General features: G+C 36.8%; 3 protein-coding genes across 3 annotated transcripts in view; 1 reads left to right on the plus strand and 2 right to left on the minus strand.

The window, feature by feature from the left end:
* Positions 1 to 34305: 34305 nt before the first annotated feature.
* On the minus strand, positions 34306 to 106444 carry SCIN (scinderin). The gene is made up of 16 exons (XM_012757169.3): positions 106152 to 106444; positions 98062 to 98216; positions 93041 to 93202; positions 81000 to 81149; positions 63397 to 63489; positions 61140 to 61272; positions 60312 to 60400; positions 59340 to 59555; positions 56663 to 56784; positions 50512 to 50602; positions 46737 to 46907; positions 41867 to 42044; positions 41483 to 41604; positions 37763 to 37840; positions 35401 to 35461; positions 34306 to 34827 (listed from the first exon to the last, which is right to left on the minus strand). Exons 1-16 carry the CDS (start codon positions 106348 to 106350, stop codon positions 34700 to 34702), a joined length of 2148 nt encoding a protein of 715 aa, XP_012612623.1. The 5' UTR covers positions 106351 to 106444; the 3' UTR covers positions 34306 to 34699.
* On the plus strand, positions 75543 to 75836 carry LOC109731248 (large ribosomal subunit protein eL37-like). The gene has a single exon (XM_076006178.1). It carries the CDS (start codon positions 75543 to 75545, stop codon positions 75834 to 75836), a length of 294 nt encoding a protein of 97 aa, XP_075862293.1.
* A 33948-nt stretch (positions 106445 to 140392) lies between the features above and the next one.
* Positions 140393 to 144179, minus strand: part of C9H7orf78 (chromosome 9 C7orf78 homolog) — an 11370-nt gene continuing 7583 nt past the window's right edge. The window contains exons 3-5 of the mRNA XM_076006180.1: positions 142186 to 142270; positions 141144 to 141286; positions 140393 to 140575 (exon numbers count right to left, since the gene is read on the minus strand). Coding sequence (XP_075862295.1) covers positions 140414 to 140575; positions 141144 to 141286; positions 142186 to 142270 — 390 coding nt within the window. The 3' untranslated portion in view covers positions 140393 to 140413. The remainder of the gene's footprint in view (positions 140576 to 141143; positions 141287 to 142185; positions 142271 to 144179) is intronic.

The following is a 144179-nucleotide window of genomic DNA, read 5'->3' on the forward strand; positions in this document are numbered from 1 at the left end:
CTTTCTCTCCTCAATAAACCTAATTTTCATGCTTGCCTTATTATGGTGTGTGTCTGGTTATTCTTCAGCCATGAACGCGCCAGGAACCAACATTTCAGACTCTAAAACCCAGTAGTATAAACTAAGAATTGCCTTAGTTATGATTGTGGAATCTTATTAGCCATTTATAGTAATCAGCGTAAGTGATAAAGGGTTTAGTACAATAACTAATCTCCTTTTCTTGGAAATTTTACAGGGATTCTTTACTAAACTGGAATTATTTGCAAATTCTCTTTAAATCAATAGTTTAGAATAAGAAAATTTCATGGCAGCCCTCTATTTACAATAACTTTGAAATCAAGTAGGCTCTTCCTGTATTCTTTGAAAAGGTGCATTTCTACACAATCTTCCCTGGAGCAAAAAGGAAAAAAAAAACATTGAGCTCTTTCAATCTTGAAGAATCACTGACTTGCACTTTAATGTTACACCCTAGGTTTTTTAACTACAGTAGTGGTTCGCAAACTACAGCCTGTGGGTCAAATTCAGGAGATATGAATTTTTATTTTTATTTATTTTTTTGAGACAGAGTCTCACTTGGTTGCCCAGAGTAAAGTGCAGTGGCCTGGTCACAGCTCACCCCAAACTCAAACACCTCACCTCAAAGGATCTTCCCACCTCAGCCTCCTGGAGTGCTAGGATCACAGGCATGAGCCACCATGCCTGGCTAAGAATGGTTTTTATGTGTTTAAAGGACTACAAGAGAATGGATAAGAAAGTATGCAATAGAAACTATCTGTGCCCCACAGAGATTAAAATATTAGTTCTCTGCCTGTATAGAAAAATGATTGCCTGTCCTATAAATAAAACTATATGAAAACAGCAACAAATGATATAAAAAGTGATGAAAATTATGGAACACATCCACTTGGTTGCACAGTCTTTCTATAGAAGGCCCATTGAGATATTTTATTTACATACTATGCCAGGCAGGAAAAGGTTCCCTTTAGACTGTAGCTCATAAACTGTGTGCTGCAGTGCCCTAGGGGTTCTGTGGAATAGTTTAACTTTTTGAGGAAAACACAGTGACATCTGTTGAACCATTTTAACGACTATAGCTGTTAAGTTGTTTGGCCCTATCTACTTAATAAATGGAACGTTTGAGTATTTCTTTTGGCATGAGGCACCATGAAAAAATTACTGAGACATGAGACGTTCTGTGAACCTCTGCCTTTAGTTATAATTTTCCAAACTTGGCTAATAATGAGAATAACCTGGTAGTGCTTGTAAATCTATAGATTCCTGGTTCCTATTCCAAACCTCCCAAATCAGAATCATCAAAAGAAGGGATGGTGATTTACATTTTAAATAAGTAGTCCAGATAATTAATAATTAGACATTTAGAGGAATACCAGTCATAAGAAAAGGGTTTCTCCTTTCAAATAACTATTAATACAAATGAGTAATTTCTCCTGTTTCCCCTTTTGAATTAAATGCCAGAATCAAATCTGGTGCCTGTAGCATTCTTTCTCTCTTCTATAATCTGATTTTTTATGATGTATATAATAAGTTAAGCATGCACATACTGAAATTAATGTGTCCTTTCTGACCTTTACCACTCTACATATATATGGTTACATGTTTGTATTTTTTTTTTTGAGCATACTTCATTTGTTTAATGCATATTTATTAGAATTTTCCATGTTGAAGGTCTGGGTAAGCAGAAGACATGATCTCTGGCTGAAGGAACTAGTCCAGTGGAGGTGATAGACACATAGACACAGCACACAATTCCTTTGATATTCAATAGGGCTTCTGAATAGTAAAATGAAAGATATTATACCATAATTCTAGAACTCTGGGAGGCCCAGGCAGGAGGATGTTTGAGGTCCTCAGTTCAAGACCAGCCTGAGCAAGAGTGAGACCCTGTCTCTACCAAAAATAAAATAATTAGCCAGACATGGTGGTGTCTGCTGTAGTTGTAGCTACTTCAGATGTGGAGGCAGAAGGATCACTTGAACCCAGGAGTTTGAGGTTGCAGTGAGCTATGATGACACCATTGTACTCTACTCTGGGGCAACAGAGTGAGGCTCTGTCTCACAAAAAAAAAAAAGTTATTATCAAGTCCTATGCTTGTACAGACTGACAAATTCAGGATAGCTTAACAGAAATAACATTTTTGAGCGGGATATTAAGAAAACTCATGACCAGACATGGGGTGGGAAAACAGAATTGCAGGCAGAATCGAAAGTATGCAAAACATGGAGACACAAAATTATGGGATATTCAAGCAAATCCAAAAGAGGAGATTCTAATTTCCCATGAAAGAAAGGATGTTCTAGAAAAAGGATATTTTCCTGAGCCCCAAATAATAGAAGAAAATTGGACACATTTTGTGTTTCTGAAGAATTATATCAATATCATTAATACTCATGGAATTTATTTATGCTTCAGGACCCTATAGTCAGAAAATTTTATTGAGTTAGGCTCCATTTCCAACTGCCTCCTGAATTCTTGGGCCTAATACCTGTAAGGGCTAAGGGAACACTTGTCCTTTCAACCTCTGAAGTTTCAATGAAAAGTCATCTCACAAAAAGCAGTTTAGTTGGAGAAAAGACATATTTCATTAACGTGCATACGGGGTTGGGGGCAGAACCACAGAGTGATTACCCCAACCTTTTAATGGAATGCAGAACTTTATATAACATCTTGATGTTACAGAGAGCATGGGGGCTCAGAGCATGGCTCAAAACAGTTTATGGTGGTAAATCAGGTTATAGTGGCAAGACAGGTAGGTCATAGGAGAGGAAGAAGAGAAGGCCTGGCCAGCAAAGCTCATCTTGTCATGTAAATGGACTCTCCCAGGTAGCAGCCCTCAAAGACAATAGATGGTAGGTGTTTCTTTCTGACCTTTATAGATATCCGATTCTCTGTTAATCTTTCCTAGAGCCAAATAAGGGAAGGTCTGCAGCATGGATGCAGATTCTCTACAAATGCAAATCTCTCCTACAAAAGGCATCTTTGCAGGGATTCTGTTTGCTGGCTCTCTGGAACAGCCATCTCAAAATACATAAAGGAAGTATATTTTGGGATAAAATACTTTGATTGCCTTCATAAACACTTTCTTCAAAACTTAATTATCATCTATCTTAGTCCATTTGGGCTGCTACAACAAAATACCATAAACTAGGTGGTTTATGGCAGCAGAAATTTATTGTCTCAGTTTTGGAGGCTGAAAAGTTCAAGATCAAGGTACTGGCAGATTTCGTATATGCTGAGAGCCCATTTCCTCTGTGAAATAAAGTAGGCTCAACCCCCACTGGTTGACTGAATGGACCCCCTCATGGCCGAAGGAATATCCCAAAATTAAATTGTCTGCCAGGAAGAGGGAGACATGCCCCCCTCCCTTCTTGGGGACTTTCTTTGTAACCTATTAACAGGCCTAAGGGTATGCAAGACAAACCTGCAGGTCCTTAATTTACACAACAAATCTATGTCTGGTGGCTTATGTCTGAGAACAGCTCCTTATGTTAAAACATTCCACGCCTTTAGACAAAGCTTTTTGTCTTTAACCAATTACAATCCAAAGAATCTTTAAACCCACCTATAACCTGTAAACCCCCCCTCCCTTCGAGATGGCCCACCTTTTTGGGCCAAACCGATGTATGCCTCCTAGGTATTGATTGATGGCTTTACCCGTAACCGCTGTCTCTGTAATGTTTAAAAACCAAACTATAACCCAGCCACAAGTCCACTTGTCTAAGGCCTCTTGGCAGTGGCTCTGGGTCATGGTCCTCAAATTTGGCTCAGAATAAATCTCTTTAAAATTCTTTTACAGAGTTTGGCTTTTTTCCGTTGACACCTCATAGACAACTGTTACAGCAAGTGTTAGAGCAGGTGGTCCCGAACAGCACACGGAGAGTGGGAGAATCAAAGTTTATGCACCAGCAGGCTCAGAAAGTCCTGGTCACCAAATTGTGAGCACCGTCTACCCAATTTTTTCCACTTTTATTAAGTTGGGGTATTCCGGGGGGTGGGATATCAGGTGTAGGTTAGTTGATGTGTCCAGTAAGAGGTTAATATTATGTTGATGCACCAGGCAATAGATTTAGTGTTATGCTGATGCCAGGCAATAGACTATTTGATGGGCCAGGTAACAGGTTAGTCTTATGCTGATGTGGGTCTTCCGTGAGGGGTGGGGATCTCAGGTGCCTGATGCACCAAGTAATAGATGGGGGTTTCCCTTATCAAACACTTACTTTCTTTGTCCTCACAAGATGGAAGGGGCAAATAATAAATGGTTAAAATAGAAACACTTGGCTGACACTTGAGCTAAAATATTTGAAACATTGATGGTTTGAAGGTAGAAGGTTATTTTTCTCAAAATTATAATTGGTTTTTGCCTCAAAAGTTGTAAAGTTCTAAACACTCCTTTGGAGCCTCCTGCTTTTGGGATTCAAAAAACAACTTGAATGTGTCCATTAGTTACAAAAGTACCTGACTCTTAGTCTTAGGAATAGTGAAACAACTAGCAAACTTTTTTTTTTTTTTTTGAGACAGAGTCTCGCTTTGTTGCCCAGGCTAGAGTGAGTGCCCTGGCGTCAGCCTAGCTCACAGCAACCTCAAACTCCTGGGCTCAAGTGATCCTTCTGTCTCAGCCTCCCAAGTAGCTGGGACTACAGGCATGAGCCACCATGCCCGGCTAATTTTTTCTATATATATTAGTTGGCCAATTAGTTTCTTTCTATTTATAGTAGACACGGGGTCTCACTCTTGCTCAGGCTGGTTTCGAACTCCTGACCTCGAGCAATCCGCCCACCTCGGCCTCCCAGAGAGCTAGGATTACGGCATGAGCCACCGCGCCCAGCCTAACTAGCAAACTTAATGTAGATATTTTACATGGAAAAGCTAGGCATTCTATTTTTGCAATAATGGTGCATCTAAAGCTATTTCTACAGGATTTGTTGCCTATTTAAGAATAAATAGGTATAAACCAGTTGTTTTTCTGTTTTTTGTTTTTATATGTATGGAATTTTGCCTTTATAATTATCACTTGTTTTTGTGGAAATCTGTGGATTCTTGTTCCAGCAGTTATTCTTAGGGTGGTAAATATGCACTTAAAAAATCTACTTTCTTACTGTGTGCCAGTAAAGTCAAGGAACCTCCTGGGTGGAAAAGAAATTTAAAATTCTACCTGTAAGATCTTTTCTTCTAGACTGTGATGGTCTTGAGCAAGCACTACAGCAGGAAAGAGACCCAAGTGGGAACTTCCATAATGGAAGGGGGGCCTGGGCTGGTGACATGGACTTAACATCAGAGTTTGGACAGAGATGGGAGGAAGACCTAGTTCCGATGCACTCTGTAGATGAATCCAAAAGTCTCTCCTCACTCTGTCTTTTAGCACGGTGGACTTACTCTGAATGTAGGCTCACTCTTCTTTGTGTCAGAACTACTGCAGCCACTGCAGAGGTCCTTATCAGTGGTGCCTAGGACAGTAAGACCCATTTGGAACAGCAATGCTATGGTACAGACTGAAACAATACTGGCCAAAAAGCAGAGGCTACTGGAAGACTGGTTATATTACTATGTACTTTTATCATCACAAGCATTTGGAAGCAGGATGGGCTTTTTAAATTAAATTCTTATGTGTAAGGTTTTGCGGCAGCGGTGAAAAGAAAAGACAGAAAGAGTGGGGGCCAAACCACGTGGCTTTATTATACACTCCTGGATGAGGTTCTGGGGCCCCAAGAGAGGGGGATCCCAGAAGTCACCTCTGTTTGAAGAGGCTGAGGCCTTTTATACCATTTGGGTGGGCTAGGGACATTTGGCAGGAAGAGCTGGGGATTTTCCATTGTGACCTTGGGTGGTCATTGAGAAATAGGAGGGGCTGGCGGTATTTGTGGAATCTAGGAGCCAAAATGTTCTTATGCAGGTGGACATCTGGATGTGGTTCTTCTTAGAGGGCCCTGACAGTTTTGTCCTTGGTGGGTCTGGTCTCATGAGCCTTTTCTTTTTTGATCTAGGGAATGGAGGGGGCCTGTGACCAGCCTAACATTATGGTTATGGGATCATTCAATGAGAAAGGAGAGGCCTCAAGAGAAAAATACTGGTGTCCTGTTAACCTAATATTTGATGCTGAGGTGGTTTATCTTGATAAAATTAGTGGTTACCTTCCTAAACTGCAAGCTCATGAAGTAGGTCATACCAGTCACATCATAATACACATTACAGATTTTTTTTTTTTTTCATTTAAAGACTGGCAGGCCAAGATCTGTGTTTTATGAAGATTACACTGGCAAAAAATGAGCAAAAATAGAGGGGAAAGGAGTAGTTAGAAGGTAGAAGGCTTGGTAGGACTTCTGGTTAGAGACAATGGAATCCTAAATGACGGTAATCCAGAGGAAATACATTGAAAGGGAAATAAGACTAATAATTTGGAGAGAAGATTGACAGGTCCTAGAAATTTATTAGATGTATGAGACAAGGGAGGCACCTTGATTCTTAGTGTTTAAGCCTAAGGTTCTTAGGTGTTTAATCAGAATGTGACTGTAAAGATATTGAAACCATTAACAAAAATAGGAATAACAAAAGGCAGAATTAATGAGGAAGAGAAGAGATGACTCTGGACTGGTATATAGGTCTGAAGTGGTGTTGATATAGCTGTACACTTGTAGATCAGTCTAACACAGTGGTTTCCATAACTGGTCGGTTATTAGAATCACCTCATGAGGTAATTTTTTTAGGTTGATTTTTTTAATGCAGACATTTCTGTGAGAGCTGGAATCTTTAGACTACAAGGTAGATATACTGAGATTAATTAAGCAGGTAATATATTTGGATTTACTGACACTTTTTCAACTGCTATTGCTTCGAATGCTATCATGAGCAGAATGTAGCAGAGAAACGATTGGAAACTATCAGCAGGTATTAAAATAAAAGCTGTTTTCTTGACAATATGGCTGTTTGTACCTACTGTCAATAATTTATAAAAGGGGTAAGTTGTATATAAGAATTCCAGTGCTAATGAGAGTTCTGGTGGGGAGAAGAGGGACAATAATAGAAAAATCTATATGAAATCAAAGCTGGATTTGCTTGATTTTGTATCTATTGTGTACCCATACTCATTTATTAAAAGAAAAGTATAGGAACAATTATTTTTCTATTTGACTAAAACTTTATAGCTTCCAACTTTCTTTTTTATTTTTCACCAAAATTTTTGATTAAATTGCACTCTCCGTGAAAATGCAAGGTTTCTTAGGGCTATAACTCTTATGTGATGATCAAAAGATTTTACAGTTTCCCATTCAGACTTACTGAATCAGACTATCTAGGGATATGGTCTTTAGAAACTAATGAAATGTGGAAATTAGCTGGAACTCAATAACTGAAATTCGGGACAGAAGTTGGTGCAGGATAAATTTCCATAGTCATGGCATACATGGAGGTTAGGTGATATTACTAGAGAAGAGGGGAGACAGAAAGTTGGAGAAAAACCTATATTTTCACATTCATAGAATTTTGTAAAAGCACGTGGCTTTATACAGTTCTTTAACTATTAGGAGGGAATCAGAAGAGATGGTGCGAAGGGTGGGTGTGTTGGCTCTGGCAGGGGAGATCGCTTCTGTACCATGCATACAATCCAGGCCAGTATGTACTGGTATTGTGATCTTTGTGTACAGAGCTAAGAGAGGGCTTGGGTGGAGGCTGAAAATGGAGGAATTGCTACTTCTCAGCTCTATTGCTATCAGAAGAGCTAAGTTGCTGCTATGTGGGTCTTTCATTTGTAGTGAATGTAGGTTATGTCTGGAACAGAAGGCTATGCTGTGAAAGTAGAACAAGGGTTCAGAGATCTGAGATAGGAGTGGTAAGTTTACCCTCTTTAGGCTGTACAGGATCAAAGGAAGAATCAAACAGGGCTTTGGTTCTCACAGGTTCTACCATTAGTCCCAAACCTGGCAATTGACAGGCATTTGAAAATATTTGTAGAGTGAATAAATAAACAAAGTAAGTGTGCCTTAGTGTCTTTGTGCCCTATTTTTCTCATTGGGTTGTTTTGGAGACATAACACCAATAATTGCTAGATAAAATAGTACTTAACTGAGATGTGATACTTTTATTTATTTATTTTTTTAGCTTCCTGAAGATCACAGAACATAACTAACCAGCATTTTAGTCATAAGCAATTAGGATTTTAGCATTACTCTAAGCTACTGAATTTTTTTAGTGTAAAACAGGTAAACTGACGGAAGATACAACAAAATTTCTGACCACCTAATAAAGAGACAGATAAAACTGCTGGTTATTTGCAAGTAATTTAATGCACAACCTGAGACTTAAATTTGATATTTGTTAAATCGTTTGTATTTCTATAAAAATCAATATATGTTAAATAAATGATTGAAGAGCAGTTAGAGTTATGTAAAAATAAGTTCTCCACATGTATCAATTATTCTCAAAACTGTCCCATAAAGAGAAGAAAGATTATGTGTGATTTATCCTTCTTGATAAATAAAGAAGTTGAAGCTCAGTTGGGTTATGTGATTTCCTTGCCAAAGGTTACTAAACTAGTAATTTTTAAATCTGTCACTTGGCTTACTCCAAGTAAAATCTCCACATGCTGACTCTTTGGAATATAGAGTACAGGATAACAGCCATGAGCCAACCCAGCAAGGAGAGGATTAGGTTTTTTCAGAAAGTTTCAACTATAGCAGAAGACAGCAGCAAAAGCACCATAGAAGATCAATATGTTCTTGTTTTGAAAGAACATTTCCTGTTTTTAATATAATAATCCCTCAGTATATTTCATTTATCATGAAGATATAATATTTAAGGACTAAAAACTAATGGGAATCTGTTGACAATAGGTAGTAAATGTATGACTTTTTCAGTCCACAAGAATTTTATGGTTTTAAGGCATCCAGTTGTAGTTTCAAAATCAGGGAATGAAATAAAGTCTAAAGTTTAACACTCACAACAGAAACAACTGATGTTGGGGACTATCCTGCTATCTTCTATTTAAAGATAACACTGACAATCTATAGAAAATGGGATTACTGCCCATTTGATCACCAAACATTAAACTTGAGTCTTTATATTCTTTAGAACAACTATTCTCTGTGATATAAATTGAAAGTGTGCTAGGTGGCTTCTTAAATTCAGAGTCAATATAATTCTTCAGGAATTTAAAAGATTAAATCAGTCTGATAGACTAAGAAATCACTTCTGTTATAAATAATAGTTTAAGGCCAGGCATGGTGGCTCATACCTGTAATCCCAGCACTTTGGGAGACCAAGGTGGGAGGATCACTTGAGCCCAGGAGTTCAAGGCTGCAGTGAGTTGTGATCAGGTCACTGAGCTCCAGCTTGGGTATAGGGCAACACCCTGTTTCTTAAAAAAAAAAAAAAAAAAAATAGGTTGGGCACGGTGCCTCACACCTGTAATCCTAACACTCTGGGAGGACGAGGCGGGCCAATTGCTTGAGGTCAGGAGTTCGAAACCAGCCTGAGCAACAGTGAGACCCCGTCTCTACTATAAATAGAAAGAAATTAATTGGCCAACTAATATATAGAAAAAAACTAGCTGGACATGGTGGCGCATGCCTGTAGTCCCAGCTACTTGGGAGGCTGAGGCAGAAGGATTGCTTGAGCCCAGAAGTTTGAGGTTGCTGTGAGCTAGGCTGATGCCACGGCACTCACTCTAGCCTGGGCAACAAAAGTGAGACTCTGTCGCAAAAAAAAAAAAAAAATATATATATATATATATATATATATATATATATCTTAAGGCATTAGAAATGTTGTACAAAGCCAGGTTCTCAAACATTTCAATAATTCTGCAATTAACCTTCTCCAAGATGTCCTAAGTACCAAGTAAAATAAGCCAAGGACATGTTTTAGGGACAATCTCAAACATTAGAAAGTTGTACATAAAATTTGTGTGTTGAATGCTTACAGAAATAAGCAGTGTTTAATTTGAAATCTTGCTATGTATAGAATAGTTTGTGAGATAGACCACAAAGAACTCAATCCTACTATTTTAACTTATGCTGGAAAAAAATTTTATTTTTTAATTTTATTCTAAAATAGAGATCTAGAGAAATTACAAATCATGCACCAAAATGTCTTACGATGACTACAGATCTCAGTGTGGGAGGGGTGGGGATCAGGGTGTATGTGTGTATTAAAATCTGACCATAACAATAGTTGCTAAACTATTAGTATCAGAAGTTCAACTTAAAATGTAACATTTTGTATATCTAAGAGGAAAATTGCAACTATTTGTTAGTTTTGTTTATTTGTATATATAAGCAGTAAACATATCTATAAAAATGTTAAGAATTTTGTAAGTTATAAAACAGAAAAAAGAATCACACTTTTATTTAAAAGTAAAAAAAGTACAGCAAAGTCATAACTGTCAACATTTTTCTTTTTCTTTCTTTTGTCTTTTTCTAACATTAAAGATAAAGCTAATTTTGTATATTTTATAAGAAATGGAAATTATAAATGATTGACATGACTAATATTTTCTGATTGTTGTTACTATACGGGCTTCCCATTTATTTAGTAGGAGGTGAGAGGAGGGCATTGGATTAGCTCATAACGCAGGAATGAAAGGTGGCCTGTGATTGCATCTTTTGAAGTTCATGTACAACTTGTAAACTTATAAAATATATATAAGAAAGCAAAAATTTCTTAATATCCATTTCTTCAATAAAGCAAAAAAATTTGAATATTAAAATTAGATATTCAAAGTAGGCTTCTAAAAAGCAGTTATTAATACATTTAATATTTTGGATTCTCAACTATAATTTCTGAACAATTAAAAAATTTCATTTGTTTAGATTTTACTCAAATATTAAGGAGTATTATATTATTCAATATAGGAATTCAAAGGTTTTATAAATTTCAAGAATACAAAGTTATTTTGGTATTAAAAACATTATATGTAAACAGCTAATGGGAATGTAAAATGGTATAGCCAGTTTGGAAAACTTTTTGACAGTTCCTTGAAAGATTAAACATATCTACCCCTAGGTATATACCCAAGGGGAAAAAAAAATGTCCATACAAGAACTTGTATATGGATAGGGGAGCGGAGCAAGATGGCAGACGAATAACACCGATAGACAGAGTGTCTCTGCAGAAAAGACAGATTCTAGCAGAAATTAGAGGAAAGAAGCAAGAAGACGAGCATACAGCAGACAAGGGCCGGAAGGAGGGGTACCTGAGACCCCGGGAGACTCCACGGGAGGAGGCTGCAGAGGAGAACTGGAGGCTGAGACCACCGGAGCAACCCGGAGACCAGCAGCAAGGGTAGGTGGATTTGCTGTTTCCCCTCTCCTGCATTCGGGACTGCTGGTGGGCTCCCCAGCGGGTGGAGAGACCTGCGCACACCAGCCCAGAGACCGCCGCCGCCTGCCAACGGTGAGCCTGTAGCAGATGTGGCACCAGGTTCCCAACTTCCTCCGGGCACCTCCGTGTGCACAGACCGGAGCCGTGCCGCAGGTGCCATATTGCCTCCTCCTCCCCTCCACCGACCCTACCCGCGGCTGCCCAGAGAGACAATACAGCCACTAGCCGGAGGCACCTCCAGGGAATGGGACCTTCCCGTTTGGGACCCTACACCTGACTCAGGGGAACTCAGACTGTGAGCTCCCTACCCGCCCGCCCTCCCAGGTGCTGCTGGCACCGTGTTCCCAGGAGAACGGTGCCGACTCAGAGGCTGAGAGACATAGACCCAGCTTGGGCTCCCTATGGGTGAATTGGGACCGGAAATTCTCTCCCTGGTGGGGATACAGTTTGAACTCTGGGACCCAGAGGTCGGACCTGCAGACCAGATCCCCTGCACCGAGGGCTAGCATTGCCCGGGGCACAGAAGGGTTATACGTGAACAGCCTACTGAGGTGTGTGTGCCTCCAGAGGCGGATCAGCGTCCTAGAGGGCAACCCTCCTCCCAGGAGGAGACCGTGTGCCCAACCCAGGTGGTGTTCCTGTGCAGGGAACCTCCCCACCGGCATCACAGTCCGGGGAGGCCTGGTGGCTTGTGTTCTGGCCTGCTGGCAGAGGCCCAGGAGTAGCTGCGGAGTTGGGGAGGGTGGAAAGAAGCGAGGCCCCCTCCAGACTGCGGGTCTCAGACAGCCCCACCCCCACACACAGACTTTCTGGCTGAGCGGGACCATTCCAGCCCCGCCCTGACAGCTTTCCCTGGAAGCAGAGAACAGAACTTTGACCCCTGCTAACAGCCTGAGGGCAGGCTTACCCAACCCAGCTCCGCCCAGAACAAGAGCTGTTAACAGGACACAAAATCAACAATATAGCCTGTTCCTACAAGCAAACGCCACCTACTGACAGGGACGGCATCTTGCACAGCCTTTCCACGGCACCCACTGACTCAATATACAGGGAGTGGTCCAATTTTACCCACAGACACCACCTAACGCCTCAGAAACTAAACAAGGTGGGTGAATACCCAAACAATAACCTAAGGAAAGAAACAACAACTGATCGACATGGGAAGAAATCAGCGAAAGAACTCAGGAAATATGAAGAACCAAACGGAAAACACACCCCCAAAGAGGAGCACCAGCCCCTAGAAACGGACACCAACCAAAATCAGGCAACCAATATGACAGAAGAGGAATTTCGTATATGGATCATAAGAACACTCACCCAGCTGCAACAACAACTCAATAACCAACACAAAGAAACCACAAAAAGTCTCCAGGATATGGGAAAAGAAATAGACACAATGAAGAAAAGTGTAACCGAACTCCTGGAAATGAAGAATCAATTCAAGGAACTACAAAATACAGTGGAAAGTCTCAAGAACAGGGTAGATTTAACAGAAGAAAGAATCTCAGAGCTTGAAGATAACACCCTCCAATTAAATAAATCAGTCACAGAAATAGAGCAGAGAAACAAGAGAAAAGAGCAAAGCCTACAAGAGCTGTGGGATTATGTGAAGAAACCTAATGTGAGGGTCATAGGGTTACAAGAAGGGGAAGAAGACAACACTCAAGGGTTGGACAAGCTGTTTGAAGATATAATAGAGGAAAATTTCCCAGGCCTTGCTCAAAATCTTGATATACAAGTTCAAGAAGCTCAGAGGACCCCTGGGAGATTCAACGCAAACAGGAAGACGTCACGACATGCAGTCATCAGACTGACCAAAGTATCAACTAAAGAGGCCCTTCTAAGAGCTGTAAGACAAAAGAAGCAAGTAACATACAAGAGAAAGCCAATTCGAATAACATCAGACTTCTCTAATGAGACTTTACAAGCAAGGAGAGACTGGGGCCCCATTCTCACTCTTTTGAAACAAAACAATGCCCAGCCTAGAATATTATTCCCTGCAAAACTAAGCTTCATATATGAAGGAGAAATAAAAACATTCTCAGACAAGCAAAGGCTCAGAGAATTCACCAAGACAAGACCAGCCCTACAAGAAGTACTTAAAACAGCGTTATGCATGGAACATCATAATAATAACCCATGAATATAAAAACAACCAAAACCCAAAGATATTAAAGGCCAGATATTACAATGGCTCAAGACAGAAATCATAGCAACAACATCCAACCCAACAGAATGATCAGTAATCTACCTTACCTATCAGTTCTCTCAATAAATGTGAATGGCTTAAACTCTCCACTCAAGAGACATAGGCTGGCTGAATGGATAAGAAAATACAGGCCAAGTATATGCTGTCTTCAGGAAACACATCTAACCTGCAAGGATGCATATAGACTAAAAATAAAAGGGTGGAGATCAATATTCCAAGCAAATAGAAGCCAAAAGAAGGCTGGTGTGGCAGTTCTAATTTCAGACGATTTAGTTTTTAAACCAACAAAAGTAGCGAAAGACAAAGAGGGTCATTATATAATGGTGAAGGGCACAGTCCAACAAGAACAGATAACAATTTTAAATATATATGCACCCAACTTAGGTGCACCCAGATTCATAAAGCAAACCTTACTGGAGCTAAGCAAATGGATTAATAGCAACTCCATAATCACCGGAGATTTCAACACCCCACTGACGGCACGAGACAGATCCTCCAAACAGAAAATTAATAAAGAAATAATGGACTTAAACAAAACTCTAGAACAATTGGGTCTGACAGACATCTACAGAACATTCTACCCAAAATCCACTGAATATACGTTCTTCTCATCAGCTCACGGGACATTCTCTAAGATTGACCATATCCTAGGACACAAAGAAAATCTCAAGAAATTTAAAAAAATAGAAATCATACCATGTACCTTCTCAGATCACAGTGGAATAAAACTAGAAATCAACCCTAACAGAAACTCACATTTCTACACAAAAACGTGGAAATTAAACAACCTCCTACTAAATTATTACTTCATAAATGAAGAAATCAAGACGGAAATAAAAAAGTTCTATGAAGAAAATGACAATGGAGAGACAAGTTATCAACTCCTCTGGAACACAGCTAAAGCAGTTCTGAGAGGAAAGTTTATCTCCATAAATGCCTATAACCAAAAGACAAGAAGATCACAAATAGACAATCTAATGAAACGACTCAAAGAGCTGGAAAAAGAAGAACAGACCAACCCCAAACCCAGCAGAAGAAGTGAAATCAACAAGATCAAATCAGAACTAAATGAAATTGAAAACAGGAAAGCTATTCAGGAGATTAATAAAACAAAAAGTTAGTTCTTTGAAAAAATAAACAAAATTGACACACCATTGGCTAAGCTAACGAAAAGCAGAAAAGAGAAATCTCTAATAAGCTCCATCAGGAATAAAAAAGGAGATATCACAACTGATCCCAAAGAGATACAAGATACAATTTATGAATACTACAAAAATCTTTATGCACACAAACTGGAAAATGTGGAGGAAATGGACAAATTTCTAGAAACACACAGTCTCCCTAGGCTCAACCAGGAAGAAATAGATTCCCTGAACAGACCAATCTCAACAGCTGAAATAGAAACAGCAATTAAAAATCTCCCTAAAAAGAAAAGTCCCGGTCCAGATGGCTTCACACCTGAATTTTACCATACTTACAAAGAACTAGTACCTATCTTGCAGAAACTATTCCACAACATCGAGAAGAACGGAAACCTCCCCGACACCTTTTATGAAGCGAATATTACTCTGATACCAAAACCAGGAAAGGATGCAACAAAAAAAGAAAACTACAGACCAATATCCCTAATGAATATAGATGCAAAAATTTTCAACAAAATCTTAGCTAACTGAATCCAGACACTTATCAAAAAAATAATCCACCACGACCAAGTGGGCTTCATCCCAGGGATGCAGGGATGGTTCAACATACGTAAATCTATAAATGCAATTCACCACGTAAACAGAAGCAAAAACAAAGACCACATGATTCTTTCAATAGATGCAGAAAAAGCTTTTGACAAAATTCTACACCCTTTCATGACACGAACACTTAAGAAAATAGGCATAGAAGGGACATACCTAAAAATGATACAAGCCATATATGACAGACCCATAGCCAACATCATACTGAATGGGGAAAAACTGAAATCATTCCCACTTAGAACTGGAACCAGACAAGGCTGCCCACTATCTCCACTTCTGTTCAACATAGTGCTGGAAGTCTTGGCTACAGCAATCAGACAGGAAAATGGAATCAAAGGTATCCAAATAGGGGCAGAAGAGATCACACTTTTAGTGTTTGCTGATGATATGATATTGTATCTAGAAAACCCCAAGGATTCAACCAAGAAACTCCTGGAACTATTCAATGAATTTAGTAAAGTCTCAGGATACAAAATCAATACACAGAAATCAGAGGCATTCATATGCGCCAACAACAATCTAATTGAGAACCAAATCAAAGACTCAATTCCCTTCACAATAGCAACAAAGAAATTAAAGTACCTAGGAATATACTTAACCAAGGACGTAAAAGACCTCTACAGGGAGAACTATGAAACACTGAGGAAGGAAATAGCAGAGGATGTAAACAGATGGAAATCCATACCATGCTCGTGGATCGGCAGACTCAATATCATCAAAATGTCTATACTACCCAAACTGTTCTACAGATTCAATGCTATACCTATTAAAATCCCATCAGCATTCTTCACAGATATAGAAAAAATAATTTTACGCTTCGTATGGAACCAAAGAAGACCCCGAATATCAAGAGCAATTCTAGGCAACAAAAACAAAATGGGAGGCATTAATATGCCAGATATCAAACTATACTACAAAGCTGTAGTAATTAAAACAATATGGTATTGGCACAAAAACAGGAATATTGACCAGTGGAACAGATGTGAGAATCCTGATATAAAACCATCCTCATATAGCCATCTCATCTTTGACAAAGCAGACAAAAACATACGCTGGGGAAAAGAATCTCTCTTCAATAAATGGTGCTGGGAAAACTGGATAGCCACCTGTAGAAGGCTAAAACAGGACCCACACCTTTCACCTCTCACAAAAACCAACTCACGCTGGATAACAGACTTAAACCTAAGATATGAAACTATTAGAACTCTAGAGGAAAAAGTTGGAAACACTCTCCTAGACATCAGCCTGGGCAAAGAGTTTATGAAGAAGTCCCCAAAGGCAATCACAGCAGCAACAAAAATAAATAAATGGGACATGATCAAACTACAAAGCTTCTGCACAGCCAAAGAAATAGTCATGAAAGTAAACAGACAACCTACAGAATGGGAGAAAATTTTTGCATCCTATGCATCCGATAAGGGACTGATAACTAGAATATACTTAGAACTCACGAAAATTAGGAAGAAAAAATCAAATAACCCCATTAAAAAGTGGGCAAAAGACTTGAACAGAAATTTTTCTAAAGAAGACAGAAGAATGGCCAACAAACATATGAAGAAATGCTCAACATCTCTAATCATCAGGGAAATGCAAATCAAAACCACAATGAGATATCACTTAACCCCAGTGAGAATGGCCTTTATCAAAAAATCTCCAAACAATAAATGCTGGCGTGGTTGCGGAGAGAGAGGAACACTCCTACACTGCTGGTGGGACTGCAAACTAGTTCAACCTCTGTGGAAAGCAATATGGAGATACCTTAAAGCGATACAACTGAATCTACCATTTGATCCAGCAATCCCATTGCTGGGCATCTACCCAAATGATCCAGTGACACTCTACAAAAAAGACACCTGCACTCGAATGTTTATAGCAGCACAATTCATAATTGCAAGGCTGTGGAAACAGCCCAAGTGCCCATCAATCCAAGAATGGATTAATAAAATGTGGTATATGTATACCATGGAGTACTATTCAGCTCTAAGAAACAATGGTGATATAGCACATCTTATATTTTCCTGGTTAGAGCTGGAACCCATACTACTAAGTGAAGTATCCCAAGAATGGAAAAACAAGCACCAGATATATTCTCCAGCAAACTGGTATTAACTGAGTAGCACCTAAGTGGACACATAGGTACTACAGTAATAGGGTATTGGGCAGGTGGGAGAGGGGAGGGGGGCGGGTATATACATACATAATGAGTGAGATGTGCACCATCTGGGGGATGGTCATGATGGAGACTCAGACTTTTGGGGGGAGGGGAGGAAATGGGCATTTATTGAAACCTTAAAATCTGTTCCCCCATAATATGCCAAAATAAAAAAAAAAGTAAAAAAGAATAAAAAATAAATAAATAAAAGAACTTGTATATGAATGTTCATAGCAGCATTATTCGTAATAATCAAAAAGTGTACCCATGTCAAATTCTGACTAAAAACTAAAAAACAAAAAAAGAAGAAAAAAATAAAAAAAATAAAAATAAAAAAAAGTGGAAACAACCCAAATGGCCATCAACTGATGAATAGATAAATGAAATCTATACAAAGTAATATTAGTTGGCAATAAAAAGAACTGAAATACTGATTCATGCTATAACATGGATGAAACTTGAAAACATTATGCTAAATGAAAGAAGTCAGTCACAAAGGATCAAATATTGTATGATTCCATTTGTATGAAATGTCCAGTACAGGCAAATCCATAGAGACAGAAAAGACTTTGGGGCTGAGAAGAGGGAGTGTGGGAGAAAAATGGGAAGTGACTACTAATGGACATGAGAGTTTTTTTTCAGTATACCAAAATTATTCTAAAATCAATTTTTATGATAGTTATACAATTCTGTGAATATATCAAAAATCACTGAACTGGTTAAAAAAAAAAAGCAATAGCAATCTCTCAAAACTAATTAGTTTATGCAAGCAAACCATGTTTCTTTAAAAAGACTTGCACACTTGCCCAGATACAAGGATTTTTAAATCTAGCACATTTATACAAGCAAAAAAAAAAAAAAAAATTGCAGTCATCCAGTTCTTCAGGATAGATGTGTAGGCTATTATTCCTGTTGTGTTTATGAGAACTGAAATTTTGACTGAATTCATTACAGTTTTTTACTTCAAAGGGAAAAGATCATCAGGCTTTAGTAGATCTCCCCGAGTTTTTGGATCAAAATATCTGGTCATCTGAAGAGTGATTCGCTGGCAAGCAAATAATTAGCACATACTAGCTGACAGTCTCCAGTCACATATGCAAGACTTCACAAAACAACAGAATGCCTTTGAGGAGTTCAGTTTGGGATTGTGTGCACTACGTGTTTTCATCTCACAGAAAATTCATTCCAAATAAAGTAAAAATCGCACTGCTATAACATCAAAGAAGAGGACTAAACAAAGATCAAGTAAAGGTATTTGGCAATCCATTGCGCCAGTGGATAGAGACACAAATCTCAGTTTTGGCAGCTGTGTTCGTATACATTCTAATCCAGGCCAAATATTCGGACTCCTTACCAAACTCAACACCATGTGACTGGTGAAGCTTCAGCATAAACACAGACAGTGTTATGTATATGGGTTCCTTTTGCAGCCTGATATTTATGTCTTGGAAATTAAACATGCATTTATGCAAAGACCGAGTATATCAGTACATATGTACAATGTTTAGAGACTGTCTTCTTGCCAGCACTGTACTGTACTCTGGGGAATTAGAAACACATGACAATATTGTACCTATTTATAAAAACATGCAGAAGAAATAAAATGCCTTTAACTATTGTTATAATGCCTCTTAACACATATTATTTTCCTTCATAATCTTAGCCTTAAACACACTATAAATTATTTAACCAAATACACAAATATTAAAATTTAAATTTGCTTTTTTTCCCCTTGTGCTTCTTCTATGCACATAACTCTAAGTGACTAAAAATGGATCAGGAAGCCAGATTTCTCTTTTTCCATCCTAAGGAGCTCTAGCAACAATTCATTTCATGGACAGGAAAAAATATTGGCTCTTTCTTACATTTTTGATATCCAAAATTATCCATGAATGCAACTTTGGGGACTCATTTGAGATAATGGAACTTTTTGCCTTATCCACTAATGTCCTGGAAACCACAGCCCACGGCCCTCACTGAGGTCAGAATTAGAGGCGACTACTTGGGAAGATCATATTTTCTTTCAAGAAACCCTCAAATCCAACACTTTTATCCGCATGTGTCAGTCAGAGTTTCTAGCCGCCAACAAACGAAATCAATTCTGGTTAGTTAAGCAGAAATGGAACTTATAAAGATGTTAGGGAGCTCTCTGCATTTGTGGGAGGGCCAGAGATCCTTGTTTGGAGGCTGCACAGTCAAGAATAACGCTCCAACTCATACCGTTGGATTAACTGCCAGCAAAGACACCACTGCAGCCATTGCTGGCTGAGCTAGGACAAGACTGCTAAAATCTCAGCCACAGACACCTCCAATAAACTGGTCGCATCCACCACTGTTCTCACTAAAGTGGATCCCACGGTGCTGGAATCCCTAGCTTCCAATTCAGGCCTGGAATGGCTGCAACTGACAGGTGGCATTTGCATCCCATGCCTGCCCCACTAACTTCAAGAATGAGTGGGAACATTGTTTTCCAGCTTCTTCATAGAACATGGGCTCTAAAAAATTAGGGGAAATGTTGGTCAAAAGTACTGGGTGGACTAAACACCCTAAAATAGTCAACACAGTTTGAAACAAACAAAAAAAAAACCATTGATTTTCAGATTATTTAACTATTTGTGAACAGTGTCTTTCCATGCAGATTTGCAATCCTCCCCTCTACCTTCTAAGGAAGCCAGCATCTTAGCCAGCTCAGCCAGCCACTGCTTTGTTGTTGTTTTCCTTTTTTGTGTTTGGTCATGTTGAGGGGTAGAAAGGAGAGTAATGCAAAATAGGATTTGGGCTGGCAGCTGAGGACAGTGAGAGTGAGGGAAGAATGAGAAAAAAATAGAAAAAAATGAGCAGCTTCAGTGAAGGATAGAAGATTTGGGGAAAGGCTTGCTCTGTGTTCTAGAATATAATCCCCCTTTTGTTGCTTTCTCAAAACAACTTTGATAAACACCAGGAACTGCTTCTGAGGCCCTCAGGAGCTGGGTCTTTGTTTCTTTAGGATGCATTACTATGCTGCTATGCTGAGATGGGAGGGGTTAAATTAGGTTATATTTTTATAATCAGAAACTAAAGGTAATTTATCTTTCACAAAACAAGATGTGTAGGGGTGTCTGTGTGTATATGCGTATTTCAGGCTACTACTGGTATTTCATTTTTAGAAAGAGCTAAAGATGTTCAGGAAAAGATTTCTTTCACTTCAGCCTTGACCCAGGGGCACTCTGATCTATCCCAGACTTACACAGTGAGAACCTACTGTTCTAGTCTGACAATAGGAACTGTTTTCTCCCAGTCTTGAGAACTTCTATCCCTACACCATTTGGCTGGAAAACTGACCCCAGAAGTATTACTACTACTTCATCTAAAAATGGAAATTACTTGTTGTCAACTCTTATTGGCTCCATAGTAATAATCCAGTTGTAATTCACTGTAGCCTGGAGCAGCTACAGCTAACCCAGAAACTCCCTGTTGTTTGACCCTGTAGCTTGCCTATTTTACGACTGCAAGTATACCATAATTATGTACAGGGCAACCACCTCCCCCCTCCACAAACCACAACTGGCAGCAGCAGCAACAATAACTTTATGGAAACCCTTCTAACTTCAGAAGTCAATTTACCAGGAAATAACAACAGATGAAGCCCAAACCTCAGTGAGACTATCTCTGCTGTGAAGCTTTTGTTACTTTTCATTTGCTACTAATGAGTGAGGCCATGATGGGCACTGAATACCCACATGCAGTAATCTATGTATCTGAGAACTCTAAGGCCACATGCAGTATACTCTGTGTAAAGTGAGGGACTAGATATTCTGCATGGGGAATTCCATGGTCAGGATTTGCCATTTTAGCTAGCCACTGTGGTTCTATCAAGATATTAAAATATGAGCAAGGTGGGGTGGCTTACGTCTGTAATTGTAGCACTTTGGGAGGCTGAGATGGGAGGATCACTTGAGCCCTGGAGTTCAAGAACAGCCTGGGCAACATAGTAAGACCTTGTCTTGATAAAACATAAAAAAAATTAGCTGGGTGCTGTGGCGTGCATCTGTAGTCCCGGCTACTTGGGAGGCTGAGGCAGAAGGATTGTTTGAGCCCAAGAGTTCTGGGTTGCAGTGAGCCATGATTGTACTACTGCACTCCAGTGTCAATGACAGATCCTATCTCAAAAAAAAACCAAAACGATATTAAATATGGCTCAGAATAGGGACAGTGATTTGTATAATGTTTACCCATGTTATCTGTCTCCAGGTTAAATAGTATAATGGATTATATTAACCATTTTCTTCCCCTGGATCACCACGGATATACTTTTCCTGGATTTTACCTCCTTCATTTCCTTCATGAATACAAATCTATAATGGTGGCTTTGTATATCCATGTCCAAATGGCACATGATGTCTGACACACTCCTTAACTCCACCCCAGGCATCACTAGTTATAGGAAAATGAAATTAGTTCATTCTTGTTTACTGTTTACCTAGGAGTTAGTATTAGCTAGAATGATGTGGATTACATCAACATTAGTCTTAATTTATGAATTATTAAAGCCTTAGATTGAGTCATAGTAAATTTGCAGGAATAATATTTTAATTCAGTATTGTTTGCAATCAGCACAGAAATGATGGAAAACCATTTTATGATCAGGTATTTTTTGAGAAGATGTCATTTTTAGTATAATAACTAAAAATAATCTCTCTAAATAAGATGAATTTTGTCATGTTAACTAAATAAAAGACCCATTTTTTATAGATAACAGAAAACATGACTGCCAAATTGTTATTCCTACATTAGGAGAAAAACATACTAGAAATTACCATTCTGAAGAAATGGAGACCTGATGAAATACATGCAAATATCATAGTCAATTATATACTGAAAATGATATATTAATAAAGGACTGATCTTGGCTGCTTTTCACATTAGTATGAAAAAATCATTTGTCTCAAAAATGATAAAGATCCTTAAAAAGAGAAAAAAATCATAACACAAGTTGCAGCGCATGAGGGAAAATAACACCTCTGATTTATCTTCTACCGATTGCATTATACAAGGAAATTGCTGGTCAGTATCTTCTTTTTTTTTGCCAATGCAAAAAAATTATCACTTAAAAATTGGCCAGGTGCAGTGGCTCATGCTTGTAATCCTAGCACTCTGGGAGGCCGAGGAGAGCGGATCACTCAAGGTCAGGAGTTTGAAACCAGCCTGAGCAAGAGGAAGACCCTCATCTCTACTAAAAATAGAAAGAAATTAATTGGCCAACTAAAAATATATAGAAAAAATTAGCTGGGCATGGTGGAGCATGCCTGTAGTCCCAGCTATTCGGGAGGCTGAGGCAGGAGGATTGCTTGAGTCCAGGAGTTTGAGGTTGCTGTGAGCTAGGATGATGCCATGACACTCTAGCCCAGGCAACAGAGTGAGACTCTGTCTCAAAAAAAAAAAATTAATATATATCCTTTGTCATACAGATATATGTATATTTGTTGGGTATATACCAGGGAGGGGGATTTCCAGGTGATAGGATATGTGTATGTTCGTTTTAGTAGAAAATGATGAACAGTTTTCAAAGCTATTGTATCAATTTATACTTTTACCAACAGTGGATAAAAGCTCCAGTTGTACTACATCCTCTCCAGTATTTTTACTTTGTAAGCAAGTCAAATCTTTGATTTTAGCCATTCCCTAATGACTATTAAAGTTGAGCCACTCTTTACAGGTTTAATGGCTATTTTATATCATTCTTTGTGAAATGCATTTATAAGACATTTTCATTTTTTTTCCTCCTGGGTTGTCTGTTTTACCCAGGGACAAGAACAAACTGGAATTAATGGTCATTCTACATAAGCCAGTGTCCCGACCCGCGGGACCTTCTGTTACTCGCGGGGCGAGGGGGACCGTGCCTGAAAGAGATGAGCGAGAGAAAGAAACGAGACCAAGAGAATGATTGTCAAGGTCTACTTTACTTGGATTTTTAGTAGGTTTTATATACAGAAAACAAGGAAGTAGAAACAGAAAAATAGAATGGGGGAATAATGAGGCTTTCCTGTGGGCTGATCAGCCCCAATCAGCATCCCAATGGCACCGGAAGCTCTTTGTGATGGATCCCTCAACCCCAACCTGGCAGGGGGTTGGGAACAATTGCAGGTGGCATGCCCTGGAGCAAGCATGGCATGGAATGCATTCTTCTTGGAACTATAGCTGGGGGGCTGGGTGCTATTTTCCCGGATGAGGAGGCCCATGCGTAGGGCAAGTCGTAGGAATGTGAAGGGTCTTAGTCTCCAACAAGCCAGGCATATGTTTAAGCTTTTAAGTTCACAACCAGTTCAAATGAGTTAGGGTTAAATAAATATTGGGGTTTTTTTCTTTTAATGCAAAGTAAGTCTGAACTTATTTTTTCAGCAGAAGGGCTTAAGTCACTACACACCAATATACCTCCACAGTGTGGCTTTGGAGGGTGATTGGTATAAGAATTGCTGCATGACTGAATGATGAGCCAGGTGGGAGACACTTAATGTTTAAATCTATACTGGATTCCTAACCATTACTGGAGGCCAAAACATCACTTAAAATACAACATGCAGGCAATTCTTTGCCAGAACTGCTAGAAATAGGTGGTGGGAAAAATTATTTGCTAAGCCATTTGAGACAGGAGATGTGAACATGAAGGATTGTGCTTGAATAATTATAGATGATCTCTAAATGGCTTTTCACAAGGGAAGTGATTGCAGGACTTCTGTTTGACTAAGTTGAGTATGAACTTTTGGAATCAGAGACGAGGCTGACTTCTGCCGAGAATAGTTTTCCTGGGTCTTTCCACCCTTTCTTTCTTCTGAATAAATATTAAACAAATATGCCAATATATCAGTTTGAAGTGACACCAACATATTAGCTTGCTTGGGAATACCACATCTCTCTCTTCCACATGTACCAAGTCTAATGTCTTTGGTTTTAGATTAGCACACACATTTTTTTAAGAAATATATAATGTTTTCTGTGTATGTTTACAAAAATAATACTGTGCTATGGATCAAAAAGTCTTGACCAATTTATACAGCCATTAACAGTATATTGGTGAACCTGTGTCCTTACACTTTGATATTAATATTTTAACATTTGCTGATCTGGTAGACAGATTGAAATATGACTCTTTTGTTTTATTATGAATTTATTTAATTATGAGTGTCTTAGAATATCTTTTCATTATTTATTGATCATTTCATTCTTTTCTGTGAACTATCTGTTCATGTCCTTTGGCCATTTTTCTATTAGATTGTAGACTCATTGATTTGTAAGAGCTCCTTTTCAAAGAAGGAAATTACTTATACAGCTATAATGTTAGTTGTAGGTATTACACATTAATTTCTAAGTTTCTCATCTGTTTTTGATACTAGATATAGTTGGTCCTTTAGATCTATGAGTTCTGTATCCGTGGGTTGAAAATACTTGGGAAAAAATAGTAAAAATAACAATATATCATACGACTTTTAGTGGTGAAAAAAATAATAACAATAAACAATTAAAATAATGCAGAATTTAAAACAAAACAGTGTAAGAACTATTTACACAGCATTTACATTGTATTATTATAAGTAATCTAGAGACGATTAACTATACAGGAGGATGTGTGTAGGTTATATGCAAATACTACATCATTTTATATAAGGGACTTGAACATTCACAGATTTTGGTATCCATGGGGGTCCTGGAACCAATACCACACAGATATTGAGGGACGACTGTATTATCATATTTTCATGTAGTGAAATGTGTCATATTTTTTTTTTGAGACAGAGTCTCGCTTTGTTGCCCAGGCTAGAGTGAGTGCCGTGGCATCAGCCTAGCTCACAGCAACCTCAAACTCCTGGGCTCAAGCAATCCTTCTGCCTCAGCCTCCCAAGTAGCTGGGACTACAGGCATGTGCCATCATGCCTGGCTAATTTTTTCTATATATATATTAGTTGGCTAATCAATTTCTTTCTATTTATAGTAGAGATGGGGTCTTGCTCTTGCTCAGGCTGGTTTGGAACTCCTGACCTCAAGCAATCCGCCCACCTCGGCCTCCCAGAGTGCTAGGATTACAGGCGTGAGCCACCGTGCCCGGCTCATATTTTTATTTTATGCTTTCTGACTATAGATGTTTTTACTGTGCTGCATTCAGAAATTGTGCTTATTTTTTTCCGTTTCCTTCTTTTGGGCAGGTTGAACCCCTCTGTAACAGAATTGAATAATCATTTTAGGTTCTCACAAACTTTATATTCTACCTTATCACCTTACCACCAATTTCATTGTTGAGATTGCCATTCAATAAATATCAACTGAGACCTATTATTAATATATGCCTATGCCTGTGCTAGAAATTGGACATGAGAAAAACCACTAGCTAGAGAAACATAGTGAAATACAATTTACATTGAACTAAACTTGCCCTTTATTAATTTTGTGAAAAAGTACTATTTAGTAAACCATTTTCTTCTCATTAGCTTTTAAGATGTAAAATATTGTTTGCCTCATAAGATATTTATAAATATTTTAAAAATTATTTTCCACTCCATTCCTATTCCTAGAAATAGTTAATGCCTTCTTATGTCATTCTTGTTGAATGCAAGACAAATGCTATATTTATTAGTGTAGAGGTTACACTGTCATAGCAAGAACATTTCTTTTTAGGTAAATGTTCTTTTAGGCAAATGTCAAAACTGAGTCACATTGCCACAGTCAGCTCAAAGTAAGGCTGAGAGGTCTCACGTCTACCTGGACAGCCACATATTTGCTAAAATGTCAGTGGGTTCTATTGTTAAAAGGAATTAAGGGACATTAAATACTAGGAGATAGAAACTTCTGCCATAGCCCATTTGTGTGGTAACTCAGCTATCTCTTTGTTTTTCTCATCCCACATGAAGGACATACTCACCTCATCTCCAGAGATAAACAATATAGAATCCAATCCAGGAAGTACTTTGGGCTCAGAATCTAGACTTTCTACATAAGGCAAAGTTCTTTCCATTAGTCCTCATGGGGCTTCTTCTGATTCAGTGACCTCTAGGCTACTAGATAATTTAACTGCCACTTGTACTGATATGCAATGGTATATTAGGAATAGAATAGAATGGAAGGAAATGGAATAGAATCAGGATAATTGCAACAGAAATTACTACTTGGAAAAGAGAAGAATGGGAAACACAGAGAGTCGTTGTCTGTAACTATGCTGAATTAGTTGGGCAGAAATTGCAAAGACTCCTACTCTAGCAGTTACTTGCTAGTAAGTAACTTGACGTAAATAAGTTACTCAAGCAACTTGGCTCTGCTCCTTGGGAAACTCTCTTGTCCACTGTCTTTTTGATCTCCTGGCTTTGCCCTTCAGGATATACTTCCCTGTCCATAATCCTCTAGGGCACATCTATAGTGCATGTTGGAAGGTATACCTTCTTTTCCACTTTAGATGTGATCATGAACAAGGAATTCTAGGTCTTGAGCTGAATACAACACTTCTAGTTTCTCAACTTTCTGCTGATTCAGGGTTATGGTCTTAGGAGATGCCTTACAATCAAATAATCGCAAGCCTTTGTCAACTAGGTTTGAAGTTCTTTGGCAATAAAATTTGCTCAAAAACATAGTTGACTCCTGGTCTATTTGGTTCCAGGCAGCTGTGTATGAAGAAAGCACAGCCAAAGGCTTTATCTGTATATAACCCTGACAATGCTTCATCACTCTCTCCCTTGAGTTAATAGCAGCTACACTGAGTGGGAAAACAACATCCTTAATCTGATTTTGTATCTGGATTGGTTCCCATTTCTGGTTGGGAATACTTAAGGGAAGGTTCTTGAGCAAGATCCTGAGTGACAAGTTTATCTACTGTTAGTTTGTTTATAGAAACAGTTGGCTTTTCCAAGTTACTAATCCCTCAGTCAATTTAGATTGCCTACCACCTGCTGAGAATAGAGCAGATTCATATTTCTTTAATTTCTGCATGAAACTGATTAATTCCTGCCTTACTTCATCTCTCTTTTATAGCACATTGCTAAAAGCAGCAAGAAACAGCCAATACACCTTAATGTCCTGAAGTTTTAGGACCCATTTTTTAAAGAGGTACAGGCTTGGTAGGCACATATCTGCCTTCTTAGTTACCACTGGTAAAAGTTTTACAGTTTTACCATGGAAAGGATTACTGACTTTTTAGCTTACAATATCTATTATATTTACTGCCTTTCAGCAAGTCTACCATTAAGGCAGGACCAGAACATTTTTACAGTAAAACCCCACTTCTGATACTAGTTTTTATATTAATTAGGATACAGGATAAACAGCTGGAAAATGAGACTCCGAAATACACTGGCTCAAATAAAATAGAATGTTTTTTTGTTTTGCTTATCAGTGTTAAAATGAGTACATCTAGTCATAACAGGGAAGCTCTGCCATCTGCTAGCTGTGCAGATGTACTGTACTTTGAGTCTCTGAACTCAAAGTGACTATTCAAGCTCTCATCATTTGAAAGGGAAAGGGAATAGAAAATGGTGGACAAAGAGCTTTCTTTTCAAGGAGGTCATGAGAAACTTGACCTCCTAACTCAAAGAACTTCTGCTTGCATGCCCTTGGCCACAGTTTAGTCAAATGAGCACACCTTAACTACCAGGGACACAGGGACTGTGACCTACTAAGATATGCAGGCAGGGTTTCTTTTACTAAACAGGAAAAGAGAAGATTGGGTAATGGAGACCATTTAACAGGTATAGATATCACATTAATATATTTTGTTGTTTCTTGCTTTAAAAAAAATTTTTTTCACACCTCTTTGGGGGAAATGGCATGCATACTTACAAACAACAGTTTTTGCTCTCAAATTACATACAAAATTATGTGGGACAAGCCTGTAGTCCAGCCACTTCCGTCTCTAGGCTGAGGTCAGAGGACCGCTTGAGACTGCGAGTTTGGAGGCTGCAGTGAGCTGTGGTCACACCACTGCACTCCAGCCTAAGATCATTATTCTGTGACCATTTTCCCTATACACCCTTCTGAGATTGTGGCAGTTTTGGTGCTGAAATATGGAGTGATTTGTTCCCATATGAAATTCCTTGAGAAATATTTATAACTGTGTTTGGTGTCAGTCTCTTCTCTTTAGGAATGACAGCATATAGGAAGTTATGTGGACTCTACAGAGCCAGTTAGGCATATAAATTTTCTGTTCTGAGTAACTGATTACTTCTTGGATTATGAAAGAAAGAATAAAATGCAGACACATGTAAGTGGCTGATTCGAGGATTATAAAATAAAAAGATGTTTTCTCTCATGTCCTCAATAAAAGTTCATGTGAAATAACGCTTGGCCTTATAAAACATGACCATTTTTGAAACACTTTTATAATACATTCAGAAGTTGAAATCTCAAAATAATGATTTTTCTTGATCAAACCTGGGATGAGTTATATCTACCAGTAGAACCCTGTTGGCTAACTCTCACTGATGATGAGCTGAGAATATTATCATTCTAGCAATGTCCTTACTGGATCTTTGAATATGTAAAATCCATAGACATCCTGTGACAGAGAATAGAAAAATACCACTCTCAAAAACCAAAGCTCAAAGTAATCTTATGAAATTAGATCATTAGTTCAAAACACTTTGTTTTTTATTAAACTCAACTGAAATATCCTACCAATTCCTCCCTTGTCTCCATAATTATCCCACACATAATTTTGTATTTCAGGTAGTATTACTATAATTATGCAGACAGCAACTGCCTTATACAAGCCCAGTGTGAGAGATTTCTTTCTGCCCAAATGTATAGGATTGTCAGGTTAGGACAAAAACAGCAATTTACGAGGATTAGGAAAGAGATGAAATGTTGACTACATTTTCCCCCAGCCACATTTACTTCTATTTTAGAACCGAGGGTCTAGACTTAAGGTAGGATAGAAGAGAATGGGAGAATTTACCAGCTTTGCAATATATCAAATTTTACCCAATATGACAACTGACTAGAATACTAGCTTTACTGTAGACCTCTCAACCCAGGCAGAATAACATCCCCCCAAAGACGTCCACATCCTGTGACAAAGATGTCTGGAACCCGTGAATTTTACCTTACATGGCAAAAGGACTCTGAAGATATGATTAAATTAAGGATCTCGGAATGAGGGAGATTTATCTGGGATTATCCCATGATGCAGTAATCCACTGGACCCAATGTAATCAAAAGTGTCCTTATAAGTGAAGCAAGGAGGCAGGAGAATCAGAGTCAGAGAAGGAGATGTGACCTTCTGCTTCTGAAAACAGAAGCCAGCTAGGAAGATAGATACTTTTGAAGATGCTATTTTGCTAGCTTAAAGATGGAGGCAGTGGACACAAACTAAGGAATGCAGGCAACCGCTGGAAGCTGGGAAAGGAAAGGAAATGGGTTCTTCCCTAGAGACTCTAGAAGGAATGCAATCCTACTGACACATTTTAGAATTCTGAGCTTCAGAACTGTAAGATAATAAATTTGTGTTGTTTTAAATCATTACATTCGTGGTCAATTTTACAGTAGCGGTAGGAAATTAATACAACTAGGATTCAACAACCTTGATTTTAAGTACAGAATATCAAAATTGTCCTTGTTTAAAAACATTTCAAAGTGTTACCTTATGTACATGTTTGTGTCGATATATTTTATATCTGTTAAATAATTAGTTCTATTTTATGATACCAGAATATGGAAAATTTAGCTAATTCAGAGTTCTTATTTGGTCTTTATGTGAAACGCTATGTAAAAATAAAATAAGGAAGCTGTACTCTCATGTGGTATCCTCTCATTTTAGCTTGTTTCCTTAAAATTCCACTGTAGGAACATACTGCTGTGTTCCCATTTTGAAAACTAGTTATCAGGTTAGGGATTCTCAGCTTTGGCTGAGCTACTGACGTTTTGGACTAGACTAGATAATTGTTTATTGTGTGTGGGTGGGTGATGTCCTGTGCATTATAAGATGCTGAGAAGCATCCCGGGGCTCTATCCATTACATACCAGTAGCACCAGATGTTACCCAATTGTAAAAAACAAAAATGCAGCGAGACATTGTCTATTGTCCCCTAGGGAGCTAGTTAGGACCTCCAGCAAAATATGGACTAAAAGAGATGAGAACAAACATCCATATTTTTCCCAGATCTTAGTGGAAAACATTTGGTATGTACAGTTTGCTTTTCCACCCTCAAGTGTGATGTCAGCAGTACATTTTTTGTAGATACCCCTTTTAAGATGAAGGAACTCTCATTCTTTTTCTAGCTTGATGAGAGATTTTATTAAAAATGGTTATTGAATTTTATTAAATGCTTTTCTGTATCTATTTGGAAGTTCAGGCCGGGCGCAGTGGCTCATGCCTGTAATCCTAGCACTCTGGGAGGCCGAGGCGGGTGGATTGATTGAGGTCAGGAGTTTGAAACCAGCCTGAGCAAGAGCAATACTCCATCTCTAATATAAATCGAAAGAAATTAATTGGCCAACTAATATATATAGAAAAAATTAGCCGGGCATGGTGCCCCATGCCTGTAATGCCAGCTACTTGGGAGGCTGAGGCAGAAGGATTGCTTGAGCCCAGGAGTTTGAGGTTGCTGTGAGCTAGGCTGATGCCACGGCACTCACTCTAGCCTGGGCAACAAAGTGAGACTCTGTCTCAAAAAATATATATATATAAGTTCATATGGTTCTTATCTTACAGTGTGTTAATATGGAAAGTTGTTAGTTAATTTTTAAATGTTAAAATGAATTCCTGGGATAAAATCCAGTTGGCTTTTATAACATATATTGCTAGATTTGATTTGACAAACTTTTAAAAGTTATTTACATCTACCTTAAAAGTAACCCTGCTTTTATTACCTTCTTAAAGTTTGATAGAAGTCATCAATGAAGCCCAATTAGGTCTAGAATTTTTACTGTCAGATGTTTAACTATAAATCAATTTCTTTAGAAAGAGAGTGTGTGTGTATTGCTACTTAGTTTATCTGTATGTTTCTTCCTGAGTTAGCTTTAGTAGTTTCTGTCTCCCAAGAAATTTTCCCATTTCATAAATGCCAAATTTATTGGCACAAAATTCTGATTGTTATTTTTTTAATGTCCATAGATTCTGTGGTGGTATGCCTATTTCTGATATTAGTAATTTATGTTTATTGCTTTTTGTATATTAGTCTGGCTAGAATTTTATTTTATTGATTAAAAAAAACTGGATTTCATTAATTTTTTTCTAATTTAAAAATTTTTCTGTTCCTTATCATTCCCTTCTCTGTGCTTATTTGGGTTTAATTTGCTCATCTTTTAATTTTATAAGGTAGAAGTTTAGATCATTAAGGGCTTTTATCTAAAGTTAAGATTTAATACTATAAATTTCCTTTTAAGAAACAAGTTAGCTGTATCCTGCATACTTTGATAGGCTGTGTTTTAATATTTATTAGCTAAAAACATTTTCTAATTTCTCTTGTGATTTCTCCTTTTACCCAAATATTTAGGGATTTGCCAGATAGGTTATTGGTTTCTCAATTAATTCCACTGTGATTGCAGACATAGTTTGTATGATTTCATCCTTTAAATTTATTGGCATCTATTTTATGGCCCAGAATATTTTCTTGGTGAATATTTTTAGTTCCCTTAAAAACCAAATATGTTTGCTGCTATCATTGGTGGACTATCCAATAAATACCAATTAGGTTAAGTTGGTTGAGAGTGTTGTTCAAGTCTTTTAGATCCTCGATGATTTTCTTCTTATTCTGTCAGCTACTGAGAGAAAAAGAATATTCCAATAAGAACGTTCCAATATAATTCCGTGTATTCTCTCACTATTTTTATAGTTTCATTTTCACATTTAGACTTTTGAACTATATGGAATTTCCTGGCATACATAGTAAGATATGGATCCAACTTTTTATTTTATTTCTTTTAGTATCAAAGTATTTCATTATTAATATTTTATTTATTTATGTTACAAATGAATAAGCATTAGCGCCATCAAAGAAAATAGAAAGTAATTTTGGAACTTTTATATTTATTAATTAGGCTGTATGAAACCACATTTCAAATCCAAAAGACTAATTTCTATGAGAAAGTACATAGTATTGAAGACTACACAATATCATAGAACAATGGAACAGTCTCTAAAATAATTTTCTTTTATCTTCTGAATATTTCCTTTTTAGAAGTAGATTGTTTTTGTTTTTCTTTCGTATCGATTTTACATGTGTTACAGTGTGTCTTCAAGCCATATCAGCTTTGGATGTGAAATTAAAACACCAAGTAGCTGACCCTTCCTATGTAATTTTACAAATCTTGTTAGTCCCTTCTTCCCACCAAGTGCCTTTCAGTCTACTAAGCACAGGGCTCACAAGTCCTCTTGGAATTAGCTGCTGCAGTTGCTGGTAATTTCTGCGACGAAGCCCAAATGTTCAGGCTAGACAACACTGCTCAAAAAAGTAACAATTCTTTCCCATAGTCATTGTGCTGCTGACGCTGCTGTCTGCTCAGTTCTTGTCATCTCTGCCTCTGAGGCCCTGCGTTTGGGATTTGGAAAAACAATCTTCACACCCATCGGGCTTAACAGGGCAATTCTGTTTAAGATGAAATGTTTTCTAGTCCGGTAGTGACAGCAGGAGAGAGCCCTACTGAATCTCCCTGCTTCTTTAGACTTTAGCCCACTCTGTCACGCATGCTCCCCCATCAAGGCCTTTGTACTTGGTACTCCTTCTGCCTGGGTGTAACCACGAGGTTCACTCCCCACCCTCTGCTGCTTCACTGTTTCAGTCTCACCTACTCAACGAGGTTTCCCTGACCATCCTACGAGAATGACATACTGCACCACTCTCCACTTAGTATGGTCGCTATATTTTCTCCTCCATAGAACTTATTTTCTAATATATGTTATAATGTATCTACTTGTTGATTTTGTTTTTCTTGGTTTCTTACCTGGAATATAAAATCCATAAAAGTTGGGATTTTGTTTCATTCATTTTGGATCCAAAATGCATAGAATAGTGCCTAATGCTGAGTAGATGCTAAATAAATATTTACTGAATGAACAGTACCTGGAAGTATAGCTTATTCCAGCTTCCTTGCCATCCACTCAAGCTTCAGGACCTCACAGGACCATTCACCATTAGGCCATAACGGGACTGGGCCACTTCTCCGTGGCAGGACCCAATTTGAAACACATGTGCCCTTCGTTTCCCCAGAGAGAAGGTAAGAATTCCTTAGGTCACTTCCCTGCTCCGTTTCCTCTTTCCATGGAAGTGTAGCTTCCCTTCTTCAACAACCTACCCTCTACCCCACTACCAAAGTCCTTTCTCCCTTATTGGGGCTCTAGATTCTGTCCCAACTCCTGTCTTCTGGAGGCCCATGTTTCATATGTGCTATACAATATTTAAAATTTTTCATGATTATCCAACCATGGAAAAGTTATTTAATCTTAACCACTTAATGAGGATGAATTAAGAAATATTAAATATATAAATATGTATGCATAAAAGTATTTAACTTTAAAATTAATAATGTAATTAACTCCTACCAAATTTGAATAAAATGTCACAACACAAAACCTTTTCAAATAGAGTTGTTTTATTATTGAAAAACAACATTACTGGGGTTTTTCTGTATGTATCATTTGTGATATTAAACATGTACTGTCAAATATATATATCTAAGTGGAGAAGAATACAATTTATTTTGTCATGAAAGAGCTGTGTTTTCAAAGGCTTTTAAAAAGGTAAAAATGAAAGTTCCTCTTAAAAAAATGACACTTAGAAATTAATGGCATCAAAGTCACACTCACTAAAGGAGGAAAATAACAACCAATTTTAAAAGCCATCTTAACATAAACTTTACTGCAAATATACAATTCTTTTAAACACAGTATATAGAAAAGAGAATAACCTCTAAGACATTACAGCTTTCTTCTCTGGTATGTCCAAGAACAAATTTGGCTAATGACTGCTGAGTTATAAAATGTCCTACCTGAGAAATCCCTCTAGATTGTGCATAGCCTTTTACTTTTAAGAGGTCCTATAAAAAGATATAAATCAGTTTCTAGAAGAGCTACTATTGCCCTATGACAAAAATTTATTTTAGGTTATTTTAATACATTAACATAAGGAAATTCCAGTTTAAAAAGCATTTCAAACCAATACGAGGCATTCAAAAATAGCCATTTGGTTAAGGTTAATTTTTTAAAGCTAAAAAAACAAACAAAAAAGTCCCCCCCATCTCACCCCTCAAAAAAAAAGCCAGCGGTGGTACAACTGCCCAATTATGTTTGTTTGTTTGCTTTTTACAAAAATAAATTTACCACCTGCTGGAATTCCAGCCTAGGAACCAGCCTGTGAATGTGGGTGGCTCATGGCCCTGTTTTATGATGACAATTGGTGTCCTCTTGTCTCTTCCAGAAGGGTCTGTCTGAAGGTACATCTTGGCTAAAAGAGTTGCAAAAACATATAAATTCAGTTAGCTTTGGCTAAACTAAAATAACCACAGAATTAGAATTCTTCCAGTAAAAGTAATAAATTTTCATTGCTCTCAAGTAGACAAATATAAACAATTTCTTTTTGATTTCTCTCATCTGCTATGGAAAGCATAATGAGTCTCATTAATGCCTGAAAAAAATTCAAAACTTTATGGAATTATTTTGATGGCATAATCATTGCTATACTTTAAATAAAAAGAAAATTGTGCCAGAAAGAACAGCATTAAGTTAAAAAAAAATCTAGGCTCTCACAGTTATGGAGGTTTTACTCTTCTCATATTAAAACAAGGGCTTAAGTGAATTTAAGTTTATCAGAATGAATCGATAAGATTATATTCTAAATTAGGTAACAAAACATCTTTTTCTTGTGCACATTCTGAAATTCTTCAGTTTAAAAAAATGCCATTACTTTTTAGTTCTGAAGATGAAAGCTAAGCTACTTCTCAGTTTTGATATATATTTTTGGAAGATCTGGTGGCAAAAAGCAGTCAGGTTACTGACGTAATTGTCCATGGGATCTTACCAGACTTCAAAGATTCTGTTTTCTCAACTTCATTAGCATCTTTTCCAATCCAAATAAATATCTGAAAAATGAAACAATAACAACATGTACTGTTTTTGGAGTGTTGGCTCAGCGCTAGGCCCTATGCAAAGTTCTTCACTCACAAACAGACACACACACACACACACACACACACACACACACACACACACTGCTCATTCAATCTTTACAACAACCCCAGAAGTTAGGGAGGTGGAGGTGGAGGCCCAAAGAATTCTAATCATTTCCCCAATGTTTACACTTGTCAGGAGACACCTAAATTTACATCCAGTTTGACTCTAGATTTCACACTCTGACACTTTATGTTTACATGGTATTTTCTAGTTTGTGAAGTGATCTTTCACGAAAACAACAGATTGTCTAATTTTCTGGCATCTGTCCCCTGGGATGGGAAAGCAGTTAAAGGAAACCAAATATTTCCCCTCAAAATATACTTTGACATATTTTGAGATGGCTATTCAGGGGCCTGAAAACAGAAGTAGACCTGCAAAGCTGGCTTTCGTGGGGGAGATTTGCACCTGTAAAGAAAACCTGTATTGATCCAGCAGGGCTTTCTCTGAGGTCCTCCCTTGTACAGATCTAGGAAAGATTAACTGAGAGTCTGACACCTTTAAAAGTCTGAAAGAATCATTTCCCATGTATTCTCTAAGGGTTGCTACCTGTGAGGTTTCATCTGTATAACAAGCCCACCCTAGCCAGGCCTCCTCTTCTCCCCATCCCATAACCCACCTCGCCACACTCCAGGCCCCTCTTGTTTCTGTAACCTCAAGCTGGTGTAAAAGTATCAACCATCTGGCCATTTCTTTTGAGTTTTTTTTTTTTTTTGTGTGTGTGTGTGTGTGTGTGTGTGTGTGTGTGTGTGTGTGTGTGACATAGTCTCACTGTGTTGCCTGGGCTAGAGTGCCATGGTGTCAGACTAGCTCACAGCAACCTCAAACTCCTGCGCTCAGGCAATCCTTCTGCCTCAGCCTCCCAAGTAGCTGGGACTACAGGCATGTGCCACCATGCCTGGCTAATTTTTTTCTATATATTTTTAGTTTTTCTATATATTTTCATTTATATTTTTAATTTCTTTCTATTTTTAGTAGACATGAGGTCTTGCTCTTGCTCAGGCTGGTTTCGAACTCTTGACCTTGAGCTATCCACCTGCCTCAGCTTCCCAGAGTGCTAGGATTACAGGCGTGAACCACCTAGCGCAGCCTCTTTTGAGTTTTCATATTTTGTATGACTCCTGTGCCTGGTAAGAAATTTGTATGCCTTTGCTCCTATTCACCAATCTGCCTCATGTCAGAGGCAGTGACTTTTCAGGGAACCTTTAGGGGGGCCAAGGGCCTTGGTCCCTTCAGCAGCATAGAAATGCAAATGAAAAGTATGATTTTAAAAATGAAACCCAGTACCAGAAATATTCTCAGGTATCCATGACAGTAGAAACAACAGAGTTAGGGTGGAATTTCCCAAACTCCTTCAACTACAAATGAGAATAGTTAAATACTTCTGAATAAGGAAATGTAACTCATTTAATTATTAAACCCACAAAGGTGTTTTATTGACATGAACTTTTAAATCTCATATCAATATGATCCATTTACTTGGGAAGAATCTGAGACTAGATCCTTAATTCAAATAAGGCCATTGTAGACTAGAAGCTAAGGTGTAATATAACTAAATGGCTTCTCGATTAGGAACAGACCTAAAAGTAACAATCTCTGCACTTGACTCCAAGACTAAGCCTAATTCAGATAAGCAAAGCATTTCATACTTGTTCTATACGATTTAGTTCACAACATATTTATTTTTCCTTTCACTATTAATTTACATGCACATTAAAATAACTATAAGATGTGGCATGTGGAATCATCAATTGTTTCCTCCAAAATTAAGATATATATAAGAGTAACATATTTTACTATGTAGATTCAAAACCATTCTGTTTCTTCCCCAGGGAAGGGGTCCCCTATGACTACTTGTCAATTTCAAGAGAAATTCTGAATATTTTTACCCCAGTGGCATTGTACACATTAATGCACTCATCAGTTAAATGAATTATGAATAAATTAGGAGTGAGGGAATTTTACAAATAAAAGGTTTTTTGGCCAACAACTGAAAAGCCAAAAGTGGAAGCCATGGAATTATTTCCACAGTAAGAAATCAACTTGCAATATTTATCAATTTTATTTTTTGCCAAACTCTTGTTTCCTGAGTTTCTTTTAAATACAACTTAAATCTCTAAGCCCATTTATTATTAGACTTGCCATTTCTCAAAGCAGGTTCTGTCAGTTCCCAACTATAAATGCATTCTCTTGTGAACAAAGTATAGTTTTACCTGTTCCCAAGCATCTAGTAACATGACATCATCTTCTGCTAAATCATCCTGAGTGAACTCTCCTGGAACCTCTTCAATCTGAAATGTATGAAAAGTTTTATGGCCAAACAGTAAAGCAGTAATTTTTCTAATATACAGGATATAAATGCCATGTATTATTTTAGAATACAGTGAAAATAAAATACGGTAGTCATTGTTTTCTTCCTTTTTAGGTAATAAACATTTAACTAATTGTTCATCTGTTTAATTTGGTATCACAAACTAATGGTATCTTATTTGGCTAGCACAGTGCTTTATATTGCACATTGAATTTATGAATTTAAATAATTCAAACTTAAAGCTGTTAGAACCTTAGATTATTCTGAGCCTTGAGAGGAATGTGACTATGTATGGCCTGAGTCATGAGGCATGCAGCTGCAACTTCTGCCTTTTTTTTTTTTTCTGTAAATTATTATGAAAACCAAACAGTGTCAGAAATAAGAACCTCTCAGATCACTACCCTTCCTCCTGGAGTAATAATCTTCCTTGGAATGTTGCAAACTATAATCAATCAAATCACTACAATGAATGCACTGGTTGTGTATGAAAAATGTTGTAACCCTGCTAAAATTTCTCTGTTTCTGCCTGTATCAGGGAAACCTTAAATTCACTTTGGAATTCTGACCCCATTCGTTTGGAGTTGCTGTTTCCCAAGTGGCTAATCCTGAAGCTTTGTACTCAAATAAATTCTATATTTAATCATATTTTCTGAATATCATCATTTAAGCTTGATACATTTGAATGCCCAGGTAGGACATATATAGTCTATTTGCCCACAATTCTCTGTACTTCCAGTTCTTTATGACAAGTTGATTCACAGATTTATGTCATCTACATGGTCCATGAAGACATTTTACTTTATGGCCTGAGAACAAAATTGTTTTTCATTTTGTAGGCCCAGATTAGTTTTAGCAAGTCAATAGGTTTGGTCATTTTAATAAGTCAACAATTTTCAAAAAGATGACATTACAACATAACATTGCATATGCAAAATTTCATGATTTTTATTTTTAATGGGTTAAATTGTGTTCTCTATAGGTAACATTAAAAGGTAATGGGGAAAGATAGTTTAATCCACCCAATGCCAATGGGCATGCGTTAACTTATAGAGAATTCTGGATGAAAACAACCTCCCTGATCCATAGGCAGGAGTTTGGATTACAGTTCCCAGTTCTTTACAGGGATGCCTCCCTCTGCCATCTGATTTTACAGTGCAGTTGAGTAGGTGGAGGTGACTGTGGCCTTGGCCATGCCATATTAGCAAATGTGACTCAGTAGGGCCCTTATTGTGTTCCTTGGCGCTTTCACAGGAAAAACATGCATAAACCCAAACTGCAGCCTGAAGGAGAACCTTCCAGCCAACACCAGCCTAGATTAACCTAGTCCCAGGCAGCCTGCAGACCTCTGAGCATGACAATTCATGATTGTTGTAATCTGATGAGATTTTTGAGACTATTATACAAAACAAATAAATAAACAAACAAAAAAACCCCTGACCATTTAAAGGAAAAGAAATTTGTTCATATTATCTTTTTACAGGATATGTACCAATCAAATAATGATTTTTTTAAAAAAACAAAAACCTTAAATACCACTTACTTGGTGCCAGGTGCTAGTATAATCTTTTGTATGCAATAACTAATTTAGTATCAGCAATAATCCTATGAAGTAGGTACTACGACTATCCTCATTTTACAGTGGAGAAAACAATGGTAACCAGCCACTTTAAAGGCAAACAGCCAGTAAGTAATATCACCAGGTAAGTGGTATCACATAGGCAGACTGGTTTTAAAAGCTGTGTCTTTAACTAATAGGTTCTGCTGCCTTTTATGAATCTACACGTGTAAAGCTTGCTTTCTCATAGCGATTATAAGATCAAATACTTATTAGCAACAATCTTTTTCCTTTAACTGTGAAGGTAGCAGAAGGTGCTCCATATATCAAACAAGAAAATGAGTAGGTATAGAGGAAATGTGTATTTCTATTAAAGGCTAATATATGTGCATAACAAAAAGCCAGATAAAGACTAACAGATTTTTTAAAAACCTGACTGAGAACAAAGCCTAGGTATTTATTTTTGTAAAATTTATCTTTCCTAGAAACAAATACCTAATGTATAGCAATATTAGCAAAAAATATTAGTAAGAAATTATAGAAGCATATGCTGAAAAATGAGTTGTTTAGATGCAATATCAAATTAACAGTCAAAACAATAAAACAGCAGATTTTTCCAATGACAAATTTACAAAATACAGGAAATTCAGGGATTTCTGGTAAAGTAGGTGAGCAAATTGTGCCCAACAACCAAATATTTATCTCAATGCACTATTTAAATCTTTAATTTTTAGGTCAAATCACTTATAAGCTTCAAGTGGGGCTTATACATGAATAGTTTCTTCATCAACAAATTTTATTTCTAGTAATCAAAGAACCTGAGGAAGTACATAGGAAATCTTCTTGCACGTGTATTGAAAAATGAAGTTTGCATTCACTAAGGCATGTTGACCAAATCTGTAGGTCAAATTTTAAATGAAAAAGCAATTCATTCTTTTTTGTTTGGTTTTTTTTTCAGTGGTATTTAGGCTGAGAAATTCATTCTTTAATGAAAAATTTATGAAAAGCCTACTATATCAAACAGAGAAAGAAGAATTTTTCTGGTAAACTGTGGTGAAGGGTTGTGGACCCAGAGGGTATTTCAGAGCCCAGTATAAAACCACTCTTGTGCTGTTATGGATTGCATGTTTGTTTCTTTCCCAAATTTTTATGGTGAAGCCCTAACCCCCAGTGACATGGTAGTAGGAGGTGGGGCTTTTGGAAGGTAAATAATTTTAGATGAGGTCTTGAGGTTGGTCATGTGGTTATCAGAGTCCTTGTTAGAAGAGAAAGGGATGTTATGCTCTTTTGGTCATGTGAATATACAAGAAGGCTAGGAAGTGGGCCCTCACCAGACACCAGATCTGCTGGTGCCTTGATCTTGGACTTTCCAGCCTTCAGAAATATAAGAAATAAGTGTTTGCTGTTTAAACCTCCGAGTCAATGCTATTTTTCTTATAGCAATCTGAAAGTTAAGACATTTACACACATACTTCTAATTTTACTTCTTACTGCCCAGAAGTCAAAACCTGCTAATGACTAAAATACAACATTCCTGTTGATTCCAACTAATTTACAGGTGTATAAGTAGCTCTCCTCTGTGATTTTGCCCAATGATGATAATATTTCCATAATATTTTTTTTATTCAGTTGACACAGTAAAAATTTTGATTCCCCTGGGGAAATTACATGTAAAATTTACATAGTTTGATCACAGACAACTATTGCTGCCCGCAGAAAGTGTGAAGTTATTAAATTAGCAAATCTATTCACATACATTTTCATACAGCATCTACGGCATGCTGACATGGATGTAAAGTGGCTGATATTTTTAAGAGTAGCTCAATTTATAAAATTGCACTACAATTTTAAGGCTTTCATATCCATTACATCACTGACCCTTAAAACGACCCTGTGTAGAGAAAAGATTGTCATCCGTGGTTGGCAGGTAAGCTGAAACTGAGAATGAGAACAGTGACACCTCTGGAAAGTGTCAAAGCCAACATGGGAATGCCTCTCCCAATGTTGTTAGGTTCTGTCTCACTGTTTTTTTGTTTTTTATTTCAGGATATTTTTAAAGACACTTACGATGAATCTTCCAGTTTTGTTAGAGCAGCCGTAAAGTCGAGGTGGATGGTCTTCAGCCTGGGTTTCTAGTAGTGGTGAGGTCTGGTAGTCTTTTTTTCCTCCAAGGGAATTCCAGAACTCCTCTGTGAAAAACACAGTTAGCTATCCAGTGCATTTTTTAGGAGCATATGGTTGGTATTGCTTTACATTAACAATAACATCTCACCTTGACTTTAATGTTAAGAAGTTACTTAAACATACCCGGTACCATCACCCACTTTTGCAACTAAGAGAGGGTTTCTTAACCCCTATAGTCATTACAAAGTTACCTGTTCATGAAAAAATTGATTAGCAGTCATATCAAACAATAATTCTGGTAAGTGTCATTGACCCCACAGCACACACCTGGTTCCTCGCCTTCCTGAATCCTTAAGGTTTTGCACTTGAGAACACTTGCTACGTATTCTGCTCCTTTCTCCTCCTCCTGGCTAGCACCTTTTCCTCTCCAGATGTAGCCACTATTTTGTGGCAGTTTCAACACAAAAACATCATTGGAATTCAGTGAATTTGCATCAACATCAACCTAGAGTATGAATATGAAGAGAAATAATACAGTGATTCAAATTCATTGCTGCTCCCTCAATATATATGTCCCAGAAGCTGTGACTGTGACAAACCATTCACAGCCTTCTGCCCTATCCCAGGAAACTAATTCAGGGCAGCCCTGGGACACCACTGTGGTGTTTGAAATATTAGAGTAGGAGCCCTTTGGTCTGTGTCCCTCTAATGCTCAAGGGACCTCAAAACACTAGTAGCACAAGGGTCCAAGAATAAAATTAATCAAACTTAACTTACAGGGATTAAGGGTTTTGGAAAGTAACAAGAATAATATTCAAAGATACCATAAGAACAGGATGGGCTATAATTGACGATTCAAAAGAGGGCATAGCATTCATAAATGACATAACTAAAGCAAAGATATTCAGTTTTTTCCTCCTCCACTTGAGACACAGTTTATCAAATAATCAAATGGAAACCTAAACAACATAAAACAGGGAATGGAATTCAATACTGGCAAAGAGATAATACTATACATTCACTAAGAGATTCTTCAGGCACAGATTAATTATAGCTTAAATTATAAGATGCTATTTATGGGGAATTAAAAGCACAGCACTAACATACTTCTTCCTTCCAACTGAGAAGCTGCGGACACTGTCTGGAATCCGCCACGTGAGCATGGTTCTAGTCCATGTGGCCCACAGAGGAGTGACAGGGGCCTGGCTGGGTCCAGACTCTGCCCCAGGTTGAAGCTGAAGGTGCAATCTCTGAACAGGGACAAGGCACGTGCAGAGTCTCAGGCTTGGTAGTGAGCACAAAGGCCCTAGGATGGGCTTGTGTCTGTGACCTTCTGATTTGGTGACTTTGTGTCTGTCTCTGTGAGAACTGCCCAGCCGTATGATTGTGTTGCTACACCACTGTGTATCACTTTATGCATAATTGTGGAACTGAATGTGATGTGTGATTCCAAAGACAGGAAGAAGAGCCAGTAACCAAGAATGAGACCTTGCAGCAGAGAGGGAAGAAGAAAACAAGAGGGTGTGGTGATCTTAAGGCCAAGTGAAGAAAATCTGTCAAGAAGGCTGGGGTAACCTGCTGTGCCAAATGATGCTACTTGGCCAACCACACTGAACTGCCAGGACGAAGGCATCAGCTATGTGGAAAGTTGAATTTCACTAGGTTTGCTGGGACCGTGTCCCCAGAGAGAAGACTAGAGGAGGAAGGAACAGCTGTTGGAAGTTTTAAAGACATGTCTCAAGGATGGGTACCACTCAGGGGGGAAGTTATGGTACTCTACCAGAAGGAATGAGACCTAACAGACAAAGTTCCAAGGACTCTATCAGATGTGCTGATGGAGGATTACACAAACCAAATCTGGCTTTCAGGGCTTCCAATTTCTAACCCTTATGTGCCCTTGTTGGTACAGAGGCAAGAGCTGGGATGATGGAGGGAAGGTGGCAAGAGGCCTGTGCCAAGACTGGGGAGAGATCAGGGAGGAAGACCTACAACAGAACATTTGTAAAGCTTTAGCCTGCCAGGAGAGGAAGACAGTATACCTTATAAAATGATCTTGACTAGTGCATTTTCAGAGAGGCTGGGAATGTTGAAGCTGGTGTGAGAGGCTGTAAGAAAATGAGGAGATGCAGTGCAAGCCACTGATGATGTCTCATAAAGAAATGAGTACTGTGGGAGTGATCAGGAATATAACAATGATACATTTTGCTTGGCTTTTCCATCTGAAATCAACTGAGAATGCCCACAGAAGAAAGCTTAACTATCGATTTGATAGTTTAAAAAAGTTAGTTGTAAGTGAACACAGCAGAATCTGTGCACAGAATGTTCTGGATGAGATCTGTGTATTAATACATGCTGGCACTTAAACTATATGACTGAATGAGACCACTATGAAGGGGGCCAAGACTGAGCCTTGGAGCACTCAAGTGCTTAGAGGTCAAGCAGAAGAAGAAACTCCAGCAAAATTGCCCCTAGAAAAGTGACCGGTAGGTTTGGAAGAAATCATGATATTTATGGTATTATGGACCCCTAGTGAAAAAAAAAAAAAAAGTGTTCAAAAAACAGAAAAGGTTGACTCTGGCAAATGCTGGTGGGAGGTTAAGACAAATGAGATTAGGCTGGGTGTGGTGGCTCACTCCTGTAATCCTAGCACTATGGGAGGCCCAGGCGGGTGGGTCCTTTGAGCTTAGGAGTTTGAGACCAGCCTGAGCAAGAGCGAGACTCCATCCCTACTGAAAAAAAAAAAAAAAAGAAAAGAAAAGAAAGAAAGAAATTAGCTGGACAACTAAAAATATATATAGAAAAAATTAGCTGGGCATGGTGGCGAATGCCTGTGGTCCCAGCTACTCAGGAGGCTGAGGCAGATGGATTGCTTGAGCCCAGGAGTTTGAGGTTGCTGTGAGCTAGGCTGACGCCAACAGTACCCTAGCCTGAGCAACAGGGCAAGACTCTGTCTCCAAAAAAAAAAAAGAAAAGAAAGAAAGAAAAGAAAAGGAAAGAAAAGAAAAGAAAAGAAAAGAAAAGAAAAGAAAAGAAAAGAAAAGAAAAGAAAAGAGAAAAGAAAAGAAAAGAAAAAAAAATGAGATCAGAGAAGTAACCTTTGATTGTGGGACAAGGCAGGTACCAAGCAAACTAGATGAAAACTACTTCAGTGGAGTGGTGGGAATGGACACCTGATTGGACTGGCTTTAGAGAGAACAGGCTTAAAAAGTAGAGATGGGAGTGAGTGAAGACTCTTTCAACTTTGTTTCAAGACAAATCTTTCAAGCATTTATGCTCTTAAAAAGGACAGAGAAATGACGTGATAGTAGGAGAAGATCAAGATCAGAGTAACGACAGTTTTTAAAGAAATGATGGGAGGCTTTTGCCATCTTTGTAGTTCAAAGTAAATGATGCAGGATAGAAGAATCAATTAATGATACAGAAGAGAAAGGGGACTATTGCCTGCAATCATGATGAACTGGAAGTGGGATACACACATTAGAAAGAGAAATCTAGGAACATCCTCAGGAAAGCAAGATAGGAGGGAATCTTAGACAGAAGTTGGGGGCAGGGAGGGGGTGGGAGGAATTTGGCCTTAGAGAGCCAAATTAGGAGCTGTATTGGTTAATCTATGTAATAAACATTTATTAAATTATTTATTGATATATCACTTCATATTATTCTTTGCTAATTTATGGATAATAATATATTGATATAAATTTATAAAATACTTCATTATTTATATGAAAATTACTAACATAAGATATTTATACATTTTAAAATATAAATAAAATTTTAATATTTATGTCACAAAACAGGAGGGAAAGGGATTATGTATGTACAGATGAAAACAAGTTGGTAAAATTGCAGGGGAGTAAATTAGGTGATTCAGGTGGGAGTATATTTATATTCTCTGTGAACTCTGAATCAGGGTATCGGCAGAGAGCAGAGGGTGCTGGGGGGGAGAGGAAGGCAGGGAGGGTATGAAGGATGGGGAGGGTTTCACAGATCCAGCTACGGGACTGGAGAATTGCTGGAACGTGCACCCTGGGGTAAAGGAGCCACAGGGCAAGAGACGATTGTCAGAGATTAGATGATTGAAAGAGATTTCTGCGTAGGTATATTTATTGCTAATGGCAACATCGAGTATTGTACCAGGAAGATGTGAGATGAAATGGAGTCAAGGAAAAGGCTGTTGGGAGAGAGAAACCAGAGTGATGGAGATAGTGAGGCAATGGCTGAAGCCATCAAAGAATAAGAGTCAAGGACGGGCAGCTCAGTAGAGGACAGCATAAGAGGGGTGGAGGAGGGAGAGGCTGATGAGAGGAGAGAAATCAAAGACACCAGGGGGGTACCCCGTCCAGTCCACCCCTGAGGCCCTGGTGAGTGGGCACTGGGGAAAACCTAACTTCCACTTAAGAGGGCTGCACAGGAATTGTGCTCAGAGGACAGTTGTAGCGCAATAAGGTGAAGAAGGCAGGAAGCTTCCAGAAAAGATTGCAGGTGGAGGGTGAGATGACCGATCCTGTTTTAAGGTCTCTGCAGAATGACCTCCATGGAGGGGAGGTGTTAGTAGAGGGAATGTGCAGAATGTGCAGGCAGTTTAGTGGTGACGTGGGAGGCTTGGATTTCAGTGGTGACTGAGGTGACTGGGATACAGGTGGGACAGGATTGTCCTACAGGTCAAAGCACTTAGCCATTTAAAAATCTGGGCAGGCTGTTCCTGTCTATACCTGGAGGTCTTATTTTGTGTCTCCATGATGAGGGGTTTGATTTCTATCCCAGCTGCTGTCAGAACCTCTCATTTGGCCAATACAGTGATGGTTCTAATCCAGTGAGGCAGGCTGAGCCTCCCACATTTGTTATGCTTGTACAAACAAGGGTCTTCCCACTTAAATGTCCCCAGTGTGCTCAGTCATCTGACCATCACGTGTGATCCGTCTACCTCAGGCCTTTCAAGATAGAGCTTAAGCTGCCTCATTCTTCTGACAGCTTGATTTGTTACAGTATTCTGAAAATTCATTTGTTTGGGTTCAATGCAGTTGAAAAATGTGAGAGGCCTGGTATTTGGAGTTTCACTTTTCACTCGACTCTCCTTTTGGTGTTTTTTATTGTGAACAGTGGGCTTGCCAAGTTTTAAAGACCACTATTTGTTGATGGCTCAGGTCCATCGGGAAGTCCATAACTAGGGCATGTTTTATTGAATGCGTGACATTACCTCTACAATCCTGGTGATGGATGCCAGGTTTCTCCGGACTTGAAAGAGGCGTGTAGGGGGAGCAGGTGCCTGACCTCCTTTCTTTGATGTTCCATTCTTGTAAATAATGAGCGGTTTGTCTTTGAACAAACTCAGCAGGTGAACAGGCTCTTTGCCTTGGGAGACTCGGATCTGGGAGGGGGAGGGGGGAATTAGCAGAAATATAATACAGAGTGCAATGAAAGAAGGTTGTATTTCTAAACATGTTCTTACTTTTTCTTTTTGAAAATAAAAATTAAAAAGTCAGGAGCAGGAAGAATGGTGGTTAACAGAAAATATAGGTTTATGATAATCAAGCACAGTTTCCTCATTGACTTAAGAATCTTTCATTACCCCAGACACAGAGTCTCTGACTAGTTCCTAGTTGGGGCAACGGTGCCATACTGCAGCACTGCCTGCCGTAAGTCTGTCCATCCACGTCTCCAAAGAGAAAATCAATCACAAAGTGCTGGTGTCTGTGAACTTATAGGAAAATGCCTCTTCTTTCAAGAGCATCAACATTTTACACATGTTTATAGAAGTACTAGATTCTCATGAGTTTTGGGTCTGGTTCAGAAAGTTAAGAGAAGTACATTCAAGGGCTTCAAAAAATAAGATCACACATGATCATACTCATTATTTCTATATCCCCATATTTATGAGATTTTAAAAAGTCACACACACAGGAAGATTTCTATCCAAGTATTAAAACCCGGCAAAACTGAACATACTTTCCACTTTTTAACTTACCTATAGAAATGGCAATAGTAGATGTGTTCAATGCAAGCAACTTATTTTTTATATACTACAAAGACTTTTCAGGATGAAGAAACTTTTCAGGATGAAGAAATAAATGGTAAATTATTTGCCTGACAACACCAAATATTGGATTAGAATTTCCTATTTTTCACATAAACTATTGATGTATTTTTTTCCTTACAATAAAGAGCTCAAATTTTGTGTCAGTCCCTTACTTTTTCCATTTGTTTTGCCTTATGCTAAAATCGAACTTTTTCTAGAAACCAGGTGAACGAGTAAGCCAATGCACCTACCATTATGGAGAGGCCTAGGGAGCATTGAGAATAACTGACTTTGTAAGACTCTTAGGCATTCAAATAAGTGAGCAGTAAATTATGGAAATGTTTCTTCAATCACAGGCCCAGAGCTTGGGATGGGGGTAGGAGGGAATACCCACTTAGGTTAGTATTGCACATAACACTGAGAAAACTTCAATTGCCAACATAAGAGAAAGGGGGCCACTGACTAAGGCCCATCCCCTAATATGAAAGGAAAATTAGACAGAAAAAAAGGTAGATTAAACAATTTTCAATATTGTTAATATACTCTAGAAAGGAATGTTTAAAACAGCAATACAGCACTTTAGTTTTGTGTGCAGTATTATAAACTACTGCCACCTGGTGATTAAACTGAAAATTACCATTTTCTTGTCAGGATTCAACTGGTTAAAACAATTCATGGGAATTCATTAATTGGGTAAATCAAATATTCTACTCTGAAATATGGAATAGGTAAGGCACAACGCATATATTCAAAGTTTTTGAATAATTTGGTAAGAAATACTTTAAGGATCAACTTAATGGCAAAGTTGAATGCATTTAAAGAAGTTAATCAACTTGTTAATTTGTTAATTAACAATTAATTAGCAAGTTAATTTGTTAAAAAAAAGTTAATATGCACCTTTACATTTAGATCTAACTTGCTTTATGTATCTATTAACAAGTACCAAGATGGCAAGGAAATCAGCTAGAAAATCAAATTCAGCCTCATCGATGGGGGCAGACATCTTCTCAAAAACTGGCCAGAGAAAACAGACAGGTGGAGATAGTTCCAGTGCTGCAGCAGCTCAGCTAGGAACGGGGGTGAGGGGGAAGAGTGCACGAGCGCCATCTAGTGCTAGTGTAGGGACAGGGAACAAGCAGTAGACAGACACATTGCAGCACACTAGAGGGAAACAGGTCTCCTTGAACTATGTATTTCAGTTACACAGTAAGGAATTAAGAAAGACCAAGAGTTTCCTGTGGTTACTAATAAGGATCTTGAAATAAGTAGCAGATACTTCACCCATACACATAAGAAGAGGAGCAGCTGAACTTCAGAAAAGAAGACAGAAGGTTGAACCAGGCTGGAAACAGTCCCTTAGACACAGTGAGGAGATCTAGAACTAGATATTGGTATTGCATGACATTCAAATTTTTATAATAAATAAATCAATACATTAGCCCTTCTGGATCCCTTTTCTCTATCTCAATTGCTCTCTCTCTCTCTATTTATATGAAATTGTCATTTTGAATTTAGATTCAATCATCTCAACTTATTCTTTTATTTTCGGAAATACCCAAAAAATACATCTCTCTCCTTTGTTCTTTCCTCTTCTCTCCTCCCTTCCCCTCTCATTTCTCCCTCCATGTCTTCCTCTTCTCTCTTCCCTTTCCTCCTCTCCTCTCCACCTCTTTTATTTCCCTTTTCTCCCCATCTTTTCTCTCTCTCCACTCTCATTTCTGTTCTCCTTCTTTTTCTCCCCTTCCCCCCTCACTTGTGGGTGTTAGACTTTGTTTCAGTAAAGATTCTGGCATCTAAAAAGAAAAAATAAGGATCCATGCTCTCTTATCAAGGTTTATTTCAGTTTGCCTGTGCAAAGCATAACTTAGGCAATTTTATGATTTGAGAGTATAAAATACTCTACTTTTTAATTTTGTTAATGAAAATTATTAATCTGTGCTTATTCTATACTGTCCTATTTCCTATTGCTACTATAACAAATTACTATGATTTTATTTATTTACTTATTTTTATTTATTTGTTTTTTAGAAATGGGGTCTCATTAGGTTGCCCAGTCTAGGCTCAAACCCAGGGGCTCAAGCAATCCCTTTGCTTCAGCCTCCTGAGTAGCTGGGACTACAGGTATTGTGGCTCAAATTGCCATGATTTTAGTGGCTTAAAATAACACAAATGTATTATCTTATAGTTCTGGAAGTCAAAAGTCTGAATACTGGGCTTATTTAGTCACTGGGCTGAAACCTGAGATAACAATTTAGTCACTATGCTAAAATTGTGCTATCACAGGGCTATATTCCTTTGTAACAGCTCCAGGAGTGAATCTGTTTCCTTGCCTTTTGTAGCTTCTTTTGTTGGGGTGCCCTCCCATCTTCAAAGCTAGCGACTTCTGCCTGAGTATTTCTCAGGCTGCATCCCTCTGACTATCTGCCTCCCTGTTTTACTTATAAGGACCTTGGTGGTTACTGGGCCCACCCAGTAATCCCAGATAATCTCCTACTTCAAGATCTGCTAGAGAGCAATTTAACTCCAACTCCAACCTTAACTCTCCTTTGCCTTGTAACATACTTGCACATTCTGAGGACTGGGATGGGAACATCTTGGGAATATTTTTCTGCCTATAACATCTGCTTAACAACAGCTGGAAGTAATAACACAGGTAGAACAGTTTTAAATATCAAGTGACTATCATTGGCATATAGTGTGATTCTAATGGGAAGATTCTTTCAATCGCTTAAATCTGTTAACAGGTTTTGTTATTTTAATTTTGCTTTTGTGTGCTCCCTCTTTTCCAGAATCTGAGAGAATTAGCATGGCATGAGAGTAGAAATATTTGAATTCCAAAATGGAAAAAAGTTAACATCAAGAAAACATCAAATTCCCATCCCAATTTGAGAGGGGAGCTGTAGCTAGAAATGGAGCTAGCAAGACTTGTGTGGTTTGGGGGTAAAAATATCCCAACCTGAACAGCCTGTCCTCCAAGGGACCGATCTAACTGAACAGTCAGGAACGCAGATGTGGTCAGCTCATCCCTTGTGGCATTCGCTCCTTGCCTAGAGGAATCAAAGTAAAATAAATTAGCTTGTTTTCAAGTTTTAAGATCTTCTCATGTAGGCATTGCAAGTAGAGACTTAAATTATTATGAAACATCAAGAAGAAACTGTTTTAACATGATATGAGCTGTCAAAACTATTTTTTTCCAAAGTGCTAACATTGAGCCATGAATGGTCCTGTGTATTGTCTAGAAATATATGTGGTAGGCATTTTTATCTCCATTTTAAGGACATTGGGCTTTTGCTGCTTACATAAGTTAGCTAAGTAATCAAGTCCATCTGATTCCAAGTTGGAACTGCCTATTTTTGGAAAATCATCTCATACTGAAAATAATCCATCTGAGTATAAGAATATGAGCCAAACTATTAGGCTGGATATTAGAGGCATTTTATGTTTCTATGAATATTTGCGAGCATAGAACTAACTGCCTGGAACCCAGAAAAATCAAGAAAATAATCATCAGAAGTCAGCAGTGGAGAAGCCCTATCTTGTCATTCTAGCGATTCTATAAGGAATTATTAGCAAAGCTGTACAAGAGGCTAATCTCTCAGTGCCCAGATAAAGTCAATAAGATCAATTGATTTGTCCAGTTCATTTGCAACTTCTCTTCCTAGGGTAGCTTTTGGCTGTAACTCTGTATCACTTTAACCTATAAAGTAACCTTTGGGAGATCTGCCTGTTTGATGAGCCTGTGGAGGAAAAAAAAAAAAAAAAACAAACCAAAACAAAACCCAAAACAGCCTAAGCATTCATTAAGCACTGTTTGTTTATAGCCAACTTTCCCATCTCTATCTGGCAGCAGGAATATTAACCTTGAAATTAGATTTTGAAAGTTATCCATGTCTTTCCTTCTGAAACTTTGACAGTAACCTGTTCCATATTCAGAACAGATTAAAATAACCCGCCACCTTGGGCAACACACACCCACAACCCCCAACACACTGGGAGCAGGTTGTATATCTTGTCACAGAATTTTTCATTTGGCCAGCATAGGCAAATGGTTGATGTAAAAATGTTCTACAGAGGCGTGCAAAAAAAGAAAAAAGAATGCACACTTTATAAGAAAATTAAAACAAATGCTTTCTAGATTTCAGTTTCTTGAACAACAATAATAAAAAAAAAGAAAAGAAATTAAAATTAAAAACAAAACAAGGCCTGGCGCGGTGGCTCACGCCTGTAATCCTAGCACTTTGGGAGGCCGAGGCGGGCGGATTGCTCAAGGTCAGGAGTTCGAAACCAGCCTGAGCGAGACCCCGTCTCTACCAAAAATAGAAAGAAATTAATTGACCAACTAAAAAATATATATATAAAAAATTAGCCGGGCATGGTGGCGCATGCCTGTAGTTCCAGCTACTCGGGAGGCTGAGGCAGGAGGATTGGTGAGCCCAGGAGTTTGAGGTTGCTGTGAGCCAGGCTGACACCACGGCACTCACTCTAGCCTGGGCAACAAAGTGAGACTCTGTCTCAAAAACAAAACAAAAAAAAAAAAACAAATGCTTTCCCTAATAAAGATATTCATAAAAAGGTAGGCTTTTAATGTTAATACCCTAAATTTTTCAGGAGCCTATAATGCTAACAAACACCTCTGTGAGCCACCCAGAGCACAAGGTGGGGGGCAATGCAGAGCTGCGGGTGACACTGCACAGTGCACAGCAGGTTTTGTTATCATGCACTACTTCTTGGTCACATCTGTGGTTTCCTGACTTCTCACTTCTGGCTGTTGTTAAAAATGGCTGCTTTCCATTTTGCTTTCATTCTGGAGGAAAAAAAATTCAACCACCTAACAGATAATAGCATCCAACTTTTGTCTTCATTTTGCTCTTTTTTTCTTGGAGTAGTTAAACCAGCAAAGCTGAAAAACATCACCAAACTTTGCCTTCTGATACTCTTAACATATACTTGACTATTTATCTGGAACCTTTCTTCCTGTTTCTGTCAGAGTGCCAGGCTCCCATCCACACAGATTCAAACTAATCTGCTTTATGGATCTATGACCCAGAAGGTCAAGTATTCTATAACCGTGAAGCGTAATACAGTCGATCTTTGTTTCTAATTTTAAGATCCTGTGCTTAGGGGGAAAAAGAAAAAGGAAAAAAGCAATCTACTTTGACATGATTTCTGCTTTATAAACCTGTGGTACTTGTTGCTCATTAAATATGAATGCTGCATAAAAATGTACCACTTCAAGAGATTCATCATTGTCATTTGTTCAATACCAATTACCTGACATTTTAGAGAAAAGAACACTGCTGAAATTATTTTTCTCCTATCATTTCAGCATATAAGTGATTTCAGAGCTAAAAAAGACGTTTGTATATTCAAAAGTCAGTTTTTTAATTCTAGTCGTTCACCTTCGACTCTGCTTCTTGGACTTAATTTATTGACATCCCTCTATCAAGATTATCACATAAACTGGAAAGTTGTTTTATTTGAAAGCCAGTCTTCAAGAGAACTGCTTATTTCCTAAATGCTTCTTTACGGAAGCTTTTGAAGTTCCACAAACATTAACATTAACAAAGTTACATAGTTATCATATATGATTTTAAATGGCAAAGACCCACAAAAGGGTTCTCAAGTATCTAACTTACATCCTTGATATCTCAAAAATGTGTATACATTTTCATCATAGAAAAGTTGAACACTTCAAGTTATATAGAAGAAAACTAAATGACCATCCTCTCCAGTCCCATTGCAAAGATAGTAGCTATTAACAGTGTGGTGCACTGTCATTGTCTTCTTTTCCTCACTGAATTTTTTACAGTGTGGGCCAAACCTGTCTTTCTCCTGAATGCTTTATCCCAGTAAATAAAATACTACGCACTTATGTTCAGCCCAGAAACCCAGGCATCATCCTTGACTTTGTCATCTTCTCCATTTTCCGTAACCAATCTTTCTGATGCTATCTCCTTGACACCTTGCAAATCTGTCTCATGCTTTCCTCCCTTGTTGTCTGCGTCCTTACACTGAATTCAGCCACATTATCACTCAGCTGGATTACTGCAACACATTCCCAATGGAATCCAATCCATTCCTCCACCTAAGCATTCTTTAGACATCAATCAGAATAATTTCTCTAAAATAAAACCAATCATGTAATTCCTCTTTGCAAACTCTTTGAGTGGCCCCCAATGTGCTAAAAATAAAGTTCATCCTCATCAGCATGGTTTATAAGGTCATTCATAATTTTGCTTCTTCTAAATTCTCTGGTTTTATCTTTTGCTCCTTAAATGTGCTCCAGCCATTCTTTATTACACGTAGATTAGAGCACACCTTTTCCTGCACTGCCTGGAACAAATTCCTTATTTGCTTACCTGTCTAGCTCCCACTTCTGCCCCCACTTAGATGTCACTTTTTCTATTACCAGTAGTCTATATTAGTCTGTTGTCTGTTGCTTGTAACAGAATAACTAAAACTGGGTTCTTTATAAAGAAAAGGAGTTTATTTCTTAGCTTGATGAAGGCTGAGAAGCCCAAGGTCAAGGGGTCTCATCTGGTGAGGGCCTTCTTGCTGGTGGGGACTCTCTGCAGAGTTCTAAGGTGACACAGCACAGTATCATATGGTGAGGGGGCTGAGTGTGCTAGCTCAAGTCTTTCTTCCTTTTCTTATAAAGCCCCCAGTCCCATTCCCATGATAACCTATTTTCACCATAATCCATAAATGGATTAACCCTTTGCACTCACTTGCTTTTTTTCTCATTATCCACTCGACATTATCCACACTCCACACTCGACATCAGAGTGCAAAGGGTTAATCCATTCATGAGGGCTTTAGTCTCTCAAAGGCACCACCTCTCAATATTACCACATTGGGGATTAAGTTTCAACATGAGCTTTGGAGGGGACAAATATTCAACCAATAGCAGAGCCTTTCACCAACAGCCTAGGAGTGAGGTTGGTGGAGAGGAGGGAGGTTGTCTATAATTACCCAAGGAACACTCAGCTTGATCTTATCTTAAAATACTTTATATTGCAATAAAAATGCCTGTTAGTCATCTGCTTTTCTTTAAGAATAAGTTCTTGAGGGTACAGGTCTTTTTTTTTTTCCCTACTGTTTCTGACACATACAACTAGTACAATATCTGATACATACAGTGCTCAATAAACACTTCCAAATGATTTAAGAAATAGGTACATTTATTCATAAAATTTTAAAGCTGATTTAATACATTTTAGTTATATCTACATAAGTATTTATGCAGATTGTAAATTGTTAATTTCTCAAAACATTCTCCTGAATTGCTTCTTTAGTCATTTTTTATTTCTTGTAAGTGCACAATCAATTTTTACACTCAGAGAATTAAGAGCAAGATAATGAAACAAAATCTAAAAGAAAAGCTGAGTGGGAATAATTAATTTATACCTGTCGAGGCCTTATTTTGCACAAACACTTTTCTGAATTAAGATTTTAGAAAAGGAAGTTGCAAAATAAGGACATACCTACCCAGTATAGATATACCCAGGCCTTAGAGTTAAAGACCTACAGATCAAGATTTGAAATGTTGCTTCACCAGTTACAGCACTTGTGACTTTGGGTTAAAATACTTAACCTGTCTAATCTCCCTTACCTTTTTTTTTTTGGAAGATAGATAATATATGGAAACATCTCGTACTTTGTTGGCAAAAACATGCTGCTCAAAAAAATGGTTGCTATTGAGATGGCATCCTAACCACAGAGCTAAATAGCTAAATACATTCATCTTGGATAGAATATGAAGTGATTGTGGGGTCAGAAATATCCCTGGGGGCAGTGGTTCACATCAGTGCAATGGTGTACATTAGAATCTCACCACCGGAGATTTTGATTTATTTAGTGTGGGTGAGGGCATTTAGATTTGTAAAATACTGTCCAGGTTATTCCAATGTACAACAAGTGTTTAGAACCACTTTCTAAGGCAGTGCTTGTCAATCATTAAAGTATATATGAGTCACCTGAGGACTTTGCTATAATGCAGGTTCTGCTTTAGTGGGTCAAAGGTGGGGCCTGAGCGTCTACATTTCTAACAAGTTCCCAGGTGACAGTGATGTTTCTGGTTCCCAGACCACCCTTTTGGTATCATCCGATCTCCTGAACTTGGCTGGGGCTCAAAGGCACTGAGCAGCGTACATGGCCAGACCGTGGGAATGGATGTTTTGCATGTGAGCCTCACCAAAGAGAAAAATCACCATGTCAGTGGAGGCCTGCGTGAATATGTGTACATCCAATATGCCTATTAAAGGTTGCCATCACCATGTAGGCTAAGGTAGGATCCTGCCCTGCCCTGCCCTTGTAACTTTCACCCACATTTCTCAACTTTAAGATCTTTCTTGAGAATTATTTTCTTTTTTTCAGCCTTCATAACAATATTCTATTTTACCTGGTTCACTTAATAAAAAGAGAATTTCACCTTCTATGATTTGTTGTAGAATCCCTATCTGGTGAAAATAGCCCATCATGGTGTAGACCCTTAAATTACTTGGTTGGACATCTGGTTATTTCCTCCTTGAGTAGGATGTTAGTACTGACTCTAACCAAACCTAAACTTCAGTTAACTCAAAACATTATCCAAAACCATGTAAGATGTGCATACAATGGCATATTTTCTCCATTATTGTGAATTTAAAGTAAGCAAAGAATAAGGATGCATCAATTTGAGGTCTCTAGAGTATGCAATGGAATCACAAATCATATCCCCTAAAGGGTTTGCCTCCTTGCACCTTTGCAGCTTCAGTACGGATGGGCCTCAGTGAATTTTACAATAAAAAGACATAGTACCCTACACTTGACATTGCATATAAGATGAGATATTCAACTACAAATCCACTAACAGAACATTACTGTTTAGAATAGTAAAACTTTTTTCCTAGACTCGACAGGATGATTTTTATGTGACTCTTCCTGCTTGTGGACAGCAGCTACAAACATAGTCAAAATCATGTCGAAGAGATATATTATGTGCATGCTGTACAAATCTCTCTGGGGTAACTATAGGATTATTTTGTCCCATACCTCATGGAATTTAATTCTTTGGAGTAAAATCTGGCCCCTGTAGAATGTGAGATCTTTGCTAGAGGTAAACTTACCAAGTGTAGATAATCTGTCCTCTGGCATAAGTGTAGAGTATAATGTAGCAGTCACCACCATAGAATTCACCATATGAGTCTTGGTCAACTGGGATCCTACCATTGCTTTCTACACGCCAAATCTGAAAGAAATGAAATATACATACTAAACTAAAATTTTCTTGATCTAATAATACTTTTCATAAGCTTTAAATAATTTTTGGCTCAAATTTAATACTGAACAACTTTTAAATTATTTTTAACTAGATTACAAATTAAGCAAAGGAAAGAAATTTTTATCAGTTTGACAATCTGTTGACTTTTTAAGTGCTTTTATATTTCGTTTGCTTTCTCTGTAGTATTTATTATAGCTCAGTTCTGAGCCTGTTGATTAATAAATATCTATTGTTTGATACATCAGTGAAAATAACCAAACACTCTAGTGGAATAAAAAGCTGCAATATTTAGCTCAGAAATATATCTCAACTTTATAGAAAATTTTTTCATCAGTTATGAAATATTTTTTTCCCTGTCCTTTAATACATGAGATTATTATTTTCCCAGGTGAGAGTTGGTAGACAGTGACCAAAAAAATTAAGATGCTGCAATGGAATGAATGTTTGAGTTCCCCCAAGATTCATGTAGAAATCCTAACCCCCAATGCAATGGAATTAGGTAGTAGGGAATTTGGAAGATAACAAGGTCATGAGGGTAGAGTCCTCAAGATGGGATTAGTGTCCTGATAGCCAGACACCTCTCAAGCTCCTTTTTCACCATGTGAGGACACAGTGAAAAGACAGCTGTCTATGAACCAAGAAGTGAACCGCCACCAAGCACGGAACCCATCAAAACCTTGACCTTGGATTGGCTAGCCTCAAGAACTGTAAGAAATAAATGCTTGTTGTTTAAGCCCTTCATCTATGGTATTTCTGTCATAGCAGCCTGAACAAGCTAAGGTAGGTGCTAATAGCATGACTTTTATTTTCAAAAGGTGCCATCCAGGCATAAGATCAAAAAGATACAACAAGGGATAAAAGCAGATGGAATTATATTTATTCCACCTCGTCATCTTCATTACAGATTAAAGATTCTCCAAGTTGGAGAGAGGAGAGTTGTAGATGAAATGGGACAGTAACAAATGAGTGAGAGGCTGCTAAGCACTGTGTGTGCACACTTGTGCGCACACACACCTCCTCCCCATGGGTCCTGGGGAGGGGGCGGGGCAAATCCTCCGCTTTAAAGTCTTCAGGAGCCCTGTGGAGTGCAGCAGTGCAGTGCTGTCAGAGAGATGCCTTCCTTCGCTATCCCAATGAGCAGAGGAGAAATGGCAGCATGGCCTCATTACACCCAAGAGTCTACAGAGAGCCCCCAAATTTCAGCAGCCCTAGGGTGGCACAGGAGGACTTCTCAGAGATGTTGTGGTCTGAAATGGAAACTGCAGCAGGGACAGAGCAGGTGCTGGGAACCAAGCCTGCCACAAGAGCCCTCTGGCTGTGTTGCCTGTGCTGAGCTCCAGAAAGGATGTCTGAGCAGGAGCCAGACCCACACCCGAAGTTTATACTCCCTCCCACAGCAGCCATGAGGGAATTTGTGACCTTCTCCCCTGGCATTTCCCACTCACCAACCTCTGTGCACATTAGAATCACACTCATGTCTTTGAAAAGAGGAAAAATTATTTCCCAAATTTCTTCACCTTATACCTTGGTTTAAGCATTGTGCTAAGACCTAAGACTATAGAGATAAAATATTTAATTCCTGTCCTCAAGGGACTGATGAAAGAAGCCTGTAAGTAAAGGAACAATTCTGTGGCATTTAAATGATAAATTCTGTGAAAAATATCACTAAGGGTTGAGCACAAAGAAAGGTCATTTCAGCTCTGAGGAAAGCCTTCTCAGAACAGGTGTGGCTTGTGATTTAACTGAGTTGCCAAGGAGTGTGGGAACATTAGTCAGATGGCAGAGGGGAAGAGTTATGAAGCTGAGAGGAGGACAAGGGTCAAATCATGGAAGGCCTTGCAGGCCCAGGTGAAGATGGATATTTTCAAGAAGGCCATGGCTTTCTTGATGGCTGTGGGAGCCATCAAAATATTTTAAAATGGAGAGTGATATCATCTAGTTCTCATTAATTTAGACGATTCAAGAGTGGATTGAGTATGACTTAGGGAGAATGATTATGGGATTTTTTTTTTTAGCAATTTCGGCCTAAAATGGAATAATCAACAAACTCAATTCCAATGCTCTAAAAATATCTGTGTTTTTAGCACATACTCAGGAACAATTTGCTTTCATAAATTCCCCCAATGTGTGGGAGAAGGAAAAACTGACAGTGGATGGTGCAGCTGAAGCAGCACATCCTTAATGGACAATCTCAAAACATGGAATTTTCCAGAGAAAGAACAGTCTCCACCAGGTAACAAAATAGCTGGGTTCCACGTCAGATCTCTAAGACGATAAATAGGTGATCTTCCACAAATGTAACTTTTTGGGCTCTCAGCATAGACATTTGTAAAATGGAGATGAAGGTCAGATAATATCTCTTCTAGCTTTAAATTCTGTGTTAGTAGATAGTCTTGCACCACCTTTATTGCTGAGCAAAATTCACATTTGAAAATGTTTGCAGTTCCCTGAAGTTATATTAATATTTCTACATAAACTGTCTTAAATGGGCTTGATAAAAACAAACAAAAACAGGTAAATACCTCCACTTTTCCAGAACCGTCATCCACCATATTGTGCTGTGCCGCCATCTGTGGGGAACTATGTAATTTTGAAGCATCAAATGGAATTTGTTTTATTTGAGCCACTTTCTCTGTGACATAGACCTTTCCGAATCCATCACTTTGTTCTTTATCTTTCCAGTCCTTAAAGAATTGTTTGAAGATTGGTGTTTCACCTCCTTCTGGAAGAACTTGAATCTGAAATTTAAAGACATGATAATAATAAACAGAAAAATAAGAGATTGAGGAAAAAATAAGAATCTAGTAGTGGAGAAAGTACCAAGGAAATGAAAAGATTATCCTGGTTTTTGTGATTACAGATGTAAAACTTAGAAGCCTATGAAGCTTCAATAATACAACCATGTTTTTCCTCAAAGGTAAAGTAATTGCCACTGAATTTGAATGTTTGAAATAAAAATAAAGTTCTTTCATATGTTACCACTGTAGTCAAATAAGTTCGCCTTTCTACATTAGGGTCACAAGAGATCTGTGACCCGGAAGATATTATCTCATTGTGTCAGGATATAAAAATGAAGAGAGTAGATGAGGCTGAGAGATTCAGAGAGGAAAAGAGTAATTAGCTAAGTTAGCTAAGTTGATCTTGATGAAGATAAATATTATCTTATCTGGATCTGCACAACTTGCTCTAAGGCATAAACGATAAGTGCTGTTAATTCAACTGTAGTTTATTATCTTGAATTAAAGACTGTAGAGGAAGTGAATGGGTGGGTGGCCCTGTGGATCTCCTGATATTCAGTTTCTGCAAAATTCTATCCTCCACATAGGTAAAGTACCAGGGACATAGGACAGAAGATTGCACACACTCAAGTCGAGAATGACTTCATATACATGACAGACATTACTGTAAACCATTTTTTTTTCATGAGTTTTGTGGAGATGTCACGAGCTCCTGTGCTTTCAAGTTTTTTCTAGGCATTTCATTTTCACACATACTTGAGTATTGGTGGGATAATTCATTTGCTGTAGGAATTCTTCAGCTGTTTTCATTGCAGCCTTCCTCTCCTGGGGATTTGCATTTTTACCTAAAATACAAGGTAAATTAAGAAGACAACTTCTGAGAGGGAAGACATTATATGATTAAGGAATGCCTGTGTACAAAAATAAACATAACTTAATGTAAATAAAGTAATAAAAGAATAGCAAAAATTTCTTAGCATATTAAATATATTTAACAATGCAATAATGAATGCTATTTATAAAAAAAGCTTCTTTTTATATTTTCTGAGTGCTTTTTAAACTCAATAATTCCTGGTAAATGATGCTGGTAGGAGGAAAATGGCTGCATTTTACAGGACACAATTAAAGATCAATTATTTCTTTTTTTTGAGGCAGAGTCTCATTCTGTTGCCTGGGCTAGAGTGCTGTGGCATCAGCCTAGCTCACAGCAACCTCAAACTCCTGAGCTCAAGCGATCCTCCTGCCTCAGCCTCCCGAGTAGCTGGGATGACAAGCATGCACCACCATCCTCTGCTAATTTTTTCTATGTATTTTAGTTGGCCAATTATAATTTTTTTCTATTTTTAGTGGAGAAAGAGTCTCGCTCTTGCTCAGGCTGGTTTCGAACTCCTGACCTTGAGCGATCCTCCCACCTCAGCCTCCCAGAGTGCTAGGATTACAGGCACAAGCCACTGTGCCCGGTCAAGATCAATTCTTAAAAGTAGGCTTTAAAAAAAAAAAAACTGAAGAAATATTTTCTTTACTCTTCTGAGGAAATATCTACAAATCTGAAATGCAGCAATAATGTCATTGGCATTATTTTACCTTTCCATACGAAAATTTGTTTTGCAGCACCATGGTCCAAAATAAAGCATTCTTCAGAAAGCAGCATTGCCATGGAGAAGGGGTTTTCTTCTGCCACCACAGTCACTGTCATGGAGCCACTTGCATCTGAAACCTAATAGAAAAACCATGAGCTCCACAGTTTCATTTTGGGAAGATAAAGATGTTCTAAAATTAGATTATGATGATGGTTGCATAATTCTTTAAATGTAATAAAACCATACACTGTGCACTTTAAATGGGCGAGCTTTATGGTATGTAAATTATACCTCAATAAAGCTGTTTCAACAAATTTAAAAAGTCCACAAGCCCAAACTTATACCTCAAAAGGTTTTTTTAAATCCTTTGATGTAAAAGAACTATAAATAAAAAGTTAAGTTTGACACTATGCCTAAAACATCACAAGTTAACAGTGACATTAATAATAATAATTATGATGGTTAAGGTTTACTGAGATGCTCATATGTGCTAAGCACCATGTGATGAACTTTACATGATTATTTCTCTTAAATTTTAGAGCAGTCTTTTCAAGTAAGTAATAATCTTACACTTGTTGTATATACATGAAAAGCTAAAGTTTAAACATTCTTTCAGTCAACATCTCCTGAGTGTCTACTATATGCCAGGCACTTTGTTAAGGAAAGTGTTGATATATTATAATTTATACATAAAGATTTTTTTCAATATAGTACACGCAATTTAAGTACACTTTGTATAAACTATCAAAGTAAATTTCTTCTGTCATGTTTAGAAATGACTGCAGAACATTTTTTTTTTAATTTGTAGGTGGTCTTAGAAAATTGAAAGTGATATTAATGTGCAGGTTAGAATTCACTGGTTTTCCAATGCCAGCTTGAAGGCTACAATGTAATTACCTGAGCACTTGTTAAATATGCAGATTCCAGGGCCCTCCCTAGATCAGTGGTTGGATTTTGCAGCAACAGGGTAGAGTTGGAATTCTGTATTTTTAGAAAGTGCCCCAGGTGATCCTGCTTCCCAGTCTTGCTTGGCAACCCCAAATTATTTTCCAATGGACTTAATACTTTAGATTGTGTAATACATTATAGTTCCACTAGAGGAAGCCATGATTCAAGATTAACATTTTCCCACTTAAAAAATATTTCTTTAGTCTGTAATGCTGTCTAAGAGGGAGAATAGTTTTGATTGTTTTTGATTGATGATATAACATAAAAAGGGGCGGTATTTAGTAGAAATGGTCAACATATTTCCCTTCACCATCTAGAAATAAAAGAATAAATTTCTCCACTATGAAAAGGAAGTTACGCTGCACAAGTTAGTAGCTTGTGCACAAGTTAGTAGCTTGATCTTCATTTAAAATCACAGAGTTTCTCAGCTAGAAAGACCCTTAAAGAGCTGGAAATATAATTTTTTCCTCTTACAGATAAGAAAACTACAAAATTCTGCAAGGAGGTTAAGATCTGGTCCAAATCACATGCAAACAAATTTGCCAGGGGAGGGAACACTTGAAGAATCCCATTTTAGCAGTCTCCTTAACTGGTATGTCTTGTGGCTTTTGTTACCCTCACCAGCAATAAAATCATAAAATTATATAGTTGGAAGGAACCTGAGTAATCATCTAATATAATCTCTTTTTGTTCAGGTAAGAATACTAAGACTTTGCCCAAGGCCACATAGCCAGTCTTTTGCCAGAGAGCTGACATAGCACTAGGTCTGCCAATGCTCAGGATAGGGCTGTGTTAATACCATTTCTTCTAGCTATTTGATTTCATAGCTTTGCCCACCTGTAATAAAGAAAGCCTTCATTATAGCTAAATAGGATGTTTTAAATACAGTGACGATTTTATAATCTGGTCAAGATTATAAAAGAAATGATATAAGAAATTAACATTTGAGGCTAGATGATTTAAAAAATTATAAGAAAAAGCTTACAAAATATTTTACTCTAGAAAAGAAACATTTTATCGAGTGCCATATATCAAAATACATTGTTGCAAGCTAGCACAGCAACAATATATAATTTTATGTAAGTCATAGCAATAAATTCATTTATTTGTTGTTGTGAATAAAAATAACAAAAAGTAATAAAAAGAATAATTTTAATAAATATAAAAGGGCAAAAATCTGATTCTATCTACACATTTCTCTTGGAAGGCAATGAGGAGAGTTATCAACAGCAAAGAGAGTCTCTCCAGAAACAGGCCTCTCCTATTACATCCAGTCCAGCAGAAACAACGGAACTTATTAGCAGTGAACTCACCATGTAAAGTTTAGCCATTTTCCTGTTACTTATGTCTGCTACTATGTCGTCTTCATTGTCTTCATCCCGAATCTCTGGCTTTTTCCCTAAAGCCTGGAAAACGGTGAACAATGGATGAAAGATAAAGACTTCTCATTAAAGGATCCAGAGTTTAAAAAATAGTAAACCATCTTACACATATAAAGACATCGATTATAAAATATTTGTAATTAAAATTATCAGGTTCAAACATTTCTCATCAATTCATACAATGTAGGCCTTTGTCCCATGGGTCAAATCAATCAATGGCATTAAGTAAACAAGCACTGAGTTTGCTGGTGATGTGAATTTCTAAGAAAGCAAAATCCCAAATTTGAAAGTCTAGGTGTCCATATTATTGAAAACTAGCAGGAACTAATTAAAATATGAGTTCAAAATTCAGTTCTGCAGCAGAATTGCTTCCATGACCTCTGATTCTAGAAATAATCTATAAGTTTTATTAATTTATTATTATAAAGACTTGGATCAAAGTTACTATTTGAAGGTAAAATACTATTACCATTATTGACATATGGTAGGATAGATAAAATGCAAGTTCATGCTTTGTTTCCTGCTGTATCCTTGGCACTCAGAATAGTGCTTCAGACATAGTACATGCTCAGTAAGTATTTGTCAAATGAATGAACAAATATACTTATATATTCTTTGCATACGTGATGTAATCCAAAAGTTCAAGTAACATGTTTGGTAGAAAATACATTTGAATCTGCTCTTAATTTATGTTAAAATCACAACAAATATGTCTATAAGCACTTTAATTCTTTAAATTAATCGATACAAATAGCATAGAATGTTAAAGTCAGGAATAAAATATAAACTTACTCCAAATAATGTGATTTTTATTACATTATAGATATGAATTCATATCTATAATGCAAAGGTGTTCATTTAGATCCAAAAATATTTAATAGACAACGAATTCCTTGTGTAATGTGTTTTATACTCAGTAGTCCTTGTATATCGCTTAAAAATATAAACTGCTAGATATTGCACAACAATAAAAATGTACATAAAACTTGCATAAGTACAAGTACAATCTCTAGTTTAGATATGCATCAGAGAATTTACCTCCTCTGGGAACACGCCCATCTTTTTGTTCACAGTGTGATCAATAAAATGTTTTAAATACTGTACCTGCTAAATGATAGTAACATAGGTTTTCTTTTTTGTTAAAAGTAGGATCAAGCCAAAATTAACACACTTGCAACCAAAAGCCTTTTTTTAAATGCTTTTTAAAAATATTTTTTAAAATCATTTTTACCTTGATAGAAGTATATACAGCTTATAAGAGCTGTCAAAGGTCTCCTCATATACTCTTTTCTAATTCTACTCCAAGCAAGACAGTAGTTTGGAATAAACAGTTTGGGTTTAGGGCATATCTAACACTGGGAAATCTCTCAGCAGGCCAATTGAGTCTGGGATTTGGAGCATGGTTTAACTTTTAATTTTCAGACAATTCCTATTGTCTGATATTAGCCAGGTATCTTAATTGGCCTCTCAAAGGACTGTGGCATAGTTGTAAATTGAACCCAAAGGACTTTCTAAAAACAGGCTTAACTTCAGGGATAGGGGAATGCTGTATATCGTCTGGTATCTCTAAGGGTCATTTTAAAATTCAGTTCAACAACTAAGCATTTATCAAATACCTCACTGGGACATATAAACTGGTTTCCAACCACCTTGGCCAAGCCTTAAGTACTTTACATTCTGCCTAGAAAAAGCAAAATAATTAAATATATTCACTCTATCAACTATGCCATACGTTTTGATCTTTGATGAAATAAACTGTAAATTCAGCTTTTAGGGTCATGCCTAAATTTAAAAAACTTTCATTTTAGCATTTTAGCATTAGTCCATGTGATTCGTATTTAGCTCATAGAATCCTTGTGTGTGAAATAACATATATTTTCACAATTTAAATAGGTAAGAAAACAGAGAAGCCTTATTTGAGGGTGTTCCATAAAAATTTCATCTACTGCTCTAGCCAAAATCTGTCACTCAATGTTAGAATTCCTCTTTCTTTCATCTATTTCCTTAAGTTTTCATTTAAAAGCATCACTGTCATCTAATATGCTACACACTGAACATACTACCTACAAAACTCGCCATTCCCAATTCTCCATTTGTGTCAGTGTATCTCTATTCTCTTTACATAGACTTTAAAATCATGTGGACAGTTTTGAATACTTTCTTTCGTCCAGTTTGAATCTAATACCTACCTAGTCTTTAAATTCTATTTTTTACGATAATGCTGAGAGAGTCACTGACTCCTTTACTCAGACCTTGGTGAAGGCCTTCATCTCTCTTGTCATGGGTTATAGCTACTCCTGTCAATTCCATCCTGCCTTCAGTTTCACCTCATCTTTTTATCCTAAAAATGATTCTGTTCACTGGCCAGAAGGCCCCTTATTTCACATTACTCCTGTGTTTTAAGAGCATAACTCTAGATCAAGGAAATCCTGCCATTTGCAACAACATGGATGAACCTATAGGACATTATGCTAAGTGACATAAGCCAGACACAGAAAGACAAGAGACTGCCTGACTTCACTAATATGTGGACTCCAAAATAGTCCAACTCATAGAAACAGAGAGTCCTAGAATGGTGGTTACCAGGGACTGGGGAGTAGGGAAATGGGGAAGTGTTGGTGAAAGGGTACAAACAAACTTCCAGTTATAAACTGAATGTGTTCTGGAGACTTAATGTACAGCATACTGGCTATAGCTATTGATAATATGTTGTATACTTGAAGTTTGCTAGGAGAGTAGATCTTAAATTCTCTCACCACCCACATACACATACACACACACACACACAAAATGCGAGGTGATGAATGTTAATTAGCTTGATTGTGGTAATCATTTCACAATTTAAACACTTATCAAAATGTCACATTTATACCTTATATATGTACAATTTTTATTTTCCAATCATACTTTAAAAACTCTGAAAAAAATTTAAAAATAAAAATTACATCTTATATCTGCACACAATATCTGGGTGATTTCATAAAAATGCAGATTCCAAACTGCCAGCTATTGTCAATAAACAGGTCTAGGGTGAGGCCCAGGAATCTGCAATCCAGATTATTCTGAATTGGATGCTTACCATACAGAACCAAAATGTCTCTGGATGTGATCTTCCCTGCGTTATTTTTCAGCATACTCTACCTGGCACCCTTCTCTAATTAGAATGACATTCTCGGTGTCCCCTTTGGGAACTACACTTATTCCTTCCCCTGGGCTTCAACTAATGTTGTATGTAACTTCTATCTAGGTAGACTGGGTGTGGCAGAAGCAAAACTGAGCATTATTCTTTGGTTGGTTCAGCTAATTATAATTAATACAGCAATAGCACTTGTTGACATCTACCGTGATACAGATACAAGGATGAAATGACATGTTTTGGTCAGTAACTTAATGGAAATGTTTAGCAACGTAAGACACTACTCCCAGTACATTAAAGAGGTTGGACATTTGTGAAAATATAACTTGGTTCTCTGCCTAAATAGATTTTTTCTGCTGTCAACAGGAGTTCAATTCAAAATAAATCAGAAGAAATTTATATTAATAGAGCAATTTATATTAAATTTATATTAAACAATTCTAGTTTCGGATTCATAATCACCTAGCTTCAGAATTTCTAGGTTCTCATGACCTGTGTCAAGACTACTCCTGGTGGAGTTTTTTGTCCCCTACACAACTCAGGGTGTGACTGAGTTGGGTAACTTTTTCTTTTAAAACTTAAATAGACCTATGTGGAAATTAGTTAAGAAAGGACCAGGCAGTTAAAAAAAATTACTGTATCCTCTTAATTCTTAGTTTTCACAGCATGTGTATCTGTTTTTATTTGTTTATTTATTTATTTATTTTTGAGACAGAGTCTCACTTTGTTGCCCAAGCCAGAGTGAGTGCCGTGGCGTCAACATAGCTCACAGCAACCTCAAACTCCTGGGCTCAAGCAATCCTGCTGCCTCAGCCTACCAAGTAGCTGGGACTACAGGCATGAGCCAACATGCCTGGGTAATTTTTTCTATATATATTAGTTGGCCAATTAATTTCTTTCTATTTATAGTAGAGACGGGGTCTTGCTCTTGCTCAAGCTGGTTTTGAACTCCTGACCTCGAGCAATCCACCCGCCTCGGCCTCCCAGAGAGCTAGGATTACAGGCGTGAGCCACCTCGCCCAGCCTGTTTATTTATTTTTTATCTTTTAGCCAACTCCACCTAGTTTGGATATGAAATTCCAACATTTACCACTTGCATATTTTCAAAATGGGTTTTCTTCCTTTTATATAAAGGTCAAGACATTTTTGGCCACTTCAGACTAAGTATTTCAAGTGCATCATCGGAAAAGGACAATAATATATGACCTGGAGGACAATACACAACTCAAAGTTCTAGAGCACTTTCGATGAAAATGTTCCACGTTGCTGCCAAGTCCTAAAGTCGTTTAATGTAGAGGGTCTTATGTGCTTCCCGGGAGAACTCTGAGAGGTGGGCAGGATCAGTATCATGATTACATCAGTTTGATAGATTAAGAAAAAGAGGCTGAGAGAAGTTAGGAGTTTTGCTTTAGTCCATAGCTCCTAAATATTTAAGCCAAGATGTAAATCCCAGGCCATTTTAAAATCTACTTCAGTATTATTTATATTGAAAATGAGGCATTCTATTCTTCTTACGTTAATCATTTTAGGGTGGATAGCTCTGCTTCTATTTTCACCATAAACAGAGTAAGTTCTCAGGTTCCAAGAGAGAACATTTTAATTACTTAGTAATTTAATATCTAATCTCCTTTCCCTAACTGAAAAACAATCAGTAAGTTACAAGCATATGGAGCATAGAAATAAATTGTAAAGGTGAAGTGCATCCTTGCAGTTATAGCGTATTTACTTGCTGCAAGGCATTGTATGTCTTAGGTGAGACAAATATTTGGTAAGAGGGAAGATCCACAGAGATATAAAAGGGCAAGCAATTCCTAGGAAAGCTGTGGTCTGGTTTAGCCAGCTCCACCTAATCTGGATGTGAGAGTCCAACATTTACTCTGCTGTTCTCTCTCAGTGATGGGCTTCCCTGACCCTAAAATAGCTTTATCCTTTTACTGATAAACTAAATAAAGGATAATTTAGTATATTAAATAGTGGCTAAAGGTTTTTTAGGGAAGAGAAAGAAAGCCCGTAATACACATGTTCAAATAAAAGGACAAAGTGAGTTGGGTGTCTGCAAGAGGTTTATTTAGTTAATTATCTAGAGCAGTGCTATTACCATAGAAATTTCAGCAATGATAAGATATTCTATATCTGTGCTGTCCAACACAGCTGTCACCAGCCATCTGTAGCTACCGAGTGCCTGCAATGTGACTACTGTGACTGAATTTTACGTTTTCTTTAATCTAAATTAATTTAAATAGTCACATATGTCTTAAGGATGCCAAATAGACAGTGCAGCTCTCCAGGAGTCAGGGAATGCTGTGGCTTTGGGGAACTTATCATGATACAGGACTGATTTTTAGGACTACTATAACATCAACATATCAGAGGTTTGATTTAGAAGGTCCAACTCACAATCACAAGAAAGTTAACTCGTAAGTTGCTATAATATGGAAAGTTAACTTATACATCACTATTACACGGAAAGCCAATTCACAAGTTATTAAAATACATAAGCTAGAATTCCTACTTATTAAACTATAGTAATTGTTTTCACTGGCTCCATATTAGAACCATCTGGGCAGATATAAAAAAAGAATGCCAAAGTCTGAATCCAGTCTCTAGAGATTCTGATTTATTCATTCTGATTGAAGCCCAAGCATTGTATATTTTACAAGCCCTCTGGGCCTGGTCTGGTGATATGATTCAAGCACTCAGCTAGCCTGGTTCATCCAACTCAGCCATCAGGACAGGTCTGCCAAGCATTTCTAAGGTTCACATTAGCTTCCCAGGGTACACCTCCCCTGGAAAAATTATCAGGACATGTTGATCTGGAAGCCCCTGGGACAAACCTCAGGTTTTAGGCCATCTGCTTTTTCTGGCAGTCACCAATTTTTTTTTTTTTCCATAAGACCTCAAACTCACTTTGGACATTTATATCTGATCAGTTCTTGAATGGACACTGCCAAAATTTGTCTTTGGGTTTCCTAATTTCTGTGCATGCTCTCTTATGTCTTTGACACATCTCTTCATTTGGCAGGATCAGGCAGCCTGAGCCTGACTTGGATGGAGTCTAAAAGGCTCTACAATTTTGTTACCACGTTTAAAATGATACAATTTTTATCACTCAATTATTATGATGATTAAGTGAAATAATGTAGGTGAAGTGATTGTTACTGTTACCAACACACAGTTGCAATGCAACAAATGTTAGATCCTGCATCCTGGTCAAAGCATTATTCTCCCTCTTTTGTACGACCCTGCATATCTCTGCTGTATTTCTTTGCATAGTGATTTCACCGGTGGAGTTCTTGCCACTCACCTCCTCATGGACTTACACTTTCTTGTTATTTGTTCATGTTTTGATTTAATGATTTTATTAAGCAGTCTATGTGTCTTTATAGTGTACCTTTGTCAAAGTCTTATATTTTAGATTTATAACTGTTAGATTAATAGTTAGATTTATAACTACAAATTGAATATATCCCTCTCCAAGCAACACCAAAAGAATAGTCTTCTGTGCATCAGCAAGAAAATAGCTCATAATGCTAAGAAGAAGGACTAAGACAGAATAGAATTTCCCTTCTTTGAAGTTTCTCCACAGTTATGGTGTGTATGAATTAGCAGCAGGGTTTGACATTACTATTCCAACCATATTGGACCATTTAAAACAAATTAGCAAGGTAAAGAAGCTGGATAGATGGGTACCACATGAAATAACCAAGCATCAGAAGAGAAATCATCTCAAAGCTTGGCTTTCTTTGCTGTCATGACATAAAGGCAAATAATTTCTATACCATATTGTTATGTGTGATGAAAAATGGATTCTTTTTGACAATTGCAAGCATTCAGCACAATGGCTGGCTAAAGATGAAGTGCTGAGACACAGTCAAAAACAGAATATTCATCCAAAAATGCTAATTCACGTGAAGGTTGAGATGGATTTGCTTCCACTACACCTTTCAGCTCATCATTATCCACCTTGGTCTCAGGTCACCCACGTGGCTCATTTTCAAGATTAAAATCACAAGAACAGAACTTCCCAAACCATCAGTGTAATATGCATTCATTAGCCACATCCTTCCCAATCACTTTGTGGATATTTTGAGCTGTCTGCACTGCACTGGTTCCACGACAGAACTCATATTTGAAAATAACACAAGTTTTTGACTTATCCATGGTTTCACAAAAATTACTCTAAAAAAAAATTTGAAAGATAATCACAAGCCAAACCATGCATTTGAAAGAATGAGGATGTACCTTAACAAGACAAAAAAAAAAAAAAGATGAGAGGTATCAAAGTGAAATATCAGATATATCAACTGTCAAACTTAGTACTTAAGGAAATCAGATATTCCATACTTAATAACCTAATAATACAAGGAATAATAAATGTATCCACTTCACAGAAGTGTCACAAGAATTACATTAGCTCATCCTATAAAACCCATAGAAGAGTGTCAGTCATATATGATCATATGGTAAACACTGAACATTTGTCATGGTGGTGGTAGTGGCAATCTCCTTTGCAGCAAATAAAATCTATTTCTTAGGCTATGTAATTCCTGTGTTAATAATAAGAAGCACTTGTATGACATCAAGAATAATTTAACAAAAATATTAAGCACTGAACAGAAAATTCAGCCTACCAGTGAGCCATTTGCCTTTACTTTTGTAGAACACAACAAGATGAGGGAAATTACGCCACTACCTAGCAATGGACAATGAATATCACAATTCAATTGTAGTGAATTTGCTGCTTGCTTCAAAACAGTTTTTAACCAACATATTTGTCTTGTCCACATGAAATTTATCAGATATTAAAATTTATTTTCAATAGTGGCTTGCTTTTTAGTTTACTTATTACAATAAAGCATTAATATTTAATTTCTCAGTTACACATGGTGTAGGACTTCTTTTACCAATATATTTGATGGATTCTGCTTGTTTGAATACAGATATTAATATATTTTGTTTTTAGCAGCATGTTAGTACCTTTTTCATGATTAGTAGAATATTATGGGATATCCCAAACTGAGAATTTCTTATTGGTTTCCACTGGGCAGTATACTGTATTTACATGAACATCCATGCTTTCCTTATAAAGTCACTTTAAAATTCCTTTTATAAATACTTATTTATATTTTTCAAAATAATGTAACTGTAAATGTGTGATGAGTTATATACCTTTGCAAACATAATAGAAATTCTAATTACAATAACACTGATTTGCATGAGTACTTTCAATATAGCCTAATTCCAATACACTGTGATTCTTGGCTCTGGAAAACAGTATTTAGAAGCACAATCCAGATGGCCTCTGTTTTAGGAGTTCTTCCCAATATATGAGCCTATTTCCTCATGATATTAAACAAATAATATTAATAATTATAAAATACATACTAAGGGAATGTGAGTTGCTGAATCTTAAAGATTTAAACCTTTTAATATCTGGGCATGGCTAATTCTTAGCACAAGATATAAGAGGAAAATAATATAAAATTAACATTATTTATTATTATATTCTTAAAAATCTAATTTACAAAATGAATGCAAGGAACTGTGACTCACTGAATCAGAGATCTGTTCCTTTGATATCTGAATTTAGCTAATTCTTAGCCCAAGGAATAAGAAGAAATTGACCTAAAATTACTGAACAAAATAGTCTTTTACAGTTAGTTTTTTATTATATGCTATCACTGTTATTATAATAAGAAGAGCACTTAAACAAAAGAGAGAAAATCTGCTAGTCTAGTTTAATATTTATGTTAGTTTATCAATTCAAATATACACTTTGTGGGGCAAAGATCCATCGTTCTCCCCTGTACTGCTCATTAAGTCCATTACCTCATTCAGAAATTATTGCCAAGTGGTATTAATTTGGACTGATTATATAAAAGTGTAAGTGATATCTTATCTGTAAGGTCACAAGTCTTCATTTGAACTTTGGTTTGACAAATAGGAAGATTATTTGAAACATTATCACTTTAGTGCAGCATATGGTTAACTATGCTGTTGCTATATGCATTTCTTATCTTTCTTAATAATATTTCAACTTTCTCCCACTGAATGAATTGATGAGGAACAAATGGGTGTCTGAACTAAGTACCAAAAATCCAAATAAAAAATCATTAAATTAAATGACAACAAATGAATAATATCTTGAACAGTGCCTGGCAAATAGTAAGCCATTAATAAATGGTAGACATACATATGATAGCAACTATAGCATTCTAGAAAGCATCATTGCAATCTTATGGCATGCACCACTTTGGATTTCAGGTGTGTACTAAGTATCATCGCCATAAAGCAAGATGGAGAAAATGATTTAATTATAATGCAACAGAGTGAAGAAAGAGAAAGATTCCTATTTGCTGATATTTCTGATATTTCTTCTCTCCTCTAAATGCAATGTAGCCTCAGGATTAATCTAGATAGAGTGGAAAATATTTTGGATCTCTTTAATTTAAAAATCTTTGAATGGTAAACCCATAAATGCACCTTCTCTTGGCTCCATATGGCTCTCAGAATAATGTTATTTCAATTAGACAAAAAGTTCTGATGATCATCTCCTATGCTACATGTACAAGGGACTCCAAAATATTTAAGACATTGTTCTATTTCCCAAGAACTTACAAAAAGTCTCAGGAAAACACACAAAGAGAAGTGTACTTCTCTGACAAAACTTTTTCTGTTGTCTCAATATTAAAGTGCTTATACTGTGTCTATTGACTAAAATGATAACCTCAGACAACTCAAATTTCCATCTTCACGAAGTACACAGTTTTGGCTAACAATGAGATAAATGAGAGGATGACAGAAAATTGTTTAATGAGTGACTTTTTGCGTGGGTATCACAAATCCAGAACACAACCTTAGGTCTTACATTTAAGGAGCTCAAAACACCCACGCTTGTTCCTCAATGCTAAGAAGCAATGCGATTTTTATTCTTATTTACATTATTTTTCTGTAAAGTTTTAGGCCCTTTGAAAAACACTATATACATTGTTCCAAAATGGTGGTAAGGGAGATTTTCACAAGAGCTCCCCATTTTCGATTATTAGTACCTCTTTAGTTCATTTGATACTATCCTAAAAAGATAAATGGAGACTGATTTGTCTAGTCAAAGATCATGCCCCGGAAATAAAGTTCCTCCCCTTTCTGTAGTATCATTTTCTACTTAATCATGTCTACTTTAAATGTATAATTATATTTCAGTTAAAAGATTAAAACATTTACATGAACCCATGTAAATCCAGTGAATTTGGGATTACGCTATGAAACAAACATTTCCACAGAACTTTAAGGAACGTTGGCAAAATTCTATATTTCCAAATTCCAATTTGATTTCTTTCTTAATCTTGTACAAATGTTCCAATGCCTAAATTTTTAAAATTTCAAAATCACTACACTTTCTGTACATTTACATTGTATAAGGTCTTCAGAAGCATTAGCAATGTGTACAGCCTTTTGATGTTAAGTTTGAGGGAAGAATAAGACAAATATATAGGGTGATTTCAATGATAAAGCACTACATCTGTGTAGTTCCTTGGAGTTCATGGAGCACATTCACTTTTAACCCGGAGCAGTGAGCAGTGGTGGCCTCAATAGTTCCCCAAAAAGGGCAGGACTCAGGCTGTGAGTCAACTGCAACTGCCAACCAAAGTGGCCAAGACCAGTGGGTAGCAGCATAATGTACTAGGCTGCGAGAAAAGAATTAGACTTTTGGCTGGGCGCAGTGGCTCACACCTGTAATCCTAGCACTCTGGGAGGCCAAGGTGGGAGAATAACTTGAGGTCATGAGTTCAAGACCAGCCTGATCAAGAGTAAGACCTGTCTCTCCTAAAAATATAAAAAATTAACCTGGCATGGTGTTGCACGCCTATAGTCATAGCCTGTAGTCATAGTACTCAGGACTATGGCACTCTAGCCTGGGTGACAGAGTGAGACTCTATCTCAAAAAAAAAAAAAAAAAAGAACCAGACTCTTGTGGTTCCTGGACCCTAAATGGGGAGGTGACATGACCAGAGAAGGAGGTCAGACAACATGCATTTTTATTCACAGAAGGAAAGTTTTAGACACCAGTTACATATTTCTTACTGTGCTAAATGCCTTCTTCTGGAGTATATACTGTCTGCCTAATATGTAGGACAGTATTGCATTAAATATAAATAAGCTGAAGACTTTGTTATTATTTTCCAACAGATTAGTTTTAAATATCAGCTGATAAAAGACTAGCAGAATATATGAATTTTCCTTTTTGAATGCCAACTGCTCACCTATATAAATGTAGGTCTTAAAACTTATTTTTTTTGAGTCAGAGTCTCACTCTGTTGCCTAGGCTAGAGTACCGTGGCATCAGTCTAGGTTGCTCACGGCAACCTCAAACACCTGGGCTCAAGGGATCCTCCTGCCTCAGCCTCCCAAGTAGTTGGGACTACAGGCATGTGCCACCATGCCCAGCTAATTTTTTCTATATATATTTTTACTTGGCCAATTAATTTCTTTCTATTTATAGTAGAGACGGGGTCTTGCTCTTGCTCAGGCTGGTCTCAACCTCCTGACCTTGAACAATCCACCCGCCTCGGCCTCCCAGAGTGTTAGGATTACAGGCATGAGGGCATGAGCCACCAGCGCCCGGCCAAACACGGAAAATTTTAAAGCAATACTATGCTCTACAGAACAAGAAAACAAATATACTGAGTTTCTAGTACCACATATTTCACAGTTCATTGTCTTGATTATCCAATTATTAATGAGCAATAAGTTAGAGCTGTGAGGGCTTCACACATGTAAAAGCAGTGCCTGCTCTCAAGGAATTTAAGTAGCATTGATAAGACATAAATTTTATTTGGCAAAATACTTTGGAGAAATATGCCTAAAATTTTACTCATTGTCTAAATAGATTTTGTACAGTACATCTCTAAAAGATAATTTGAGAATTATTCACAGAAGCGAGATGACGAAGGGGACGTCATCATTTGGTAAGCGTAGCAATAAGACGCATAAGTCGTGCCGCTGCTGTGGCTCCAAGGCCTACCACCTTCAAAAGTCGACCTGTGGCAAATGTGGCTACCCTGCCAAGCGCAAGAGAAAGTATAATTGGAGTGCCAAGGCTAAAAGACAAAATACCACCGGGACCGGTCAGATGAGGCACCTAAAAATTGTATACTGCAGATTCAGGCATGGATTCTGTGAAGGAACAACACCTAAACCCAGGAGGGCAGCTGTTGCAGCATCCAGTTCATCTTAAGAATTTCAACAATTAGTCACACAATAAATGTTTTGGTTTTCAAAAACCAAAAAAAAAAAAAAGAACTATTTTCACTATTCAACTCTAGCATTTACTCAGATGCCCAGATCAGCACATCATAAATATCCAATCAACTTGCTAAGAGAATCACTGAATAAATAAATTCTTTTCTTTTCAAGTTGCCAATTGAGACTTATAAAAATGAGAGGATCACAATCCTTTTACTGGGAGATTTTTTTGGAAGTTAATCCAGCCTATATGCTAATATTATATAATCTAAAATATTATTTTTACCCTGAGAATTCTTCCAACAAATGGTGGCATTATTCAGACCATGCTTTCTGGCCTCTACGATCATTCCGACTCTTTCTGACTGTTTTCTTTTTTTTTTTTTTTTTCTTCAACATTAGGCATACAAGCTAAGGACTGTTTTCTAGTGCATGCTTATTTCTGCAATCATGCAATAAAATAGGCAGTCTTTAAACTTTCTTGGGAAACAACCAGTGCTCAATAAACTTATTAACAGAGACATAATTTGATATGCTAATTTTATTTTTTTGTCTGGAACCCAAAACAATGATTGCATATGTGACTTTCCAGGAAGCCTTACCATTTTGTTTTTATAAAAGCAAGAACCTAGCAGTTTGGCAACATAGCATCACCAGCTTACAATCTCCCTGCAGTATTTTCACTGCCAATATTCTGTCACTAGCATTTAGAATGATTACAAACAACAGATTTCATTCAACTATATTAAAAAAGTTTTCCCAGATTAAAAAATTGGTTGTGTTTTATTATTGTTTCAAACAACTTGCTCCTTCTTCATTCTCTATTGCGCATCCCCTACATGTTGTTTTTTTAAAAATGAAAGTCTATAAAACAGATGGACAAATTATTTTTCTCCTCAGGGGATTTTTTAGTTTTCCTCCTAATGTTTAGAGAATGATTCAAGTCAATGAATAAAGTTTAAGACCTCAGGGCTAGTGAGATATTTAATTTTCCTTCACATTCATTGATTATTTAAAATACGAAAAGAAGAAAGGCCATGAAAACAGTTTTACATAATTTATGTGCAGCCTTTCATGGTAAATATATTTGTCCTGAAGATAAAATAAGCACAGAGTAAAATGTGACCTCCGTTATAGGCTTTGGTTATTTTCACATACACGATTATTTTAATATTTAGGCCTATAAGCTTTGAAAAGTGCTAAAGATACAGAAAAGAGGGTGACCACACATCCTGTTTTCCCAGACAATAGTCTTGCTAATGCCTCTTGTCTCTGTGTCATAAGTGCTTTGGTTTGGAGGATAAATTTGTGGTCACCCTAGAGATACGCTGTATCGAAATTGTGTGAAAATAGCGTGATCTATAGAGAGCTGAAATACCTCAAACTAAAGATAATTTTTCAAACAACTCTCAGGAAAATTATTTTTCAATTTTCAATGTTGAGCACTTTAATGGGTTAGAGAGACAAGTTCCAAAAATTCAGCACTAAATACGCAGTAATGACAATGGGATCCATTATTCCATTGAAAAGTTCTTGATTTCAAACCATTACTAACTTTCACACACTTTCAAAGTTTCTGAAGTTAAGTAATTTGAAAAAGTCTCCATTAAAAATGAATCACTTGAAAAGGTCAAATTTAAAAGACATTTTGAAAAGTTTTTAGATTTTTAGACTTCTCTAGTAAAATCAGGTGTTGCATTCAAGTCTCAGAAAAAGAAATGACATTCATTATTTTAAACAAGGAGAGTTTGTGTGTGCGTGTGTATGTGTGTATGAGAGTATGCTATGGACCTCTTTGGGCCACTTCTATTGGACCTATTGGACCTAACCAAGCCTATTGGATCCCTTATGAGAAAAATATTTTTAAATGCATAAAACAAAATATGAAGTATTACAATGGAAACCAATTATACTGGAGTGCAGCTATCAAAATATATTTTCAAAAACCTTTTGATAAAGTGATACATGAGCTTCTTCCCTAACTCATTAGATAATATTATTGAGTAGCGCAGATCTAATAACTGTGATAATTACCAAGTAGAGATGATCATAGGGATAGTTTGAGGTTGTCTACAATAACTACAATGTGATCTGGAAAGTTACAAGTACTGCCCATGCTACCCTTGTTTGTTGATTATATTCACAATTACAGGAAATGCCACACTTTAGTTAAGAGATTAGTGAAAATAAAGTTGTAATTTTCCCCAACCTAGTTCATGACCCTGTTGAGTTCTACCCTTATAGTTACAAGCACTAAGAGAAAGCCTAGAGGTCAAGCTAGTTTATTACAGGTACATACTTAATTCATCAAATAACTACTCACCCTGTAATCAGGCTATAAAACAAATATGGAAATGAAAAGCCCACTAAATGCTTCATTTTCTTATCTAAGGAAGGTTGTCACTGGTAATTTATTTCAGTTCGTGAGAACTGTCAAATATAATACAATACAGACACTGAATGTATTGCATGGAAACAAAGTAGATGTTTTGTAGGACTTTTTAAAAACTAATAATGAAAAGTCCCTGAAATGCAGACATGACATTCTACCTTAAGCATCATGTCACTTTATCCCTATTACTAACATTTTAAAACCAGTTATATTTTTACAGTTTTTTTACATATCTGCATTTTCTTACTTGAACAGTATAATGTATTGACAGTTTACACTTTGTTTTTCAGAACCTTGAATGAAATCCAATAAGCAAGGACACCAAATGTGTACATACACAGCTAAGCCCCTCAGCACCACAGTAGCTTCGCTTCTTAGAATATGGTGTCAGATGATTGTGGCTTCACTTCCTAGAATGGACGCCTAGAATGGACTGTAAGTGTCAAATGAGTGGTAATGAAATGCAACTATTTTCTAAGAGATAACACAGAATCACAGAGCATCAGAAGCTAAAGGGACCAGAGAGGCCACTTTGACCCCTTCCTTTACAAATGAGGAACCAGAAAAAATGAGAAGTTAAGGGACTTGTTCTAGACCTAGGGCGACCTTGGAAAAGCATGAATGACCTCTGATAGTTAGTAACACTCTCTCCACCACTCCACCAAGGGTGAGTCCTGTTCCTGAGTCTGCTTCTATCTGAGTAACGCTATTAAAACAAGTGGTTGAGTCAACTAGAAATATATCTCATTTATAGATTTTTGCTTCCAAATATGCCGTTAGAAGATTTAAATGGTTGATCACATCTCTCTAACAGAGGTCTTCAAAGAATATTAAAAGATCAAAAATTTGTTTTGAATAGTTTACAAAATCCAATTTATTAGCAATGTTATTCTGACTATTGAAAATCCAATACAATCATCCTTAATTTTATTTTACTTTTATAAATAGCCTTTTTGTCTGATTATAAGATGAATAATGCATGTCCATCATAAAAATTTGAAAATACATGATAAATGAAGAAAATAACAAGCAGCCACATCCCAAAAGTCAAAGATAATAAATATTGATACTATATCAGCATATACCAGATATATGTGTATGTATGTGAATATATATAGTTATATACACACGAACTTATATATTAAGATATATATTAAGATAATATTGCATATAAAATTTTATATCCTGCCTTTTCTCTTAGCATTATACCAGGAGCATTTTTCCCACTGAATTAAAATAATTTCCAAAACATCAGTAATATAAAAGTCTGCATTTGGGGTTTATTAAAGTAATAAAGTTTAAAGACATAACAATCTATAAAATTATCTCATTATATAATTTCTGATCACTGGATTTTTAGGCTATCACTGGATCATACAACTACTTCATTATATTGCTCTACATCAAAACTTTTAAAAATATATTTACATGACAGTCTGTAGAAAGATTTAAATGCAAACGACTAAAATCACTGGGGAAAAATGCATAATATCCTAGGAAATCAGAAAAATGAAAACTCAAAGCGATACCACTTGCCATTACTAAATTTAGAAGGTTCAAAAAGGCATTATAATAATTAATTTTGACAGCACTTTGTAAAGTCATGAGGAAACACGGTGCTGGTACAAAGAATCAGCAACTGGTACAAATATTTCATGCTTGGAATACCACAGGAATTCAATAAATGGTGAATGAATAAATGAGAATCAATTTGTCAACACATATCAAGACATCTGAATATTATTATACTTTTGGACTAATAATCTTACTTGAGGGAATATATACAATATATACAATTAGGTAGTCACTTTCTTAAAAGGGAAAATTTGGTCACAACTAAATGTCTAATATTAGTATACTGGTTAAGTAAATGATATAGGTCTATAGAGCCAGGGATACTTAATTTTCACATTATTTTAAGCCATTAAAATAATCAGAAGTCTCTTGCCTATAATCCTTAGGTTAAAATAATTAAAATATTTTAAATATTGATGTATTTAATCTCTTGATGTAAGATTTTATTTCATTCTCTTAATGAAATACAGGCTGAGAATCCCTAATCCAAAAATTCCAAATCTGAAAGGATACAAAATCTGAAACTTTTCGAGTGCTGGCATGATGCCATAAGTGGAAAATTCCACACATAAGCACTAAACACAATCTTTGTTCATGTACAAAATTATTTTTAAAATATTGTATAAAATTATCTTCAGGCAATGCATATAAGGTGTCTATGGAACATAAATGAATTTCTTGTCTAGACTTGAGTCCCATCCCCAAGATATCTCATTATGTACATCCAAATATTACAAAACTTGAAAAAATCCAAAATCTGAAACACTGTGGTCTCAAGCATTTCAGATAAGGGATATTCAACCTTCGATTGTTAACTTTAAAATTGAAGAAAACAACTGTGTTTGAAAAAAATGTTAAGAAGCCCAGACAAATGAACTATTATATTCCTTCCAAAATACATTCTTACAGTCAATCTCAAAAGTGTTACTCATATATTTGTTATCAGAAGACAGGGTCAGGGCTTCCTTTGAGAGTCACACCAATGGTGAGATAAACTAACAATCAGGACTTTGTCTTTTCCTAGCTCCATAACTTAGACAACCCTGACCTTTCCTTCTACTTTGTCTTAGCGTAGGCCCAATCTTAAAAAATTTGTTGAATCTCACTCCCTCCCCTGTCCCACCACCACACACACACAGACACAACTTGGAGTTGTAACCCTTTAACAAACAACACAAGTCCCGATACCTTTATAAGCTCTGATGGTTCACTTCCTTCTTCCACCACAATTAGTTGAGATCTTCCTTTCCTTTCATTATCCCGAATGCCAATGGCTACCTGGCTTGCCTTCAGACGTTCATATTTGTTGCATGAGGAACCACACCATTGATAAATTTCCTAAAAGAAAGAGACAGATCTTTTGACCCCAGGAATATGTTGAGGACACTCAGCCCTGGTGTAATACTCATTGTTATTAATTAGAAAAAAACAAAAACGTATAAAAGAGAAAAGTGAAATGACCTATTGGTGAGGCATATATGATTGTATATATTTAAATTATACCTCATTCTGCATCCTGTTGCTTTCAGTTAGCATTACAAAGTAAGCATTTTTTAAACATGGAAAATATAAATACATATCTTGCCATTTTTTGTGTATAAGTTTACTAATTGTAATTATTAATGTAAACTTATATGGATTATTTAAATGTAATATAATAGATCTACCATATTTTCAGAAAGGTAGTCATGAATCTGTTATAGTAATATACTCTTCATGATCATAAAAATTGATATAATATTTTTGCAAAACTATGTATTTTTTTAAATTGACAAACACAAATTCTGTATATTTATTGTGTATAACAAAATGTTTTGATACATGTATACATTGTGGAATGACTAAATCAAGAAAATTAACGTACCTAAAGCAATTTAATCATTCTTATCAAGACCCATAAAAAAGAGTTAAAACCTTTGACCCAGTAATATCACTACTTTATTTTAATAAACTATTCATAAAGAGAAGAAAAAACTCACATGCATAAGGGTTTTTCCTGCTATGTGATTAGTGAGGCATTGGAAAGGCATTAAATCTTCAATAATAGAATAATAGTTATTTAAATTATGATACATGGAAACAACTGGATATTTAACTATTAAAATTATACTTTAACATAGAAATAGAAAAATAGAAACAGAACAGTTTGATATATTGTAAAGTAGGAATTACATTAGCTGCCATTTAAAGTAAAATACTGTATATTTTACACTTGAGCACAGTGTCCACAAATACAAATGGCAAACAATAACAAAATATAATTTCCTTCATTAAATCCAGTCTAACAAAAGAAAGAAAGAGAAGTTTAAAGGTGCCCCGGCCTAGTGGGGATGAGGAAAATGGCATTATCACACTCTATTAGAGGGGTATTAACTGACAGAAGCTTTTTGTGAGGGCAATTTGACAACATATCAAAAAATTAAATATGCTTTTAATATCAGGAAATTTCATTTCTAGGAATCTATATTATAGAAATATTCAAACACAGGACACAAAAACAAAGAAACAGAACAAAACAAATGCCCATCAATAAAGGGATGGCTATATAAATATTGTTACTGTAGACTCCTTTTCAGTGGTTAAAAATTTGGAAAAATGTTTAAATACTGATGTAGAAAATTACTGCAGGTATATCATCAAGAATACAATGTAGACAGAGAATAATATAATTACATTTAAGTATTAATAGAAACAAAAATCCAAGCTTTGTCTCTGTGTTTGCAGAAAAAAGATATTTAAAGAGACACAGTGTTAACAGGTTTAGAGAGTTTGTATATACAGAAAGAAAGCTTTCAATGTTTACTGCACATAAGTCAGTGTTTTTTCTTTTTTTTTTTTGTTTTTTTTTGTTTTTTTTTCTTTTTTTTAGACAAAGTTATTGATAGGAATTTTTCCTTTTTTTATGTCACATATATTTATAAGATGCCTATTTATGTTGGGGATGCAGAGATGAGTAAGAGAAAACTAGCAAGCAGAGACTGACAGGTAGACAATTTTGACAGTATATTTGCACTACACTTGGTTTTTACAACATATTTCCACACACATCTCATCTAGTAAACCTTGGAGAGTTGTTTAGCATAGCAGTTAAGTGTGAGGAAGATATTGCTCAGCTGCTACTTTCTGGGTATTTGACAGTGTGTTTGCAATTTTTAAAAACAGCAAATAAATTAGTAACAGCAAAATAAAAGAGCACCAAACCATCCAGAGAAATGGACTCTTCTTGCAACTGTGTTTGAAAAAAATGTTAAGAAGCCCAGACAAATGAACTATTATCTTCCTTCCAAAATACATTCTTACAGTCAATCTCAAAAGTGCATCATTTCTTCATTCAATATGTACACCATGGAGTACTATTCAGCTCTAAGAAACAATGGTGATATAGCACACCTTATATTTTCCTGGTTAGAGCTGGAACCCATACTACTAAGTGAAGTATCCCAAGATTGGAAAAACAAGCACCAGATATATTCTCCAGCAAACTGGTATTAACTGAGTAGCACCTAAATGGACACATAGGTGCTACAGTAATAGGGTATTGGGCAGGTGGGAGAGGGGAGGGGGGCGGGTATATACATACATGGTGAGTGGGATGTGCACCATCTGGGGGATGGTCATGATGGAGACTCAGACTTTTGGGGGGAGGGGGGGAAATGGGCATTTATTGAAACCTTAAAATCTGTACCCCCATAATATGCCAAAATAAAAAAAATAATTAAAAAAAAAAAAAACAGTGCCTAAAATAGGCAGGCTCTCTTATATGGACTGGGGGCACCATTTGGAACAATGTAGGCTTGTAACAGTCTCTCTGACTCCCCAATATCCCAAGGTCCTGATTTCCTAATCCATAGTCCTCTTTAAGAATAAAATATACCTTTTAGGAATTCATACCTTTATAAAAATAAAATAGAAAGGATTATGCCTTGCAATCCTTTTCACTCAAGAATCCGATGTAGTTATTCAACATGGTCAAGGGGGTGTTTCTTTTCTATTCCTAAGAGAAGAGTACACCTCTACTGCAGGCATCCTCAAACTACGGCCTGCGGGCCACATGCGGATGTTTTTGCCCGTTTGTTTTTTTACTTCGTAATAAGATATGTGCAGTGCGCATAGGAATTTGTTCATAGTTTTTTTTAAACTATAGTCCAGCCCTCCAACGGTCTGAGGGACAGTGAACTGGCCCCCTGTTTAAAAAGTTGGAGGACCCCTGCTCTATTGTTTCGTCTCTAACTTCTTTTCCTCATCTGGGCATTGGAATGTAAGGCTCACATGTGGAGGACATTTGCATACTCTGCCAAAGTTAATAGTTACAAAAAGGGAAAACAAATGGTTCCCAATAATTAGCCAACTCTTAATCATTGAGTATTAAAATCAGTGAAGCAGGAAGGTGATTTTTAAAAATACAGAAAAGTGAGCCCTGCCACTAGGAACTCTCAGGTGTGTTCTGGGCAGCTGTGTTTATTGAAAGGTCCCCAGGAGATCCTAGCATTCAACAAGTGTGTGCCAGGTGTGATGTACCCTGAGCAAATCACACCTGGCATGCACAGCAGGGAATCAGTAACATCTAATTATCCAGTGCAGCTCAGCCAGCTATTCTGCTGAGTACAGCCTAGGGGCTTAGCTCAGATTCTTTTCCCTGCCTTATTCCATGGTATTTTGCAAATGATTCTTTTCTTAGCAGAACTGTGAAAGCAAACTTCTAATAATTACATTTTACATTATAGTGAAAGATAGGAAGTAGATCAGAAGTTAGTTTTCTAGAATTTTTCAAACTTACTAGCAATTTTCACAACTGACTTACTCTGTATTTATATAATCATTTAACAGATGTTTATGTTCTCATTACCTTAGTTGTATAAATTACCTCTCCTTTACTTCGAAGAGATTGTATAAAATCCTACTAAATTTGTGTAGCATTTGTAAAACATTATAGGTGCTTGCTAAAATGTATTTTAAAGTGAATTTGAAGATGATAATTTCACAAACATAATTATTATTTAACATAGAATTTTGCAATATTTTATGGATCCCAGAACATTTTCTACGCTATTGCTTTGGCTGGAAGTTTTTATGTGCATATCAATTCACCAGTACATTTAGTTGCATAAAATATCTCTCACCATTGCTTAGAGACTGCAGTTCCTACCTTTAAAATAGTAAAAACATATCCAGGAAATATTCATTAAAATAAAAAATCTTTTAAAAGTGAAGTTTTCTTTTTGAACTAAAATAAGGCTAAATCACTAAAGAAAGTGTTACAGAAAACTTAGCATGAAATGAATGATTTGTTTAATGTAATGCTTTACTCTTGTTATTTTCACCTTCTATTGTGCCACCATTTACATACAAATGACATATTTTCCTATGTACTATGGTCAATTCAAATGAGAAACAAAATAAAATAATGACTTTGTAAATTGCTAAAAGCCAGAATTATAATTATTTAGAGTCATTATTAATTAAAACACTGTTTTCATTCAATCTGATTCATTTTCTATGTTCATTTAAATTGTGGCAGCAGCACATTAAAACTTGCTTTAAAAGTTTAAACAGAATTTTAACCATTTGAACATTTATATTCTACCATGTGTGGATGACGTGTTTAGGACATCTCATTTTAACAGAGCTCCACTATGCTGAAATAAGAATGTGTAGTACTATTAATAAACTGTACTGCCCAACACTTGCTCTATTCAGAAGTATTTGGTTAAGACTACTTCACCACTCTATGAACAGGGAAACGTTGTATTTAATTGGCAGCTTGCTTGACAAAACTCTTCTATAAGTCAATTTACCCTGTTTTCTAGAGGGAGTAGACTTAAAAAAAATTCTGCCTAGAGCTAAAAAAAGTCTCAATTGACATAATAGGTTAATACATATTACTACAACAAAAAGTTTTCACTACAATCTAAATCATTTTATTTATAATACTTTAATTATAGAACTTAAATCTTTCACTAATTTGATTTAAGTGTACGAGACCCTGAAAATTGTAAAGCAAATGCAGTTTCAGAGGCAACTATTTTGCCCTCTACAAACCTAAAGCATTTAACAACTCAACACTAAATGTCATGTATCTTTAGGGAAGGGATATAAAAATTCCCCGTAAATATAGAAGTGTCCATTCAATTTGGAAGAAAATTCACTTAAATTTTGGCAGAAAGTTCTTGAGGCACATATTGCCCATGAACACCCTCTAGTAGATGTATGTGGAACTATAATTAACTCTTAATATACAAACTATTGAAGAAAACCAAAATTACTCTGCATAATTGGAAAAGGAAAAACTAAGGGAATAAAGACATCTGTTAGTAGCCATTAATCTGGTCCACCAGTAACAGGCAATAAAAGCAAGTGAGTGACATTTATAGAAACAACCACATTTGGGGAGGGGAGACCTATTGGTCTCGAAAACCAGAGGTTTCTAAAATTTCCTTTAAACTATGTGATCAGAGTTAATAAGTAAAACATCAAAGTGCAGGCAAACATCATTTGGGGACAGGAAATCAGAGCAAAAATAAAACAATTCTTAGTGATGCCCTTGAAAGGAAGCAAGACTGCAGAGGCTGAGTTAAAAGGAGCACCCAAATCAGCCCATGTGATGTTGATTTATAACATGTACAAAGAATTCACCCTAGACTTGCTTCACTTTTATCCTTTTCTAAGTTATTAGTCTAAATATATCTAAAATTTTATTAAAGCAGAATGTGCAGCCAGACCTCTTCCTCTTCCTTGCTTCTATTGGCTATGTTTTTACTGCATTGAGTTTTCCTTTAGATCTACTTAACCAAATATAGAAATTCATTAAGATATTCCTTTAGCCTGGAGGTCTCTCTTCTTATAAATCTAGTGGTATGCATTACTTTGGAGTAAGGACACATTTATCTGGAACAAAGAAGATTTGGCCCTGCCTTGTCTTTTAAAATAAGCATTTTTGAGTCACAGAAGAGACAAAAGTCTGAAATCCAAAATTGTTTTAATTTAAAAGAAACTTGATTTTTCTAAAGGTTTTTTTTTTTTTGGCAGGAAGTAAGTGAAGATGCTGTCTAGAAAGTGGGTTTTGCATATCAAGAAGCAGGGTCTTGGCCTTAGGGGCTACAGTGTATTACAGGAACTATAGAGTAGACAAGAATATGAAATGGTGCCAGATTGGTTTGTCTGGTCCAAAAAGAAAAAAGCAGTAGGTTGAGGGAACTAGGAAACCAGACCAGAAGCAGTGAAACTTCCAGAAGAGCCCATCCCACTTCCCCTATAACTGATTTGCCCTCCACTCATTCAAAAGCCTGAGCATTAGAGCAGTAATGACTATGGACAGTGTCCAGGATGCTGGGCCAATGGGCATGGGTATGATGTGGATACAGTGTCCCCCAGCTCCAGTGTGGCATGGGGAAAACAAAGCAGAGTTTTCGAGAAGAGTGCAGTAGTGGCTAAGGGAACCAGAAAGAGTCTTGCAGTAGTATGTGACCATGACCTCAGAAGATCAAAGTGAGGCCATGGATATTCTCCAGCAAATATCTTGGGGACAGAGGCCAAAGCCTGAAGCTCAAGAATGAATGGAATGTCTCTGCCTCCATGAAGGTTACAGGTGAGTTAGGACCAGACTCACACTTCCACCAAAATCGTCACACCCTGCCCACAGGCTGTAATATTGCATGTGCACCCCTGTACCTGAGGGATGGAAAAGGGGACAGGTGGGATAAGTTTGAACCACTTTTATGGGGCATGGAGTGATATTTCAATGCATGTATACAATGTGTAATGATCAAATCAGGGTAATAAGCATATTCATCACTTCAAACATTTACCATTTCTTTGTGCTGGGAACATTCAAAATTTTCTCTTCTGGCTTTTTGAAAATATACATGCTATTGTTAGCCATATTCACCCTACAGTGCTAGAGGAACATAGAACTTATTATTCCCTATCTAGGGGTAATTTTGTATCTGTTAGCCAGCCTTTCTCCACACCCTCCCCTTCCTTCTACCTTTTCCAGACCCTAATAACCACAAATCTACCCGCTATTATTACAAGCTCAATTTCTGTAGCTCCCATATATGAGTGAGAATACCCAGTATTTATCTTTCTGTACCTAACTTATGTTGTTTAACATAATGTCCTCCAGGCTCATCCACCTTGCTGAAAATGATGAGATTTCATTATTTTTTATGTCTGAATAATATTCCACTGTGTATATCTACCATATTTTCTTTATTCATGCATCCATTGATGGACACATAGGCTGATTCCATATCTTGACTATTGTGAATAATCCTGCAACAAACATGGGGGTGCTAGTATCCCTTTGATATACTGATATCCTTTCCTTTGGATAAATACCTGGTAGTGGGATTTCTGGATTGTATAGTAGTTCTGTTTTTAGTTTTTTGAGAAACCACCATATTGTTTTCAATAATGGCTGTATTAATTTACAAGCCCACCAACAGTGTATAAGAATTCATCTTTTTCTGCAGTGAGTGGTGGTTCTATTAATAAGATAAGGACAATAAGAGGAGAAATCATTTTCTAGACTTGTTGAGTTTGAGGTTCTCATGACACACATGAGCCAAAATATCTGGGAAGCTGCCTGAAATATTGACATGGGCCTCAAGAAAGAGGTTTGAGCTAGATTATGAAAACAAGATTTACCAGGGGGTAACAGTTGAAGCATTGGGTGAGGATGAGTTTGCTCAAGAACAATACATAAAGAAGAGATAATGATTACAAGTGGAATCCTTAAAAAAAAAAAAATACTTATTAGATGAACAGACCATGCAGGTTAAGCATGACAAAGAGTAGTCTGTAAAGGAAGAAGACAAGGAAGCCAGGAGAGGAGCAAGGGTAAAGAAGATGAGAATGGTCTACAGTGTGGATTATAGCACAAGGATCAAGTGGATAATGACCAAGGTGTCCACTGGATTTAGCACGGGCCATTGATACCCAATGAATGTAGCAAGAATAGTTTCCAAGGAATGAAAGTCAGACAGTGTGGGTTAAAGACTGACTGCTAAATGAGGAAGTGGAGACTGCTTTTTCAAAGCAGCATGACTGAACAGTGGGAAAGGGGGTGACAGATTATATATAAATAGCAAGGAGAGAGTAGAGCAAAGCTGTATAACTGACCAAACAAGTTAATAAGGAAACAATATGCAGAACATCAGGATTAGTAACTCACCACAGGAATTCCTACTCCTGTGAAACATAATTCTTCACTAGTGGCTGACTCTGATATATATTGTGAAGAGTTAACCCCAGATCCCAAGCCTTAAGAATATAGGGTTTTTGTTTTTGGTTTTTTTTTACTATCTTTCACATTCTGCAGTTTCTGATGCTTTGTTGCAGTATTTTTAGATGTGATTTTATTAGTTAACTTACTAGCTAATTTTTAAAAACACTTCCTATCTTTAAAAATAGTGAGAAAATAAAAAATAATAAATTCCCCAATGTGAAAGTGTATAGTTCAAAAGCATTTTCCCAAAAATCCAGTAAATTGCTAAGATCTAGCCATGTTTCATATTATTTTCTGAATATACACTAAATATGAGACAATGCATCTAAATCACTCTCTAAAATATTGATGACTTTCTTCACTTTCAAACTGGTCAAACATAATTTTATTATCTCATGCCTCAGACTGAGGAGGTTATATTGTCATGTCTAGGGAATATTTACTGTAGTATAAAACTTCATAAAAGAAGGAATGTTTCTAAGGTATATGGGATTTCATATTAATAACAGTAAATGTTTATCAAAAAAGCTGACTTCCCTCAAACATGATCCAGATATGGGATTTAGGTTATATCCATAACCTTAGTATTGGCCAGCTGGCTTTAACAGAGTGATGATAGCTTTAGATGTTTAACTGACATTTTTCATACCTGAGTAATAATACAAACTTGGAGAAACTGCACTGGCCTTATTTTGTGCTCTCTAATGCAGAAAGTGGTCTTTAAAGAATTACTACTATTAAAATGACTACTATTGAAATATTATGATACATAAAGTTTTAGTTCCACATCCTTCTTTGTTTACTGCAACACACCCCAAAAATAAAGTCACTAAGCTAATCACAAGACCTTATGACCATTTAGAAACTTCTGGCAACATACCAACTGGTTAATGGTTAGTAACATAAACACAGATCTTGTGAGCATTTGTTTCAGCGTATGTAGGAATCCAATTCTTGATTCCTACTAAGGTACCCTTTAGAGTGTAGGAACTTCCGTAATTTAAGAGATAACCCGACCCAAGTACCTCTGCAATAAAATCATTCCAAACCTCTCTTTTATGAGGCATGAGAGCAGATGAGAACCTGAGAGTTATTAAAGATAATCAACTATATAAAATGAAGATAACTGACCATTAAGTAGATGAATGTCCTTGAACCTTAGAGACTCTGTCCCTATTATGAGTCTGGATTTGTGGGTCACACTCCCACAAGCTGACACTACCTATGGGAAGAGTGCATATATCACTGGAACTATAACAAATCTATCACAACACCTATCTAGCCCATTGTGAAAACTCAATATTTGTTCCACAAAATAATGTATGGTTCAGTGAATACCACTACTTTTAGTAGAATCTTAGTAGATTAGGCATCATCAATTCTGAATTCAGCAGATTCTGAAACTGTTGCAAGACACTGTATTACAGTGCCATGCCATCTTATATACTACTAAGTTACCTTAGTGTGGTGAACAGAATGTGAACTAGGAATAGAAAAATGTGGGTCTCATCCCAGGTCACCAAACAACTGGTATGAATGTAATGACGTCTTGTAAAGCTTTTGTTTCCCCTTTGAAACTGGGATAATAACTGACATTTCCTAGATGTGATTGTGGGTCAGATGCTGAATCACAGTCAGCTAAGGATAGAAGTGACACCAGAAATCAGAGTCAAGATGTAAAAATAAATAAGGAAGTTAAGATTCAGATGTTAATGATTTGCCAATGATCAGAGTAGTTCATTGGAAAGTTAAAGTAGAAGCTATTCATGATAATTAAGTAGATTATTGCATGTATGTAGCAATTACATTATAAATAAAAAGATTTTTTAGAAATGAAATTCTTTCAACATCACTGTGTTCCTCCTGTTTAGGGGCCCTAGAGATCATCTAATCAAACACCTACATTGACAGATGAGAACTTGAGATTATAGTATTATAAATGAGAACTGTCTCCTTTTTCTAATAAAAAAAAAGTCATTTCATATGTAAAAACACCTTATACATTATAAAGGGCTTTAAAATATAAGTGGTGAACATGAGGGTTGAGATAGACAGCTATTGCCCCTAGGCTTTGAGAGACTGAATGCTGTAATTGGTTTTGGAACTGCGTGGCTTGATGATACCTGTGAGCATCTGTTTGCATAAGTTATGTCTTTATTTCTTTATTTATGGTACAAAGGAATGAAGGGATGGAGTAATATCTGTTTTCTGATTCGATCTGAGGTCAGGACTTAAGCCTGCCTGTTAGGAGAATGAATTAGCTTTTGAAGTTGAAAGGATTTTTCCATGAAATTTATTGTGAGATTCAGAAAAATAGTCCTGCCATTTGGGGTGTAGATGTCTAAGTGTGATACTAAGAATCATACTTGGGGCATTCATATTATTATGATCTCAACTGTGCACACAAGATGGTGTAACTCAAGTGAGCCAGATTATGTATTAGCAGTAACAAAACCATAGATACACCCTGACTTACAGAAACTGAAGGAGTTTATACCTCGGGGTCATTTTCCAAACCATTTGTAACTTTTGTACATTTAATCTCTGTGCTGTTGTCAAATTAATATTGCTTAAACAGAATTTTGTGTAGCTCTGTCTTCAGAATCCTTTGTGCCCTTCCCCTACGCACATGGCAATAAACACTTCTGGCATCTTGGCTGCTTTATCCCCAAATACCACCCAAGTAGATGCAGTAAAACAAAATGCTATGGTGGTGATCGGATATACCAGGAGTCTAATCCTGGCTTCATAGTTTCCTGGCTAAGCAACCTCGAGGAAGTTCTGTAGACAATCCAAGCATCAAGCTAACTGAAGCAGTACAGGACGGGGCATGTCTCTGTACAATGCTTGGCCCAGAAATGTTAGCAATGATACACGTTTTTTTTTTTAGTAGTAGGGATGGATGTCTTTTTATTTCTACCATCAAAACCTTACATACTTTTAAAGCTGCAACTTAAATTCTACCTACTAGCATCTAGCACAAGGCCTTGCAATAGTACTTCTTTATCGTGATGATAACAACTGATTATAAGTAAACCTGATATTAGAAGGGACTCTTTTCCTGGAAAAAAATCTTAGGTCAGATATAGTATGCTATTGCCTATGCCATCAAGATTATAACTGATATTTGTATTTGTGCCTTTTCTTGTAACAAACTTAAATATAATTGATAAATGTATGTTGTGTGTGTGTATATATGTGTGTGTGTTTGTGTATTGGTTTTGTGTTGTGAAGGAATATTTGAAAATATAGCTTCAAAATTCTTCAGGTGGCTATTTAAATTCTAGAAACTTTGATTGCTGGGGGAGTCAATTTCCCCCTTAAGCTATGCTTTCCCACACACAATTAAGGACAAAATAGGGCCAAGCGAGGTGGCTTATGCCTGTAATCCTAGCACTCTGAGAGGCCAAGGCGGGTGGATTGCTCAAGGTCAGAAGTTCGAAATCAGCCTGAGCAAGTGCAAGACCCTGTCTCTACTAAAAATATAAATTAATTGGCCAACTAAAAATATATAGAAAAAATTAGCCAGGCCTGGTGGTTCATGCCTGTAGTCCCAGCTACTTGGGAGGCTGAGGCAGAAGGATTGCCCAGGAGTTTGAGGTTGCTGTGAGCTAGGCTGACGCCATAGCACTCTAGCCCGGGCAAAAGAGTGAGATTCTGTCTCAAAAAAATTAAAAAAAGACAAAATAATTAGAGGAAGCTCTGTTCAGAGAGAAAGGGAAATATATCGAATATTATTCAATCTCTGTTCTATGGTAGGAAGAACTAAATCACCACTCTGTACTAAATCTATCAAAGAAATAAAAACTTTGAAGTTCCACTTTATGTGTCATTTAAATATTTGCCAATTACTATGTCATACAATCGCATCTCACATAAACATGAACCCTTTCCTGTGTGCAGAAAATAGAAAAAGTGATTGTCTTCAATGACATGTCCATTTGATTTGATCTGAGAACAATTCACGGTCCTGTAGACGTCTACGTGCGCACATGAAACTTACGGTGCCAAGGTCAATGATGAAGCAGTCGCCCTTGTTGAAACTGTCCCAGCTGAGGGGAACTTCTGTGGCCCTGACCACTCTCCTGCCCTTCACATGCAGCAGCCTCTGGGCGGTCAGGTCGTTGGTGAGAACGTGATTCAGTCCAGACGCCACACCCCCAGCCTGATCAAGAGAGGAAAGACACAACACAGAACAAAGAGAAAACTGGTGAGGCTTCCAACCAGACAAGGCAAAGCATAATACCAAAGTGTTTATGCCAACACTGTGCCTGTCAGGCCAAGATAAAATAGCTACCTGTCACATGTGAAAAGTTAAATATAAAAAGAGAATTCCTTGGTAAATCAACAAGTTGGTTTATTTGGTCTTATTCTCTCTGTTTTAACAATTGAACTAAAAATTGAAAATATTTACTGAGAACCTTCAGTGTATAAAACACTGCTGCATAAACAAAGAGAAGCAGCCATGGCTCTTGCCCTTTGGGCGCTAATGATTTCAAGCCATTAATGAGTGAGAAGGCAAACAAAGATTTCAGGCAAGAAAGTGAAAGGAGGCTAGAGGCGAGGAGTCAGAGGTAACAGGTACTGGTGACAGCAGACAGAGAACAAAGCATCCAAAATTCCCATGTCACAGTGTTAGGATGGAGAAGGGGAATTGAGTACCGGCCAGGGATAGGCTGCTCCTATGCATGGTCCTTGTTTTCACATTTCAAAAATAATCATGTTTTCTTTATTTTCTGGTAAACAGAGTTTGCCAAATACGCTAGGTCTGAGTATTTTTACTTTAAGTCAGGAGAGGTGCAATATCTTGGTTGCACATCCCAACCACAACAAAACAAAACAAAGTAAATAAAATACAACTGCACTGAGTTAAAGAAATGCTGAATTATAAGCTTAGACATGGAATCTTTAAAAAAAAAAAAAAAGAAAAGAAATGCTGAATTAAAGAATTTTAGCTGTATCAATTATATTTTCTTATATCATTTGCAATCATCTTTTATCTTTTCTTTTTTTTTTTTCTAATTAAATGTTTGGAACCATTTCTTTATTTCCACAATTAATTATAAGGTAATGTGCCTAACTGAGTTACAGTATAAACAAAACTCTGTCATTGATAGATCAAAGGCCTCTATAATAATGGTAGGAAAAATTAGCCCTCTTAACCAATCTATAAAATAAGCCAACTTTCAAGTTTATTATATAAACATATATAGTGAATCCAAAAGATGAGGTTAGACTGCACATGTAGTCATTAGCACACTCTTTTAATTTTAATTGACTTTAAATTTTCTCTCTTCTCCAGGAAAAGGCCCTAATGAACAGAAAAGTTTCGTTATTACAGGTCAAATGTTGATTTTAGGACAATTATAACTTCAAATTTTAGGAAATATATGATAATTTCCTATCCACAATTTCATGAGATTGCCACATTTCTTAACTTAATGAACTAAGTATTATAAAACAAAAATCAATGTAAGTTTCAATCTTGGCAATTTTAATTTTTAAAAAATAAGTAGAAGTACATTGTGATTTGCTAAAAACATAAGAACATTGTGATCTAAAAATGTTATAAAATATAGAGTAGATTTAGACTGAAGATACATATATATAACATTCAGGCTAATTTCATAGGGTGAGCCTACAGAGTGATATAGTCTGAAAATTTAACATAATTTTTAAAAAATAATTTGTCTTTAATATTTGATGCCACAAATGCACACAATAAATACTATATGTTGCACATGTCTGTAAGTAATTCTTGTGTGAATATTGTTTGCATTAACCCTAAAAGCTTCCAGCCTTTTTCTACTTTCACAAGACAGAACAAAAGCAAAATGAATAATCTTCTGAACTAGTGGTACCAGGTTTGCTGGCTGATAGATGTCTGATGAACACTTTCTACAATCATGGCTGAGGGCAGGGTCTTGTTCAGCTTGGGAAAGGTATGTCAGCCAGAGACTTAATATAAGTGAGCAATGGTAAGTAATAGTCTTCTATATCCCCTTCTCGGGCCCTAAAAGACCTCAGAGAGAAAAGACACAAGTCAATCAAATGAGATACAAAGATGGTCTTAACGTTTCCTAGCCAAATCTTTACATTACATATGGCAACTAAATGTGATTTTTGCAGACTTTGGAATGGTAGGCTTTGTCAAATTTTGCACATCGCAGATAGACACAATGCCTTGTTTTATAGAGTATTCTTAAAAATTTGTCCCAGTATTTGAACCATTTATGTATGTTGAGAGTATCAGAGCATAATGATTAGCAGCTTAGGCTCTGGAGTCAGATGGTCACCCACTCACATAATAGCTATGAGATCATGACAATTACATAGCCTCTGGAAGTTGTGATTTACTTATCTTAATAGAATGGTAGCTATAGAAACTGCATAGAAACTGCAACACAAAGTTGCTTGTATTAAATGAGATAATGTGTGTGAAGTGATTAGCATATTCCTATAAGCTTCGAACTACTAATGGGATGAAATTAAGCATAATAAAGTCATATTTGCTCTTCTGGGTGTTAAATTATCTCTGCGTCCACATTTCTTATCAAGTATTGTTGCAAGTGCACGTGTTGCCATCTGCTCAATGTCACCGATGATAAGATAGTGGACTCATTTTCTTGCTGATAAATTTGACCTCCATTTGCAAAAATCATCTTTCTAAAACACATTAATTTGTGGTGGTTTTACTGTTGGTAACTAGAAGATAATTATCCAATAACTGTAAGATTACTTTTATCATGTCCACTTTCAAATATGTATCTAGAAATTTTATTGCAAAAGTCTTGTTAATAGCCAGCAGGATTAATAACACAAGTCTCTACTGATTGATTAGTACTCTGTAGCTGCAGTACCCAACCCTCAGGCCACGGACCACTACTAGTCTATGGCCTGTTAGGAACCAGGTAGCACGGCAGGAGGTGAGTGAGTGAAGCTTCATCTGTATTTACAGCTGTTACCCGTCACTTACATCATCACCTGAGCTCTGCCTCCTGTCAGATCCGTCACTGTCTCCCATCAACCCCAGTTGGGATCGTCTAGTTGTAGGAAAACAAGCTCAGGGCTCCCACTCATTCTGCATTATGGTGAGTTGTATAATTATGTCATTATATATTACAATGTAATAACAATAAAAATAAAGTGCACAATATATGTAATGCACTTGAATTATCCAAAACCATTCTCCTACCCCACTCTGTGGAAAAATTGTCTTCCATGAAACCAGTCCCTGGCACTAAAAAGGTTGGGGATGGCTGCTCTGTAAGTATTTTATTACTTAATTTAATCCTTAATCATTACAACACCTGTATGAGAAAGCTGTTATAATACCCTTGCACGTTTAAAGAAATTTAGCACAGAAACCTCAAGCATCTGCCTTAAAGCAAACAAGTCCTATGTGGCAGAAATGGGTTCGAAACTGGGTGATGTCGCAGCAACCTGCTTTTGGAAACTCCAAGACCCGGCCCATTTAAAATGTTCGGTTTATTAACATAAAGGAAGTTTCAGGATCATTTGACATAAACTGTATGAGCTCATGTCAATTAAATACAATGAGAGATAATAGTTTTAGATTTAGGATGCTTAACAGCCTAGAGTGAAATAATGATTTCAAGAGAGATAAGAGAATATATACGTGTTTTGTCCTAATCTCAATGGTATCACAAAATATTCAACCGAGGCTCTGAACAGGGAAAGGTAGAAATAAACCCCGGCATCTTAATAGGCAAATTTGGTATTATAGACAGAATTATAGTTTACTTCTAAGGGTTCAGATCCACACTAGGCTGACATGCTCAAGGGGCAGGGCAGTAGGATGTGCAGAACATCTGCTGGAGTATGTTTGCTTTTGGAAAGGCTTGTTTCTGAAATGTTTGTCTGGGGAGGGTGTTCCTCACACTCTAACTGAACACATATGGTGGAGTCAGGGGCGGGAATGGTGAAGGAGGGTCAGTCTGCAAAGGTCACTGGGAGAGTGACAGAAAAAAGCCTGCCTTACGGAGATAGAACTGTTTAACTATTTGTTTTGTCTGTTTATTTTCAGAAGTAAAGTCGATACGTTGGTGTTTCAGACCAATATCCGTAAATTGTGTGTGCTTATGTATGTGTGTATTTACATGTGTATTTGAGTTTATGTGGCTGAACCACACATATTTTCCACTCAGTGGTTTCAATTGCATCATTTCTAAGATCAAACCACACACTATTTGGGAAACGTATGTATAGTTCTTTGTAGTAACTGAAATTATAATTGTTATAGATACTGTATTAAGATATTACAGAACAATTGCCATTCCAAAGGCTTGAGTTACTTTCAGCAAATTCAGAGATTCTCTAGAATGGCAAAAATGAAAACTGTTAAGACTCAAGTTACCATATTTAATTACTGAAATAACTTTACAAAATATTAAAGGGCCTTCTTGTGAAGACATAACTGAAACCGGGAGGCCGAGGTGGGCGGACTGCTTGAGGTCAGGAGTTTGAAACCAGCCTGAGCAAGAGCAAGACCTAGTCTCTACTATAAATAGAAAGAAATTAATTGGCCAACTAATATATATAGAAAAAATTAGCTGGGCATGGTGGCGCATGCCTGTAGTCCCAGCTACTCGGGAGGCTGAGCCAGCAGGATTGCTTGAGCCCAGGAGTTTGAGGTTGCTGTGAGCTAGGCTGACACCATGGCACTCACTCTAGCCTGGGCAACAAAGCAAGACTGTGTCTCAAAAAAAAAAAAAAAAAAAGACATAACTGAAAGCTCTTAGCTTTCTTAAAAATATTATCCTAACAAATTAAGTCAAGTTAGTAGATTTCTCTTATTGCACCATACATTCCACATTTATTGAACGCCTATGTGTCTGGCAGGTACTGGAGAGATAGCAGCAAATAAAACAGATTTAAACAAAGACAAAACAAGACAAAAAAAACACTGCCCTCAATAAACTTTCATTTTATGAAGACATGTGGTATGGATGAACAGGAGGAGAAAGGGGTTCATAATGGACACTGCTTGAAAGAGCTGCTTACCTTGTATTTCAGGCCTCCTTTGAAATAGCCAACAAAATCAGTAGATTCGTAGCCTTGAAGTTCTCTGCTTTGCACTGGCTTGCCACCCAGATAGTCATCCATCTGAACAGTGAAGATGGCAGCTGCTGTGCTCTCATCCTGGGAGCACTCCTTTCCTGAAACAGCAAATGAGAGCACCTCAATAATCAAGCGAGAAAAAGGACTAAGGCAGAATTTCTGCTATAAATTAGAAATTTTCAACTCATTTATTAATAGGACAGTCTTCTACAGAAAAATCTTGTAGCAGAAACAGTATGATATATTATTTTGATAATAACTAAAAAAATTGTTTTTGTTCCTCCTTTTTTCAGTTTCTTAAAAAAATTTTTTAAAAGAAACATTGTTGTCCAAATGTGCTAAGAAAGATATAACAATAAATTCAGGTGAGCACTCATTTGGTACAGTCAATGATACCAGGCTATGCAAATATTTTGCAATTGGTTTAGCCTTTATTAGCATCAATCCTTAAGCTTCTATAATATCAGTATGTTAATTAGTATTTGGGAGGAATATGAACATCATGGGCCATAATTAAATAATTTCAGGGAAGCAAGTGGATTTTAGAATAGGAAAATGAATACAATTTGATCTTAACCTCTATTTCGTTTGAATGAAATAATCTCTGAAGGAAAAGGGAGAGTAAAGGAACCAGCATGCTAGCATTTATTAACTGTTATTGTAGGTAGTATTGTCCCAGGGATTTAACATGCAACATACATTTAATTTTCACAATGGTAATACAGATCATATCCAAGGTCGAACAATTCCTCAGAACCAGCGTCTGCAGTGAACATGGTCAGAGCAAGGACAGTACTGAGAGAGACTCAAATTTTATTAAAAAACACTTCAAACCTCTTACTGCATCTGAGCTGTATACAAATCATAAATGATTCTAGAAATAATAGGTAACGTTTATACATTTATACTACCTTTACTATGGCCAGACACTGTGCTAGTGTATTACATGGATGATCTCATTTAGCCCTCAAACAAACCCATGAAGCAGAAGCTATTTTCTCCCACGTTACAAAAGAGGAAATGGAGGCTTACAGAGACTGAGTCACTTTTCTGAGTTCATAAAGGGGACTTTTAGCAGAAAAGGACACAGACTCAGGTTTGTGTGATTCTGAAGCACAGGCTCTTAGAAACTACAATATGCTAGTAGATATTTTTAATACTCAGACTCTCATTAATACTAAAACTTCGTGGTGATCAGAGTATGTTCGTTTCCCCCATGGATAACTAACTGATGCATAAAACTTTAGAAGCTGTAAGAATATAATAGTTCACCTGAACAACCATGAGAATATTCGCCAATGTTTAAGGAAGGAAATCAGTTAGCTATATTAAAAAAAGAATAAGATTTCTTTACAATTCCTCTCTTGCTCTAAAAGGAGACCTGAATAGCAAATATCTTCTGAGGGGAAAATATCAGTATAGAAGTATACTTGACACAGTAACAATTTTGTGACCTTGCTGTGGTTGACAAAGGTAAGTATTTAACACACAAACAATTTTGCAGTCTGAAAAGACTCTACTGTCATTCTTCTGCCCATTTTCCTAACCCTAACTAGGAATACCAATTAAGATATAGTTGTACATTTTGTACACAGATGCTTAAAAAGATAATCTCAAACCAAGGTTAATATCAAATGTGTTAAAGATGATGTATTTGACATAAACATTCTTACTTGACTACAACTTGAAACCGGAATCTCTTTAGATAGATGTAAATGGACAGGCATGAAGTTAATGAATGACCTGGAAGTAAATTAATTAAATTATGCTTTCATTTGCTGATGCTTATATAATATGCTAAGCCAGGGGATATCAGTATGAATAAACCAGAGTCCTTGCCCAAAAGAGGTTGAAAGGTCTTAACCACTTTGGTACGAGCGTCAACTATAGTCAATAGCCACAGGTGAACGCGCATAGCCGAGCGTCGACTGTAGCGTTAATAACAAAACTTCTACAACAGTACTCCAAATCAAGGCAATACAACCCTTATACTGCATCAGAAAATCTCATGCGTTTTAGAGAAAGACATTTTCCAGCACCTTGCAATAGTGATAAAACAAAAAGGAAAAATCCATTAAGAAGATGTAGTGTATGCTCAAAAAACAATAAAAGGTACAGTACTAGATACTATTGTAAACAATGTAATGTTGGCCTATGTGTAGCCCCATGCTTCGAAATTTATCATACCAAAGAATAAAATTTATCATAATATTCAAAAACTTGCCTTATTTCTTTATGATATGAATGAAATAAAACTATAATTTTGAATTGATTTTTCTAATTTTTCATTTATCAAAATAAAATTGTGAACATTTAAAAATAACATAATAAAAACATATATGCATATGTTACCTATTCTGATTTACATTACAGGTAAAGCTGCCTGTAAAGTAAAACAAGCTTTCAGTGCTTTAAAGCTTTCCTCATCACACAAGAGCAAAACGGATTCGTCACCAATGCACAGCACAAACTATTGTGGAGACTATATGAGTGCCGGCTGTGGGCAAGGTTTCTCGGCCGGTGAGCACCAAAGTGGTTAATAAAGCGAACCTCAGCCTACAAATGTGAAAATTAGAATCAAATTCAGTTGTATCATGATGGAATTCTAGGAACTTATAAACTTTGTGTATGAACTCCGCTTATGAATTCATTTGGTTTTCCCCTATGAATTCTGATGACATTTGTTGTTTCCCTATGCTGATTTTACCAATGTCTTTTATGTTCTGTTATTTGTATTACATTATATTATATTGTATATATGCTGAAAACTTCCTGAAGTTGTTTTGGGAATATGATGATTTTATATATAAAATATAGATAAAAAGTGAGGCTGAAAACTAGGTTAAGCCAGACATGGTAATATCTGGAAGTCGGCCGGGTGTGGTGGCTCACACCTGTAACCTAGCAGTTTGGGAGGCTGAAGCAGAGGAGTTACTTGAGGCCTGCAGCTGCAGACCAGCCTGGGCAACTTGGCAAGACTCCAGCTCTACAAAAAATAAAAAAAATTTTAGCTGGGTATGGTGGTGCACACTTGTAGTCCTAGCTACTTGGGAGGCTGAGGCAGAAGGATGGCTTGAGCCCAAGAATTAGAGGCTGCAGTGAGCTATGATTGGGCCACTACACTCCAGCCTGGGTGACAGAGCAAGACCTGTCTCAAAAAAAAAAAAAAAAGAAAGACAAGAAAAACAAAAAAAAAACAACAATAGCAACAAAAAAGCTAGGTTAATCCAACACTTCTTCATGCTAAAAAAAAAAAATTAGCCAAAATAAGAAAAGAGAGGAACATCCTCAACTTGATAAATAGCATCACAAAAAACATAGAGCTAACATAATACTGAATGGTGGAAGACTAAATGCTTTCCTCATAAGATCAAGAGCAATAAGGTGAGAAAAAGAAATAAAAGGCATACAGATTAGATATGAAAAAATAATAAATATGCATTTAAAGATAACAGGATTGTTTACATAGTAAATTCTAAGGATTCCACCAAAAATACTACTCCTAGAAATAAAAAGTCCATTCAGCAAGATAGCAAGACACAAGATTAATCAGGAAAAAAAATCAACTGCATGTTTATGTAAAAATAATGAATATGCAGAAACCCAAATTAAATGCATAATACTATTTATAATAATACTCTAAGGAAACTGAAATACTCAGGCAAAACATGTACAGGATCTGAATGCTGAGAATTATAAAATGGCAATACGAAAATTCAAAGAAGACCAAAATAAAAGTAAAGGCTTAGTACATTCATGGATTTTAAGATTCAACATGATAAAGATGCCAATTCTTCACAAATTGATCGATAGGCCTAATACTGTTCTTATGAAAATAACAGTAAGGCTTATTGTATACACATAGAAGTTTATTATACAATCTATATAATGAGGCATAGACCCTAGAGTACCTAAAATAATCTTGACAAAGCAACATAAAGTGGGAGGAATCACTCTACCCAAAAGTAATGTTTACTTTATAGCTACAATAATTAAAGTGGAATTGGTGAAGGATAGACACATAGATCAATAGACTCAGTTTCCCCCAATGGTAACGTTTTGTAAAATTGTAGTATAGTTTAGTATTCTATAGTATACTAATATGTAGTACAGTATAGAGCAGAATATCACAACTAGGATATTGACATCAATCCAATCTCCTATCTTATTCATATTTCTCTAGTTTTACTTGTACTCACTTACATGTGTGTGCATTTAGCTCTATAAAATTTCATCACAGTTATAAATTCATATATGTGCCATCACAATAAAGATGCTACATAGTTCCACCAAAAAGATTCCTCATGCTGCCCTCTTATAACTACACCCACCTTCTACCTGCACCACTCGCTCCCCAACCTATCCCCAACCTCTGGCAGCAACAAATCTAAAATTTTGTCATTTAAAAAAATGTTATATAAATGGAATCATGTAGTATATGGAACCTTTTAGTTAGGTTGTTTTTTTTTTTTTCAATCCGCATAATTCCCTGGAGATTCATCCAATTTGTTGTGTGTATTAATAGCTTGTTCCTTTTTACTGCTAAGTAGTACTCCTTTGTATAGATATATCACAACTTGTTTAACCAGTCACCTGTTAAAGTGTATCTTGGGCTGATTTCAGTTTCTGGCTATTCAAATAAAGCTGCTAAGGTCATCTGTGTGTAAGTTTTTGCATGAACAGAAATTTTCACTTCCCCAGAATATGTGCTCATGAATGTAGTTGCTGGGTCATTTATGATAGTTGGATGTTTAGTTTTGTAAGAAACTACTAAACCCTTTTCAGAGTGCTGTACCATTGTACATCCCCCGTGCCCCAGTAATGTAAGTTATCCAGTGTCTCAGCATTCTCTCCAGCCCTTTTTATAAATTCCTTTTATTGTAATCCAATCCTGTGGATTTCCAGTGACTTGCAAAAGGCCTAGCACAGAGTAGTCACAGGATAAAGTTATGTATGTTGCTTTAAAATCTATTTATGCAAAGTTAAAACCGGCAAAGAGAAAGAGTGAGGGTAGATATTGGTAGCATAAGTTGGGGATGTGACAGAGAGCGGTTTTACCAGCTGGCCTTGCTCATCGACTTGGTGCTATAAGGAGCCAGATGCAGACGGTAGATGCATTTAAACCACTATGTACAAACCTGGGATTTTTTAAAGAAGGACTAATGCCAAAACTTCTAAATTATATGCAACAAATTCTTATTTTCCTTACATTTAAGCGCACAATGTTAATGCAAAGTGGTACATAAAGTAATCTGAGCTATGCCAGGGTGTTATGGAAACACTGAGGAAGAAACCTGGAAAGATCACTCTCCTTCAGTCCTCTCTCATTGTAGGTACAACTTCTTCCTGGTTCCCATTCTGACTCCTATTTAGCCTGTTTCATCATTTCTGTGCTATGCACCTTTTTTAAATCCCATTTTGACTCTACCTTCACTTATCTTCCTTCCAACTGATGTCCTGATTTCCTTTAATCAAATGTTCTTTTCCCCTGAACTTTCAGCTTTCCTTCCTAGAACTTTCTCTCAATCTGTCTCTGATTAATCCTTATGGATTCATCCTAATTTAGATATTACAGTAGACTATTTCTGATAAAATTCAGTTTGCTTAGGGAACTGAAGTAGGAAGAACTGCTGAAATATTTTACCTTAAGCTTTTCCATCTCCCTGTGATTTCCTCTTAAAACAAGAACCCTCCCAATTACTCTGCTTCCCTTGTTTTCCCTCAAGGCTTCTCTGTTTTCCCCATAACCACAAACATTTGTGTGTCTTTCACAGTAGTTACCATATTTTACTGGTGTTGTATCATTTTTTTGTCTTATTGCACCTTTAAGATGATGAAACTTAAGAAAAGTTTCATAAATTATTCATATGCAAAAGTACATTACACAGTGGTGGGCACATTGATATTTACTGAATAAATTAGCTTGATATTAACATACTATTGACTTCAGTTTTAGCATATCTTTAAGATCCTAAATGTTCCTACCCAAATAATTTTTTTATTATATTTTTGAAATTGACAAGCATTAAGTGAATAATTAAGAGCTGAAATGAATCTGTAAACTGCACAAAAACAGTGCTTAAGAAATCTACTTGTGTAAGAAAGAATTTATAGAATTAGAGAACTGTGTTCAAATCCCATTGCAGTCTTCTGACAAAATCAAACTTAACTGCTGTCTACATTAACATATGGAATTCTTTCACATTTTAATTCACCCAAATGGCAAATATGCATTTCAGACACTCTTATTCATCCCAGATCCAAGTTCTGGATGGAAAGACTTCAGTGTGGACATCATTAATCTATCTGGTATCATTCATTTTTGAACATAGGTTATATATTAAGGTTTCAGTGTTTTCTGGTATAAAATATAAATGGATTACTGTGTATTATAACATTATAATAGGAATAATGACCATGCATTGGGAAACCAAAATCAGTTTAGAACCTCAAGACTGAGCCTTCTCAGCTTCCTCAAGCTAACACAATTTTTCGACACCAAATGCTATAATTTTAAGTTCTATCTTCATTCTATCTTCTTTTTATTTCTCAATTTCTCAAGTGCCTGTTCCAGGTATTTGCCCATGTTTAGAAGTCACTACTCAGTGTTTTCTACTATTTTGTTTGTTAAAATCTTAAAATTTTAGAAAGAAAATTGTTGGCTTTCAGGAATTTAAGAACGTGTGTGTGTGTGTACAGGTGCGTGTGTGATTTTGTGTGTTTACCTTCTTAGGAATAAAAATAAACACAAGCACAGTGGAGGTGAGCTAGTTTTAAAAGGCAAAAGGACTCGGGGAGCTCCAGGGAGAAAAGATTACTTGAGCTCAGGAGTTCCAGACCAGCTTGAGCAAGAGCAAGACCTGTCTCTACTAAAAATAGAAAAATTAGTGGGGGGGGGCGTAGCGCGGGGGGCTTATGGCGCCTATCTGTAGTCTCAGCCACTCAGGAGGCTGAGGCAGGAGGACTGCGGGAGCCCACGAGTTTGAGGTTGCAGTGAGCTATGATGATGCCACTGCACTCTAGCCTGGAGCAACAGAGCAAGAATTTGTCTTAAAAAAAAAAAAGAAGGTAACAGGCTCAGATAATAGGCATGTTGTTAGACAGGGTGTGCCTACTGGAGCAAGACCTCATGAAGGTACAGGGTGGACATTTAGGATGTTTACTAGTAAAAGTAGAAGGTGGAAAAAGTAGAACACACAAGGCCCAGTGTCCTGAAAGCCTGGCAGGAATGCAACCCAAAATAATTACTACTGCTGAAGGGGCCATTCTGTTCCACACTGCATCCTTGTTAAAACATAAATAATAAATTAATAAATAGTAACAAGGCAGCTTATCTAAATAAATACACAAATCAGCCATATAGAACTATTTATTTATACATATAATGTCTGTATTTTTTTTTTCCTGTTTCCATCCCAAGACACTAGCTCCCTGATAAACAGGAGTTTCTGTCTGCCAAACCTGGCAAGCAGCGAGGTGCAGGCAGAATCCTGTTAGAAAGAGGCCCAGAACACTAATCCCTGCAAGTAATAGAGAAATATAAACTGGTGCCCAAAGGCAACAAATAAACATAAATTTATGAAGAGGGGGAAGGACTTCTTGCCAACTGCGGCAGACACCCACAAACTTGTTTGACTTCCTCCCCATCTTGACAGGGAAACCAGGACTGAACTTGTGGGAAGGTGAGCGGGACTTGGCCAGCGCCGCCGGGTGCGCAGGGACAGCGCTCCTGGGCGACAGTGGCGTTCGGAGATGGGAAGGTGAAAGAGGCAGAAGCCTGAGGACCAGCCTCAAAAAGTCCAGGAACTGGACTTGACAAAGGTCAAAGCCAGCTGGATAAATCTGCCCGGGACTTCCCCGCGCCGCACGTCTGTAGCGGGCGGGGAGTTGACTTTGGCTGGGAAGGAGTGACCGGCCCGAAAGAGGCGCCCCGCGGTGGCGCGACTGTCGCGATGAGGCCCCTTTGCCCTCGAGCCCTCAAATCTCGGACCCTCACCTCCCCCGCTCCCCGACCGGCGCGCGCCGCCCCTTACCGAGCCAGAAGTGCAGGCGGTAGGTGAAGCCTCGGCTCGCCTGCGCCGTGTGCAGCACCAGGTAGGCATCCCCGACGTAGAAGTCGCCGTAAGCGCTCTGGGGCACCGGCGCCAGCTCCAGCTTCTCCACCCGCCAGACCTGCAGCCCTGCCTGCGTGCCCGCCCGGGAGAACTCCTGGTGGTACAGCTCGCGGGCCATGGCTCGCGCGCACGAGGCTCCGGGGCGGCGGGAGTCGGCGCAGCGCGGGGCTCGGCTCGCACTGGAGTCGGACTGAAGCGAGACCGGCAGCAATGACCCTGTCCGCCCGCAACTTGTAGAGTTCGCCCTCGCGGGAGGCGGCGCCCCAGGCGGGAGGGGCCAGGGGCCCCGGCCAGAGTCGCTCCCCTGTGGGAAGCGCCGCGCCCGCCTCCGAGCCTCCACGCCCTGCCCAGGCCGGGAGCGCAGGCGGCGTCCCTGCCATGCTGAGATTCGGAGGGAACTTACAGAAACCCCTCGAAATGCCTCCTCCAAGGAAAGACATTTTTCTGTGGCAACAAAAGGAGGAGATTAACGACTAAAACTGCGTGGCACTCCCTCTTGCATGCCCATCACCACCGTCCCGCGGGTGTTTCCCCTCCTCGCGCTAATCCTGTTACTTCTGGGTCTCCCTTGTGCCTGTCCGGAGGCTTGAGGCGACGAAAGAGCGCAGCAGCCCTACCCTTCAGCGTTCAGTCAGCGTTTCCCTAGGAGGAGCAGGACTTGTTCTTCTGCCCCTCTGGAATAGTTCTTTCTTAGAACGAGGCTTCCTCTGCTGACACAAGCACCTGCTGTCAGAGAGCAGAGAATTATGCCACACTGGCATGCTGGAAGAATTTTAATGTACTCTTTTTTTTCTTCTCTTTTTTCTAGGGATGGTGATAATAGAATGTACCCTTTTAAATACATTGGCTTTTCAAGCAACAATCATGCTAATCATTGACTCCATAGTTTCACTAGCCAATCTCTCCATTTCTGATGGCCAGAGTGTCTGTTTCCGTCTTCCCTGTTTGAAAATACTATGAAAAATGGCACGTAAGGTTTCTTGGAAAGGATGAGAAAACCTGGAAGACTAGCTGTCCTACCCTGGGGACAGAGCTATCTCTCTGTAAATCCCCAGGAGTTCAGGAGCTGTGGTTAAGCTCTCTTGCCAGCTGCCTCTTCCAGCCAAGAAGGATGCTGAAAAAAGAAGCAGCTGCGCCTCTGGGATGTTCTCAGGTAGGGCTGTTTGTGGGTGTGATTTTATGCTTGGCCTGCCTTTTGAGTTACCTGTTACCCAGCTTCAAGGTGCTCATTTCCTCGTGTTTTACCTACAGTTTTTGCATTTGCAGCATGGGCAAAGCACTGTAGACCAGAGATGGAAAATTACTCTTTATTTTGCATTCATTTAACAAAAGCAAAGGATTCTGCTGTCATTGAAAAAGCAAGTTGCTCAGGATATAAAAAGTAGGAAAGATGATTTTGATGCATGTAAATTTTCTTTAACTCTGTTTCCCAGATTACAAAAGTCTCTGGAAGGTCATTAATAATGTACAATTAGATTTTTTCCTTAAATAATTTATGTTTTTAAGTAGGTTATTACATGAGCATGGTAAAAATTAAGAATACAAAATGTGCGCAATAAAAATTTATCTCAATTTCACCCTGCCACCTAGTTGCTTTCCCCAAAGGCACTAAGTTACCAGTTTCTTAGGTATTTTTCCAGAAATACTCTTTTTATCAACAAGAATATAGGTAATACAGTTATTTTTATTTATTTAACAGAAATGGTAACATATGCACTGTTCTGAATCAGTGTGTGTGTGTGTGTGTGTGTGTGTCTTGAGATTAGGAGACACTTACAGAACCTCCTGATTAATACCTACTTCAAGGAAGGACATTTCCCACGGCAACAAATGAGAAAATAAATTGTGTTTGTGTGTGTGTGTTATCAATAAACCCTACTCATAGAGCAACCTCTGAAGGTTTGCTGAAAAATCAACTCACAAAAGGCAGATTAACAGGAATGGCATGTAAATATATTACTGTACAGGGGTGGGGGGGAATCACAGAGTGATAGCCCCACAGTACGATGGGGTACAAATGGATACATAACCTTCTTCTTAAGGGAGAGGGGGAGGTGTGGATGATTTTAGGGGGGTAGTAAATGATTTTTAGGGGAATTCAATGGGCTTGAAGAACATACAGTGGCCTGGGACAAAGTCTGTTGGACCTGCAGAGCAGATAATGGTTTGTGACAAAAGTCTGTCCAGGTGAGTTGTCTGCTGACTTAAGTGTTTCTTCCTGTGATAAGAATTCAGTTAATGAAAACTCAGAGAAAGGACCAGAGGTAATAGTTTTCTTCTTTGATGGGCCCAGACTTTAGGCAGACAAGGGAACTTCAGAAAATAACTTCATCCTGTGCTTTGGGGGAGAAAGAGGATTGGGTGAGGGGGGAAGATCAGAGACAGCTTGAGACACCTGAGTCTTCTTCAGTTCAGCACTTGTTAAAGTGCCATATTTTGGGGTATCAGTTTCTGAGCCCTAACATTAGGCATTTAATTTTGTCTATATTTGGCCAATACAGTGTTACAAAGAACGTTTTTGAATATACCTTATTACGGATATGCAGTATTATGACTGTGAGATAAATTCCTAGAAATATAATTGCTAGAGTGGTTGGAATTAAATAATTTTGATGATAGTGATGATAATTATGAAACCAATACTACTGTTTATTCATCTTTGGAAATGATTGGCACAGGGTGCCTTGATTTAATTCCTGCCTCCATCTGTAGTTCTGAAGATTTCAGCAAGTCATTTAAATGTAGCAAGCTTCCAGTTCCTCATTTATAAATGGAAAAATATTAGCATTTGCCTTATAAGGTTGTTATTTGGATTAAATGAGTTGACACAAATAAAGCATTTGTATCTGTTACATAGGAAATGCTCAGTACTTAGGACTTATTATTATGTGGTATTGTGCTTCCTTTTGCTCCTTTAGATACCTTCTCCATCCTTCTGCACCCCAAGGTTTTCCCCTTAGGCGGAACTGTAAGGTCTCTGATGCCCTCTACCTTGGGGCTTGATTAAAGACTAGAAAGAAAGAGAAAAGTGAGGTCAGAATATTTATTTTCTTGGCTCCCTCCACCAAAGGCCACTGTGACTTTTTCTCTGCCTTTGGGTCCCAGAAACTGTCCCCTCACTTGCACTATCCCTTTGGTTTCTCTGCCTCTCTACTTCTATATACAGCTTCTAAAAATAAGATCTCCTGGAATTTTCCTATTTTGTATTCATGCTCTGTTACAGGTTGACATCTTGATAAATTTTATTAGCTATATTCTCTTTTTATCCTCCAAACAAAACAATGAAAGGTAGGTATGATAAGCCTAATGTTACAGATGAGGAAACCGAGTGAGGCTTTGGAACTTGCTACAGGTCACCCAGCTGGTGAGTAGCCAATGGGAATTCAAGCACACTCTCTCTAATTCCAAAGCACTTACTCTTTCCAAACAGCTTTCAATCCAAATTATTTGGCCAAGCTTTGTTCACTTAAGAATACTTTATATGCCCAAGTTTTCTGAGTTTCAAAAAAAGAAAAAAGAATACCTTATATTTTTATTTTCTTCCAACTTGTACCTAGAAAAGTTTCTGATCTAGTGTACCTCATGCAATACTAAGAAATTAGTTTTAACTTTGTCATTGAGCCGTTATATATCTTGGTTTCCTTATCTGTAGAGTGAAATCTCTTTCTCCCTCTAGGGAAAAAGTATGAAAACTGGTGCTCTAGACCTAAAATAATTTAAAAATCAGAGTTATCAGTTAAGTTGACTTTCAATTTTAGTGATAATTCCTTTCTTGAAGAAATAATAAAAAACTTTTGAATAGATAAGAGTCAAATTCTTTCTAGATTAGGCCAGGACTACAGCTAGGAAAGTAAGACCTGGGATGCAAAATTTAAGGAAGCACCAAAACAAACAAACAAACAAACAAACCAAAAGCCTTGGCAATCAAGATAAATACCATTTCAAGGCAGAGTTTTTAAAAATCAAAAGAAATGCAAAGTATCATAATAAAAAATAACATTTAAAATTTTTTTAAATTTTAAAAATTTAAAAAATTTAAAAAATACTATTTTATATATTAAAATATTTGATTACTTTTTTGATTATTTGATTATTAAAATATTTCGATTACTTTTTTATTTTGCCATGCCCTTAATTTTGTGCCCGAAGCAAGTGCGGGACTATCTTGACCCTAGTGTTTTCCTAGCTTAGCAAACTCCAGACTCAAACTTCCAACTTCCTGTGTGACATAGCTACCTAATTGATCCTACCAAGGTCAAGTTCAGCATATTCACAACAATCTTATCATTTCCTCCAAACATGCTTTTCCTCTTTTTTTCTAATTTCATTATCAGCATTGTTTAATTTTCACTCAGCACTCTTGCTTTATCTCCACATTCAATCAACAGGGCTCTCCAAAATGTTTCCCAAATCCATCCCTAGTTGCCCACTTTCTTGCTTCTACTCTGGTTCTCATCTTCAGTAGAAACACGCAGTGAAAGTGCAGTGGGAAAGTGCAGTGGCTTAGTTTACTACATGGCTTTGTTGAACCTAGGTTGAACCTTTGACTTCACTCTTCAGCTGACTGAGCTTGGGTAAGTTACTTAACATTATTGTACTTCAGTTTTCCCATGTGTGGAATGAGAATACTGGTAGAAATTTCTTTGTAGCATTGTCAGGAGGATTAAATGAATACATATAAACCTTGAACAGTATCTGGTATATAGTAAACAACAGTAAACCTTACCGAGATTGACTAGCGGGGTGACTAATTCATTTCTCCAAATACAATCCTCTAAGAATAATGTTTCCAGGTTCTCTAGTTCAGACCAGGACTACCCATTTCCTACACACATAAAAGGCCTCCAAAACCAGGTACTAGTTTATTTTCCATGCCTTTATTCTGTTTCTCACACCCTAGTTTTCTAAAAGTAAATAATTTCCTTCCCTTTGTGTTATTGGTTTGTGAAGGTTTTCTAATTCTTTACACCCTAATGAAAGCTTCACATTTTCATCACCATTCTTCCCCTGGAACCATGAAATTCCAGCATCTTCTGTGCTCCCAATGCCCTGGATATGCTTTTACATTACAGCAGTAACTGCTAGGTTCGTCTATGTGGATGTCCCCCGTTCCCAGTGAAGCTGATGATGGAGTGATTACAAACACAGGGCAATTTTATACATTTTATCACATAAAAGAAAAAAGGAAGCTACACAAAGTGAAAATACATTCTAAAGAGAGTGGAATGGTCAGTCTCCTTAAGTGAGGAAAAATCTAAAAGTGTGAGCACATGCTGCCTTTTATAAGCTCATTAGTTTGTCGCGCCTTCCTCCTGGCAGAATTGGTTGTCATTTCCCGCCTTTGGGGTGATTGACAGGTTGGTGCTATATACTAGGTTATGTAACAGGTTGGTTATGTAATCATTTCCCTTTCTATGCTGCACCTTCCCTAGAATCCTTCATGAAGCTCCACCCATGTTATGCTAATTTGATGGTAATGAGCTCTAGGTCCGTTAAAAGGTTACTAGGAACTTTTTACTATGTATATTCCTACCAGGGAACAGTTCCTAGGAGCAATTTGGTTCCTAGCTACAATTTGGTTTTTGTTTTCCACCCTTAGCTACCTCCTTGCCTCCTGTCTAGCCTCCACGAGACCTAACATTACTACATTCTGAAATGTGTTTTCTCTCACAAGATTGTGGGTCTACTTAGGGATTTATGTCTCATTATTTTATTCCCTGGCTTTATGGTAATCATGCTGACTAGGCATGATTGGATTATTGCATTTGGATTAAATTTCATTTACTTATTCATCAGTTTATCAATCATCTCAGTCCAGGAAGAAACAGCCAATGTGAATAAGTCTTTTACCAAGAGTCAGGAAGTTTAAGTTTTGGATGTTTTAGACTATTAATACTGAAGGAGAAACATTGCATAGTTTAATTCTTGAAATAAATAACAATGACAAATAATGTAAATGATTCATTGTGTAATTCATTTGTAAGGGTTGGTTAAAAAAAAAAAACAAACAGCTTCAAGGCTTGATTCTTCAAGGCTTCAATCTTCATTCCTCAAATCATAGAATCTCAGAATTGAGAGTCATCATATTTTTGTCACTGCATCATGACCACGGCATTGTTGAAACTAAACATGTGAAAGACAGGACGTGTACTCTTTTCCCAGGAGAGGGAAATGCTTTAAATGTGCTATTTATTTGCTTTCCTTTGATTATAAACGATGACATAATTAAAATACATGTCTTTTACTGTGAGTCCTTCTAAATTATAATAATTTATGTTTGATTTACCAAATGATTTGAGGGTTCCATGCCTATGCATGGAACCTGGAGTCAGAAGATTTGAGCGCTGTTAGGATTAGAAGAGATTATGTATGTCAAAGTCCTGAGCACACAATAAACCTGGTTAATAGTCAGCAAGTGCCCTTAACCTCAAAACCTATCAGAGCTTTATTAAAAAGTGGAAATCCACTCTAGTGGATATTTTCATACTCCCTGCCTATGCTAAACAAACTACAATTAAAAAAAATTCACCTATTTTTTAAAAAGTTTCAATCAGGATCTTGGACTTTCTCTTTCATGAATCAGTTACTTGTTTTTATTCGAAAACATTAGGGGGTACAAATGTTTTTGTTACATGGATAGCTTTTATAATGCTTAAGTCAGGGCTATTAGTGTGTCCATCACTGGAATAATGTTCATTGTACCTGTTAGGTAGACTTTTACTTTCTCTCCCCCCCCCTTCCAGGTTCTTTATTTCCAATGTCTTTTACTTCTCTTTGTGCCCATCCATTAGTTCCAAATTATTAGAGAGTACATGTAGTTTCTTTTTTCATTCCTGAGATACTTCACTTAGGATAATGGTCTCAGTCCCAACCAAATTGTTGCAAAAGACATTAATTCATATGTTTTTGAGATAGGGAACTGGCAGATGCTGCTTTAGGTATTGCTTTGGGCACTGCTGCAGGCATTGCCTTAGGCATTACTTCAGGCATTGCTACAGCATTACCTGAGTCAGGAAGTCTCAAAACAAAGTTTCAAATTACCCTGATCAAAACAGGATGAAAGCAGGGCAAATTCCAACTAATTAGAACCAAGATGGTGGAGAAGGTGTCACCCTGAGTCCAGTAAAACACTGCCCCGCCCATGAATATTTCTCCCCTTGTGTAGTCTATAATTAAGCCATTTCTTAAATAGAAAGGCAACAGGAACCAGAGGGCTGGGTTTTTTTCTGCTGGGAAAACTTGCCTCTGCTCTGGGTGTGGAGGAGACTTTCTATAGTTTCTGAATAAATCTCACTTTCACTTTATACTTTATGCTCACTCCTGAATTCTTCCTTGCACGAAAGCCAAGAACTCACTTGGACCTGAAGTGGCTCCCAGCATTGGGAGTCACATTCTTGTGTCATTTTTATGGCCGAGTAGTACTCCACGGTATATATATGTATATATATTCTTCACATTTTGTTAATCCACTCATGAATTAATGAGCACTTGGTTGATGAGTTAGTTATTTTAAAATTAAACATAATACTATAACTATAAAGGCATGGTTTATGGTGCAGTACTAAGGTGAAGGTTTTACTGTTCTTAAATGTCTACTATTGTGATAAATAATTTTTTGTAAACCTATTTATGGCAGCAGATTATAAATGGTTAATTTGACACTTGCCTCTTAATAATATCATGTATTATTATTATTACATAGGCAATTGTTAACCATTGTAAGATTATTGAGCGAAGACATAATCATTACTTTAGAAGTTTACATGAGATGATACTTATGACCAAAAAAAAGTGGAGGATCAAGTTCTCATGATGATTTCTGATTTAAAATGGTAATTTTTCCTTTAAGATTATTTTTATAGAGATCAAATGGTTTAAAAATATGCTGAAATTAGGCCGGGCGCGGTGGCTCACGACTGTAATCCTAGCACTCTGGGAGGCCGAGGTGGGCGGATTGCTCAAGGTCAGGAGTTCGAAACCAGCCTGAGCAAGAGCGAGACCCCATCTCTACTATAAATAGAAAGAAATTAATTGACCAACTAATATATATACAAAAAATTAGCTGGGCATGGTGGCGCATGCCTTAGTCCCAGCTACTTGGGAGGCTGAGGCAGCAGGATTGCTTGAGCCCAGGAGATTGAGGTTGCTGTGAGCTAGGCTGACGCCATGGCACTCACTCTAGCCAGGGCAACAAAGCGAGACTCTGTCTCAAAAAAAAAAAAAAAAAAAAAAATGCTGAAATTGAGGCTAAAGCTGTTTGAGACTATAGCTGCTTTTTTTGCTTGATTTTTCTAAACATCTGTATTTATTAATAATCATAATTAATAATTTATTTTGTTTTGTTTGTTTATTTCTATTCCTGGCTTTACCAGCTTGTTAGAAATAACTTCAGATTTTCAAAGAGTATGTCAACGATATTTGAATGTCACAACTGTGGGACCATAGAAAATGATGGAAGTCTTGATATGATCAGATTATCATTTTGTTGTCAGGATACTTACAAAAGTAAGATTAATTAAGTCACTTAAGCCAAATGGAAAGTTGTTTAAAAAGTTAAGGCTTAAAGATTTCCTTCTGCTGGCCCAAGATGACTTCCTTTAGCTGAGTCTCTCTTTGACTCAACATCCCTTTGTATGAGTTTAAATTATGCAATTTCAGTGGTATTCCTTTTACTCTTAACTTCCTTTTATCTATGTTGAGGCTTCCTTGAAATCACAGGCTTCTATGTACTAATCAAATTGATTGGAAGGGTTTTTGAAGATATTTTATTTTAAATATTTCAGAGAACATTGTATTTTGAGACCAGGCAAAGGGAGCCTCATCCATTCCGTATCTACCCAGTTCCTCTCCTAAAATGACAAGTGTTAAAAATAAGCTGTTGAATAACTATTCCTTGGACACCTGGTACTCATGCTTCTAGTGGAGGCCAACTGAGGAAAGATGGAAAGCAATTTGCTTCACCAAAGCAGTCTTGGGGGCACTGAGATACTTGAGACAGTTTTTTAAAGATGAGTGAGAATTCTTTTTATTTATTCACTATTTTTGATTTTATCATTTATCGTGCATTTTTCTGAGTATAATTAGTTAACACATGATTACTGAGGACAATTTTGAAAATAGGAACTACAAATAAGATTAAATTTATCCCTAGTCATATAATCTAAACATACGCTCTGATAACATTTTGAATAAAATTAAGATCATGATACAATACTGTACATTTTGATTTGTAATTTGTTTTATCACTCGTAATACACAGATCTTTCTTTAGGTGATTGAGGCTGGAAACAATGTAGAATATTTAAATATTTTCCATCTTTCCATTTGAATAACTCTGACTTTATGGCATGGAAAAATTTCATTTCAATTTAGATTCACTGAAAGTTAATTTAATTTAATTTTTTTTTTTTTGAGACAGAGTCTCACTTTTGTTGCCCAGGCTAGAGTGAGTGCCGTGGCATCAGCCTAGCTCACAGCAACCTCAAACTCCTGGGCTCAAGTGATCCTCCTGCCTCAGCCTCCCAAGTAGCTGGGACTACAGGCATGCACCACCATACCCGGCTAATTTTTTTGTATATATACTTTTAGTTGGTCAATTAATTTCTTTCTATTTTTAGTAGAGACGGGGTCTCGCTCAGGCTGGTTTCGAACTCCTGACCTAGAGCAATCCGCCCGCCTCAGCCTCCCAGAGTGCTAGGATTACAGGCTTGAGCCACCACGCCCGGCGAAAGTTAATTTTAACTTTTGTTTTTATTTGAAAATTATAAAGGAATTACATTTATCCATAATCACATATTTTTTCTCTATATTTTGACAAACATATTTAAGAAGGTAATGCTCATCTTTAGCCCATCAAATTCCATCTTTTAAAGGTTACAATGTTTTAACAATTTGTTTCATATCCTTATCAAATTTTTAGTTAATACAGGTGAATGCATTATCATTTGATCTATCTGTCTCTTTTCTTCCTTCCATCCGTCTCTCTGTGTTAGTGGTTAAGAGCCAGCTGTCTTTTTTGTACAATGTCTTTTTTTCCTTTGGGTAAATACCCAGTAGTGGGATTGCTGGATCAAGTGGTAGTTCTGCCTTTAGTTCTTTGAGGTATCTCTATACTACTTTCCATAGAGTCTGTACTAGTTTGCAGTCTCACCAACAGTGTATGAGTATTCCTATATCTCTGTATCCAGGCCAACATTTGTTGTTGTGGGACTTTTTGATAAAAGCCATTCTTACTGGAGTTAAGTGATATCTCATTGTGGTTTTGATTTGCATCTCCTTGATGATTAGATATGTTGCGCACCTGCGCTTGAATGTTTATAGCAGCACAATTCACAATTGCAAAGATGTGGAAATAACCCAAGTGCCCATCAATACATGAGTGGATTAATAAAATGTGGTATATGCATTCCATGGAGTACTACTCAGCCATAAAAAATGGTGAACTAATACCTCTTGTATTAACCTGGATGGAACTAGAGACCCTTCTTCTAAGTGAAGTATCACAAGAATGGAAAAACAAACACCACATGTACTCACCATTAAATTGGAATTAATTGATCAACACTTATGTGCACATATGGAAATAACATTAATTGGATATCCAGCAGGTGGCAGCAGTGGGGGGAAGGGATGAGTAAATTCATACATATGTACAAGAGGACATGTGCAAAGCTAGCCACCAGAGCACACTATGGTAAAAAGAACTTGAAGGCAACCTCAGGGATCAGAAACAGATAAATGTATAAGTAGAATCTGGATATGCACCAGAGAAATAACATACCATGTAAAGAAGCAATAAACAGCATGGAAGGAATGGCAGTGTAGGCAGATTTCAGAACTATAAATTTGAATAAAATAGTAAGAGACAGAATGTAATACAATTTATGCCATTAAAAGCATACCTATTTTAATAAAAACAAATGTCATAGATGCACATACTTACAAATAACCATGCACCATGTGGAATGTGGCTTGGAAGCATGAGTGCCTGGTGAGGTGGGAAAGGGATTGTTGATGGAGGAATGAATGGAAACAATCATGAAATAAAACACAAGAGAGAGAAGGTGCACTAGTTAATTATAAAAACTGGTCACAAACCAAGGAGTACCACCAGTCTAATTCTGTGTACCTGAGATCCAAAATTGCAACGCAACAGAAATTTAAAAAACAATCTATATTTTAGTGATAGTTAGTTAGAATGTTAGTATATCAATATATAAAATTTAGACCTGTTACAATAAAAAGTGATTCAGAAATTTAAAGAAATCTTAGTTAGGGGCTTTAAAGAATAATATAAAGAATTAATGGAGATTAATATGGTGGTTCCAACCCCATTTTTTCCTATGTATACTTTTAGCTTTTGTGACAAAAAGAAAAATCTTTAATTCAGGAAATGTTTCACATGAACTGTAAAACCTGGGTTACTAATTTACTATTTTATTACCATCAACTTTAAGATAGAAAATTACTTGTTCCTATGTCTGGAAATCTTGCAACCTTATAAACTTTCATTACAAAAGTGTTCAAATGATTATTAAGGATAATATGCTTTATATTGTTTTTATTTTGACCTTTCTTCCTACTTAATTTCAAAGCTTATAATGACTCACTAATCATTTTACTTTCTGAATTAAAGAAGCAGCAAGGAGGAAATAGATGATGAGTACCTAAAGTAAGAGAAGACAGAAAAATGAAGGAAAATATGTCTTTCCTTTCAGCTATATTCTTTCCAATGGTCTTAATTACTATCCTCTTGCATTCATGGCCTTTATCATGTGATTGCAATATTTAACTATTTAAACAATGACAATGAAAAACTGCAATGCATATATTCCTTAAAAATAAGAGGTAAAAAGATAAAAACATCTTGTTCACACTTACAGAAATAGTGAAATGTTTATCAATAAAATGACACAAAGTCTCGGATTTACATTGAAATACTGCAAAAAGAAAGTTGGGGAGGGATAGGTGAGATAGAATTGCCACAGTGATTGATATTAATTGTTGATATTGAGTGATAGAAATATAGGAGTTCACTATTCTTTGAGATCAACTTTTGTATCTATTTAAAATCCTCCATTATAAAAAGTTTCTCTTAAAAAAAAAAAAAACTTTGGCTTTGTCTGAGTTTAAAAATCATTTAGTTATAATTGCCTTTTGAAATATTTGTGAAATGAATAAAGCTTTTACAGTTGCATGACTGGATACATTCTTAAGAGTTTATGATGCCAGTCAACTAGGCCAGCCACGCTCAGGACTGACAAAATAACTGGGAGGTGTGGGCTGCTTTTCCTTATGTGTGGTAATTGGTAACTTTTCTTCTTCTCCAAGTTTGTGTGGGGCAACTCCTGTCTACAGAATTTGCTTTCCTTCTCATCAAGCAATTTTTAAATTAAACTATCAAACGAATAAATATTAATCATAATCAAATGACTTTGTGGAGAAAGAGAAAGATTTTTTTTTTTTTTAATTTATAAAGACAGCACGGAGAACAATTGTCCAAAAGGAGATTAGTGAGTGAAACTGGCTAATCTCATTTACATGTTTAAACTAATGAGTAATTAGGGGGAAATTCCTATATTAAAACACTAGTTGAAAATTAGTAACTTTGTTACATTTATTATAAAATTCATGATAATTTAAACATTTTAAACAGTGAATATAAAAATCTGAAGGAGAATGTTGATAGGCGTATGAGAATAAATAACTCTGAGGCCTCTGCCTTTAAGGCTTCATAATACAACTTTCTGGCTTCTTTCCCCTGTCATTTTTTGAGAATGATGACATCTTTCCAATGTCTTCAAGCAGTTAACTTTCCTTTAGTCACTTGGATGGCCTAAGCAGATTTTCAATTTAGCCTTCACCTTTCCCTTTTGGGATTAAGAGATTAAAAGTGAATGTTTTCTATAGAAAGGTCTTTGTTCATCTATTAAGAACAGTTTAAAAGTTTGGTAAGTGAGACAAATATAAAAAAAAGTTTAAAGTTCTATCTCAATGAAAGTAAAATTGTTTGAAATTTGAATATTTTAAATGTATGTTTCAACCAGTGAAAAGAATTGAATGTTTCTTTACAGTCAATAAAAAATATAGCAGTTATCTTTGCTTTCAGGTTTTTCTTCTATCCTAGAAAACATAGAAAAGACATTTTTCTACTCAAAGAGAAGAATAAAAACCTTCTACTTTGTGTATCAAATTTTGTAGACAAATGAATATGTCAAATACTTATTAGTTTAGGAGATATGACTTAGCAATTAGCTTTCCAGTGATAAAATTAGAAATGAAAAGAGTTGAAATGTGTTTCCTGTCTTTGCACGCCTAACTCTATTTTTTTTTTTTATAACTTTTTTTTTTTTTTTTTTTTTTGAGACAGAGTCTCGCTTTGTTGCCCAGGCTAGAGTGAGTGCCATGACGTCAGCCTAGCTCACAGCAACCTCAAGCTCCTGGGCTCAAGCAATCCTCCTGCCTCAGCCTCCCAAGTAGCTGGGACTACATGCCCAGCTAATTTTTTTTTTTCTAGATATATTAGATGGCCAATTAATTTCTTTCTATTTATAGTAGAGACGGGGTCTCGCTGTTGCTCAGGCTGGTTTCGAACTCCTGACCTCGAGCAATCCGCCCGCCTCGGCCTCCCAGAGAGCTAGGATTACAGGCATGAGCCACCGCGCCCAGCCACACGCCTAACTCTAGAGACAGAGTATAGTGGTTAGGAATCTGGACTTTGCAATTAAAACAAGCAAAAAATGCAAAAAACTACCTGGGTTTGATTTTCAGATACTCCATTTGTAAACCATGTGGCCTTTGGTAAATTAATAACCTCTTCCACCTCCCCCTCTGCAAAATGGTGAAGATGAATCTAAATTGAATATATATATATATATATAGGTTGAAAAGGTTAAATTGGATTGTGCATAAAGCATACATAACAAATAACTAGAAGACTTATAGAACGTGTTCAATAAGAATTAGTTATTTGCTCTGGGATAACATTCACATTTAATTTAAAATACATAGCAGGCCAGGCATGGTGGCTCATGCCTGTAATCCTAGCATTCTGGGAGGCAGAGGCAGGAGGATCCCTCAAGGTCAGGAGTTCAAAACCAGCCTGAGCAAGAGCGAGACCCTAAATATAGAAAGAAATTAATTGGCCAACTTAAATTATATATATATATATATATATATATATATATATATATATGAAATTAGCCAGGCATGGTGGCATGCCTATAGTCCCAGCTACTCAGGGGCTGAGTCTGGAGGATTGTTTGAGCCCAGGAGTCTGAGGTTGCTGTGAGCTAGGCTGACGCCATGGCACTCTAGTCCGGGCAACAGAGTAAGACTCTGTCTCAAAACAAAACAAAACAAAACAAAACAAAACAAAACAAAAATAAAGTGCATAGCAATGAATATGTGTTTTTAGCATAAAAATTGTTTTGAAAAGAAGTTTTAAACATATATTTGTTACACAAAAAAGGCAAAAATGCAGCATGGAGTTGCACATTTGAAGAATTCTGAAAATTGTTTTGAAATCCACTGAACCATACAAAGTTTTCTCATTAGAAAACTATAATGTTTGCTTCGAGTTTTAACATGCATCTGGTTTGAATTAGCTTTGGAAATAACTGCTCTTTATTTTTTTCTAAATAAGTACTTGATAATCTCCACATAACCCTGATGATGACATCTAATATTTTTTAGATAGTCACTTTTTCAAAACTTGAGCAAAACTTTCACTTGCCCAAAACATTCACAAAGAAAAATAGAAGCAGCAGGTTATACCTTGGCCTATAACAATTGCTAATGCAATTGTTTTGGCCATAAGAATGTGAACAGATTTATATTTAGCTCGTTGTTATTGCATAGCTTTATATAATACAAATGTAGACAATTTTTCCTCACTGCTTTAAATTCTTAGTTATTGATATTCTCAGCAAGCCCAGGATTTAATCAATAATATTGTGGCTCTGATAGAAAGCTGCATCTGTCATTCAAATGTCAGTGTGTCCTCCAAAGGCTACATTTCTTACCTAATAGAATCTTTTTTTCTTTTTTTGAGACAGAGTCTTACTCTGTTGCCCAGGCTAGAGTGCCGTGGCATCAGTCTAGCTCACAGCAACCTCAAATTCCTGGGCTCAAGCAATCCTTCTGTCTCAGCCTCCCAAGTAGCTGGAATTATAGGCATGTGCCACCATGCCCTGCTAATTTTTTCTATATATTTTAGTTGGCCAATTAATTTCTTTCTATTTTTAGTAGAGACGGGGGCCTCGCTCTTGCTCAGGCTAGTTTGGAACTCCTGACCTTGAGGGATCCTCCTGCCTCTGCCTCCCAGAGTGCTAGGATTACAGGCGTGAACCACCATGCCCAGCAAGAATCTTAATATTTTAAATTCACTGACCTTTCATTTTACTACACAGAGGTATTAATTAAGAGATGAAAGTTAGAATTCAGCTTCCTGCTGTCAAAGAAGAAAAGGAGTCTGAGCCTTTAAAAAGGCAACAAGAATCATCCAAATGTTCATGAACGACTCAGAGAAGAAAGTCTAGGATCCTTGGGATCTTTGGAGCTTGACAACACTAACCAGGCTACTTGGTCTGCTTCTCTCTTTCAGGCTGATCCTGTTCAGAGAACTTTTGAATGGAACCTTTAAGAAGTGTAGGCTCTGGAGATCAACTGCATAAAATCAATTCCAGCTCCATCACCAACAGCATGACTGGGGCAAATTGCTTTTAAAAAAGGGAGGATGCTAATCTCTGGTTTATAGGGTAGTTCTGAGGATTAACTGAGTCAATTAATGGCTAGCACAAGCTAAAGACCCAGAAATATTAGCTACTATAATTATTATAAACACACGCACAGACTAGAACATATGTATGTCTATGTGTATGTACATGCCTATATATTTACACATAAGCACGTATGAATATATATCCATGTTAATATGGATACACACACATATATGCACCAAAATGGTATCCTATTGGTTTCATCTCACAATTTTTACTTACCATGGATTATTTTTTCAGGTAAGTACACATAAATTTATCTCATTAAAAAAATAACTGTCGTTTAGCACATTATACAGATATACCATCCTTACATTGGTGTACCTGTAGTTTTTCTTCTCAGGTTTTTTGTTTTACAAATAACACTTAAAGGTACAGGTTTCTATATATAACTTTGCATATTAGTACTACACGTTTTGAAGAATGGAAGTGAAACTGATAGATCAAATTATATTTACATTTAAATATTTTAATAGATACTCATGAAGTATTCCCCAATTCATATCACACTATTTTAAACTCTTAAAAACTGTGTATAAGACTGTCCATTTCCTAAGACCCTAGCCAGTTAATACTATCAATTTATTAATAGTTATTATAAATCCAATGGGTACAAATTATATTGTATTTGGTTTTAATTTGCATTTCCTTGCTAATAGTGAAGTTAAGCATATTCCTTTATCTTTTTTCTGCTTACATTAATAGGTATTTTGTGACTTTATATACATAGTATTTATATGTTGGATTATTGTATGGTTTCTTTAATTTCTTTAATTGTTGTGTATATTAGGAATATTAACTCGTTGTCTCATATATGTTTTACAAATATTTTTCTCCTAGTCTGTGGGTTGTATCTGGACTTTTTTCCTTCTTTAAGTTGACCTTTCTACAAGAAGCTTAAAATATTCTCCCATGTTATCTTCTAATACTTTTATAGCTTTGTCTCTCTGTATATTCAATCTACATATAAAATACTTATGCATATGGTGATTGAAAATATATTCTTTTATTTTAATTCATATGGGTGGCCAATTTTTTCATTGTTAAATAAATAAATATCTGAGATAGAAATTAAAAGGTGAATAGGACCTTAAAAACTATTCAGTCCATGATTCCATTTTGCTTTTCCGATGACTCAGTCCCACCAAAAGAAAACCCCAGAGTTTAAAGTAATTCAATTAGAATGTGAAAGCTTGATGGCTGGTCTGAAATTGTTTCATTTGGTAACATCATCTCTTTGCCATGACAATTCCTGCTACATGGTGTCTATATTAAGCAATTTGACTGGTACTATCTTCCTCTTTAGCTTCCCCTTCGAGATATTTTTGGCCTTCTCTTAAATTATAGGCCTTTACAGCACTGTTTCAAATAAATAGTAATGATTATTGAACCCTTTTTCTTTTAAGATAATTTTTTTCATAGCTGTAATTGAGAGGTTTCTTCAACATCTGGTTTGGCTCAATCCTCTTCTGAAACTAATAAAGTTTAATATTCTATTAGTAAATGTGCTCTGAAGATACTCATTTTTTGGGCCACGATCAGGTAGGAAAATATATGCAATTTGATTCCTCAAACACACACACACACACACACACACACACACACACACACACACATAGAGAGAGAGAGGCACATTTGGTCAAAAATTTTAAAGGAATAATCTGTGGTACAAGTTTGTTTTTGAGAGGGGTGGTTTTAAATCAGTTTTAATTTTTGTTAGCATTATTTATTAGCATTTATTGTTTCTTGTTTTACTTGCTAAAGTAATGATTTAAGTTGATGAAAATTTAGAAAATATATAAAAGTATAAAGAAAAATTCTATCCTGACATAACTTTAAATATTTTGTATATCTCTAATATTTATATATACATATATAATTTTTAAACAAATTAATATCATATTAAACATAATTTTCTTTTGAAATTTACTTTGATTATTTTAAAGAGTAATTGACAATTATGGGAATTAACATTAAAACCTGGAAAGATTACTGACAGTTCTACTTATAGTCTGCTCTTGCCCTTGGAGACAATATATCTCTTTCACATGATTTCAATTTTTCTCAATTTCTAACATCTATATTTTCTTCCTCACTCTTTGAGAAAACTAAGTAAGTATTATAGCCAATTTGCTAAAAAAAATTACTACTTTAGAAAAAAAAGCCATAATACTTTGCTTCAACAGAATTCTGGGATAAAATGGATAAGCTATATATTAAATTTAAGTTATTGAATGACTTTTCCCTGTGAGTAGATAAGTATTTAAAAGACATTAAAAATACCAGACCAGGCCAGGCGCAGTGGCTCACTCCTGTAATCCTAGCACTCTGGGAGGCTGAGGCTGGTGGATCGCTCGAGGTCAGGAGTTCAAGACCAGCCTGAGCAAGAGCGAGACCCTGTCTCTACTAAAAATAGAAAGAAATTAGCTGGACAACTAAAAATATACAGAAAAAATTAGCCGGGCATGGTGGTGCATGCCTGTAGTCCCAGCTACTCGGGAGGCTGAGGCAGAAGGATTGCTTGAGCCCAGGATATTGAGGTTGCTGTGAGCTAGGTTGACGCCACGGCACTCACTCTAGGCTGGGCAACAGAGTGAGACTCTGTCTCAAAAAAAAAAAACAAACAAAAAAAACCCAGGAAGTACCAAACAAGGAAAATTGTGCAGGCAATTCCTACTATGTATTCAAGGAGCAGTATTAATTTCTACTTTGTACAAGTTGAACCAAAAAATAGGAATAGAGGAAAAATACCAAACTATTATTATGAGACCACATTTTATTTTATTTATTTTGATTTTTATTTTATTTCCCTTAGCCACATTTCCTCAAGAAGACTTTTGTCTGTCAAAATCATTAAGCAAGGAGCTTTTTCTACTTCTATTTCTGTTTCCTTTTGAATATAGAAAGACTTCAAAATTGTATTTTTATCATGACAATCAGAATTAATCCCTTCTGCTTTCCATCTATCAAATAAGAGCAGTTTACAAGCCAATTTATAAAGTAGTACTAAAATAGAACAAAAGTGCTGAATTTTGTCTCACTCCAAAAAATTTAATATTAGAATTCTCTCCCTTAGTGATATTTTACTTAGTGATGAAATAGTATGTTTTTATAGTTAGTCATAAAAATATTTTTTATAGGTTCTTGCCACTCATTCAGGAAACAGAAAAATCATCCAGTGAAAAGAAAAAATATAGAAACCTTTGTTCATATAATGAATCTATTTTTTTTTTAAAACAGAGTCTCGCTTTGTTGCCCAGGCTAGAGTGAGTGCCGTGGCATCAGCCTAGCTCACAGCAACCTCAAACTCCTGGGCTCAAGCAATCCTCCTGCCTTAGCCTCCTGAGTGGCTGGGACTACAGTAGGCATGCACCACCATGCCCAGCTAATTTTTTCTATATATATTAGTTGGCCAGTTAATTTCTTTCTATTTATAGTAGAGATGGGGTCTCGCTCTTGCTCAGGTTTCAAACTCCTGACCTCGAGCAATCCACCCGCCTCAGCCTCCCAGAGTGCTAGGATTATAGGCATGAGCCACCATGCCTGGCCCCATATAATTAATCTTTATTATTAATTTGAACAGCAAGTCATCAGCTATTTAATAGATATGAGTTGAAAGAGTTCATGCTGAAGTCATCTCTGAATATAGCATAGTGCTTAATAGCTCATGCTTTGCAGTTAAAAGCCTAGATTTTATTTCCAGGTCCAGTTATAAGCTGTGTGGTCTTTGGCAAGTTATGTAAACTCTCTTAGCTTCCCCATCTTTAAAATGGTAATACTATCTTAGAGAATTTTTGTGAGAGTTAAGTTGGATGATAAATATAAAGAAGTTTAGAGTAGCTGGCTCATAAAAATCTTCAGTACATCTTAGGTATTATCTGTGCTATGATGGTTAATGTTGGAATAGCTCAATTATAATTTAAAGTTAAGAGTCTTTAATTAAAAGATTAAGTAACATAATTCACATGATTGATTAAAATGTCTTTAAAATAACTTTTTGAAAAGCACATTTATTATACTCAATGGAGTAAAAGTGTAGAAAGATCATACATGTTTTTGCTATCATTTAATGGCCTGGGATCCAATGAAAAAGACTAAACTTTGTGCTTGGAAAAGTTTTAAAAAAATGACCTGCAACTTGGAGACTTGGAACAAAACAAGAATGTAAAATATCTTATACTTTATTATATTACATTTTTAAATGTTAATATTTTTGATATATTGGGTTACATAATTTTTTGCTAAAATCATTTTTACCTTTTCTTTTTTAAATGTGCTTACTAGAAAATATAAAATTATATGTGTATGCTTGCTAGCAAGGGCCTGTAAAAAAATAAAATATAAAATTTAAAAAAATTATATGTGTGGTTCAAATTACATTTCTTTTTCTTTTTTTTCTTCTTTTTTTTCCCCAATGCACTGATTGATGGACAAATTATATTTCTATTGCATAGTGCTGGCCTAGAAGAATGTAGCCTTGTGTGATTATTTACTACTATTAATATTAACTAAGGCCCAGACTCTGTGAAGTTACAGGTGACCTGGTAGATTCCATTCCAGTTGGGATGTAAATGATTTTTCTCTGGTGGAAAAGGTTATGACTTTATTTTCCTGAAGGATAAGCAGTTTTGTAAATAACTTGGAAATTTCAGACTTTGTTTTTTGAGACAGGGCTAGAATGAGGTGGCACAATCATAGCTTACTACACCCTCAAACTCCCAGGCTCAGGGAGATCTCCCTGGCTCAGCTTCTTGAATAGCTGAGACTACAGGCCCATGTCGCCATGCCTAACTAATTCTTTTTAGTTTTTGTAGAAATGTGGCCCAGGCTGGTCTCGAACTCCTGGCCTCAAGCGATCATCTCACCTCAGCCTCCCCAAGCACTGGGATTACAGATTTTTATGGCCACCACACCCGGCCATAAAAACATTTTTTAAACGTGTATAGTGTATAAATAACCCCAAATCTCAAAATGATCTTTTGGCCAGGTGCAAGGGATCATACCTGTAATCCTAGCACATTGGGAGGCTGAAAATTGCTTGAGGCCAGGAGTTCAAGACCAGCCTGAGCAAGAGAGAAGCCCTGTCTCTACAAAAAAAACAGAAAAATTAGCTGTGCATGGTGGTGCACGACATGGCATGCCTGGGCTAGAGTGCCATGGCATCAGCCTAGCTTACAGCAACCTCAAACTCCTGGGCTCAAGCAATCCTTCTGCCTCAGCCTCCAGAGTAGCTGGGACTACAGGCATGCACCACCATGCCTGGCTAATTTTTTCTATATATTTTTAGTTGTCCAGCTAATTTCTTTCTATTTTTAGTAGAGATGGGGTCTCTCTCTTGCTCAGGCTGGTCTTGAACTCCTGACCTTGAGTGATCCTCCTGCCTCTGCCTCCCAGAGTGCTAGGATTACAGGAGTGAGCCACCACACCCGGCCCAGCATTGCATTTTAAAAGGGTCATACAGCTCTGCTATTGTGTTTAGAATAGACTGAGGTGGGTATGGGCATCCAGGGTCCTTCAGATAGGAGGCTATTGCAATAATAAAGGCAAGACATGACAGAGTTTGAACCAGTGTATTTACTAGAGATGGTGAAAAGTAGTTCTGTTCATGATATAACAGCTAATAAGATGTGAGATAAAAAATGAAGAACAAAGGTGACTCTATCTTATTTTTATTTTTATTGAGATCAGCAAGACTCTGAGAGGACTGGGAAATAATGGTTTCCCAGGGTTAAGTTTTGGATATGCCAAGTTTCAGAGGACTATTAGACATTATGAGGAGATGTCAAGTAAGTTGTTGTAGATAAGAATCTAAGAGTTTGGAGTTTAGGAGACATGCCAGGGGTAGGTATAAATATTAGGAAATCTTAGGCATGAAGATGGCATTTAAAGCAATAAGAATGGATGAGAGTACAAAGGTAGTGTATATAGATAAGAAAGATGAGGCCAAGGGCTAAGTCCTGGATCATTCCAACCTTTCTACTCACACTTCCTGAGAAAATTAACCTCTCTGATTTATTAATATTTAATTCAGTATTTGCTACATTTATTTTTCTAAAGAACCCTTTTATTTTCATGAATGATTATCTATTAAAATTCTAGGGAACTTAAATTATGCAGAACATCCTTTGGGAAATGATTTAATTTATTGCCTCATTTTTCCACATAATGCTGCTTATGTAAACAACTGTTAAATACCTATTTGACTTTATTCCAATTAGTTTTCACAATGAAACAGGGAAGGAGATAAGATAATCCATTTGATAAAACTGGCAGTGGCATTAAATTCCAGCCCTGCCTTTTTTATTTAAAATGATTACTTATTAGATATTTATCAGAAACAAAAAAGAAATGTGACATCATTTGTTTCCTTTCCCTCAAGATTTTTAAACAAAATTTTAGAAAATGTTTTGCATATGTTAAAAGGGAGATCTTTCCCCCTGCTTGGAACTATAAGTTTTCTAAGCCTAATGATCTTTAAGGACATTTATTATCTCTGTTAGTTGGAGATCTTCTCTCTTTTAATATATTTGAGAATATCAGATAGGCTTCTAAAAATGTATTAGAAAAAAAATGAGTGGGATTAGGATCAAGATGGTGGACGTGAAACACTGCCAGATTGTCTCTGCAGAAAAGATAGATTCTAGGATAAATTAGAAGAAAGAAGCAAGAAGACGAGCATACATCGGACAAGGGTCGGAAGGAGAGGTACCAGAGACCACGGGAGACTCCACGGGAGGAGGTTGCAGAGGAGAACTGGAAGCTGAGACCTCCGGAGCAGCCTGGAGACCAGCGGCAAGAGTAGGTGGAGTAGTTAACTTTCCTCTCCCTTGCATCTCAGACAGCTGGTGGGCTCCCCAACGGGTGGAGAGACCTGCAGACATTAGACCAGAGACAGCCACCGCCAGTGAGCAGTAAGTCTTCAGCAGATGCAGCACCAGGCTCCCAACTTCCTCAGGGCGCCTCTCTGTGCACAGACCAGAGCCATGCGGCAGGCACCATTTTGCCTCATTCTCCCCTCCCACATCCCTATCTGCGGCTGCCAAGAGAGACAGTATAGCCACCAGCCAGAGGCACCGCCAGGGAAGAGGACCTGCCCTTTTGGGGCCCTACAGCTGACTGAGGGGAACTCAGATGGTGAACTCCCTACCCGCCAGCCCTCCCAGGTTCTGCTGGCCTGGTGATCCCAGGAGAATGGGGCAGACCTTGATGCTAAGAGACATAGACCCAGCTTGGGCTCCCCGTGGGTAAATCCTCTCCCTGGTAGGGATAGGGATTGAACTCTGGGGCCCAGAGGTCAGACCTGCAGACCAGATCCCATGCACCTAGGTCTCACATTGCCCGGGGCACAGAAGGGATTTACGTGAACAGCCTACTGAGGTGTGTGTGCCTTCAGGGGCAGATCAGCATCCTAGAGGGGAACCCTCCTCCCACAGGGAGGCCATGCGCCCAGCCCAAGCAGTGTTCCTGTGCAGGGAACCTCCTGGCCGGCATCACAGCCAGGGGATGCCCGGTGGCGTGCTGGCAGAGGCCTAGGAGTACCTGTGGAGTTGGAGAGGGTGGAAAGAAGCAAGGCCCACTCCAGACTGCGGGTCTCAGACAGCCCACCAACACACAGACTCTCTGACTGAGCTGGGCCATTCCAGCCCTCCTCCACCACCCCCCCGACAGCTTTTCCTAAAAGCAGAGAACAGAACTTTGACCTCTGCTACCGGCATTTGTGGTGCCTGAGGGAAGGCTTACCAAACCCAGCTCTGCCCAGACTCTCGCCTAGACTAGCCCTCACTGAGGGGGAGAAAAGAACACACCGGGAAGTCCCAGGGCCCCACCGACCACCTGAGGCACTAGAGTACCTCTCTAGAGGAACAAGAGCTGATAACAGGACACAAAAACAAAAGGGTAGCCTGTTCCTCCAAGCAAGCCCCACCTACTGACAGGGAGGACATTCTGCACACCCTTTTCACGGCACCTACTGACTCATCATACAGGGTTGTGGTCAAATCTCACCCACAAACACCACCTACCCACTCGGAGACTAAACAAAGTGTGTCAATACCCAAACAAAAACCTAAAAGAAATAACCAACAATTGCCCGAGATGAGAAGAAATCAGCGAAGGAACTCCGGAAATATGAAGAACCAAATGGAAACCACACCCCCAAAGAGGAGCACCAGCCCCTTAGAAATGGACACCAACCAAAATCAGGCAACCAAAATGACAGAAGAGGAAATTCGAATGTGGATCATAAGAAAATTCAATGACCTGCAAGAACAACTGGATAACCAACACAAAGAAAACACAAAAAGCCTCCAGGACCTGGAACAAAAATTCACTAAAGAAATTGATACAATGAAGAAAAGTTTAACCGAACTCCTGGAAATGAAGAATCAATTCAAGGAACTACAAAATACAGTGGAAAGTCTCAAGAATAGGGTATATCAAACAGAAGAAAGAATCTCAGAGATTCAAGATAACACCTTCCAATTAAATAAATCAGTCACAGAGATAGAGCAGAGAAACAAGAGAAAAGAGCAAAGCCTATAAGAGATGTGGGATTATGTGAAGAAACCTAATGTGAGGGTCATAGGGTTACCAGAAGGGGAAAAAGACAACACTCAAGGGTTGGACAAGCTATTTGAAGATATAATAGAGGAAAATATCCCAGGCCTTCCTAAAAATCTTGATATACAAGTTCAAGAAGCTCAGAGGACCCCTGGGAGATTCAATGCAAGCAGGAAGACGTCACGACATGCAGTCATCAGACTGACCAAAGTATCAACTAAAGAGGCCCTTCTAAGAGCTGTGAGATGAAAGAAGCAAGTAACATACAATGGAAAGCCAATCCAAATAACACCAGACTTCTCTACTGAGACTCTACAAGCAAGGAGAGTCTGGGGCCCCATCTCACTCTTCTGAAACAGAACAATGCCCAGCCTAGAATCTTATTCCCTGCAAAACTAAGTTTTGTATATGAAGGAGAAATCAAGACATTCTCAGATAAGCAAAGACTGAGGGAATTCACCAAGACAAGACCAGCCCTTCAAGAAGTACTCAAAACAGTGTTACCCACGGATCAGCACAATAAACACTCATGAATGTAAATCTACTCAAAGCTAAAGATCAAAGCCCAGATACCACAATAGCTCAAGAGAGAAAACAAAGCAACAAAGTTCAACCCAACATAATGAACAGAAATCTGCCCTACCTATCAGTTATCTCAATAAATGTTAACGGCTTGAACTCCCCACTCAAGAGATATAGGCTGGCCGAATGGATAAAAAAACACAAGCCAAGTATCTGCTGCCTTCAGGAAACACATCTAACCTGCAAGGATGCATATAGACTAAAGGTAAATGGGTGGAGAACAATAGTTCAAGCAAACAGAAGCCAAAAGAAAGTTGGCATGGTGGTGCTGATTACAGATAACTTAGTTTTTAAATCAACAAAAGTAATAAAAGACAAAGAAGGTCACTATATAATGGTGAAGGGTACAGTTCAACAAGAAGACATAACAATTCTAAACATATATGCACCCAACCTAGGTGCACCCAGATTCATAAAGCAAACTCTACTTGATCTAAACAAATGGATAAACAACAATACCATAATAGTCAGAGACTTTATCATCCCACTGACAGCACAGGACAGATCCTCCAAACAGAAAATCAACAAAGAAATAATGGACTTAAAGAGAACTCTAGAACAAATGGGCTTGACTGACATTTAAAGGACATTCTACCCCCAAACCACTGAATATACGTTCTTCTCATCAGCTCATGGCTCGTTCTCTAAGATTGACCATATCCTAAGACACAAAGCACATCTGAAACAATTTTAAAAAATAGAAATTATAACATGTATCTTTTCAGACCACAATGGAATAAATGTAAAAATTAATCCTAACAGGAGTTCTCATTTCTACACAAAGTCATGGAAACTAAACAACTTTCTGCTGAATGATCACTTCATAAATAAGGAAATCAAGATGGAATTCAAAAGATTCTTTGAACTAAACGACAAAAGTGACACAAGTTACCAAAACCTTTGGGACACAGCTAAAGCAGTCCTGAGAGAAAAGTTTATTTCCATAAATGCCTATATCCAAAAATTGAAAAGATCACAAATCGATAACCTAATGAACTGTCTCAAAGAGCTGGAAAAAGAAGAACAGATCAACCCCAAACCCAGCAGAAGAAGTGAAATCATTAAGATCAAATCAGAACTAAATGAAATTGACAACAGGGAAACTATACGGAAGATTAATAAAACAAAAAGTTGGTTCTTTGAAAAAATAAACAAAATTGACACACCATTGGCTAGACTAATGAAAAGCAGAAAAGAAAAAGCTCTCATAAGCTCCATCAGGAAAAATAAAGGAGAAATTACAACTGATGCCATGGGGTTGATCTGTTCAAGATATAATTTATGAATACTACAAAAACCTCTATGCACAAAAACTGGAAAATGTGGAGGAAATGGACAATTTCTTAGAAACACAAAGCCTCCTTAAGTTCAACTAGGAAGAAATAGAATTCCTGAACAGACCAATATCAAGTACTGAAATTGAAACAGCAATGAAAAACCTTCCTAAAAAGAAATGTCCTGGACCAGATGATTTCACACCTGAATTTTACCACACCTACAAAGAATAACTGGTGCCTATCCTGCAGAAATTATTCCACAACATTGAGAAGGATGGAATTCTCCCCAACACATTTTATGAAGCGAACATAACCCTGATACCAAAACCAGGAAAGGATGCAACAAAAAAAGAAAACTACAGACCAATATTTTTTATGAATATAGATGCAAAAATCCTCAACAGAATCCTAGCCAATTGAATCCAGGTGCTTGTCAAGAAAATTCATCACAACCAAATGGGCTTGATCCCAGGGATGCAGGGATGGTTCAACATATGCAAATCTATAAATGTAATTCGCCATATAAACAGAAGCAAAAACAAAGACCATATGATCCTCTCAATAGACGCAGAGAAAGCATTTGACAAAATTCAACACCCTTTTATGATAACGCTCAACAAAATAGGCATAGACGGGGCTTACCTAAAAATGATACAAGCCATATATGACAAACCCACAGCCAATATCATACTGAATGGGGAAAAATTGAAAGCATTCCCACTTAGAACTAGAACAAGAAAAGGTTGCCCACTATCTCCACTTCTGTTCAACATAGTGCTGGAAGTCCTCGCTACAGCAATCAGACAAGAGAGTGGAATTAAGGGTATCCAAATGGGAGCAGAAGAGATCAAACTCTCACTATTTGATGATGACATGATATTATACCTAGAAAACCCCAAGGATTCAACCAAGAGACTCCCTGAATTGATAAATGAATTTGGTAAAGTCTCAGGATACAAAATCAATATACAGAAATCAGAGGCATTCATATACTCCAACAACAGTACAAGTGAGAACCAAATCAAAGACTCAATTCCCTTCAAAATAGCCACAAGGAAAATAAAATACCTTGGAATATATTTAACTAAGGAGGTAAAAGACCTCTACAGGAAGAACTATGAAACACTGAAGAAGGAAATAGCAGAGGACGTAAACAGATGGAAGAATATACCATGCTCATGGGTCGGCAGAATCAACATTGTTAAAATGTCTATACTACCCAAAGTGACCTACAGAGTCAATGCAATCCCTATTAAAATGCCACCATCATTTTTCACAGATATAGAAAAAATAATTTTATGCTTCGTGTGGAACCAGAGAAGACTCCATTTAGCAAAATCAATCCTAGGCAATAAAAACAAAATAGGAGGTATCAATTTACCAGACATCAAACTATACTACAAGGCTATCGTCATTAAAACAGCATGTGACTGTCACAAGAACAGGGACATTGACCAGTGGAACAGAACAGAGAACCCAGATATAAAACCATCCTCATATAGCCAACTAATTTTCGACAAAGCAGACAAAAACATACACTGGGGAAAAAAATCCTTATTCAACAAATGGTGCTGGGAAAACTGGATAGCCACATGTAGAAGACTGAAACAAGACTCACACTTTTCACCTTTCACAAAAATCAACTCATGTTGGGTAACAGACTTGAACCTTAGGTGTGAAACTATTAGAATCTAGAGGAAAATGTTGGAAATACTCTTTTAGACATTGGCCTAGGCAAAGAATTTATGAAGAAGACCCCAAAGGCAATCACGACAGCAACAAAAATAAACAAATGGGACCCGATCAAATTAAAAAGTTCCTGCACAGCCAAAGAAACTATCAAGAGAGCAAACAGACAACCCACAGAATGGGAGAAAATTTTTGCAAGCTACACATCTGATAAAGGGCTGATAACTAGAACCTATTTAGAACTCAGGAAAATTAGCAAGAAAAAATCAAACAACTCTATCAAAAATTGGGCAAAGGACATGAACAGAAACTTCTCAAAAGAAGACAGAATAAAGGCCAACAAACATATGAAAAAATGCTTAACATCTCTAATCATCAGGGAAATGCAAATCAAGACCACAATGAGATATCACTTAACTCCAGTGAGAATGGCCTTTATCAAAAAGTCCCCAAACAATAAATGCTGGCGTGGATGTGGAGAGAGAGGAACACTCCTACACTGCTGGTGGGACTGCAAACTAGTTCAACCTGTGTGAAAAGCAATATGGAGATACGTCAAAGCGGTAGAAGTAGATCTACCATTTGATCCAGCAATTCCACTACAGGGCATCTACCCAAAAGATCAAAAGTCACTTTATGAAAAAGACACCTGCACTTGAATGTTTATAGCAGCACAATTCACAATTGCAAAGTTGTGGAAACAACCCAAGTGTCCATCAATTCATGAGTGAATTAATAAAATGTGGCATATGTATACCATGGAATACTACTCAGCTTTAAGAAACAATGGTGATATAGCACCTCTTGTATATTCCTGGATACAGCTGGAACCCATTCTACTAAGTGAAGTATCTCAAGATTGGAAAAACAAGCACCACATGTACTCACCAGCAAACTGGTATTAACGGATCAACACCTAAGTGGACATATTGGAGAAACATTTATCAGGTGTCGGGAGGGAGGGAGGGGGAGGAGGGATAGATATATACAACCACAACAAGTAAGATGTGCAACGTTTGGGGGATGGACACGCTTGAAGTTCTTACTTGAGGGGGGCATGGGCAATATATGTAACCTTAACACTTGTACCCTCATAATACGCTAAAATAAAAAAACAAAAAGTAAAGATTCATAGTTTGGTTTCAATATCCTGTAAAAATAACAAGTAAATTCTGATTGTTTCAGCCAATGCCACCCTGAATGTATGAACACAAACCTCATCCATATAACTCTTGATTTTTTTTTTTTTGAGAAATAAACATTATCACAAGCCATCTGGCATCCTACAATTAATGAAATAAGATCTATTTCTAGGAACAACTTAAACCTTAGAAGAACTTAGCTCTGTCACAAATTCAACTTTCCTATTCTTTTGTCTTTGGATAATATCCCACTGGTTATTGCCTTATTTGTATTTAAACTACTTAAACTGTGTTCTGTACTTTTTTTTTTAAGTTTTGACCTTTAACCAACTATCACTTCTGCACACACAGTGTAATAGTTATCCTTTAGGAGAATATATACTATATACAGAGAATTTTTTTTTCTGTGAAGGATACAAACATAAAATTTGCAACATCTGCCTTAGAGAACCTTGGCGGTCAAAATTAGTAAGTAATGCTCTTGTTTATCTACTGTTCTTAGCTTAAGCTGAAACTAGAGCATCTCTATAATTTTGAGTATTATCAGAGGCACAACTTTTATTAGCATTTCCACTCATAGTTGTGAGATCTAAATTTCACAAACTAAATCAAAAGCCTGATGACAGTATTCTCATCCATGTTGCAACACAGAAATTTAAATTATGCAACTTTTTATTTGAGAACATTTGTTGTTTTAGAACTTTCTTGTGCCTCTGGGGGAGTGCAGATTTCTCTGGAATCCAGGATGGTGCCAAAATTCGTCATGGCTTTTATTAGGAAATGCACAGAAGGTGAACATTCAAGCGAGAGTTCCAGAAGCACTATGTTGATTTGGTCTATCAGCTATCTGAATGAACAAAAGAAAGATATGTTAACAGAATTTCCTGAATCAGCTTCTGTGAAAGGTAAGGCTTACCTGATAGGTCACTCCTGAGACCAGAAACTTGACTATAACTGCTAGATGTCATCTGTTTAATCCCCTTATTCACAATACAGATAGCTAAAACCAAGCTCATAGAAGTATAACGAACGGAATGGTTGAGCATGACTACAACTATGATATGGAATTTGAACTATATTGTGTTAGCCAAATAGTCAAATTTATTTTTGGTAACTTATCAGAAAGTATGTACATGCAAATGAGTACTACAGTACAATGTGAGTGTTTTGGAGCACCATCTAGAATAAATGCTGCTAACACTAAATTCTTAGTGAGGAGTCTAATTTCCTAGTTTGCAAAATTATAATAATATTGATGCTAATAATAACATACTACCTAACTAAACATTGAGGGGTCTGAAGAGAATTGAATGAGATCGTGCCTATGAAAGTGATTGAACATCCTGAGTTTGATGTGTAGAAGCCAACTAAATGATGCATAAGTTGCAAGGACTGCTAATCCATCCTGTGTTACACAATGAAACATTTCCTTCTCTATCAGCACCAGCAGGGTGGAAGAGTGCAGAGAAGTGTTACAGTGAGGCTTCTCACTGAATCTACGTAACCACCACCCAGGTTAGGAAGTACTACATCTCTAGGATCCAGAAGGTTCTCATTGTACTCCCACTCTTCAAACCAAAGAAAGCCAACTTCATGATTTCTTATAATTGGACAACTTTTTTTGACTATATAAATGTAATAATATAGTATACATATATATATAATCTGGCTTTTTTCTAACTTAGTATGTTTGTGAGATTCATCCATATTGCTGTATATGGCAATACTTTGTTCATTTTCTTTGCTATATAATAATCCATGGTGTAAATATATCACACTTCATCCATTCTACTATTTATTGGCATTGACCTGGTCTCTAGTGTGGAAGTTATCACAAATAATTCTGCTATGAGCATTCCTGTATATATCTTTTAGTGCACATATATATGCCACATATGTCTTAGTTAATTATATAGAATATAGAATGGAATATTGTGTCTTAAGGCATACATACATATACATTCAACTTTAAAATATATTGAAAAATAATTTGGAAAATTATTTTTCCTGATTTATATTCCTTCAAGCAGTGTATAGAAGTTCTAGTTGCTCTACATCCGGTCTGTGCTTTGTCTATTGTTTATATTTTTCATTTTAGTTATTCTGGTATGTGTGCAATAGTAGTCCATTGTGTATCTGATTGCATTTCCCCGGTTACTTATGATAATGAGCACATTTTCATGTTTTGTCATTTAGATATTTTCTTGTGTGAAATATCTATTATTTTCTATTGGATTATTTGCCTATTATTTATTTGCATGAGTTTTTTATGTATTATTAATGCAAACCATTTTCTTGTTTATGTGAATAGCAAATGTCTTCTCTGAGCTATCTTGCTGCTTTCCCTCTCTTAATGATATCTTTTAATAGAATTTTGTAGTTTTAGTGTTCAAGTAGAACATAATTTTTAGAAACTTTTAAAAATAATTTTTCTTTATGAATAATGCTTTTTTTTGGTTCTGTTTAAGATATTATCTATTTTCCCAAATTTATTCTGGAAGCATTATTATTTTTCCTTTCAAATTTAGATCTACAACCACATGAATTGATTTCTTTATGCATGGTGTAAAGTGGAAACAATATATATATATTATCCTGAAATTTTCATGGCTGAACATAAGCTTAAATTACAGAAACTTTAAAAATTAAATTATAGAATTTTTTGTGGCTGAACATGAGCTTAAATTACAGAAATGATATGGCTACTACAGTATGAGTAAAGTGACTGAAAATCTATAGAATTTGTCAAATTTGTTCTCAAACTAAGGGGAGGAAGATTCAACTGCACGTTTAAAATTCATGGTTTTAGAAAAAGAAAGCCCTTTTGTTTAACCTTCACAGGGTTCGTTTGCTAAATATATCAAATATTTTTTTTTTTTTTTTTTTTTTTTTTTTTTTTTTTTTTTGAGACAGAGTCTCGCTTTGTTGCCCGGGCTAGAGTGAGTGCCATGGCGTCAGCCTAGCTCACAGCAACCTCAAACTCCTGGGCTCGAGTGATCCTTCTGCCTCAGCCTCCCAGGTAGCTGGGACTACAGGCATGCGCCACCATGCCCGGCTAATTTTTTATATATATATATCAGTTGGCCAATTAATTTCTTTCTATTTATAGTAGAGACGGGGTCTCGCTCAGGCTGGTTTTGAACTCCTGACCTTGAGCAATCCGCCCGCCTCGGCCTCCCAAGAGCTAGGATTACAGGCGTGAGCCACAGCGCCCGGCCTCAAATATTTTTTAAAAGGGAAAATGAATAAGAGGAAATATTACTTCAGATTAAAATGTTTACTTCAGATTAAAAAGTCTGTGGGATATTGAGGTACATATGCTCTTGAAGTATGCTTCCCAGTGACATCTATGAAGATTGAAATTCTGACTGAGGCTGGAAGCCATCAATTCATAGTGCTACAGTCAGCAGTGGTCTATGGTTTTATGTAACCACTTTAAGAAATTGTTGGTGATGTACTACCATGCTATTTTCTTTGTGGTTGGAGCTTTTGTTATCATGGAGCCACCAATTACTAAGCTCAAGCGTGATATCATCTATACAGGAAAAGCCCCTGCTATTGCTATAGGAATCAGTAATTTTACATGTTTACAACAGGATCTTTGCAATTTAAAATAAACTTTGTAAGGACAAGTTTATACCCTGTATCATTGCTCGGGTGAGCCCCTACCCATCACTTATAAATATAAAATGAATTCTTGTCCATTTGAATACAGCTTTCTGGCCACCTAGCTATGTATTCATCTGTCATCTGGTCCTCTTAGACATAGCTGTCTGCTGATAGTGCTCTCTGGGCTCTCCTCACAAAAGTTCTGAGACTAATGGTATTGAATAGCCTCTCCCTCTCTCTCATCTTTTAGAAAGCTCTTGACTTGGCTAGTCCCTAGACATTATATGTATTTTACTTTGTGCACACAAAATACATAGTTTTTGAAATTATTCATAAAATACTTATCCAGCAATTACTAAGTGTCATGTGCTCGGTCCCAAGTGCTTCATAAATATAAACTTTTACTTTTCATAATAACTCTATGAAGTTGGTACTATTATTACTGTCATTCTACAGGTGGAAAAAGTAAGCCACAGACAATAAATAACATTTCTGTGATCATACCAGGCCATATCTCCATATTATCGTTAATAATAATTATTAATAAAAATTGAATCAAGAAGACTTACGGGACTGTGTCAGCAGTTAATGTGTATTATCTTATTTAATTTTCCAAAAACCTAAGAAAATAGGCTCAGAAAATGTAAGCAAATCATCCAAGATAACACAATTATAGATGGATTAGTTAGAATTTGAATTAGTTAGAATTTCGCCAAACTCAACTCTATCTGCTATGTCCAAACGCTGCTATGCAGTGTTTTCACCCTCTTCCCAAAGATGACATTGACACGTGAATGAAGAGAAGTGTGAGGAGTCATAAGACACAGTGTGACTTAGACTCCCAGTATTGTGTCTAAGGATACATGTTATTGCCATTTTACAGGTGAAGAACTGCGGGGGAGAATTGTTAAGTAAGATGCCCAAGAGCTCATGGCAAGGCTGGAATTTGAAGACAGGCTTTCTGCCTTCTAGAATCATTGTCTTGATTTAGGTTTCCCCAGAAGCAGACACTGAACAGAGATTCTAAGTGAAACCAGAGGTGAGCCCCAAAACAAAGGTAAGAATGTGGGCAAGTGAAATAGCAAAGAGAAGGAAGCCAATTAAGTGCAAGTAACTGCTGGGACAATTAGAGGTTAACTCCCTTGAGGAACACTGGTGAACAGTGTAAAACAATTACCTTAGTTATTGCTTGAGGGCTGCTGCTGGGAGACATTAAATCCCTAGCACTTCTGACCTGCTGTGGGTAGCTCCACCTGCCAGAGAAAGCCCTCCGGCAAGGACATAGAGATTCTGGCTGTTGGAAATTGGGAGGAAATGCTCCTGAGTGATAAAGATTGGGAGGATATGAGTGTCTCTGAAACCTAGACTTTTGACATCATTGCTGGCAGTTTTTTAGAATTTCTTTGCAAACTAGGAAAAATAATTATTTGATCATAGGACTGGATTCTTTCAGGCTCTACTTAAAACGGTCCACCACGATCATCATAGGAATACTTCATTTATGTTTCCTATGACATTAGAACTCTTATGGGATTAAGAACATTTTATTTATTGAGTAGCAATCGAGTAGTAATTCTAAAAAGTTGATGTAAGTATTCAGCAACAAATCTTAAATATTTTGCACACCTGATCTGGCGTGTTTTCATAAACTTTTCTTCCACACGATCCATAAATGCACCATACGCATCACGCCGCCTTCTGTGTCTCTTAAGGAAAATGGTACAAAGAAAGTCAGTGAAAGTAAACATGTATTAACTCTAATTGTTGTTTATTTTTTTAAAAACTATTTTATAGTCTTTGCTTTAAAAGCTTATCTGTACCCCAGACTCACGTCTTGTTTTTCTTGGACATACAGGGTTTACAAAGCAGCCTTATTTGCCAAGGGTAGATTTTGAGCCATCGTAAAAGTATGTGTTCTCGACATTGTTTTATGAATGCATCACAGATTTTTCTAGTCAGGACTTCTCCCTTCAGTGCAATTCACTAAACTGTTTGTGGGCTCCAAGTGAGGTGGGAGGGAATTTGGGAAAAATTTCTTACAACATTTAGGCCTTAGTCCACCATATTAACTGTCTTTGTAATGAGAAAAGAAAATCCAAAATATTAGATAATTCATTATTTGCATTTCAGGAAAAAGTAGAGGTCTACATACGTTTTTAAAGATAGAAAATCTTTTACTATATACATTACAACAAATTAAAAACTCTGCACTAAGCAATTTTGACAGCCATGCTGGAGGAATTCCCAACAGTTATGGGAAAGAGTCAAACTCACTGTGTATGAAGCAGATCTAACAGGCCATGGGGATTTTGTCAGAATTAGTTTTGAGTCCCAGGTGCATTGACGAGGCTTGTAGGTGATAAATCTTTCTATAGTGTTCTTCTGTTTATCATTTTTCAGTAAATGGCTCCCACGTTCTAGAGATAGGAAGACAAATGAGAAACTTAGCAATGACACATGTCTTTGTTCATGATGCCTTTCTGATACTATATCATTTTTGGAGATCAGGACCCAGGGGTAGTAAATTACTGAACAATTTATAAATGCAAATCTAAATAAAACTTTGATTATTTTTTCTTTTTTAAGTTTACAATTATAAAATTATTCACTTCTCATTTTGAAAAGAAGAAAAAATGCAACCATGACCCTACTATCCAGAGATAATTACTGTTAACACCTTATTGTTTGTTTTAATTGTTCTATAATTATGATATGTTAATACAGCATTAATGTATTATTCATTCTTGTGCAAATAAAGAGTGATGAATAATAAAAATTAACTCTGGGTAAGTGTCATACAAATGGCACCATAATAATTATAATGGCATGTTTGTGTTTGTGTGTGTGTGTTTGTTTATCATGTGCTTTACAATATACTATTAACTAAATGCTTTACATATGGTATTAGCTAATTTAATTTTCACAGTATTTCTATGACATAGATTCAGTTGTTATCATCTCCATGTATAGAGGTGGAAAGTGAGAGACAGTTTAAGTGATGAAGTTTAGGATCATGAAGCCAAGATTCAAAGTTACACACTTTGGCTTCTGAGTTTATTCTCTTAAGAATTACACTCTATTTGTTCTCTATGCACAACATGTTGAGTTACAAACTCAATCTTCAAAGATAAATTAAAAGTTGTGGGTGTAACAATGTAAATGGATTATTGCAAATAATTTTTAAAAATTTACCACATTATAATTAAAGGTGATAAGTAAAAGAAAAAAAACTCTTTTAGTTATAAGCCTTTGCAAGTACTATTATTAATATATAAAGCAGTTTTTTTCCAATATTCATAACTGTATAACAACTTACCTGTACTTAAGAGTTGTGACTTAAATTTTAATCCCAAAGGGTCCTTTTCATAAGTTGTCACAAAGTTTGGTAAATCAGGTTGGTACTAGATATGTAAAGAGAAGTTGCACTATTACTAATAAATATTGTTTCTTCCTATAGATGGAGTTTGATTTTTCCCAATATTACACAATTTACCAACAAAATGTGATCTTGAGGCTTTTGTTGTAGCATTTAAATGTAGCATTTAAAACTTATATATGATAATTTGAAAGAATAGTCTAAGATCTGAATTCTGTATAAACAATTATTTTATAGTGGGGAGGAGTACTTTAATTTCCCTTTTGTTAATAGATCATAATATCTTAAACATATCTTAAGATATCAGAATATCTTAAACAGTATGAAGTTAAGGAAATCTATTTAAAGTTTGACATTTTATTCTTAAACTAAATCTTAATCTATGGCACATAGAGTAACGTATTATTTTTCTGGAACTGCATTTATTTTAGGAACATAGCAAAAATATTGAACAAAGATAAATAATTTGTCAAGCCTAGAATAGAGTAACTATTGATTATTTTTAGTAAGCTGTAAAACCAAGTATGTTTTCTAAAATGGTTTAAATGAACCAATTTGAACTGAAATAGAACTTGTACATCACAAAAAGTGATCAAATAAAGTAACACAAATGTCTCTACTCAAAAGCTGAATCAATGTGGCACAAAGCAGTGAACTCGAGGGTACCAATTTCGACAGGGTTCTCTTTTTAATGAGTGACTCTAGGTCCTGCCACAGCATATAGAAAAATATTAAAAATTCCAAAGATGGAGATTCTCTAATCCAAGATTTTTCACTCTTTAATCAAGTACAGCATGAGGCCAAGTTAGTTTCAAAAAGCCTTCATTGAGTTTTAAGTTGTAAAAATACTGACATCTAGTGGTTGCACAGTTTGTCTCACGCTGCCTACAATTTACTCATTCATAGAAGCAAATTCAGCTAACATAAAAATGTCCTTCATTTCTCTAACTTTACTTGCCCAAGTTTTGTAATCCTGTTACAAGTGAAATACTTAAATAAAAAAACATTAAATATTTAATTTACCACCCTGACCTCCAAAAGGTAACATATCTCATTTACTATAAATGGAAGTGTTCAGATGCCCTGAATTTGTAAGGAAAGTTACCGGCGGTGGTTTCCTGAGTTTCCCAACTTTTATCCTAACAGCTCATGAGAGTTAACATTCATTGAATGTCTCAACATTCCAGACTTTATTGTGCTTTGCATATATTGTCTCCTTCACTACTTGCAATAACCATATAAAATGTGACATTGTTACATGTTATAAATAAGAACAGAGGCTTAGCAACTTGTTCAAAGGTATTAGAAAGTCAAAGAACAGGAATAATCTGATCCCAGAAGTCATGCTCTTAACTACTATCCTATATTTTCACATTGTAATAAATATATTCTATCTCACTTTTTTTTTTTGTACTATCAGTCCTGTTGTTTCTATCTTTGCTAGCTAGAGTCATATTTATGTGCTAAAGTAACCCCTGGCTACTGATATCTGTTCTCTGATCACATCTAAATCTAAACTCTTCTCCTCAAACTTAAGAAAGCTCATTGCAGAGTTGACCACTCTAACTGACAGATAAAATCCCATCCGAAACAATAACCTAGGTCTTACCTTTCTCTTCTACTATTTATTCCTGAATCTAAATTGTATTGTTCCATGAGAAAAAAAGATGCAACAATATACATATTGTATACACATTTAAAAAAATATTTAGTAGTTCTCTTAATTAAGAAATATATAAAAATAATGTATTTTTATTTTATTTTATTTTATTTTGAGACAGAGTCTCACTTTGTTGCCCAGGCTAGAGTGAGTGCCATGGCGTCAGCCTAGCTCTCAGCAACCTCGGACTCCTGGGCTCAAGCAATCCTCCTGCCTCAGCCTCCCAAGTAGCTGGGTCTACAGGCATGTACCACCATGCCTGGCTATTTTTTTG

Source organism: Microcebus murinus, chromosome 9, assembly GCF_040939455.1.
Source record: "Microcebus murinus isolate Inina chromosome 9, M.murinus_Inina_mat1.0, whole genome shotgun sequence".
Lineage (NCBI taxonomy): Eukaryota > Metazoa > Chordata > Mammalia > Primates > Cheirogaleidae > Microcebus > Microcebus murinus.

Bases quoted from the DNA above. Each gene is read 5' to 3' on its own strand.
- LOC109731248 (XM_076006178.1), top strand. From the start codon at position 75,543: ATGACGAAGGGGACGTCATCATTTGGTAAGCGTAGCAATAAGACGCAT.
- SCIN (XM_012757169.3), bottom strand. From the start codon at position 106,350: ATGGCCCGCGAGCTGTACCACCAGGAGTTCTCCCGGGCGGGCACGCAG. The intron at 81,150-93,040 runs GTAAGTTTCATG...TCTTTCTTTTAG, and splicing joins TCATCATTGACCTTGGCACC to GAAATTTATCAATGGTGTGG. The intron at 35,462-37,762 runs GTAAAACTATAC...TTCATTTTTCAG, and splicing joins TACTAGATGCTTGGGAACAG to ATATTTATTTGGATTGGAAA.